At 33.9% G+C, this 144,179-nt stretch overlaps 1 protein-coding gene across 13 annotated transcripts; it reads left to right on the top strand.

Annotated features, from left to right (window-relative positions):
- The first annotated feature begins 67,994 nt into the window (after positions 1–67,994).
- Spec2 (CDC42 small effector protein Spec2) lies at positions 67,995–143,796 on the top strand. 13 transcript variants are annotated; one of them, XM_076500274.1, is made up of 7 exons: positions 68,016–68,216; positions 87,144–87,208; positions 89,474–89,564; positions 119,129–119,314; positions 129,278–129,370; positions 137,309–137,412; positions 141,390–143,796. In XM_076500274.1, exons 4-6 carry the CDS (start codon positions 119,258–119,260, stop codon positions 137,402–137,404), a joined length of 246 nt encoding a protein of 81 aa, XP_076356389.1. In that variant the 5' UTR covers positions 68,016–68,216; positions 87,144–87,208; positions 89,474–89,564; positions 119,129–119,257; the 3' UTR covers positions 137,405–137,412; positions 141,390–143,796. The 13 variants fall into 13 exon arrangements, with proteins under 13 accessions (XP_076356388.1, XP_076356391.1, XP_076356396.1 ...); XM_076500275.1 differs by lacking the exon at positions 89,474–89,564 and adding an exon at positions 82,376–82,457; XM_076500277.1 differs by having other exon boundaries at positions 68,016–68,355.
- The last annotated feature ends 383 nt before the right edge of the window (positions 143,797–144,179 follow it).

Genomic DNA, 144,179 nt, shown 5'->3' with positions numbered 1-144,179 from the left:
CTAATACATGATTCCACACACCCTTTTCAAAAGTCCCCCACTAGTACAACGGTAAGTCTACGGATTTACAACGCTAAAATCATGGGTTCAGTTCCCTCGGTGGGTTCAGCAGATATCCCGCTGTGGCTTTGCTATAAGGAAACTTACCCTTTTTAAAAATAATGATGCCATTATGTCCGTTTCGTTTTGTTGTTGTTTTTTGTTTCGCTGTCAATGCAGTAATCAAGTGACGAAACTTCGATTTAACTGCTATGATAAATGGATGAGATATATTCAAATAAGTTCTTCCTTTATTCAATCTGGACCTACGGCTCAGCTTAATCGCTACACAACCACATCTAGAACATTTCAATTATGTTTCATTGCTATATCGTTTTACTTTACAAGTTAACTTGTCAATGTTTTTCTCATGGTCTTTGGTCACGTCACAGATCTGATCCAACGACATTAAAAAAGGCGCCAAACGGCTTTTTAGGTCTAATTAAATAACTCAAACCTTTCCGGAATGACTCGTGTTTTTGGATCTACATTAAATGCCGGACTGCTCAGTGTGTCAAGTGTTAATAATTCAACATGAATTTCAAACAAGTAAGTTTTTTTTCAAGATAGAGTTTGATATATTGTGTATAGTGTCTTCAATAATTTTACTAAGTATCACAAATTCGTTAAGACATTATTTGGTGAATTGCATTTTGAGTGTAAATCGATGAACACAATATAACGTGATTATTCGCGTGTGTAACACTTATTATGTCTTCTATCAAAGAAAATTATCCCAAACACTTCAATGTTATTTCTTTTTCTTTAGGGATGCTTTATACCTTTTTGTTTAATTTAGACAAATTTATGGTTCGTGTCCTTTCAAATTTTATTCACCTTACATCACAATTAATCCAAAAACATCCTCAGAGAAAAACATAAACACTTAATTCTAGTTAATGAAAACTACGTAGCAAGGTATAATTTTATATACACTTATCAGCAGAGAACTCAACTCGTTGCCTTCAGAAAGGTAGTCAGTTATAAACGAATAAGTAAGTAGAAAAGTGCAACTCCCATTTTCACGGGCTCGGCATCGCCAGGAGGTTAAGGCACCCGACTCGTAATCTGAAGGTCACGGGTTCGAATCCCCGTCACATCATACATGCTCGCCCTTTCAACTGTGGGGCGTTATAATGTGACGGTCAATACCCTATTCGTTGGTAAAAGAGTAGCCTAAGAGTTGGCGGTGGGTGATGATGACTAACTGTCTTCCCTCTAGTCTTACACTGCTAAATTAGAGATGGCTAGCGCAGATAGCCCTCGTGTAGTTTTGCGCAAAATTCAAAACAAACCAAACTAATTTTTACGAAACAAAGTCAATCAATAGCACTAACCCTAATATGTGCAGTAGAATATTTTCAATTTAAATCTCCAAGAAAAGTAGACTGACGTATTGTTTTTGTTCAAATCAGACAGGAAATCTTTGGCATCTTAAACTTTAATTTACTATGATTAAAATTGAATCGATTAATCCTTATTGACTTATTTGCTTTTTTTTATATTATACAAAGCTACACCAGGGCTCTCTGCGCTAACCGTCCCTAATTTAAGTGTAAGACTAAAGAAAAGACAGTTAGTCATTAAAGCCCGTTGACAACTTTTGGGTTTGGCCGTCACATTTATAACGTTTTCATGGTTGAAAGAGCAAACATGTTTCGTGTAAGGAGGATTCAAATCCTCGATCCTTACATTACGAACCCTGCGACCTAAACACCTGGTAATGTCAGGCCACCTTATTGGTGTAACATTTTTGTATACAATATGTTCCAACTTCAAAGATGTTTTAACAACTTGTTTGCGGTAAACGAGTTTATTCTCTGAGTTAAAAGATCTTCATAGCATAATATGCGCTACAATTAAAATGGTCTATAAATAAATACAGATACAATTTATCACTAGTTTCAGAAACTAATTTAGAGAGGCTTAGCATAATTTAAAGAAGGAATTGCTTATTTAATACGAAATTTTTTTTAAGTTAAAGCTTAGATACTATTAATTAGTTTTCACATAAAAAAGGAATCAAGTTACATCCAGTGTTGTGCTTTTCAAATTCATCGAGGGTCGGCATGGCCAGATGGTTAGGACGCTCAACTCGTAATCCGAGGGTCGCGAGTTCGAATCCCCGTTATAATGTGACGGTCAATCCCACTATTCGTTGTTAAAGAGTACCCCAAGAGTTGGTGATGACTAGCTGCCTTCTCTCTATCTTATATTGCCGAATTAGGAACGGCTAGCGCAGATAAAAGGTGGATTATAAACTAGAAAAATTTGCAGGACGGCCAACAAATATAAATGTGTTTGTTTGTTTTCGAATTTCACGCAAAGCCACACGAGAGGTATTTGTGATAGCAGTCCCTAATTTAGCAATGTATGATTAGAAGGAAGGCAGCTAGTCATCACCACTCACCGCCAACTCTTGAACTACTCTTTTATCAACGAATAGTGGGATTGAACGTAATATTATAACGTCCCCACGGTTGAAAGGTCGAGCATGTTTGGTGTGACGGGAATTCAAACCCGCAACCCTCGGATTACGATCGAGTGCCTTAACCACCTGGCCATGCCGGACAATAGCGATAAAATTAATCTATTTTAGTCATTAATTATGTTTAAGACTGAATACTTCTAATCAAAGATAAAAACAAGACATATTTGGCTATTTAGTTTATTTATATGTTAATTCCGTCTTCTTTTCCTTTTGATTGTCTCGATAGACTCAGTACAGAGTCGGATGTAGCTTTGCTATAAAAAAAAACACACTTCTTTTGATTAAATAATTTTTTACATCTTCATAGAAACGATCACTCTTATATTTTCTTAAGAAACTTTTTTTCTCAATCACGAGTAACCCTAAACTTGCAAGCCTTTCTTGTCGTTGTACATTTTTGGTGTAGTTATGCATTCTTTTTAAATGAGAGAACACTCAATTGAGAAACTGGTGTCTGAAAGAGTCAAGGTTAACTCACACAACTTTCTAAGTTGTTGCAAGGCCGTGTCTAACTTAACATTTCGCAAACAAAAAAGTAATTGATTCACTGGTGTTTTTTTTTAAATCCGTGTCAGTGTATGAAACGGAAAATCCGCTTTTCGAGCGATGAATATCAAAGTATTTTCGTAATGACTTTAATTCTAATTCAGGAAATTATTTTGTTCTTTTCCTGGTTTTTAGTGTTAATAAGCTTCAAAGAATGTTATGTTTTCAAGCTTTGAAACCTAATTTTAGTTTAACAGCAAACTGCATCTAAAACTTCATAAAACTTTCTGTATGTTATTTTAATGTCTTATTCACATAGAATTATCGAAATCGTCTCTCTTTTCGTGCAGAATATTCACCATTTCATTTAATTTATACATAGACTAGGATATGTCAAATATAACATTTGTATGTGAAAAATATTGGCAAATATTTTCAACAAGAAACTGAATTCAAAATATCTGACATTCGATGCAAGAGCTTGGGCATAGGTGATGGTTTCAGTGTAGCAGTTGCCAAAATTATCAACAATATTTTGAAATAAGCCAAGGCAGTTATTATAATTCCAACGAGTCAAAGCCACTTTCGGGAATATTTTATTCAGTTCAGCATCTAAAAGATCCACACACTTTGTTGATTTCGCAAAAAGAAAACAACAACAAAGAAAATCGTTTACGTTTTGCAAAGAATCTGTCACAGACCTTGATCTGCTCGCGACAACACTAAATCCAATACATGTGCCGTACAATGAGTGAAAATAGCTTTTAAATACTTAAATTTCTTTTGAAACCCATTCAGCTCATCACATTTGCCCCATATAGGTTTGCGCAAAAAAATTTTTACTCAATATTCAATTTATCGACTAAATTAAACACTATAATGGATATATCTACAGGTGTTCGAACTGCACTCACATTCGTAAAGCCCAAAAATCTACCGCAAATTTTACTATCTTCAGCCACATATCGTACAACACTGGAAATCTCTTATCTTAGACACAAACGTAGAATCACTTATTACATCCCCTTCACTGTTAATGAGGTTATTCTGGATTTTACTTGACTCGTCGGAGAAAAACACTCGATCTCTCTGAATGGGATTTCGGTAGTGGATCACATTTCTTGCACAAATCTGCCAATTCCACACACCTGCCTCGGTTAACAGACTCTAGTAATGCATTGATGCTAATTGATGTTCGCCCAAGTAACATACCATGATGATTAATCTTTTCAAAATGTCCACTTCACCCTTTTCATTGTGCATTTGTACATTTATCTTATGTTAGCTATTTGATCCATGATTTTTTCCAAAGCTACCTAGGCCTAGAGTTGAAAATATATGACTGGGAGAATTTTCACGTCTTCTAATTGCCTAATGTGTATTATTTAAGTCATAAAATGCACTTGAGTTCAATGTCACAAATTCACTGCTAAATAATAAACACGCCTAGCATAAAAGCTTCTACAAGTTAAGACAAGCAGTTAACCAATATACTAGTTGACATTTAATTTTCGAACGCACTGCTTTGTTCTTCCAGTCAGACTTAGAGCTGGCATGAGTCTGACATATCTGATGATGTCTTTAATACCTTAAAAAATCAGCTATGGTACCTAAGTACGATACATGTATTGCTAATACGATATTAATTATGTATCATATTAAAATTATTTTACTTTTCAAATATTTCTAAAAATATGAATGGTTACCACTAAAATATTGCAATACTCCCCAATGGCACAGCGATAAATTTATGGACTTACAATGCTAGAAACGTGTTTCGACCCCTGTGGTGGGCAAAGCACAGACAGCACATTGTGTAACTTGGTGCTTAACTTTACACAAACAAAACCACTGAAATAACACAAATTTGATGGCTCGCCAGTTTTCTGTATAATAATCAGGTTAATTAAAGTAAATATTAATTTATAATATATAATTTTAAAATAAATAATTAAATGATGTTAATTTAGATGTATTGTGACACAAATAAAGTTAGTACATTTCTCGTCGTAACAGCGACATGGAAATTTACTTAGCGTCTCGTCCATAACTATCTCAGTAGGCCTGCGAGATATTCCTTGTATTGTGGGAAAGGTGTTATCGCATTAAATATAGCAGAGGTGGGTTTTTAATTATTGTACACTCTAGTTTCACTGAGAAGTTCTTATTCATAGGGCATACATAGAACTGACTTTATCTGTTCAGATTTGATATAGCTTTGTTAAGAAAAACATGCTTTAGTTAGTTTTCATACCTAGCAAGAGAAAATATGTTTTCAGCTTCTCACAGCCCATATGTTCCATATGTTAACTGAACGTGGTCTAGTGGTAAGTGTTTCCTGACTGTGGTTTCGAAAATTTATGGTTCACGCCTCTTTAACATGAGTACAAAACTCTGTTTACACTTTTAAGTCACTAGATGCTATCCTATTTCGAAAAACATTTTCCATCTGATACACAGTTTTGAAATATATAAACACAACCTTATCGTGTATGTTTTCCGTGCACGTTCTGCTGAAACACGCGTTGGTTTTCAACCATCTAACGTAACAGCACTATAAAATATACATATGATATTCCTCATTCTCTTCTTTTTATAGACAGGTAAACCCTGTAATCATATAGGAGTTGAATAATATTTATTCAGTATAGAATATATTTTATCCACAGCAATGGATAAAGTCTGTGAAATATATGAAGATTTAAAGTATTGTTGTTTTCTCAGGCCACATCTTCCCACAGGCTTATTACAATCTTTTAAAAACAAACACTTACCTACCAAATGTATTTTTACTTTCACTTCACTCTGTTGTTTACATGCGTACGTCCAACTTGTATATATGGAGACCGTGTAAAGACATATATGTATGGTTTATTTCTTTTTTGCTTTCGTTTTTCAGTGTTTTTTTTCTTCAACGAATATATCGAACTTGGATATAGTTAACAATTTACATATAGTCAGTGGATTTTTATTCATTTATCTGCAAATATACTAAGTCTCGTTTCATTTCTATACCTGAGCCCGGCATGGCCAAGCGTGTTAAGGCGTTCGACTTGTAATCCGAGAGTCGGCGTTCGAATCCCGGTCGCACCATACATGCTCGCTCTTTCAGCCGTGGGGGCGTTATAAGTTACGGTCAATCCCACTATTCGCTGATAAAAGAGTAGCCCAAGAGTTGGCGGTGGGTGTTGATGACTAGCTGCCTTCCCTCTAGTCTTACACTACTAAATTATGGACGGCTAGCGTAGATAGCCCTCGAGTAACTTTGCACGAAATTCAAATCAAAAACTTCTATATCTGTTGGTGATAGCGTTGTTTTTACTGTCTAAAAGTCAAATATAATTTTATTTAGTGAAAGGTGGAAATCTCGTGACTGTCTTGAAGTTACATTTAATACATGGGGGGGGTGTAGTTTAATATGTGTGTTCTGTGCTGGAAACATTTTTCATCATACTTTAATTTGTATTTCCCCTCTCTGCTGCACTAGACTTCCCTCCATGTGAACCTGCCATGTGTTAAACTGAAATAGACATGTAAACCAACAGCGCTAATCTTGGCGTTAATTAGTTATCCCTATACTTTGAACTTTAAAGATGCTTTCAAAAACAACCATACAAAATTTAATCCAACTAAATGATGTTTTTAAGCTTGCAAAAAAAAACAACACAGAAACATTGACGCAAAAGAGAACAATGTGAACATATATAAAATCTTCGTTGGATGAAACATTTCCTAGATTGTCTCGCAGAAAAAACTAAAGGCAATCGTGAGCCGAATCTAAAGCTCAATACGCAGAGATGAGTTCGGTGAAGAATTCCACATTGTGGAAAAAAGCAATGAAAAAAGTCTGGTAAACTAGGTGGTTAATAGAAACTGCCAACAAAGAGATGAGCGAAATTAGTATTTTGATTAATTTCTTGGTGAAATAATCGATGAGAAAGATAAAACATAACTCAAACAGACAAAACTGATAACGAAATAAATGGACATTCAGGATCAAGTTTTGTATGTAGAAAGTTCAATACTTTCCCAATCCTAAAGAGATGAGTAGAAATAACACAGTATTCTTATTAAATTCAATTTCTCTTTTAAAACAATTCTAAAAAACAAACAGAGAAGAAAAACAGAATTATTTACCTCACCGAGAATCGAGATTCTAGCACAAAAATTGTGTTCGGCGCCTTTATAATTTTGGCTTTTGACCCACCAGAAAGCGTTGTCAAATTCTTTATTTCTGCTTTATAGAAAACTGTATAAAGCGAAATGTAAAATGTAACTGGATAAATTTGCACTAAAAGAAAATAAATTTCAAAATTCCATGCTGTATAATGTCTGATTGAAGTGATTCATTGTTTTTAACACTGATTGTGGCTGTATAATGTCTGATTGAAGTGATTCATTGTTTTTAACACTGATTGTGTAAGTATTAAAAATAAGGTCTTGTTGGTGTATTTTTTTTTCACTCTGTTCACCGCAAGGACTCGAACCTTAGGTATTAGCGTAGCAAGTCCGTAAACTTATCGCTGACCCATTATGGGAAAATAAAATACAAGAATTTCAGATACAAAACTTGTAATTTGTAATTCACTTGGCTCTATATTTTCTTTAGTTGATTAGAAACAGTGTTTCAGGTTTTATTAAAAATAAGTATTATTACCTTTGTAGCGATTTGCGTGTACAAATAAGCTATATTATTTTCATCATCAATTTGTATATGCTGTGGCAGTTACCTCAAATGTAATATTTGGCACCATGGGCAATATGATTAGCTTCTGCATAGTTATATCGCAGTAAATTCTCGACTATTCGATGGCTTAAATCCACCACGGATAGCTTAAAGCTGGAGTATTTCCCATATCGCTTTCCCAATAAAGATATTCGCAAAGAAATGTCGTTAAACGATATAGAACTAAAACTCACAGCATTTTGGACATCGTGAAGGGGACTTTTAGAGTTCTACATGAAAACAGCCAAATCTTGCACAGTAGGATATTTAGAATAGCAAAGACTCAAAAATGACACCCTAAGATTATTCAGAGTAATGTCTTCATCCGCAAGACGGTTATGATGGAGAATCCTTTGACCCCTTCTCCACCTCCATTAGAAAACAATAGTGCATTGATACTGGGCATTGTTTCTAGTACCTCTAAAACATGTTATAGAAGGGATTGAAGATTAGTCATTCAAAATAAATAGCATGAGTAAAATGAACGAAGAAACTGAAAACACAACAATCCCACCATATCCCATGCCTCTTCCTACCTCCTCCAATGTCTATATGTAACCATGGTCATCAGATTAAAGATGGCCGACAGTGTAGAAAGTTGTTTCAATAACAACGAGTGGTTTCAAACAGCGTTCTCGTAAAGTGTGATTAAAGTTTAGTGTAACAGATCTTGAATGTAAAATCTTGACTTTTGTGAAACCTCACTATCCCAACTTTTTAAAAAAATTATAATCAAGGATAACTGCTTTAACATTGACGACAGTAGGAAACTGATGATCAGTCATCATTGTTTTTATTGTGCTGGGCTTGTCCATATGTGAGAATTATTGGGTTTAAATAGTAATAAAACCAACATAAAAATATATGACAAACGAAATCGAACTTATTGACTGAAAAAAAATTAAAAAATTAAAAGTTTAAAACTAATTTCAAATATTTTTGGAAATAATTACGTGTCATATATTTTATGGTTTTAATAAAAGAATATTTCGACCCGTCATAGCCAGATAGTTAAGGCACTTAACTCCTTGTTAAGTGTCGTGGGTTCGAATTCCGTCACACCAAACATGCTCGCCCTTTCAGCCATGATGACGTTATAATGTGACGGTCAATACCACTATTCGTTGGTAAAAGAGTAACCCAAGAGTTGGCGGTGGGTGGTGATGACTAGCTGCCTTCCCTCTAGTCCTACACTGCTAAAATAGGGACGGCTAACGCAGATAGCCATTGTGTAGTTTCGCGAGAAATTAAAAACAAACAAACAAATGAATGTTTTTATTAGTGGAATTGCTTAAGCGTATTATTTTAAAGGAGTGCCAATTAAAGTAATTGAATTATGAAATATATAACAGAAAATAATGGTTTTAAAATATCCTAATCTTGGAGAATTTTCTTTACAAGAATCACAGATATTTATTTTTTTATTGTATTACTTTTAATTTTGTTATGATTTATATTCTTGCCAAATTATAGATGGATGATTCTATCATCATTTAAAAAATGTTTCTTCAATATTTTAGCCTACGTTGCAGAAACTGATCGAAACTCTGTTATTCATTACAGAGCCATGGAATAAGACTTGCTTTTTCCCATTCAACCGAATGGAGGAAAATTGATACCACGAATATATTATTGTGATTTCTAGAGTTACCCAAGACATCATGATGTATTATTTAAATGACAACAGATATAAAGATATGGCATACCTGTCTAATATGCGAGTGTATTTTGAAAAAAACAAAATCTTTACTATTCGCATTCATAAAAGTAACTATTAATCAGAGTTTTTCAGAAAATAAAATTCTACCCGAATAGGATCAGAGTATGAAAATTAGTTCCCCGCTAGTACAACGGTATGTCTACGGATTTACAACGCTAAGATTATGGGTTCGATTCCCCTCGGTGGGTTCAGCAGATAGCCCGATGTAGCTTTGCTATAAGAAAACACACAATATCGAAATTCACTGTAATATTTGAATACAACTGACACTTACTCTCAAAGCAGGAACTAAGTGTAATGTAATCGAGGTAAGATTGTTGGTTTCTTTTTTTTCATTTTGCGCAAAGCTACACGAGTGTTATCTGCGTTAGCCGTCCCTAATTTAGCAGTGTAAAAATAGAGGAAAGACAGTCAACACCGTTAGCCGTCCCTAATTTAGCAGTGTAAAAATAGAGGAAAGACAGTCAACACCGTTAGCCGTCCCTAATTTAGCAGTGTAAAAATAGAGGAAAGACAGTCAACACCACCCACCGTCAACTCTTGGACTACTCTTTTATCAACGAATAGTGAAATTAACCGTGGCATTATAACGCCCCCACGGTTGAAAGGGTGAGCATGTTTGTTGTGGCTGGGAATCGAGCCCGCCACACTTAACCATCTGGCCATGCCGAGCCTATCAAGGTAAGAACTAGCTGTAGTGTAATTAAAGTAGGAACTACATATGATGTAATCAAGATAAGTTATAATGTAATTAAGGTGAGAAATTACTGTAATAAAAGGTAAGAACAGGTTCTTTTCTTTAATTATTTAATTGTTGATAACGTAAAATGTTTTTTTCGTTAACTCGTTCGTACAGAAATATTTATAAAAATTTAATATGCCACTAACTTCAAGTAGCAGCTACTTTATACAATTTACATTAAAATGACTAAAATGTTCCTACATAAATTTCTTGCCAACTGACGAAACTTCATAACAAAATTGTTTCAAAATCCTTAAATTGTGTTTTGTTAAGTTACACATTATTTTATAAAATGCGAACATTCAATTGTTAGATTTACAATTTCTTTCTAGATGCAGAAAATCGAGCTAACTTAATAATGAAAGCACGAAATCACCTAAAATAATAACCTTGGCAAACATTTGATTTTAATAGTTGTGAAACTTATACTTTATAGTTTGTTACAAACCAAAGAGGGTAATAAAATTACTCTACAGTTTTAGCAAGAATAGGTTAGCAGTAAAATGTAGAACATTTTGGTCTAATTTTAAAACAATTACAAACAGATTATAAAATGTCAAATTGGAGCACAAGAAATAAATGAATATATAATAGTGATGACGAGAAACCCACTGAGATATCAAAACGGTATGTATTTTCTTTACTTCTATGTAAAGTGTTTTCTCAGCCCAAACGAGCCGTTTTTGCATATAAATGAATATATAATGAGATATCAGGTATGTATTTTCTTATAGCAATGCCATAATAGGGCTACATGCTGTGTCAACCAAGGAGAATCGAACTTCTGATTTTAGCCTTGTAAATTCGAAGACTTACCACTGTCCCACCAGTAGACATATCATATTTGACCATGAAAAAAAGATAAATCACACTGAAGTACTGACCATTTGAGAGACATAGATGATTAAAGTTATATTAGTTTACAATATCGCTGTTTTACCTGCGAAGATACAGTAAACTCTATAGCATCAACTCTATACATCTGTTGTGTCTGTATGTCTGTGACAAACATTTTCCAACTTCCCGATCTCTGATCACTCTTAATATTTCAGGACTTCCTATGTATGACTCAGAAAGTTCTAAGCTCCTTACTTCATTCTTGTATTTTTTTTATGAATTTAAAAAAAAAAATCACACACGCCCACCCATCACTTGTTACTTTATGATTTCCAAAACTGTGATCTCCATGAAACTCTCACAGGTTCTGGGATATCACTCAGTTCTCCAGAGCATATAGAAGTACAAGTTAGGTAATAAACTGGAAGTAGTTACCATAATATGAGAGGCTGATGAGTAGAATGTTTTTGTTTTGTTTTTTTTAAACTGTGTGCCAATATTTAAAAAAAAACTCTCATGCTGTCATAACGTTCCTGTAAAGCCAGTGACGTAGTCTAAATGTACTCGTGGCACTTGGACTCTTGCTGATTATGAATAAGCAAAGACATTTCATATCTTATAGTTATTTTTCCAACTACATTGAACTTGAGGTAACAAGAAAACTACATTCAGTCATGTCATCTGCACTGAGAGTTCATAAAAAAATAAATATTTGTCATGATTAAACAGTGATAATAAAATCAAATAATTGTTTTTATTACTACTCGGAGTTAACGACAAAATATTTTGTACTCAATGAATTTTGTCGTTAAATGAACCGTTAGAGAACAAAATGCCATTTCAAAATTAACTTCACTTAAGAGGAAAAATATTAAAAAGGCAGTAGTTATAAATTATTTGTATGCAATAAAACAGTCGCTTCCATATAAATTATGAATGTCTTTTAGTGAAAACCAACTTAATGACATTTAGTTGAAAATGAATCGATGTCACAAGTAGTTGGATTAGTTGGGGAATATTTTACAACGTAAGTTTTACAATGAGTTCTTAAGAAATAAATTTCAACGTTCAAACACTATTATCAAAAGCAACGCTTGATTTTTATCTAATATTAAGGCAACAAATCACGTGAAAATCTTTCTCTAACAACATTTGTTTCGGAACAGAACTATAGGTTCAACAAATACGTAGTGTTACAAGTTCTGTAATTACTTGAGCGAATACATAATGAGATTTCATCTCTCGTGTGATAATGTTTCCTTCTGGATAAGATATTATCTCCACTTCATTCTGTACTTTGTAAAGTTATTAGGCATAATTTTATCCATGAACTGCACATCTGGAATAATAAACATTCGAAAGTTTGTGTGTTCTTGTCAATAGTTTAACGATCAATATAAAGCAGGATACACTGCTGCTATTACAAAGAGTTAATAGAAAAGTGTCTTAGAAAGAGACAAAAATTATAATCTGGTTTGCGTCTCTAAACAATAGAATAAAATTATCATTGGGATAAATATTACAAACAGTGAAAGGAATACTATAGGTGGATATTGACACTAAACAATGAAATAAAGATTATCATTTGTATAGTGACTCCAAACAATGAAATAAATTGTATAGTTTACAAAGAATTGAATGACAAAAATCGACTGGATTCTAACTCTAAACAACACAATAAAAATTATCAGTTGGTTAAAGATTTGTTTGTTTTTTTAATTTGATGAAAAGCTACACGAGGGTTATCTGCGCTCGCCGGCTGTAGTTTATTAGTGTAAAACTAGAGGGAAAGCAGCTAGTCATCACAACCCACTGCCAACTCTTGGGCTATTCTTTTATCAACGGATAGTGGAATTAACCATCACATTAATACGCTCCCACGGCTGAAAGGGCGAGCATGTTTGGTGTGATGGTAATTCGAACCCACGACCCTCATATTACGCGTCGAATGCCTTAACCCACCTGGCCATGCCGGCCCAGTTGGCTAAACCCTATAAACGAAAGAATAAATTATGTCCCTTGGATACTAACTCTTGACAATGGAATAAAGTTATCGTATACGTAGTAACTAATTTTTGGAATAAAGGTTATCATTTGTATAGCACATTAAACAATGAAATAAAGGTATTGTTCGTATAATGACTATAAAACAATTAATGCATATTTCAATAAAACCAGAAGCAAAACTATAAAAATAAATTCATTTGAAGAAAAGAGCGAAATAAAATAAGATATGTGGAATTAGGATGCTTCAAAAAATACAGCGTACGTCAGGGTATCCCAAACTTTCTCGGTTCACGGCGTTCTTATTGTCTCAGCAATTTTTTCATGGCGACCCTAGGCAAAAATAAAATCCTATTAGTTCTGTTTATTAAGTAGTTAGGTCGAAACAACTTAATATTTATTTATGTCCTAACAACTTTATAGCCGTTTGTTTGTTTGTTTTGAATTTCGCACAAAGCTACTCGAGGCCTATCTGTGCTAGCCGTCCCTAATTTAGCAGTGTAAGACTAGAGGGAAGGCAGCTAGTCATCACCACCCACCGCCAACTCTTGGTCTACTCTTTTACCAACGAATAGTGGGATTGATCGTCACATTATAACGCCCCCACGGCTGAAAGGGCGAGCATGTTTGGCGCGACGAAGATGCGAACCCGCGACCCTCAGATTACGAGTCGCACGCCTTAACACGCTTGGCCATGCCGGGCCCCATAGCCGTTTGAAAGAATAATACATAAATTGAAAGTGAAACAACAATATTTTGAGTTAATGTTTGAATAACCACAATTACTAATGGGATGTGTGCACCTGTTGGTCACTGCTCAGCTTCTCAAACTTTGGAACCAGATTGGACACCCTCACCCGCATTTCCTGTTACACATCGATTTTCGCGCGGTACTTGCTTTTTATCACAGCAACCCCCAAAAACCCAGCTTCGCAGAGATATGATGTTGCAGATGGAATTGAAATTCGCTACGCCTTAGCACTTAGCAGTAGATATTCATCTTTCACTGATATCCAAAACTCAGTTCCATGCTGCCAAATTTTGTTTTTTAAAGTATTGTCACAAGACAGCTCAATAACATTTTCTTCTTCTGCAGAGGTAAATTCAGATGGAGCCTTAGCTTTAAATGGGTCTGGGATCCGTGAAAACTTCTTCATATCTTCTGGAAAGTAATTTTCAAACCAGTCACCGAGCTGTGTTAGGTGCTCCTCAAAAACAGATTTTAGTTCATGGGTCAAATCAATTTCAGTGGATGTAACAAACTGTTGCAATAGGAGGAAACAGTCTTCACCACCATCTTCATTCACATTTCTTCTCCATAGTAGTAACTTTTTTCTGAATGTTGAAACCTTTTCTGCAAGTTTCAGAATGTGTACGTTGCTTCCCTGCAGAGAGAGATTCAAAACATTCAGTTTTTCAAAGAGATCACACAGGTATGCTGATTTTCACACAAAAACAGTATCAAAAGAGTTTTTAGCACATTCGTGTTCTTCTTTTTTGAGATAAGAGAAGAGTTCCTGTCGTAATTCCATGATACTGGACTGTACATGCCCACGGGAAAGCCATCGTGAGTTACAATGGTACAACAAAGATGTGTGCTCAGATCCTATATCTTCACACAGTTTTTTTAAAATACCTCGCCTTCGATGGCTGAGTTTTATAAAGTTCACCACTTTCAACACACTTTCCAGAACAAAGATCAGTGAAGGATTCAGGTGCTTTGACGCAATGGCTTCCCAATGGATTATGCAGTGGGTCCCCAATGCATCAAAAGCTTTGCTTGGTATGAGTGCCTGCAATTCTCCATAACAGCCGGACATAGAGCGACCACTATCGGTACAAACGCCAAGGCACTTAGTCCAGTCTAAGTTGTTTTCACACATAAAATTGTCAAGAATCTCAAACAAACCTTGAGCTTTTGTACCTTCAGTGATACTTTAACAAAAGAGAAGGTCTTCCACAATTTTGTCACCATCCATGAACCGTGTGTAGCAAATCAACTGAACATCCTTGTTACTATCTGTCATCTCATCTAGCTGTAACCCAAATTCCTTCCCTTTCATTTTTTTCAATTAGCTGATCATTGAGCTATTCAACCATATGTCGGATTCAACAACTGATAGTATTGTTGGATAAAGGCACCTTTGAAAGCAGTCTTCCTGCAGATTCACCAACCATAATGTTCACCACATCCACTGCAGATGGTAAAACCAGTTCTTCTGCAATGTTGCAAGGCATTTTACGTTTAGCGACTCTATATGTCACCTTGTAAGATGCTAGTGACATATTACTTAGTGTTGATGTTTGTTTAAAAATGTACCTTTTTGTTCTTTCAATTATTTTAACTTTCTGGTAAAATAATCACGGGATTTACTAGCCATGTTAGGATGATTTGTCTCTAATTGTCGTTTTAGTTTACTTGGAAGCATGCACTCTGGAGCCAAAACTTTTAGACATAATACACACTGAAGAGACTCTTTATGATTGACATCTACTGAAGTAAAACCAAAATCTAGATAACTATCTTTATATTTCCTATTCTTCACAACTTTATCACTGGTCTGTGGTTTGCCATCCTTTTCTTCACTCCCACACTTCTTATTAATGTTCAGAAATATTTCCATTTTTATGCACAAGGACTAAAAATCAACAAAATAATTCACTCAACTTCGCTAAACCTTACAGACACTTGATCTCAACACCCTTCAGTTATTTCGATTACTCACAGACTCCGAGAGTCGACAAGTATTTATATACAAAATCTAAGAAGCGAGAAAGTCCGAGAAGTTACTGGCGTAGCCGAAAGTACAAGTAAACAAAAACATATCTCAAACATTCGATAACGTCATCCAAAGGAATACAGCGTGATCTAATGTTAAAACTGTGAACTACCTCAAGCTAATAGTTAGCGCGGTGTCCAACAGATGTTATCGCTGTGTTTCCCTCGAAAATTTGAAATATCCCTAGGCCGCCGCGGCCCACAGATTTGGGAACCACTGCGCTAGAGTAAAAAATTAAAAATTTGAGATCTTTGTGCCAGTTAACTAACAAATCTTCAATACGTTCTAACATTCTAATAAAAATGGACTTCCATACGTTCCATAATTCTGATAAAAATGGGATTCATACCTTTACAATTTTGATCAACATAGGCAAAACAATATATATCAAACCATGTCAGCAGGAAAAACGAATAATAACCCCAAAACATTAATTAAACTTGAATTAATTATTAAGATTATATATTTTTAATTTATATAAATTTATAATCAAAATCAGTAAACTGGAGTACTATTAATAAAAACAAACCTAAACATTTCAGATAATTAAACGAAACTTAAACGGTACTTTTAATAAAACTTAAAACTGTTTCATCAAAATCATACGAAGATGTTTTACAATTAACAATGAATAATTCATGAATATCATAAAGAAACCTCACTGATGAAGCAATTATATTGTACAACTATACCTTAATAAGAAGACATCGCTTATGAAACCATTCAGCTTTCAAAAATTATTACGAAAAAACAACAACAAATTATTGAAACTATAATTCAAAACGTTACGATAGTTGTATTTTGTCTAACTTATCATCTTACTTTCTCTCTCTCGTATTATTTTAACTGAAGTAACAAGCAGGTAAATTGGTAACTATAACTTAATGATAGAATAATGACCTAGAAAATTAACAATAACATTAGGTAACAAAATTTTTACTTTCTCTTGTTCCTGGACAGAAAGTGTTATTTTTCAATTGCTTATGCCTAAAGTAAATGACCTATTTTTCTCTTCAAACTTTGCTTTTGTGACCTGGGAGCGTTTCACGAAAACATGATGGGAGACTATATTTGGGAACTGAAACGTAAAAGTGATTTACATTACAGTCGCAAATCTCGAAAACCTACTCGCTTCTAAACATTTTTGTATAACTTTAGTATAAATACATGAAAGTCTTGATTCATATGTTGTTTTATTCAGATGTTATGTAAATTAAAATGTGCAAATTTGGCCGTTTTCAATATAAAATAGGTTAATGTCTAAATTTCATCAATGGACATTTTCTGTATTTTAATAATATAAGCAATTAAGAAATAACACATACTATCTAGAAATAAAATTTGTGTTACATAGTGTAATGAGGCCCGTCATTGCCAGGTGAGTTAAGACTCTCGACTCGTAATCTGAAAGTCGTGGGTTTGAATCCCTGTCGTACCAAACATGCTCTCCCTTTCAGCCATGGGGACGTTATAATGTGACGGTCAAACCCACTATTTGTTGATAAAAGAGTAGCCTAAGAGTTGGTGGTGGGTGGTGATGAATAGCTGCCTTTCTTCTAGTTTTACACTGCTAAATTAGGGACGGCGAGCACAGATAACCCTCGTGTAGCTTTGCACGAAATTCCAAAAACACACATAGTGTAATCGTCGCAAAAATGTCGCAAAAATGTGTAATGACTTTTATAAATTATTATTTTTCTCTAAATAACAATGAATAAATCATGTAATAAATATTTAAGTTGATCCTGCTGTTTCTCTTACTGCATAGTTAAGGTTGAGTTCTAACAATGGGAAAATCGCGATTCAGTCAGTTTTCAGGTTTTTTCGGACTTAAAAGATAACCAGGGGCGGTCAGAATCTCCTGTTTATTTTCGCTCTGCACGCGGAATTTCGATCTAAGTGAAGAGGGTAATATTTTAGTGCTAGAGGTCGAAACGTTTAGAAACTTAAAACAAACGTTTGGGTTGTGACACATTGAGTAAGTTGACTGCTAGGTGGAGCGTAGAATTATAAAAAATGGAATACCAGATAAAACTCATGATTAGAGAGAGATAGAAACAAGAAGTCGACAAAAAGAAGAAGAGAGATGGTAGCGCTATGTAATGAATACTGAAAACAAGAAGTGGACAAAAACAAGAAGAGAGAGGATAGTGCTATGTAATGAATACTGAAAACAAGAAGTGGACAAAAGCAAGAAGAGAGAGGATAGTGCTATGTAATGAATACTGAAAACAAGAAGTGGACAAAAAGAAGAAAAGAAAGAGGGTAGCGCTATGTAATGAATACTGAAAACAAGAAGTCGACAAAAAGAAGAAGAGAGAGGGTGGTGCTATGTAATGAATACTGAAAACAAGAAGTCGACAAAAAGAAGAAGAGAGAGGGTAGCGCTATGTAATGAATACTGAAAACAAGAAGTCGACAAAAAGAAGAAGAGAGAGGGTAGCGCTATGTAATGAATACTGAAAACAAGAAGTCGACAAAAAGAAGAAGAGAGAGGGTAGTGCTATGTAATGAATACTGAAAACAAGAAGTCGACAAAAAGAAGAAGAGAGAGGGTAGCGCTATGTAATGAATACTGAAAACAAGAAGTCGACAAAAAGAAGAAGAGAGAGGGTAGCGCTATGTAATGAATACTGAAAACAAGAAGTCGACAAAAAAGAAGAAGAGAGAGGGTAGCCTATGTAATGAATACTGAAAACAAGAAGTCGACAAAAGAAGAAGAGAGAGGGTAGCGCTATGTAATGAATACTGAAAACAAGAAGTCGACAAAAACAAGAAGAGAGAGGGTAGCGCTATGTAATGAATACTGAAAACAAGAAGTCGACAAAAAGAAGAAGAGAGAGGGTAGCGCCATGTAATGAATACTGAAAACAAGAAGTCGACAAAAACAAGAAGAGAGAGGGTAGCGCTATGTAATGAATACTGAAAACAAGAAGTCGACATAACGAAGAGAGAGGGTAGCGCTATGTAATGAATACTGAAAACAAGAAGTCGACAAAAAAAGAAGAGAGAGAGGGTAGCGCTATGTAATGAATACTGAAAACAAGAAGTCGACAAAAAAAGAAGAAGAGAGAGGGTAGCGCCATGTAATGAATACTGAAAACAAGAAGTCGACAAAAAAAGAAGAAGAGAGAGGGTATGGTGCTATGTAATGAATACTGAAAACAAGAAATCGACAAAAGAAAGAAGAGAGAGGGTAGCGCTATGTAATGAATACTGAAAACAACAAGTCGACAAAAGAAGAAGAGAGAGGGTAAGCGCTATGTAATGAATACTGAAAACAAGAAGTGAGACAAAAAAAGAAGAAGAGAGAGGGTAGCGCTATGTAATGAATACTGAAAACAAGAAGTCGACAAAAGAAGAAGAAGAGAGAGGGTGGTGCTATGTAATGAATACTGAAAACAAGAAGTCGACAAAAAAAGAAGAGAGAGAGTAAGCCTATGTAATGAATACTGAAAACAAAGAAGTCGACAAAAGAAGAAGAGAGAGGGTAGCCATGTAATGAATACTGAAAACAAGAAGTCGACAAAAAGAAGAGAGAGGGTAGCGCTATGTAATGAATACTGAAAACAAGAAGTCGACAAAAAAAGAAGAGAGAGGGTAGCCTATGTAATGAATACTGAAAACAAGAAGTCGACAAAAAAGAAGAAGAGAGAGGGTAGTGCTATGTAATGAATACTGAAAACAAGAAGTCGACAAAAAAGAAGAAGAGAGAGAGGGTAGCCTATGTAATGAATACTGAAAACAAGAAGTCGACAAAAAAGAAGAAGAGAGAGGGTAGCGCCATGTAATGAATACTGAAAACAAGAAGTCGACAAAAAGAAGAAGAGAGAGGGTAGCCCATGTAATGAATACTGAAAACAAGAAGTCGACAAAAAGAAGAAGAGAGAGGGTAGCGCTATGTAATGAATACTGAAAACAAGAAGTCGACAAAAAAAGAAGAAGAGAGGGTAGCGCTATGTAATGAATACTGAAAACAAGAAGTCGACAAAAAAGAAGAAGAGAGAGGTAGCGCTATGTAATGAATACTGAAAACAAGAAGTCGACAAAAGAAGAAGAGAGAGGGTAGCCATGTAATGAATACTGAAAACAAGAAGTCGACAAAAAAGAAGAGAGAGGGTAGCGCCATGTAATGAATACTGAAAACAAGAAGTCGACAAAAAAGAAGAGAGAGGGTAGCGCTATGTAATGAATACTGAAAACAAGAAGTCGACAAAAAAGAAGAAGAGAGAGGGTAGCGCTATGTAATGAATACTGAAAACAAGAAGTCGACAAAAAAAGAAGAAGAGAGAGGGTAGCGCTATGTAATGAATACTGAAAACAAGAAGTCGACAAAAGAAGAAGAGAGAGAGGGTAGCGCTATGTAATGAATACTGAAAACAAGAAGTCGACAAAAAAGAAGAGAGGGTAGCGCCATGTAATGAATACTGAAAACAAGAAGTCGACAAAAAAAGAAGAGAGAGGGTAGCGCCATGTAATGAATACTGAAAACAAGAAGTCGACAAAAAGAAGAAGAGAGAGGGTGTAGCGCTATGTAATGAATACTGAAAACAAGAAGTCGACAAAAAGAAGAAGAGAGAGGGTAGCGCTATGTAATGAATACTGAAAACAAGAAGTCGACAAAAGAAGAAGAGAGAGGGTAGCGCTATGTAATGAATACTGAAAACAAGAAGTCGACAAAAAGAAGAAGAGAGAGGGTAGCGCTATGTAATGAATACTGAAAACAAGAAGTCGACAAAAAGAAGAAGAGAGAGGGTAGCGCTATGTAATGAATACTGAAAACAAGAAGTCGACAAAAAGAAGAAGAGAGAGAGTAGCGCTATGTAATGAATACTGAAAACAAGAAGTCGACAAAAAGAAGAAGAGAGAGGGTAGCGCTATGTAATGAATACTGAAAACAAGAAGTCGACAAAAGAAGAAGAAGAGAGAGGGTAGCGCTATGTAATGAATACTGAAAACAAGAAGTCGACAAAAAAAGAAGAAGAGAGAGGGTAGCGCTATGTAATGAATACTGAAAACAAGAAGTCGACAAAAAGAAGAAGAGAGAGGGTAGCGCTATGTAATGAATACTGAAAACAAGAAGTCGACAAAAAGAAGAAGAGAGAGGGTAGCGCTATGTAATGAATACTGAAAACAAGAAGTCGACAAAAAGAAGAAGAGAGAGGGTGGTGCTATGTAATGAATACTGAAAACAAGAAGTCGACAAAAAGAAGAAGAGAGAGGGTAGCGCTATGTAATGAATACTGAAAACAAGAAGTCGACAAAAGAAGAAGAGAGAGGGTAGCGCCATGTAATGAATACTGAAAACAAGAAGTCGACAAAAAAGAAGAAGAGAGGGTAGCGCTATGTAATGAATACTGAAAACAAGAAGTCGACAAAAGAAGAAGAGAGAGGGTAGCGCTATGTAATGAATACTAGAAAACAAGAAGTCGACAAAAAAAGAAGAAGAGAGGGTAGCGCTATGTAATGAATACTGAAAACAAGAAGTCGACAAAAAGAAGAAGAGAGAGGGTAGCGCTATGTAATGAATACTGAAAACAACAAGTCGACAAAAAGAAGAAGAGAGAGGGTAGCGCTATGTAATGAATACTGAAAACAAGAAGTCGACAAAAGAAGAAGAAGAGAGAGGGTAGCGCTATGTAATGAATACTGAAAACAAGAAGTCGACAAAAGAAGAAGAGAGAGGGTAGTATATGTAATGAATACTGAAAACAAGAAGTCGACAAAAAAAGAAGAAGAGAGAGGTAGCGCTATGTAATGAATACTGAAAACAAGAAGTCGACAAAAAGAAGAAGAGAGAGGGTAGCGCTATGTAATGAATACTGAAAACAAGAAGTCGACAAAAAAGAAGAAGAAGAGAGGGTAGCGCTATGTAATGAATACTGAAAACAAGAAGTCGACAAAAGAAGAAGAGAGAGGGTAGCGCTATGTAATGAATACTGAAAACAAGAAGTCGACAAAAGAAGAAGAAGAGAGAGGGTAGCGCTATGTAATGAATACTGAAAACAAGAAGTCGACAAAAAAAGAAGAAGAGAGAGGTAGCGCTATGTAATGAATACTGAAAACAAGAAGTCGACAAAAAAGAAGAAGAGAGAGGTAGCGCTATGTAATGAATACTGAAAACAAGAAGTCGACAAAAAAGAAGAAGAGAGAGGGTAGCGCTATGTAATGAATACTGAAAACAAGAAGTCGACAAAAAAGAAGAAGAGAGAGGGTAGCGCTATGTAATGAATACTGAAAACAAGAAGTCGACAAAAAAAGAAGAAGAAGAGAGCGCCAGTAATGAATACTGAATGAAGTCGACAAAAAGAATACTGTAATGAAAACAAAACAAGAAGTCGACAAAAGAAGAAGAGAGAGGGTAGCGCTATGTAATGAATACTGAAAACAAGAAGTCGACAAAAAGAAGAAGAGAGAGGGTAGCGCCATGTAATGAATACTGAAAACAAGAAGTCGACAAAAGAAGAAGAGAGAGAGTAGCCCTATGTAATGAATACTGAAAACAAGAAGTCGACAAAAGAAGAAGAGAGAGGGTAGCGCTATGTAATGAATACTGAAAACAAGAAGTCGACAAAAAGAAGAAGAGAGAGGGTAGCGCTATGTAATGAATACTGAAAACAAGAAGTCGACAAAAAGAAGAAGAGAGAGGGTAGCGCTATGTAATGAATACTGAAAACAAGAAGTCGACAAAAGAAAGAGAGAGAGAGGAGTGCTAATGTAATGAATACTGAAAACAAGAAGTCGACAAAAGAAGAAGAGAGAGGGTAGCGCTATGTAATGAATACTGAAAACAAGAAGTCGACAAAAGAAGAAGAGAGAGGGTAGCGCTATGTAATGAATACTGAAAACAAGAAGTCGACAAAAAAGAAGAGAGAGGGTAGCGCCATGTAATGAATACTGAAAACAAGAAGTCGACAAAAAGAAGAAGAGAGAGGGTAGCGCTATGTAATGAATACTGAAAACAAGAAGTCGACAAAAAGAAGAAGAGAGAGGGTAGCGCTATGTAATGAATACTGAAAACAAGAAGTCGACAAAAGAAGAAGAGAGAGGGTAGCGCTATGTAATGAATACTGAAAACAAGAAGTCGACAAAAGAAGAAGAGAGAGGGTAGCGCTATGTAATGAATACTGAAAACAAGAAGTCGACAAAAAGAAGAAGAGAGAGGGTAGCGCTATGTAATGAATACTGAAAACAAGAAGTCGACAAAAAGAAGAAGAGAGAGGGTAGCGCTATGTAATGAATACTGAAAACAAGAAGTCGACAAAAAGAAGAAGAGAGAGGGTAGCGCTATGTAATGAATACTGAAAACAAGAAGTCGACAAAAAGAAGAAGAGAGAGAGGGTAGCCTATGTAATGAATACTGAAAACAAGAAGTCGACAAAAAGAAGAAGAGAGAGGGTAGCGCTATGTAATGAATACTGAAAACAAGAAGTCGACAAAAAAAGAAGAGAGAGGGTAGTGCTATGTAATGAATACTGAAAACAAGAAGTCGACAAAAAGAAGAAGAGAGAGGGTAGCGCTATGTAATGAATACTGAAAACAAGAAGTCGACAAAAGAAGAAGAGAGAGGGTAGCGCTATGTAATGAATACTGAAAACAAGAAGTCGACAACAAGAAGAAGAGAGAGGGTAGCGCTATGTAATGAATACTGAAAACAAGAAGTCGACAAAAAAGAAGAAGAGAGAGGAGCGCCATGTAATGAATACTGAAAACAAGAAGTCGACAAAAAAGAAGAAGAGAGAGGGTAGCCTATGTAATGAATACTGAAAACAAGAAGTCGACAAAAAAAGAAGAAGAGAGAGGGTAGCGCTATGAATACTGAAAACAAGAAGTCGACAAAAGAAGAAGAGAGAGGGTAGCGCCATGTAATGAATACTGAAAACAAGAAGTCGACAAAAAAGAAGAAGAGAGAGGGTAGCCTATGTAATGAATACTGAAAACAAGAAGTCGACAAAAAAGAAGAAGAGAGGGTAGCGCTATGTAATGAATACTGAAAACAAGAAGTCGACAAAAAAGAAGAAGAGAGAGGGTAAGCTATGTAATGAATACTGAAAACAAGAAGTCGACAAAAAGAAGAAGAGAGAGGTAGCGCTATGTAATGAATACTGAAAACAAGAAGTCGACAAAAAGAAGAAGAGAGAGGGTAGCGCTATGTAATGAATACTGAAAACAAGAAGTCGACAAAAAGAAGAAGAGAGAGGGTAGCTATGTAATGAATACTGAAAACAAGAAGTCGACAAAAAAGAAGAAGAGAGAGGGTAGCGCCATGTAATGAATACTGAAAACAAGAAGTCGACAAAAAGAAGAAGAGAGAGAGGTAGCGCCATGTAATGAATACTGAAAACAAGAAGTCGACAAAAAGAAGAAGAAGAGAGAGTATGTACTATGTAATGAATACTGAAAACAAGAAGTCGACAAAAAAAGAAAAAGAGAGAGGGTAGCGCCATGTAATGAATACTGAAAACAAGAAGTCGACAAAAAGAAGAAGAAGAGAGAGGGTAGCGCTATGTAATGAATACTGAAAACAAGAAGTCGACAAAAGAAGAAGAAGAGAGGGTAGCCTATGTAATGAATACTGAAAACAAGAAGTCGACAAAAAGAAGAAGAGAGAGAGGTAGCGCCATGTAATGAATACTGAAAACAAGAAGTCGACAAAAGAAAAAGAAAGAGAGTAGCGCTATGTAATGAATACTGAAAACAAGAAGTCGACAAAAAGAAGAAGAGAGAGGGTAGCGCTATGTAATGAATACTGAAAACAACAAGTCGACAAAAAGAAGAAGAGAGAGGGTAGCGCTATGTAATGAATACTGAAAACAAGAAGTCGACAAAAAGAAGAAGAGAGAGGGTAGCGCTATGTAATGAATACTGAAAACAAGAAGTCGACAAAAAGAAGAAGAGAGAGGGTAGCGCTATGTAATGAATACTGAAAACAAGAAGTCGACAAAAAGAAGAAGAGAGAGGGTGGTGCTATGTAATGAATACTGAAAACAAGAAGTCGACAAAAAAAGAAGAAGAGAGAGGAGTGCTATGTAATGAATACTGAAAACAAGAAGTCGACAAAAAAGAAGAAGAGAGAGGGTAATGTAATGAATACTGAAAACAAGAAATCGACAAAAGAAGAAGAGAGAGGGTAGGCCATGTAATGAATACTGAAAACAAGAAGTCGACAAAAGAAGAAGAGAGAGGGTAGTGCTATGTAATGAATACTGAAAACAAGAAATCGACAAAAAGAAGAAGAGAGAGGGTAGCGCTATGTAATGAATACTGAAAACAAGAAGTCGACAAAAAGAAGAAGAGAGAGGGTAGTGCTATGTAATGAATACTGAAAACAAGAAATCGACAAAAAGAAGAAGAGAGAGGGTAGCGCTATGTAATGAATACTGAAAACAAGAAGTCGACAAAAAGAAGAAGAGAGAGGGTAGTGCTATGTAATGAATACTGAAAACAAGAAGTCAACAAAAAGAAGAAGAGAGATGGTAGCGCTATGTAATGAATCCTGAAAACAAGAAGTCGACAACAAGAAGAAGAGAGAGGGTAGCGCTATGTAATGAATACTGAAAACAAGAAGTCGACAAAAAGAAGAAGAGAGAGGTGGTGCTATGTAATGAATACTGAAAACAAGAAGTCGACAAAAGAAGAAGAGAGAGGGTAGCGCCATGTAATGAATACTGAAAACAAGAAATCGACAAAAGAAGAAGAGAGAGGGTAGCGCTATGTAATGAATACTGAAAACAAGAAGTCGACAAAAAGAAGAAGAGAGAGGGTAGTGCTATGTAATGAATACTGAAAACAAGAAATCGACAAAAAGAAGAAGAGAGAGGGTAGCGCTATGTAATGAATACTGAAAACAAGAAGTCGACAAAAAGAAGAAGAGAGAGGGTAGCGCTATGTAATGAATACTGAAAACAACAAGTCGACAAAAGAAGAAGAAGAGAGAGGGTAGCGCCATGTAATGAATACTGAAAACAACAAGTCGACAAAAAAAGAAGAAGAGAGAGGGTAGCGCTATGTAATGAATACTGAAAACAAGAAGTCGACAAAAAAGAAGAAGAGAGGGGTAGCGCTATGTAATGAATACTGAAAACAAGAAGTCGACAAAAAGAAGAAGAGAGAGGGTGGTGCTATGTAATGAATACTGAAAACAAGAAGTCGACAAAAAGAAGAAGAGAGAGGGTAGCGCTATGTAATGAATACTGAAAACAACAAGTCGACAAAAAGAAGAAGAGAGAGGGTAGCGCCATGTAATGAATACTGAAAACAACAAGTCGACAAAAAAGAAGAAGAGAGAGGGTAGCGCCATGTAATGAATACTGAAAACAAGAAGTCGACAAAAAGAAGAAGAGAGAGGGTAGCGCCATGTAATGAATACTGAAAACAAGAAGTCGACAAAAGAAGAAGAGAGAGGGTAGCGCCATGTAATGAATACTGAAAACAAGAAGTCGACAAAAGAAGAAGAGAGAGGGTAGGCCATGTAATGAATACTGAAAACAAGAAGTCGACAAAAGAAGAAGAGAGAGGGTAGCGCTATGTAATGAATACTGAAAACAAGAAGTAGACAAAAAGAAAAAGAAAGAGGGTAGCGCTATGTAATGAATACTGAAAACAAGAAGTCGACAAAAAAGAAGAAGAGAGAGGGTAGCGCCATGTAATGAATCCTGAAAACAACAAGTCGACAAAAGAAGAAGAGAGAGAGGGTAGCTATGTAATGAATACTGAAAACAAGAAGTCGACAAAAAAGAAGAAGAGAGAGGGTAGCGCCATGTAATGAATACTGAAAACAAGAAGTCGACAAAAAGAAGAAGAGAGAGGGTAGCGCCATGTAATGAATACTGAAAACAAGAAGTCGACAAAAAAGAAGAAGAGAGAGGGTAGCGCCATGTAATGAATACTGAAAACAAGAAGTCGACAAAAGAAGAAGAGAGAGGGGTAGCGCCATGTAATGAATACTGAAAACAACAAGTCGACAAAAAAGAAGAAGAGAGGGTAGCGCTATGTAATGAATACTGAAAACAACAAGTCGACAAAAGAAGAAGAGAGAGGGTAGCATGTAATGAATACTGAAAACAAGAAGTCGACAACAAGAAGAAGAGAGAGGGTAGCGCTATGTAATGAATACTGAAAACAAGAAGTCGACAACAAGAAGAAGAGAGAGGGTAGCGCTATGTAATGAATACTGAAAACAAGAAGTCGACAAAAAGAAGAAGAGAGAGGGTATGCTATGTAATGAATACTGAAAACAAGAAATCGACAAAAAAGAAGAAGAGAGAGGGTAGCGCCATGTAATGAATACTGAAAACAAGAAGTCGACAAAAGAAGAAGAGAGAGGGTAGCGCCATGTAATGAATACTGAAAACAAGAAGTCGACAAAAAGAAGAAGAGAGAGGGTAGCCCATGTAATGAATACTGAAAACAAGAAGTCGACAAAAAAGAAGAAGAGAGAGGGTAGTGCTATGTAATGAATACTGAAAACAAGAAATCGACAAAAGAAGAAGAGAGAGGGTAGCGCTATGTAATGAATACTGAAAACAAGAAGTCGACAAAAAAGAAGAAGAGAGAGGGTAGTGCCATGTAATGAATACTGAAAACAAGAAATCGACAAAAAAGAAGAAGAGAGAGGGTAAGCGCTATGTAATGAATACTGAAAACAAGAATCGACAAAAAGAAGAAGAGAGAGGGTAGCGCTATGTAATGAATACTGAAAACAAGAAGTCGACAAAAAGAAGAAGAGAGAGGGTAGTGCTATGTAATGAATACTGAAAACAAGAAATCGACAAAAAGAAGAAGAGAGAGGGTAGGCCATGTAATGAATACTGAAAACAACAAGTCGACAAAAAAGAAGAAGAGAGAGGGTAGCCATGTAATGAATACTGAAAACAAGAAGTCGACATAACAAAGAAGAGAGGGTAAAGGCTATGTAATGAATACTGAAAACAAGAAGTCGACAAAAAAGAAGAAGAGAGAGGGTAGCGCCATGTAATGAATACTGAAAACAAGAAGTCGACAAAAAAGAAGAAGAGAGAGGGTAGCGCCATGTAATGAATACTGAAAACAAGAAGTCGACAAAAAGAAGAAGAGAGAGGTAGCGCCATGTAATGAATACTGAAAACAAGAAGTCGACAAAACGAAGAGAGAGAGGTAAGCGCCATGTAATGAATACTGAAAACAAGAAGTCGACAAAAGAAGAAGAGAGAGGGTAGCGCTATGTAATGAATACTGAAAACAACAAGTCGACAAAAAAAGAAGAAGAGAGAGGGTAGCGCCATGTAATGAATACTGAAAACAAGAAGTCGACAAAAAAAGAAGAAGAGAGAGGGTAGCGCCATGTAATGAATACTGAAAACAAGAAGTCGACAAAAAAGAAGAAGAGAGAGGGTGGTGCTATGTAATGAATACTGAAAACAAGAAGTCGACAAAAAAGAAGAAGAGAGAGGGTAGCCCATGTAATGAATACTGAAAACAAGAAGTCGACAAAAAAAGAAGAAGAAAGAGGTAGCGCCATGTAAAGAATACTGAAAACAAGAAGTCAACAAAAAAGAAGAAGAAGAGGGTAGCGCCATGTAATGAATGCTGAAAACAAGAAGTCGACAAAAGAAGAAGAGAGAGGGTAGTGCTATGTAATGAATACTGAAAACAAGAAATCGACAAAAAAGAAGAAGAGAGAGGGTAGGCCATGTAATGAATACTGAAAACAAGAAATCGACAAAAAAGAAGAAGAGAGAGGGGTAGCGCCATGTAATGAATACTGAAAACAAGAAGTCGACAAAAGAAGAAGAGAGGGGTAGTGCTATGTAATGAATACTGAAAACAAGAAATCGACAAAAGAAGAAGAGAGAGGGTAGCGCTATGTAATGAATACTGAAAACAACAAGTCGACAAAAAGAAGAAGAGAGAGGGTAGCGCCATGTAATGAATACTGAAAACAAGAAGTCGACATAACGAAGAGAGAGGGTAGCGCTATGTAATGAATACTGAAAACAAGAAGTCGACAAAAAGAAGAAGAGAGAGGGTAGCGCTATGTAATGAATACTGAAAACAAGAAGTCGACAAAAAGAAGAAGAGAGAGGGTAGCGCTATGTAATGAATACTGAAAACAAGAAGTCGACAAAAAGAAGAAGAGAGAGGGTAGCGCTATGTAATGAATACTGAAAACAAGAAGTCGACATAACGAAGAGAGAAGGTAGCGCCATGTAATGAATACTGAAAACAAGAAGTCGACAAAAAAAGAAGAGAGAGGGGTAGCGCCATGTAATGAATACTGAAAACAACAAGTCGACAAAAGAAGAAGAGAGAGGGTAGCGCATGTAATGAATACTGAAAACAAGAAGTCGACAAAAGAAGAAGAGAGAGGGTAGGCCATGTAATGAATACTGAAAACAAGAAGTCGACAAAAAAGAAGAAGAGAGAGGGTAGTGCTATGTAATGAATACTGAAAACAAGAAGTCGACAAAAAGAAGAAGAGAGAGGGTAGCCCATGTAATGAATACTGAAAACAAGAAGTCGACAAAAAAGAAGAAGAAAGAGGGTAGCGCCATGTAAAGAATACTGAAAACAAGAAGTCAACAAAAAAAGAAGAAGAGAGAGGGTAGCGCCATGTAATGAATACTGAAAACAAGAAGTCGACAAAAAAGAAGAAGAGAGAGGGTAGCGCCATGTAATGAATACTGAAAACAACAAGTCGACAAAAAAAGAAGAAGAGAGAGGGTAGCGCCATGTAATGAATACTGAAAACAACAAGTCGACAAAAAAGAAGAAGAGAGAGGGTAGCGCCATGTAATGAATACTGAAAACAAGAAGTCGACAACAAGAAGAAGAGAGAGGGTAGCGCCATGTAATGAATACTGAAAACAAGAAGTCGACAACAAGAAGAAGAGAGAGAGGTAGCGCCATGTAATGAATACTGAAAACAAGAAGTCGACAAAAGAAGAAGAGAGAGGGTAGCGCCATGTAATGAATACTGAAAACAAGAAGTCGACAAAAAAGAAGAAGAGAGAGGGTAGCGCCATGTAATGAATACTGAAAACAAGAAGTCGACAAAAAAGAAAAGAAAGAGGGTAGCGCCATGTAATGAATACTGAAAACAAGAAGTCGACAAAAACAAGAAGAGAGATGGTAGCGCTATGTAATGAATCCTGAAAACAACAAGTCGACAAAAAGAAGAAGAGAGAGGGTAGCGCTATGTAATGAATACTGAAAACAAGAAGTCGACAAAAAGAAGAAGAGAGAGGGTAGCGCTATGTAATGAATACTGAAAACAAGAAGTCGACAAAAAGAAGAAGAGAGAGGGTAGCGCTATGTAATGAATACTGAAAACAAGAAGTCGACAAAAAAGAAGAAGAGAGAGGGTAGCGCCATGTAATGAATACTGAAAACAAGAAGTCGACAAAAAAGAGAAGAGAGAGGGTAGGCCATGTAATGAATACTGAAAACAACAAGTCGACAAAAAGAAGAAGAGAGAGGGTAGCGCTATGTAATGAATACTGAAAACAAGAAGTCGACAAAAAGAAGAAGAGAGAGGGTAGCGCTATGTAATGAATACTGAAAACAAGAAGTCGACAAAAAGAAGAAGAGAGAGGGGTAGCCATGTAATGAATACTGAAAACAAGAAGTCGACAAAAAGAAGAAGAGAGAGGGTAGCGCATGTAATGAATACTGAAAACAAGAAGTCGACAAAAAAGAAGAAGAGAGAGGGTAGTGCCATGTAATGAATACTGAAAACAAGAAATCGACAAAAAAAGAAGAGAGAGGGTAGCCTATGTAATGAATACTGAAAACAAGAAGTCGACAAAAAAGAAGAAGAGAGAGGGTAGCGCCATGTAATGAATACTGAAAACAAGAAGTCGACAAAAAAGAAGAAGAGAGAGGGTAGCGCCATGTAATGAATACTGAAAACAAGAAGTCGACAAAAAAAGAAGAAGAGAGAGGGTAGCGCCATGTAATGAATACTGAAAACAAGAAGTCGACAAAAAGAAGAAGAGAGAGGGTAGCGCCATGTAATGAATACTGAAAACAAGAAGTCGACAAAAAAGAAGAAGAGAGAGGGTAGTGCCATGTAATGAATACTGAAAACAAGAAGTCGACAAAAAAGAAGAAGAGAGAGGGTAGCGCTATGTAATGAATACTGAAAACAAGAAGTCGACAAAAGAAGAAGAGAGAGGGTAGCGCCATGTAATGAATACTGAAAACAAGAAGTCGACAAAAAAGAAGAAGAGAGAGGTAGCGCTATGTAATGAATACTGAAAACAAGAAGTCGACAAAAGAAGAAGAGAGGGGTAGCGCCATGTAATGAATACTGAAAACAAGAAGTCGACAAAAAAGAAGAAGAGAGAGGGTAGGCCATGTAATGAATACTGAAAACAAGAAGTCGATGAAGAGAGAGGGTAATGAATGAATACTGAAAACAAGAAGTCGACAAAAAGAAGAAGAGAGAGGGTAGCGCCATGTAATGAATACTGAAAACAAGAAGTCGACAAAAAAAGAAGAAGAGAGAGGGTAGCGCTATGTAATGAATACTGAAAACAAGAAGTCGACAAAAAGAAGAAGAGAGAGGGTAGCGCTATGTAATGAATACTGAAAACAAGAAGTCGACAAAAGAAGAAGAGAGAGGGTAGCGCTATGTAATGAATACTGAAAACAAGAAGTCGACAAAAAGAAGAAGAGAGAGGGTAGCGCCATGTAATGAATACTGAAAACAACAAGTCGACAAAAAAGAAGAAGAGAGAGGGTAGCGCCATGTAATGAATACTGAAAACAAGAAGTCGACAAAAAAGAAGAAGAGAGAGGGTAGCGCCATGTAATGAATACTGAAAACAAGAAGTCGACAAAAAAGAAGAAGAGAGAGGGTGGTGCTATGTAATGAATACTGAAAACAAGAAGTCGACAAAAGAAGAAGAGAGAGGGTAGCGCCATGTAATGAATACTGAAAACAAGAAGTCGACAAAAAAGAAGAAGAGAGAGGGTAGCGCCATGTAATGAATACTGAAAACAAGAAGTCGACAAAAAAGAAGAAGAGAGGGGTAGCGCTATGTAATGAATGCTGAAAACAAGAAGTCGACAAAAAAGAAGGAGAGAGAGGGTAGCGCCATGTAATGAATACTGAAAACAAGAAGTCGACAAAAGAAGAAGAGAGAGGGTAGCGCCATGTAATGAATACTGAAAACAAGAAGTCGACAAAAAAGAAGAAGAGAGAGGGTAGCGCCATGTAATGAATACTGAAAACAAGAAGTCGACAAAAAAGAAGAAGAGAGAGGGTAGCGCCATGTAATGAATACTGAAAACAAGAAGTCGACAAAAAAGAAGAAGAGAGAGGGTAGCGCCATGTAAAGAATACTGAAAACAAGAAGTCGACAAAAAAAGAAGAAGAGAGAGGGTAGCGCCATGTAATGAATACTGAAAACAAGAAGTCGACAAAAAAGAAGAAGAGAGAGGGTAGGCTTTGTAATGAATACTGAAAACAAGAAGTCGACAAAAGAAGAAGAAAGAGGGTAGCGCCATGTAATGAATACTGAAAACAAGAAGTCGACAAAAAAGAAGAAGAGAGAGGGTAGCGCCATGTAATGAATACTGAAAACAAGAAGTCGACAAAAAAGAAGAAGAGAGAGAGTAGCGCCATGTAATGAATACTGAAAACAACAAGTCGACAAAAAAAGAAGAAGAGAGAGGGTAGCGCCATGTAATGAATACTGAAAACAAGAAGTCGACAAAAGAAGAAGAGAGAGGGGTAGCGCCATGTAATGAATACTGAAAACAAGAAGTCGACAAAAGAAGAAGAGAGAGGGTAGCGCCATGTAATGAATACTGAAAACAAGAAGTCGACAAAAAGAAGAAGAGAGAGGGTAGCGCTATGTAATGAATACTGAAAACAAGAAGTCGACAAAACGAAGAAGAGAGAGGGTAGCGCTATGTAATGAATACTGAAAACAAAAAGTCGACAAAAAGAAGAAGAGAGAGGGTAGCGCTATGTGATGAATACTGAAAACAAGAAGTCGACAAAACGAAGAAGAGAGAGGGTAGCGCTATGTAATGAATACTGAAAACAAGAAGTGGACAAAAAGAAGAAGAGAGAGGGTAGTGCTATGTAATGAATACTGAAAACAAGAAGTCAACAAAAAAAGAAGAAGAGAGAGGGTAGCGCCATGTAATGAATACCTGAAAACAAGAAGTCGACAAAAAGAAGAAGAGAGAGGGTGGTGCCATGTAATGAATACTGAAAACAAGAAATCGACAAAAGAAGAAGAGAGAGGGGTAAGCCATGTAATGAATACTGAAAACAAGAAGTCGACAAAAAGAAGAAGAGAGAGGGTGGTGCTATGTAATGAATACTGAAAACAAGAAATCGACAAAAAGAAGAAGAGAGAGGGTAGCGCCATGTAATGAATACTGAAAACAAGAAGTCGACAAAAAAGAAGAAGAGAGAGGGTAGCGCTATGTAATGAATACTGAAAACAAGAAGTCGACAAAAAGAAGAAGAGAGAGGGTAGCGTTATGTAATGAATACTGAAAACAAGAAGTCGACAAAAAGAAGAAGAGAGAGGGTAGTGCTATGTAATGAATACTGAAAACAAGAAATCGACAAAAAGAAGAAGAGAGAGGGTAGCGCTATGTAATGAATACTGAAAACAAGAAGTCGACAAAAAGAAGAAGAGAGAGGGTAGTGCTATGTAATGAATACTGAAAACAAGAAATCGACAAAAAGAAGAAGAGAGAGGGTAGGCTATGTAATGAATACTGAAAACAAGAAGTCGACAAAAGAAGAAGAAGAGAGGGTAGCGCCATGTAATGAATACTGAAAACAAGAAGTCGACAAAAAAGAAGAAGAGAGAGGGTAGGCCATGTAATGAATACTGAAAACAACAAGTCGACAAAAAAGAAGAAGAGAGGGGTAGCGCCATGTAATGAATACTGAAAACAAGAAGTCGACAAAAAGAAGAAGAGAGAGGGTAGCGCTATGTAATGAATACTGAAAACAAGAAGTCGACAAAAAGAAGAAGAGAGAGGGTAGCGCTATGTAATGAATACTGAAAACAAGAAGTGGACAAAAAGAAGAAGAGAGAGGGTAGTGCTATGTAATGAATACTGAAAACAAGAAGTCAACAAAAAGAAGAAGAGAGATGGTAGCGCTATGTAATGAATCCTGAAAACAAGAAGTCGACAACAAGAAGAAGAGAGAGGGTGGTGCTATGTAATGAATACTGAAAACAAGAAATCGACAAAAAGAAGAAGAGAGAGGGTAGCGCTATGTAATGAATACTGAAAACAACAAGTCGACAAAAAAAGAAGAGAGAGTGTGGAAAGCTATGTAATGAATACTGAAAACAAGAAATCGACAAAAGAAGAAGAGAGAGGGTAGCGCTATGTAATGAATACTGAAAACAAGAAGTCGACAAAAAAGAAGAAGAGAGAGGGTAAGCGCCATGTAATGAATACTGAAAACAAGAAGTCGACAAAAGAAGAAGAGAGAGGGTAGCGCTATGTAATGAATACTGAAAACAAGAAGTCGACAAAAAGAAGAAGAGAGAGGGTAGCGCTATGTAATGAATACTGAAAACAAGAAGTCGACAAAAAGAAGAAGAGAGAGGGTAGCGCTATGTAATGAATACTGAAAACAAGAAATCGACAAAAAGAAGAAGAGAGAGGGTAGTGCCATGTAATGAATACTGAAAACAAGAAGTCGACAAAAAAAGAAGAAGAGAGAGGGTAGCCCATGTAATGAATACTGAAAACAAGAAATCGACAAAAAGAAGAAGAGAGAGGGTAGCGCCATGTAATGAATACTGAAAACAAGAAGTCGACAAAAGAAGAAGAGAGAGGGTAGCGCCATGTAATGAATACTGAAAACAACAAGTCGACAAAAAAGAAGAAGAGAGAGGGTAGCGCCATGTAATGAATACTGAAAACAAGAAGTCGACAAAAAAGAAGAAGAGAGAGGGTAGCGCCATGTAATGAATACTGAAAACAAGAAGTCGACAAAAAAGAAGAAGAGAGAGGGTAGCGCCATGTAATGAATACTGAAAACAAGAAGTCGACAAAAGAAGAAGAGAGAGGGTAGCGCCATGTAATGAATACTGAAAACAAGAAGTCGACAAAAAAGAAGAAGAGAGAGGGTAGCGCCATGTAATGAATACTGAAAACAACAAGTCGACAAAAAAGAAGAAGAGAGAGGGTAGCGCCATGTAATGAATACTGAAAACAACAAGTCGACAAAAAAGAAGAAGAGAGAGGGTAGCGCCATGTAATGAATACTGAAAACAAGAAGTCGACAACAAGAAGAAGAGAGAGGGTAGCGCATGTAATGAATACTGAAAACAAGAAGTCGACAACAAGAAGAAGAGAGAGGGTAGCGCCATGTAATGAATACTGAAAACAAGAAGTCGACAAAAAAAGAAGAAGAGAGAGGGTAGCGCCATGTAATGAATACTGAAAACAAGAAGTCGACAAAAAAGAAGAAGAGAGAGGGTAGCGCCATGTAATGAATACTGAAAACAAGAAGTCGACAAAAAAGAAGAAGAAAGAGGGTAGCGCTATGTAATGAATACTGAAAACAAGAAGTCGACAAAAGAAAGAAGAGAGATGGTAGCGCCATGTAATGAATACTGAAAACAAGAAGTCGACAAAAGAAGAAGAGAGAGGGTAGCGCTATGTAATGAATACTGAAAACAAGAAGTCGACAAAAAAAGAAGAAGAGAGAGGGTAGCGCCATGTAATGAATACTGAAAACAAGAAGTCGACAAAAAGAAGAAGAGAGAGGGTAAGGCCATGTAATGAATACTGAAAACAAGAAGTCGACAAAAGAAGAAGAGAGAGGGTAGCGCTATGTAATGAATACTGAAAACAAGAAGTCGACAAAAAAGAAGAAGAGAGAGGGTAGCGCCATGTAATGAATACTGAAAACAAGAAGTCGACAAAAAAGAAGAAGAGAGAGGGTAAGGCCATGTAATGAATACTGAAAACAAGAAGTCGACAAAAAAGAAAAAGAAAGAGGGTAGCGCCATGTAATGAATACTGAAAACAAGAAGTCGACAAAAAAGAAGAAGAGAGATGGTAGCGCTATGTAATGAATACTGAAAACAACAAGTCGACAAAAAAAGAAGAGAGAGGGTAGCGCCATGTAATGAATACTGAAAACAAGAAGTCGACAAAAGAAGAAGAGAGAGGGTAGCGCTATGTAATGAATACTGAAAACAAGAAGTGGACAAAAAGAAAAAGAGAGAGGGTAGCGCTATGTAATGAATACTGAAAACAAGAAGTCGACAAAAAAAAGAAGAGAGATGGTAGCGCATGTAATGAATCCTGAAAACAAGAAGTCGACAACAAGAAGAAGAGAGAGGGTAGCGCTATGTAATGAATACTGAAAACAAGAAGTAGACAAAAAGAAAAAGAAAGAGGGTAGCGCTATGTAATGAATACTGAAAACAAGAAGTCGACAAAAACAAGAAGAGAGATGGTAGCGCTATATAATGAATCCTGAAAACAAGAAGTCGACAACAAGAAGAAGAGAGAGGGTAGCGCTATGTAATGAATACTGAAAACAAGAAGTCGACAAAAAGAAGAAGAGAGATGGTAGCGCTATATAATGAATCCTGAAAACAACAAGTCGACAAAAAAAGAAGAGAGAGGGTAGCGCCATGTAATGAATACTGAAAACAAGAAGTGGACAAAAAAGAAGAAGAGAGAGGGTAGCGCCATGTAATGAATACTGAAAACAACAAGTCGACAAAAAAGAAGAAGAGAGAGGGTAGCGCTATGTAATGAATACTGAAAACAACAAGTCGACAAAAAGAAGAAGAGAGAGGGTAGCGCTATGTAATGAATACTGAAAACAACAAGTCGACAAAAAGAAGAAGAGAGAGGGTAGCGCTATGTAATGAATACTGAAAACAAGAAGTCGACAAAAGAAGAAGAGAGAGGGTAGCGCCATGTAATGAATACTGAAAACAAGAAGTCGACAAAAAGAAGAAGAGAGAGGGTAGCGCTATGTAATGAATACTGAAAACAAGAAGTCGACAAAAAGAAGAAGAAAGAGGGTAGCGCTATGTAATGAATACTGAAAACAAGAAGTGGACAAAAAGAAAAAGAAAGAGGGTAGCGCTATGTAATGAATACTGAAAACAAGAAGTCGACAAAAACAAGAAGAGAGATGGTAGCGCTATATAATGAATCCTGAAAACAAGAAGTCGACAACAAGAAGAAGAGAGAGAGGTAGCGCTATGTAATGAATACTGAAAACAAGAAGTAGACAAAAGGAAAAAGAAAGAGGGTAGCGCTATGTAATGAATACTGAAAACAAGAAGTCGACAAAAACAAGAAGAGAGATGGTAGCGCTATATAATGAATCCTGAAAACAAGAAGTCGACAACAAGAAGAAGAGAGAGGGTAGCGCTATGTAATGAATACTGAAAACAAGAAGTCGACAAAAACAAGAAGAGAGATGGTAGCGCTATATAATGAATCCTGAAAACAACAAGTCGACAAAAAGAAGAAGAGAGAGGGTAGCGCTATGTAATGAATACTGAAAACAAGAAGTGGACAAAAAGAAGAAGAGAGAGGGTAGCGCTATGTAATGAATACTGAAAACAAGAAGTCGACAAAAAGAAGAAGAGAGAGGGTAGCGCTATGTAATGAATACTGAAAACAACAAGTCGACAAAAAGAAGAAGAGAGAGGGTAGCGCTATGTAATGAATACTGAAAACAAGAAGTCGACAAAAAGAAAAGAAAGAGGGTAGCGCCATGTAATGAATACTGAAAACAAGAAGTCGACAAAAAACAAGAAGAGAGATGGTAGCGCTATATAATGAATCCTGAAAACAAGAAGTCGACAACAAGAAGAAGAGAGAGGGTAGCGCTATGTAATTAATACTGAAAACAAGAAGTAGACAAAAAGAAAAAGAAAGAGGGTAGCGCTATGTAATGAATACTGAAAACAAGAAGTCGACAAAAACAAGAAGAGAGATGGTAGCGCCATATAATGAACCTGAAAACAAGAAGTCGACAACAAGAAGAAGAGAGAGGGTAGCGCTATGTAATGAATACTGAAAACAAGAAGTCGACAAAACAAGAAGAGAGATGGTAGCGCCATATAATGAATCCTGAAAACAACAAGTCGACAAAAGAAGAAGAGAGAGAGGGTAGCGCCATGTAATGAATACTGAAAACAAGAAGTCGACAAAAGAAGAAGAGAGAGGGTAGCGCCATGTAATGAATACTGAAAACAACAAGTCGACAAAAAGAAGAGAGAGAGGGTAGCGCTATGTAATGAATACTGAAAACAACAAGTCGACAAAAAGAAGAAGAGAGAGGGTAGCGCTATGTAATGAATACTGAAAACAACAAGTCGACAAAAAGAAGAAGAGAGAGGGTAGCGCTATGTAATGAATACTGAAAACAAGAAGTAGACAAAAAGAAAAAGAAAGAGGGTAGCGCTATGTAATGAATACTGAAAACAAGAAGTCGACAAAAACAAGAAGAGAGAGGGTAGCGCTATGTAATGAATACTGAAAACAACAAGTCGACAAAAAGAAGAAGAGAGAGGGTAGCGCCATGTAATGAATACTGAAAACAAGAAGTCGACAAAAAAGAAGAAGAGAGAGGGTAGCGCCATGTAATGAATACTGAAAACAAGAAATCGACAAAAAGAAGAAGAGAGAGGGTAGTGCTATGTAATGAATACTGAAAACAAGAAGTCGACAAAAAGAAGAAGAGAGAGGGTAGCGCTATGTAATGAATACTGAAAACAAGAAATCGACAAAAAGAAGAAGAGAGAGGGTAGCGCTATGTAATGAATACTGAAAACAAGAAGTCGACAAAAAGAAGAAGAGAGAGGGTAGTGCTATGTAATGAATACTGAAAACAAGAAGTCGACAAAAAGAAGAAGAGAGAGGGTAGTGCTATGTAATGAATACTGAAAACAAGAAGTCGACAAAAAGAAGAAGAGAGAGGGTAGCGCTATGTAATGAATACTGAAAACAACAAGTCGACAAAAAGAAGAAGAGAGAGGGTAGCGCTATGTAATGAATACTGAAAACAAGAAGTCGACAAAAAAGAAGAGAGAGGGTAGCGCCATGTAATGAATACTGAAAACAAGAAGTCAACAAAAAAGAAGAAGAGAGAGGGTAGCGCCATGTAATGATTACTGAAAACAAGAAGTCGACAAAAAAAGAAGAAGAGAGAGGGTAGCGCTATGTAATGAATACTGAAAACAAAAAGTCGACAACAAGAAGAAGAGAGAGGGTAGCGCTATGTAATGAATACTGAAAACAAGAAGTCGACAACAAGAAGAAGAGAGAGGGTAGCGCTATGTAATGAATACTGAAAACAAGAAGTCGACAAAAAGAAGAAGAGAGAGGGTAGCGCTATGTAATGAATACTGAAAACAACAAGTCGACAAAAAGAAGAAGAGAGAGGGTAGCGCTATGTAATGAATACTGAAAACAAGAAGTAGACAAAAAGAAAAAGAAAGAGGGTAGCGCTATGTAATGAATACTGAAAACAAGAAGTCGACAAAAACAAGAAGAGAGATAGTAGCGCTATGTAATGAATCCTGAAAACAACAAGTCGACAAAAAGAAGAAGAGAGAGGGTAGCGCTATGTAATGAATACTGAAAACAAGAAGTCGACAAAAAAGAAGAAGAGAGAGGGTAGCGCCATGTAATGAATACTGAAAACAAGAAGTCGACAACAAGAAGAAGAGAGAGGGTAAAGGCCATGTAATGAATACTGAAAACAAGAAGTCGACAAAAGAAGAAGAGAGAGGGTAGGGCTATGTAATGAATACTGAAAACAAGAAGTCAACAAAAAGAAGAAGAGAGATGGTAGCGCTATGTAATGAATACTGAAAACAAGAAGTCGACAACAAGAAGAAGAGAGAGGGTAGCGCTATGTAATGAATACTGAAAACAAGAAGTCGACAAAAAGAAGAAGAGAGAGGGTAGCGCTATGTAATGAATACTGAAAACAACAAGTCGACAAAAAGAAGAAGAGAGAGGGTAGCGCTATGTAATGAATACTGAAAACAACAAGTCGACAAAAAGAAGAAGAGAGAGGGTAGCGCTATGTAATGAATACTGAAAACAAGAAGTCGACAACAAGAAGAAGAGAGAGGGTAGCGCTATGTAATGAATACTGAAAACAAGAAGTCGACAACAAGAAGAAGAGAGAGGGTAGCGCCATGTAATGAATACTGAAAACAAGAATCGACAAAAAAGAAGAAGAGAGAGGGTAGCGCTATGTAATGAATACTGAAAACAAGAAGTCGACAAAAAGAAGAAGAGAGAGGGTAGCGCTATGTAATGAATACTGAAAACAAGAAGTAGACAAAAAGAAAAAGAAAGAGGGTAGCGCTATGTAATGAATACTGAAAACAAGAAGTCGACAAAAACAAGAAGAGAGTTGGTAGCGCTATGTAATGAATCCTGAAAACAACAAGTCGACAAAAAAAGAAGAAGAGAGAGGGTAGCGCTATGTAATGAATACTGAAAACAAGAAGTCGACAAAAGAAGAAGAGAGAGGGTAGCGCCATGTAATGAATACTGAAAACAAGAAGTCGACAAAAAAGAAGAAGAGAGAGGGTAGTGCTATGTAATGAATACTGAAAACAAGAAGTCGACAAAAAAAAAGAAGAGAGAGGGTAGCGCTATGTAATGAATACTGAAAACAAGAAGTAGACAAAAGGAAAAAGAAAGAGGGTAGCGCTATGTAATGAATACTGAAAACAAGAAGTCGACAAAAACAAGAAGAGAGATGGTAGCGCTATATAATGAATCCTGAAAACAAGAAGTCGACAACAAGAAGAAGAGAGAGGGTAGCGCTATGTAATTAATACTGAAAACAAGAAGTCGACAAAAAGAAAAGAAAGAGGGTGTAGCGCCATGTAATGAATACTGAAAACAAGAAGTCGACAAAAACAAGAAGAGAGATTGTAGCGCTATATAATGAATCCTGAAAACAAGAAGTCGACAACAAGAAGAAGAGAGAGGGTAGCGCTATGTAATGAATACTGAAAACAAGAAGTCGACAAAAAGAAGAAGAGAGAGGGTAGCGCCATGTAATGAATACTGAAAACAACAAGTCGACAAAAAGAAGAAGAGAGAGGGTAGCGCTATGTAATGAATACTGAAAACAACAAGTCGACAAAAAAGAAGAAGAGAGAGGGTAGCGCCATGTAATGAATACTGAAAACAACAAGTCGACAAAAAAGAAGAAGAGAGAGGGTAGCGCCATGTAATGAATACTGAAAACAACAAGTCGACAAAAGAAGAAGAGAGAGGGTAGCGCTATGTAATGAATACTGAAAACAAGAAGTACACAAAAAAAAAAAAGAAAGAGGGTAGCGCTATGTAATGAATACTGAAAACAAGAAGTCGACAAAACAAGAAGAGAGAGGGTAGCGCTATGTAATGAATACTGAAAACAACAAGTCGACAAAAGAAGAAGAGAGAGGGTAGCGCCATGTAATGAATACTGAAAACAACAAGTCGACAAAAAAAGAAGAAGAGAGAGGGTAGGCCATGTAATGAATACTGAAAACAAGAAGTCGACAAAAAAAGAAGAAGAGAGGGTAGCGCCATGTAATGAATACTGAAAACAAGAAATCGACAAAAAAGAAGAAGAGAGAGGGTAGTGCTATGTAATGAATACTGAAAACAAGAAGTCGACAAAAAAGAAGAAGAGAGAGGTAGCGCCATGTAATGAATACTGAAAACAAGAAATCGACAAAAAAGAAGAAGAGAGAGGGTAGTGCTATGTAATGAATACTGAAAACAAGAAGTCGACAAAAAGAAGGAGAGAGAGGGTAGTGCTATGTAATGAATACTGAAAACAAGAAGTCGACAAAAAGAAGAAGAGAGAGGGTAGGCCATGTAATGAATACTGAAAACAACAAGTCGACAAAAGAAGAAGAGAGAGGGTAGCGCCATGTAATGAATACTGAAAACAAGAAGTCGACAAAAGAAGAAGAAGAGAGAGGTGGCAGGCCATGTAATGAATACTGAAAACAAGAAGTCAACAAAAAAAGAAGAAGAGAGGGGTAGCGCCATGTAATGAATACTGAAAACAAGAAGTCGACAACAAGAAGAAGAGAGAGGGTAGTGCCATGTAATGAATACTGAAAACAAGAAGTGGACAAAAGAAGAAGAGAGAGGGTAGCGCCATGTAATGAATACTGAAAACAAGAAGTCGACAAAAGAAGAAGAGAGAGGGTGGTGCTATGTAATGAATACTGAAAACAAGAAGTCAACAAAAAGAAGAAGAGAGAGGGTAGCGCTATGTAATGAATACTGAAAACAAGAAGTCGACAAAAGAAGAAGAGAGAGGGTAGCGCATGTAATGAATACTGAAAACAAGAAGTGGACAAAAAAAGAAGAGAGAGGGTAGCGCCATGTAATGAATACTAGAAAACAAGAAGTCGACAAAAACAAGAAGAGAGAGGGTAGCGCCATGTAATGAATACTGAAAACAAGAAGTCGACAAAAAAGAAGAAGAGAGAGGGTAGCGCTATGTAATGAATACTGAAAACAAGAAGTCGACAAAAAGAAGAAGAGAGAGGGTAGCGCTATGTAATGAATACTGAAAACAAGAAGTGGACAAAAAGAAGAAGAGAGAGGGTAGCGCTACGTAATGAATACTGAAAACAACAAGTCGACATAACGAAGAAGAGAGAGGGTAGTGCTATGTAATGAATACTGAAAACAAGAAGTCGACATAACGAAGAAGAGAGAGGGTAGTGCTATGTAATGAATACTGAAAACAAGAAGTCGACAAAAACAAGAAGAAAGAGGGTAGCGCTATGTAATGAATACTGAAAACAAGAAGTCGACAACAAGAAGAAGAGAGAGGGTAGCGCTATGTGATGAATACTGAAAACAAGAAGTCGACAAAAACGAAGAAGAAAGAGGGTGGTGCTATGTGATGAATACTGATAGATTGGACGAAGGTTGTGACGAAAGTAACAGGGTGCTTAATAATGATTGATCTGAAAGAACAGAAAAAGTCATCCTCTGAAGTACAGACAACAGAACATTGTTTTTTTTTATCCTCGCAAACCAGGGGGATATATTCTTGTTGTAGTTTTCGAGCAAAAAGTTACATCTACGCTCTGTTGAACGTTGGGAAATCGAACCCCACATATGGACATTATAATACTGGAAGCTTACCGCTGACTCACAGGCGGATATGGGAATATGAATAACAACAGTAATAAGGTTTGAATAAATTAGGCCTATAAAAATGATTAATAAATTAGGTTTAACTAAAACTCACCAGCCATTTAAAAAGCATCTGCATCCTGAGAGACTCAGAGTGAAACGTTTGTTATCTTCCTATAATTATTAAGCAGACCCGTATTCCCCGATTTCGAAACAGCTTGTAACTCATACATTTTGATGAAAGAATGCAGTATTCATGGTTTAAAGTTAATATTTTCACATGAAGTGATCGCTGGATCGGTTAACCTTGTTAACAAACGACCAGCAGAAACTTGCTCTGAACTACTAAATGTTGAATTGGTCTAGATATTTGTATTGCTTTGTAACAACCAACAGGTGTATAAGGTTAACTTGCTACCTTCAATCAAGACCTATTGCTGTCATGACTAATTCGGTGCTGAAACTTTTCCGTAGGCCCGGCATGGCCAAGCGCGTTAAGGCGTGCGACTCGTAATGCGAGGGTCGCGGGTTCGCATCCCCGTCGCGCCAAACATGCTCGCCCTTTCAGCCGTAGGGGCGTTATACTGTGCGGTCAATCCCACTATTCGTTGGTAAAAGAGTAGCCCAAGAGTTGGTGGTGGGTGGTGATGACTAGCTGCCTTCCCTCTAGTCTAGTCTTACACTGCAAAATTAGGCACGGCTAGCACAGATAGCCCTCGAGTAGCTTTGTGCGAAATTCAAAAACAAACAAACAAACATACCTTTTCCGTCTAAACTACCAACAACGTGAGTCACGTGACCCGAGATCCAGTTCTATCTAATATCATTACTATTTACGTATTATTCAATTGTTTGACGCTATGTCATGCAGAATATCGTAGTAAACTCCTAATTTTCAACCATCTCTCTGAAAGTCTTGTGTAATGTTGTGTATCAGCTCTTATAGGTACTTTACCTATCAGTGTGATCAAAATCTAATTAACCCAGAATCATTACATTTTAAAAACATAAAAGACACATTCAAAGCTAATTATAACCATTCCCTGGTACGTTGTCCTAATAAAAGAATTAACTGAACTAAGCAAGTTTCTGGACTCTTCAAATGTCGGTATAGATACTGATTAAAACAAATTAGTTTTACACTATTTACGCGTAATGCATTACACGATTTAATTATTAGTAACAGAGTTTCGTAACATATTACCTGAAATATAACCTGCATTCAGTAAACTCACTCACTGGCTTTATATTGATTAAGTTGAGAATTAACTGTGGCTCATATGATTTCAAGTAGTTTTATTGTTAAATGACATTGAAATCTAACTACTAGGAAAGAATATTATCCAAAACAGATGTTGAACCTGTTGAACATCCATACAAGCCTATACAACTAGGAAAGCGAGTAATTATACTCAAATAATAGATACAAGCCTATACAACTAGAAAAGCGAGTAATTATACTCAAATAATAGATACAAGCCTATACAACTAGAAAAGCGAGTAACTATACTCGAATAATAGGTATAAGCCTATACTACTAGGAAAGCGAGTAACTATACTCGAATGATAGGTACAAGCCTATATTACTAGGAAAGCAAGTAACTATACTCGAATAATAGGTACAAGCCTATACTACTAGGAAAGCGAGTAACTAAACTCGAATAATAGGTAAATAACATTTTACATCTTCAAGGGGAAAATGAACTTTAAAATACAGCAATTTTAAATATTAAAAATAACAATTAAATCGTTTGTAGCTTTCTGAATTCATTAGTTGCTGTTATTCTACCTCATCAAGTACGTGACGAGTGCACTTTAGTTGATAATGTTACCTATAGGTAACATTCGTCAGCATGTACAGGTAAAAAAAAGAAAAAAACAACCAGGATGTCATGCGGCTCTTTCAATAAAATCGCCCCCAGATTTACAACGCCAAAATCAAGGGTTTGATTCCCCTCGGTGGGCTCAACAGATAGCCTTATGTGGCTTTGCTGTAAGAAAACACACACTTTCAACAAAATCAAGTCTTGTGAGCCTTTCAATAAAAGAACAATTTGATGTAATAGTTCGAATATATTTCAGGTTGTTTCACAACAACGCCATCTCACGTGACTTCTTGCAACAACAAACTTTCAGATCATCTCCCTCTAAATATGAACAATAAAAACGTGAATTTATATGTATTTTAGCCCCATACTGGCACAGCGGTATGTCTACGGAATCACACCTCTAGAAATCTGGTTTCGATACCCGTGGGGCACAGAACACAGATAGTCCATTTGTGTAGTTTTGTGCTTAATTTGCCCCACGCTAGTACAGCGGAGGGTCTACGGATTTACAACGCTAAAATTAGGGGTTTAATTCCCCTAGGTGGGCTCAGCAGATAGCTGGATGTGGCTTTGCTATAGGTAAAACACACACACACACAAACATGTGCTTAATTTCAAAACAAACAAACAAATGTATTTTACTTACACTCTCTCTGTCGATTGTTACCAGTTTCGGAATATACTTATTCCATCGTCAGTGAAATCTGAAAATAGTGTTAAAAAGATATTTATTAACTACAACTATAATATTATTCATTACTAGTTAACTTAGTTATTAAGTTAAGTTGTAAACGGAAGGATAAAACAACAAAGAATTACAGTTATATTGTAAAACAGTTAAGTTTTAAATGTGTAAACTTAGAATAATTCTAGATCTAAAGAAGTTTGTAAGTCGTTATTACTAAGAAGGCCTTTAGCTATGAGTAGACTTCCTTTAACATAGAGTTCAGAGTCTGAAGATGCTATTGTAATAACAGAGAAATTGTTATATGAAATACTGTGACCTGTGGCTTCAGATTGTGGGAACGAATGGATCAGTAGCTGGGTTTACCTAGTGGATGATCGGTTATGTTAAATATTTCTAAACGTCCACAGGCTAGTTTTCAAGTGACGTATTGTTTTGCCAATGTACATGACCTTATAGTCACCACACATATACTTACTTATACAAGAGCCATGAACGTGCAAATTTAGTTACTTGACCTCTGTGCTCAAAGAAGATTTTAATGCGGAGGCTAAGTATGTATATTAGTACGAAGCTAGGTATGTATATTATTATGAGACTAGGTATGTATATTATTATGAGACTAGGTATGTATATTAGTGTGAAGCGAGGTAGGTATATTAGTATGAGACTAGGTATGTATATTAGTGTGAAGCAAGGTAGGTATATTAGTATGAAGCTAGATATGTATATGAGTATGAAGCTAGATATGTATATTAGTATGAAGCTAGGTATGTATATTAGTGTGAAGCGAGGTAGATATATTAGTATGAAGCTAGATATGTATATTAGTATGAAGCTAGGTATGTATAATAGTGTGAAGCGAGGTAGGTATATTAGTATGAAGCTAGATATGTATATTAGTATGAAGCTAGACATGTATATTAGTGTGAAGCGAGGTAGGTATATTAGTATGAGACTAGGTATGTATATTAGTGTGAAGCAAGGTAGGTATATTAGTATGAAGCTAGATATGTATATGAGTATGAAGCTAGATATGTATATTAGTATGAAGCTAGGTATGTATATTAGTGTGAAGCGAGGTAGGTATATTAGTATGAAGCTAGATATGTATATTAGTATGAAGCTAGGTATGTATATTAGTGTGAAGCTAGGTAGGTATATTAGTATGAAGCTAGATATGTATATTAGTATGAAGCTAGACATGTATATTAGTGTGAAGCGAGGTAGGTATATTAGTATGAAACTAGATATGTATATTAGTATGAAGCTAGGTATGTATATTAGTGTGAAGCAAGGTAGGTATATTAGTGTGAAGCTAGATATGTATATTAGTATGAAGCTAGGTATGTATATTAGTGTGAAGCGAGGTATGTATATTAGTGTGAAGCGAGGTAGGTATATTAGTGTGAAGCTAGATATGTATATTAGTATGAAGCTAGATATGTATATTAGTATGAAGCTAGATATGTATATTAGTATGAAGCTAGGTATGTATATTAGTGTGAAGCGAGGTAGGTATATTAGTGTGAAGCTAGATATGTATATTAGTATGAAGCTAGGTATGTATATTAGTGTGAAGCTGACATTACGTATATTAGTGTGAAGCGAGGTAGGTATATTAGTATGAAGCTAGATATGTATATTAGTATGAAGCTAGGTATGTATATTAGCATGAAGCTAGATATGTATATTATTATGAGACTAGGTATGTATATTAGTGTGAAGCGAGGTAGGTATATTAGTGTGAAGCGAGGTAGGTATATTAGTAGGAAGCGAGGTAGGTATATTAGTGTGAAGCGAGGTAGGTATATTAGTATGAAGCTAGATATGTATATTAGTATGAAGCTAGGTATGTATATTAGTATGAAGCTAGATATGTATATTAGTATGAAACTAGGTATGTATATTAGTGTGAAGCGAGGTAGGTATATTAATATGAAGCTAGATATGTATATTAGTATGAAGCTAGACATGTATATTAGTGTGAAGCGAGGTATGTATATTAGTGTGAAGCGAGGTAGGTATATTAGTGTGAAGCTAGATATGTATATTAGTATGAAGCTAGATATGTATATTAGTATGAAGCTAGATATGTATATTAGTATGAAGCTAGGTATATATATTAGTTTGAAGCGAGGTAGGTATATTAGTGTGAAGCGAGGTAGGTATATTAGTATGAAGCTAGATATGTATATTAGTATGAAGCTAGATATGTATATTAGTGTGAAGCGAGGTAGGTATATTAGTGTGAAGCTAGATATGTATATTAGTATGAAGCTAGATATGTATATTAGTATGAAGCTAGGTATGTATATTAGTGTGAAGCTAGGTATGTATATTAGTGTGAAGCGAGGTAGGTATATTAGTGTGAAGCTAGATATGTATATTAGTATGAAGCTAGATATGTATATTAGTATGAAGCTAGATATGTATATTAGTATGAAGCTAGGTATATATATTAGTGTGAAGCGAGGTAGGTATATTAGTGTGAAGCGAGGTATGTATATTATTATGAGGCTAAATATGTATATCAGTACAAAGCTAGGTATGTATAAGTTAACTAGTAATTGATAATATTATAGTTGTAGTAAATAAATATATTTTTAACACTATTTCTAGACTTCACTAAAGATGTTATATATGTATTCCGAAACTCTCCTACCTTGTAAATAAAATAATTTGTGTCCATTCAACGGTTATGTCCTCGTTAATAATACAGGTCAACTTATTAAAACTTTATTAATATATGTCAACTTATTAAAACTTTATTAATATATGTCAACTTATTAAAACTTTATTAATATATGTCAACGTATTAAAACTTTATTAATGTATGTCAACTTATTAAAACTTTATTAATATATGTCAACGTATTAAAACTTTATTAATATATGTCATTTTTTTTAAAACTGTGTTAATACATGTCAACTTATTAAAACTTTATTAATACAGGTCAACGTATTAAAATTTTATTAATACAGGTCAACGTATTAAAATTTTATTAATACAGGTCAATGTATTAAAACGAATAAACTGATAATAAAAATAAGAGAAGTAGAAATTCATCTGTCTGTTCTCCGGATGTTTGTAAACCGCCGAGAGTTTTCCTGGACCCCGAGGAAAAATTGATAAATAAACCCTCTCTACCATTCAGTTTCCCTTTGCTTTTCCTTCTACTGGCTTCAGGGCATTGGACACCAGGGAAATTTTCCATTCTCCATGCCCTATCGGTAAACCTGTTTGTCAGTTGTAACAAGAACACGAGAAATGCACAGACCCACATCCAAACACGTTATTGCACTCAATAAAATCGAAAATAAGAATTTGGAATAATATTTAACAGACAAATAAAAATTAGATAATAACAACTTATATAATTAACATTCTATACTACTCACATTTTTGAGACACCATGTGAGATCCAAATTGTCCAAGTACTCACAAAGGTTAAGAAACTAACCATGAAGGGCTTACAGACGCTCATATAATTGCAACCTAGTAGTACAATAACTCTACGCATGTATATTCACAGATATAAACCGAGATAGTTAAAAAACAATTCAAAATTAAAGCATTCGTGTTGCGAAGAATGTCCGATAAAAAAAGGTAAAGAACGAAAGGCACTGATTTCTACATACTGGACATTTGTCATCACGTTATTTAACCATGATGGAATACGGAGTGAAACGAAAATTATTTGGCATATTTTAAGATGTTTGAAGGTTTTAATATACGTTAAGTAGCTTACTACGTGTTACAGAGCTTCGCAAGTACATGTGTTATTTGGCATTATATTGAATAGAAAAGAATACGTCATCACAACTACAAATGCGTTTCTTTCATTCTTTGTTCTTAAGATCTCGAACAAAGAAAAACGAATACTGTCATGGCTGTTTTTCTTATGTAGGTGCATCATTGTAATCGATGGATGAAATGATTACAGTGCTTGTCAAAAACAGTTAATGAACTTTGAAGAAAAAATTCTAGCAGAAATATGTATTGCTAGTGCCATCTATCAGACAAATATAGAATTAATTTCTGCACACCCATGGTGTAAGCCTTGTAAGGGCATTGTAACAGTTAAAAATAAGAATGCTTTTCATTGTGTGATTTTAATTTGTGCTATAATCATATATTATATTTATTATTTTTATTCAAGATGTTTCAACCAAGAAGAGATTAAAAGATAATATGCACGCTTGTTTGTAATTAAGAACACAGCTACACAGTTGGCTGTCTGTACTCTAATGACAACAAATATCGAAACCCTGTTTCTAGCGTTGACAGCCCACATACATACTGCTGTGCCACTGGGGGAGGGGCCAATTATCCCCAATTGCTTGTATTTTGTCAAGTAATTCTTACAGTCAGGACAATGATTAAAAAAAAAATACATAGCTTACACATTAAGCCAATTTTACAAATACATATGTACAATGACTGATAATTCGAAGTAAAACAACAATTTTGTTTCTTGCTAATTCTGATAATGTTTTTGAAACTTTATTTCTGATTCAATGAATTACACTCGTGATTAGTACAGAAACTTTTTAATTTCAAGTCCTTCACTTCGTAACATTATGGCCCGGCATGGCCAAGCGTGTTAAGGCGTGCGAGTCGTAATCTGAGAGTTCGCATCCCCGTCCGTCAAACATGCTCACCCTTTTCAACCGTGGGGGCGTTATAATGTGACGGCCAATCCCACTTTTCGTTGGTAAAAGAGTAGCCCAAGAGTTGGCGGTGGGTGGTGATGACTAGCTGCTTTCCCTCTAGTCTTACATTGCTAAATTAGGGACGGCTAGCACAGATAGCCCTCGAGTAGCTTTGTGCGAAATTCAAAAACAAACAAAACAAACGTAACATTATAAATCGTCTGTAGATTTTATATTACAAATACTTCTATTAGTAGTACATCACTGATGAATGAAAAAATTATGTAGTGTTTTCAGTTGTCACATTACGTGTAAACTAGAGAAAAACAACCTTGTTTAGCGAGTTTCGCCCCAAATTACACAAGAACGTCCATGCATAATTATATGTGTATCTAAAAACTGCTGGTATGGATATTAACACTTTTACTTATTAATAGAGAACAACGTTTCGACTTTCCTAGGTCATCTTCAGGTTAAGAAAATTTCAAGTGGGTTTCTCGTCATCATGAATTACTCCATAATTGTATTTATTTTGAAGTAGCAGACAAGAGAGACAATGCAGTCAGATGACAGCGCCCACCCTCAGTTCTTGGGTGACTCTCGTACCACCTAATAATGGGATTTGACTGTCATTATTATAACGTACCGAATACTTCAAAGTGTGGATTGCGTTTTTGCAACAACGTGTCGTAAACAATAAATCATTGGACTTTCAATCGGGCACGCTACGCCCAGCCCCTAGAAAAATGAAGCAAACAGTAATGACAAAATAAAGTAATGTGAACTATGGAGTTTCAACCCACAATTCGATAACCAATAACTTATCTTACCAGGTAAAATTGAAAACATTTATCTCCCGAAACATCCTAAAACAGTATGTTAAAACACTTTTTCAAAAATTCTAACACCATCAACATAATTTCACAGAAAATAAAGCAAAAAAAAAAAAAAACCTTACACAGAAAGATGTTAATTATATAAACAACCTAAAACAGGACAACATAAAAATTCTATAAACATATAAAGGCAGTGCGATAGTACTAATGAACACAATGAGTACATTCAAAACAATAATAACATTCTATCAGGTAGAAACAAATTTAAGCCAATCATCACAAATGAAAAAAAAAACAGCACGAAAACCAGCTGAATAAAATGCAACTTCCACTGAGGAAAACCAACACAATATCAGAAAACCTTTATTTCAACCAACGCAAGGTCGACAACCACACACCACAATTATATGGCACCCCCAAACTTCTCAAATCTGGCCTGGCATTTCCAGGCAGGTTAAGGCGTTCCACTCGTAATATGAGGGTCGCTGATTCCAATCCCCGTCGCACCAAACATGCTTGCCCTTTCAGCCGTGAGGTTGTTATAATGTGATGGCCAATCCCACTATTCGTTGGTAAAAGAGTAGTCCAAGAGTTAGCGGTGGGTGGTGACAACTAGGTGCCTTCCCTTTAGTCTTACACTGCTAAATTAGGGACGGCTAGCGCAGGTAGCTCTCGTGTAGTTTTGCGAGAAATTCAAAAAACAAACAAACAATACTTGCTTAACTTTAAATTTATTCTGTATTAACTAAACCATAAAGCCTTAATGACAAGTTTTGATGTAATCTCCCTTTTCATTAAAGTCCCAACTTCCGAAGCATGCAATATAGCTTTAGAACTTTATATCCACTACACTAACCCATTAATACAAATCCATGGTGTTAGATTTGTATTGATCTCAGATGAGTCTCCGATTTATTACGTTACGTATGTTAACGTATTAGGATTTCAAATAGCCGGAAATTTAAATTTCAATTTAGAAGTTAATTGAATATCAGTATGTATTAAATTTATGATACTTACCAAACTGTTTGATACACACAATTTTACTTTTTAACACAAATATATTTTAATATACAAACAACAATACAGTTTATAATAACGGTTATTACTAGTAATAATTTCCATACAACAGTTTTACAAACTTATGCACAATACTGAATCTTCTATCTGGTCTAGAACTGAATATTTTATCGACGGTTCACGAGAAGCGAATTAATTTTATGTTCATACATATGTACAATTCACTTGACGGGGAAGCTAGTTCACTGCTTCACAGACATATGTAAGTTTTTCACCGCTGAAGTTATACAATGTTTTCGTAAAAATACATATGCGAAGTTATACGGTTTATTATGTTCGAAAGCTATAAATTTTTCTGGTCAAATATCTGTAGTTTTCCGAATAATAAGCGTTTATCACATCGAAAGCTTCTGACGTTTATAGTATACTGACTGTAGCAAACTAACAACATTAGAAACTGTCTCTTCGTGCCTTGCGATGGCTAACTTTTATACTCATTGGGCGAGATTTGTTTTTGTTTGTTTCTTTTTATTTCACGCAAATCTACACGAGGGCTATCTGCGCTAATCGTCCCTAATTTAGCAGTGTAAGACTAAAAGGAAGGCAACTAGTCACCACCACCCACCGCCAACTCTTGAGCTACTCTTTTACTGATGAATAGTAGAATTGGCCGTCACGTTATAACACCCCCACGGCTACAAAGGCATGTTTGGCGTGACAAGGATTCGAATCCACGGCTCTTGGATTACGAGTCGAAACCTTAACCACCTGGCCATGTCGAGCCCATTCGGCGAGATTCTCGAAATTTAAGTTGGCAACAATACTGCTAATCACTATTGTTTTACATACGCATTGTTGAGCTGCGCTCGATTGTTTTCTAGAGATTTAGAGAACAGGCAGAACTTTTGCAATATACATCTAACAAGATACGTTACATGCATTTCTAAATATGTATTAAACTTAAAGAAACATAGATATTAAAATTAATATATAACGGCAAATCCGTTACACCGGTAATTAATTAGCAATTCCTTTAGAATTCACTACCACCAAAACTAACTTGATGCTCAATGACCAAAAATTCAAATAAACGGCTTAAGCATGGATAACCCCGTTTCTCCAGTTCTATTCAACATTTTCATGACACAGATTGAATCTCAAACGATCAATTCATCTTTACGCCCACCATTATACTGGTACAGGTATGTTGAAGACATTTGCTGGATTCACGTCAAGAGAAGTATATATATATATTTAGTTTTTTCAAAAACGTTAACTCCATACACCCCAGTTCACATATGAACACACGAAAACTAAAGTAACAAGATCACAAAAACCGATACACAATTCGCAACAGAAATCCACAGAAAAATCACCCATACTTAAGTATACATTCCCTGAAACTCAGCACACGAAACAAAACAAAAAATCGAGGTATTATAATACCAAATAAACGCAGTCACAAAACTATACTCACCCGATAATATTAACGATGAAATCAATCAATTAAAATAACACTTTATGAACATCAATAAATTTCTTCAAACAAAATAACAAACCATTGAACGAAGTACACACATACCTAGGCCAACAACACAGTCAAGAACAAACAATAATAAATTCATAAATCACTATAAAACCCCGCACTATTGCATGCCATACATTCCTGATGTTGTTTTTGTTTTGTTTTTAATTTCGCGTAAAGCTACACGAGAGCTATCTGCGCTAGCCGTCCCTAATTTAGAAGTGTAAGAATAGAGGGAAGGCAGCTAGTCATCACCACCCACGCCAACTTTTAGGCTACTCATTTATGAACGAATAGTGGGATTGACCGTCACATTATAACGCTCCCAGGGCTGAAAGGGCGATGATGTTTGGTGCGACGGGGATTCGAACCCGCGCCCCTCAGATTACGAGTCGCACGCCTTAACACACTTGGCCATCCCAGGTCTTAATCAACTTGAAGGAACACCTTTATACCTATATTAACTAATAATCTAATATCTAACTGCAACGCCCCCTGCATTCTCATACCTGCTTTTACTCTCGACCCCAGAACATGTGCCCAGTATCGGTCAGGTTCAAATTGTTTATGTTGACCTAAAATGATCGAAACGTTGTTTTTGTACTTTATTTTGGTTAACGTTTTAATACCCACACCAGCCATCTCAGCAATACATTTTTACAACAACTCAGTCAAAATATATATACTTTTCTTCACGTCTAAAGTTTTGGTTGAACGAGTCTCTTGGGATTTCTTGAGAACATGCTCTTCGATCAAAGCAATTCCTCACACGATTAGCGCATAAAGCGGATTTAAAAAAGAAACACAACAAAGACACATTATAACTTACTGTTGTGTTTTAAAAATTATTATTATTATTCTCTCTATTTATTACGGGCTGCTCAAAGTTTCCAATTCCGTAATAGATTTTTTATAAAGCTGTTTTCTCCCAAAACTCTTAAGTCATTATACCTGCTGGTACAGAGCAGTAAGTCTACGAATTTACAACGCTAAAATCAGGGGTTCGATTCTCCTCGGTGGGCTGAGCAGATAGCCCGATGTGGCTTTGCTATAAGAAAAACACAAACACAAAACACACACATTTAGAACCATTTTCGACGTTTTTTCAATAATATTTTCACGATTTCAGTATTACACTACACACCTAAATTGTATAAGTTTTTTAAGGTTTTATAAGTGATTTTATTTTCCAATAACTGCTTACGTTAACTCTTGATATTTGAATTAATACCACGACATATAGATCTCACTAATTTATGGCATCGAATCGATTATAAAGACCATTTCCACAAATCATTCAAAGTAACCTAACATTCTTAACCAGAACAATATCATATATACATATATATATATATACCATTTAGTTTATATACCAGCAATTTGTTAGATGCAACGGACAGAATTTATATCATTTCAATTCGCTCGTAAGTGACAAATCTTTAATTTGTGTTTCCTTTTTTGTTGTTGTTTTTTTCGAAGTTTACTCATTTTGTGGCGCACATAGCCGAGTTGCTTTGCGCCATAAAACACCAAACAAACAAAAAAATAACAACAAATTTCGTTTTTTAGTTGCGAGCAGAATGTAGAACTGATTTCTGGTCTCCCCTGTTTCGTAAGACCTAAATACATATACCAAGGAGGCCCAGCAAAGACGGGTGGTTAGGGTGCTCGACTCGTAATCTGAAGGTCGCGGGTTTGAATCCCCAACACGCCAAACATACTCGCTTTTTCAGTCATGGGGACGTTATAACGTAACGTTCAATCCCACTATTCGTTGGTAATAGAGTAGCCCAAGAGTTGGCGGTGGGTGGTGATAGCTATCTACCTTCCCTTTAGTCTTACACTGCCAAATTAAGGACGTCTAACCCAGATAACCCTCGTTATTCATGAGAGTTAACATGTAGAGCATTATTAGAAAAAATAAGGAGTTACAATAACACTCAACTTATGAACAAGTATAAGAAGTAATGAGTTACAATAAGATTTAATTCATATACCATTATCAAAATAATCAACGAGTCACAATAGAGTCAACATCTATACCATTATCAGAATAAGTAAGAAGTTTCAACAAGAGTCAACTGACATAACATTATCAGACGAAAAAGCAAAGAGTTACAATAAGTGTTAACTTATATACTTAAACAATAGAAACACGAGCATAAAATTAAGATTAAAATCGTCTGCATAATTAGGCCAGTTTGATGACGTCAACCTAAATTCATAAAATTGATATTTCTAAGAAAATAATAGAACCAAGTGCTATATTTAAAATAATCCTACAATTTCCGATTATTTTATAATATTGAATTTGTCTGCGTGATAAGTCTGGTTATCCAATAGAACGTTATATCAATTGGTAGAATTCATGGTGGCGGTGTAGACCACGTTTCCAGCACGCGGAATCTGACATCCTTCTAAGAATAAAGTCTTATTACGCAATTCTTTAGAGTCCTGGTGGTTTTAGGTTGATTTGAATCACGCGCATATACTTTTCTTCTTCTTTTTTTTTCATTTATAAAGAAGCATTTTTTCTTAGGCTCTCTGTTGTAAAATGCATAAATCGGTTGCAGTCGTATTCGTCTGTTAAAGTTCGAGCAAGCCATACATAATTTAGAAACTATAGCAGGTAGTGAACACTACTCACAACCTACTCTTGAGTCACTCCTTTTGTTAACATAAAGTTGAAATGAACAAACACACACACACACACACACACACACACACGACTGAAAGGACGATCAGGTTCAGCGAAGAGGATTGAACCCCCAACCCTCAATCCAGCATTGTAAGTCCTTATAAGGATAGATGAATGCAGGAACAATCTGCTGTTTTGTACGTAGAAGTATCAGAAGTGACCAATACCTCTGTCCAATCACTTCCATCCTGCTAGTTTCCCATACAGTCCACCAACTGTAATCAGTATATTAGCAGTGTTGTTCAACACAAACAAGGCTGAAAACAAAACTGATATTTCAGCTACAGAGACAGATATCTCTATAGCGATATTTCTTATGTTTAAACAAAAAAAATATACATATTAATAAACAATATAAAGTTTTCAAAACTTCTTTATATAATGTTCTTCTGCTTGGAACAACCTGGGAAATTTTGATTATGTGTTTTACTGATGGAATCGCTAGGTTTTCCTTAATAAACGCTTAATAATTTAATCCTGTCGCATCAGCGAATGACGCTTAATTGGGCCTTGCTTTGAATTTTAAGAGGAAAATGATCCAAAACCCAGTGCTCTACTGAAAATGAAATGTTTGAAGTACAACGAAGAATTCGGAAATATGAAAGTTAAGAAATGACCAGTCCATGGTCACATAGTAAACTTTCAAACCAAAATGTTCTAATTTTGTATTCATTTTTTTCATTGTTTTTGAATTTCGGTATAGTTTGTTTGGAATTAAGCACAAAGTTACACAATGGGCTATCTGTGCTCTGCCCACCCCACCACGGCTATCAAAACCTGGATTAGTTACCTGAAAAAATATTATATATATATATTATTTCGACACTAATAAAGCTTATACGATGAGTTAAGTATCAGACTTCATTAGTACGAGATATTAAACCTAGATCACAAATATATCTAATGCATATTGTGATTCAGCAATATGTCAATAATGTAGAAAAATAACTGATTATTGTTAATAACTCGTGTCTATCCAATAGTCAGGATGGCCGGATTGTTACAATTCTCGACTCGCTATATGAGGGTCGCAGGTATGAATCCCAATCACACCAAACATGCTCTCCCTTTTAGCCGTGGGGAGGGACGTTATAAGTTACGGTCAATCCCACTATTCGTTGGTAAAAGAGTAGCCCAATAGTTGGCGGTGGGTGGTGATGACTAGCAGCCTTCCCTCTAGTCTTACACTGCTAAGTTAGGAACAGCTAGCGCAAATAGTCCTCGTTTAGCTTTGCGCGAAATTCAAACCAAACTATACTGAAATTAGGGAATTGTTGTAGAGTTGTTTAGAAGCGAACTACTATAAAGAGTACAATACGTAATATTAAAATGATTTTGAAAATGCAAACAAGCCATGTACAACTGAATAACGAAATGTGTTCTTATATTTCAAACATCATCCAGCTATTTTTGTCCAGTGAACGACATGACCTTGTAACCTTCGTTTGCTGACTATATTGGTCAGCGCTCAGTTTCGGTTAACGTTACAAACGGCGGGCAAAGGATTTTTCTAATTTTACCTAGTTTAACCAATTAGAGCATGAAATATCATTGCGGTTATTTAACACAAAAACAAAAAACGACAACAAGGATTAAAATAACCAAAACGAAATAATATTAGACGCCATGGCCCACGTGTTGCAACATTGCAGAAATTATATAATCAATAATTTATAAAAATAATTATATCACCATATACACCAGAAGAATATGGTATGGTCTGCATACCACACTTTAATGTTAATATACACTGTGTTTTAATATCGGGAAAAAACCAAATACAGCATTTTGTTCTATTGTACTGTAAGTACGTGTGTTAAAAGTTTAATTATTTTTTCTAATAGATAATCAAGTAATCTGTCGATCTTCAAAGAAATCAATCCGTTGAAAGCCGATAATAAATAATAGATGGCTTTCTGAAAATAAATTCTGATCTAAATGCAAGATCTTCGACGAGATTAATAGTTTTGTCACTAAACGTCCTGAAATAACAATTTTATAAACAGGTGGAGCACTTGCTATTATTGGCTAAAATATGATTTCTTATTGCGTTTGAGCTTTCTTTACAGCCATCAGAATCGTTATCTTTTGAATCTGTCTTTGTCGAAAATCATTGAAAACAATTGATTATTTTATTAACAATTAGGCTTTAACACATATAAAAGTATAATTTTACTGCCTTTCTTCCAATATGTAAAATATTTTTATGTGAAAAGCTATGTTTCACAAAAGGTTTTTAAGAGCGTGGAAACTGTTACTCTAGTTTGAACTAGGAAGGTATTTCAGAAACTTTAGTAACTGACCGTTCATTATATATTACAATGCTCACGGTGAACGTACCATTTGTTACTTTTGTAGTAACAAATAAAACACTTTCAGAAGAAAACGAATTTGGAAACCAATAGTTCTGTTGTTGTTGGTTTTGATTTTTTTACAGAGCATAGGAATGAACATGGGGCAAATATCTACGTTTTGCGCACGACATAACTACCTCGTGGGAATATAATAACTATGTGTTGAGAACGACATAACTACCTCGTGGAAATATAATACCTATGTCTTGAGGACGACATAACTACCTCGTGAGAATATAATAACTATGTCTTGAGAACGACATAACTACCTCGTGGGAATATAATAACTATGTGTTGAGAACGACATAACTACCTCGTGGGAATGTAATAACTATGTCTTGAGAACGACATAACTACCTCGTGGGAATATAATAACTATGTGTTGAGAACGACATAACTACCTCGTGAGAATATAATAACTATGTCTTGAAAACGACATAACTACCTCGTGGGAATATAATAACTATGTGTTGAGAACGACATAACTACCCTCGTGGAATATAATAACTATGTCTTGAAAACGACATAACTACCTCGTGAGAATATAATAACTATGTCTTGAGAACGACATAACTACCTCGTGGGAATATAATAACTATGTCTTGAGAACGACATAACTACCTCGTGGGAATATAATAACTATGTGTTGAGAACGACATAACTACCTCGTGAGAATATAATAACTATGTGTTGAGAACGACATAACTACCTCGTGGGAATATAATAACTATGTCTTGAGAACGACATAACTACCTCGTGGGAATATAATAACTATGTCTTGAGAACGACATAACTACCTCGTGGGAATATAATAACTATGTCTTGAGAACGACATAACTACCTCGTGAGAATATAATAACTATGTCTTGAGAACGACATAACTACCTCGTGGGAATATAATAACTATGTCTTGAGAACGACATAACTACCTCGTGGAATATAATAACTATGTCTTGAGAACGACATAACTACCTCGTGGGAATATAATAACTATGTCTTGAGAACGACATAACTACCTCGTGGAATATAATAACTATGTCTTGAGAACGACATAACTACCTCGTGGGAATATAATAACTATGTCTTGAGAACGACATAACTACCTCGTGGGAATATAATAACTATGTCTTGAGAACGACATAACTACCTCGTGGAATATAATAACTATGTCTTGAGAACGACATAACTACCTCGTGGGAATATAATAACTATGTCTTGAGAACGACATAACTACCTCGTGGAATATAATAACTATGTCTTGAGAACGACATAACTACCTCGTGGGAATATAATAACTATGTCTTGAGAACGACATAACTACCTCGTGGGAATATAATAACTATGTCTTGAGAACGACATAACTACCTCGTGGGAATATAATAACTATGTCTTGAGAACGACATAACTACCTCGTGGGAATATAATAACTATGTCTTGAGAACGACATAACTACCTCGTGGGAATATAATAACTATGTCTTGAGAACGACATAACTACCTCGTGGAATATAATAACTATGTCTTGAGAACGACATAACTACCTCGTGGAATATAATAACTATGTCTTGAGAACGACATAACTACCTCGTGGGAATATAATAACTATGTCTTGAGAACGACATAACTACCTCGTGGAATATAATAACTATGTCTTGAGAACGACATAACTACCTCGTGGGAATATAATAACTATGTCTTGAGAACGACATAACTACCTCGTGGGAATATAATAACTATGTCTTGAGAACGACATAACTACCTCGTGGGAATATAATAACTATGTCTTGAGAACGACATAACTACCTCGTGGGAATATAATAACTATGTCTTGAGAACGACATAACTACCTCGTGGGAATATAATAACTATGTCTTGAGAACGACATAACTACCTCGTGGGAATATAATAACTATGTCTTGAGAACGACATAACTACCTCGTGGAATATAATAACTATGTCTTGAGAACGACATAACTACCTCGTGGAATATAATAACTATGTCTTGAGAACGACATAACTACCTCGTGGGAATATAATAACTATGTCTTGAGAACGACATAACTACCTCGTGGGAATATAATAACTATGTCTTGAGAACGACATAACTACCTCGTGGGAATATAATAACTATGTCTTGAGAACGACATAACTACCTCGTGGGAATATAATAACTATGTCTTGAGAACGACATAACTACCTCGTGGGAATATAATAACTATGTCTTGAGAACGACATAACTACCTCGTGGGAATATAATAACTATGTCTTGAGAACGACATAACTACCTCGTGGGAATATAATAACTATGTCTTGAGAACGACATAACTACCTCGTGGGAATATAATAACTATGTCTTGAGAACGACATAACTACCTCGTGGGAATATAATAACTATGTCTTGAGAACGACATAACTACCTCGTGGGAATATAATAACTATGTCTTGAGAACGACATAACTACCTCGTGGGAATATAATAACTATGTCTTGAGAACGACATAACTACCTCGTGGGAATATAATAACTATGTCTTGAGAACGACATAACTACCTCGTGGAATATAATAACTATGTCTTGAGAACGACATAACTACCTCGTGGGAATATAATAACTATGTCTTGAGAACGACATAACTACCTCGTGGGAATATAATAACTATGTCTTGAGAACGACATAACTACCTCGTGGGAATATAATAACTATGTCTTGAGAACGACATAACTACCTCGTGGGAATATAATAACTATGTCTTGAGAACGACATAACTACCTCGTGGGAATATAATAACTATGTCTTGAGAACGACATAACTACCTCGTGGGAATATAATAACTATGTCTTGAGAACGACATAACTACCTCGTGGGAATATAATAACTATGTCTTGAGAACGACATAACTACCTCGTGGGAATATAATAACTATGTCTTGAGAACGACATAACTACCTCGTGGGAATATAATAACTATGTCTTGAGAACGACATAACTACCTCGTGGGATATAATAACTATGTCTTGAGAACGACATAACTACCTCGTGGGAATATAATAACTATGTCTTGAGAACGACATAACTACCTCGTGGGAATATAATAACTATGTCTTGAGAACGACATAACTACCTCGTGGAGAACGATAATAACTATGTATAATAACTATGTCTTGAGAACGACATAACTACCTCGTGGGAATATAATAACTATGTCTTGAGAACGACATAACTACCTCGTGGGAATATAATAACTATGTCTTGAGAACGACATAACTACCTCGTGGGAATATAATAACTATGTCTTGAGAACGACATAACTACCTCGTGGGAATATAATAACTATGTCTTGAGAACGACATAACTACCTCGTGGGAATATAATAACTATGTCTTGAGAACGACATAACTACCTCGTGGGAATATAATAACTATGTCTTGAGAACGACATAACTACCTCGTGGGAATATAATAACTGTAGAACGACATAACTACCTCGTGGGAATATAATAACTATGTCTTGAGAACGACATAACTACCTCGTGGGAATATAATAACTATGTCTTGAGAACGACATAACTACCTCGTGGGAATATAATAACTATGTCTTGAGAACGACATAACTACCTCGTGGGAATATAATAACTATGTCTTGAGAACGACATAACTACCTCGTGGGAATATAATAACTATGTCTTGAGAACGACATAACTACCTCGTGGGAATATAATAACTATGTCTTGAGAACGACATAACTACCTCGTGGAATATAATAACTATGTCTTGAGAACGACATAACTACCTCGTGGGAATATAATAACTATGTCTTGAGAACGACATAACTACCTCGTGGGAATATAATAACTATGTCTTGAGAACGACATAACTACCTCGTGGGAATATAATAACTATGTCTTGAGAACGACATAACTACCTCGTGGGAATATAATAACTATGTCTTGAGAACGACATAACTACCTCGTGGAATATAATAACTATGTCTTGAGAACGACATAACTACCTCGTGGGAATATAATAACTATGTCTTGAGAACGACATAACTACCTCGTGGGAATATAATAACTATGTCTTGAGAACGACATAACTACCTCGTGGGAATATAATAACTATGTCTTGAGAACGACATAACTACCTCGTGGGAATATAATAACTATGTCTTGAGAACGACATAACTACCTCGTGGGAATATAATAACTATGTCTTGAGAACGACATAACTACCTCGTGTGAATATAATAACTATGTCTTGAGAACGACATAACTACCTCGTGGAATATAATAACTATGTCTTGAGAACGACATAACTACCTCGTGGAATATAATAACTATGTCTTGAGAACGACATAACTACCTCGTGGAATATAATAACTATGTCTTGAGAACGACATAACTACCTCGTGGGAATATAATAACTATGTCTTGAGAACGACATAACTACCTCGTGTGAATATAATAACTATGTCTTGAGAACGACATAACTACCTCGTGGGAATATAATAACTATGTCTTGAGAACGACATAACTACCGTGTGCTCATGGCGTACTTTTTTTTCCCCATTTACCCTCCAGAGCTGTATTGTTTTTAGACAGACTACAATTTTCTTTAAAAATGAGACACATGCTCCGCTATTCAGCTTTAGCAACGATTCTGTGTGCACCATTTAATAAATGTATAACACTGTATTACAGCGTTAATATAATTCTACGATTAAGTCCTCAAAACCAACTATATTAAATGTCATTTATTTCGAAATTAGCTTGACACGCTATCATGGGTTAATCAAGTTAAAGAAAACAAAAGAATTCTGAAATCTCAGAAAGATTCTTTAACAGACATGAATTGGCTATCCCGGTTCCAAACAGTTACTTTTAAAGCTGGAAATAATAAGGAAAAATCCAGTGAAGGTGATGAGAAACTGATGAAAAATAATGAATTATTTCATCATACATCAATTCGCAGGGAATCAAAAATGCTGCTGGACAAAAAAGATAAAATTCTTTAGCATAGAATAAGCTCTGTTTAAGGTAAAATGTCGTTAACCCAGGATAAGCTCTGTTTAAGATAAGATTCTCGTTATCTTCAGGATCATTTCTGTTTAAGATATGATGCTTGTTACCTCAGGATCAGCTCTGTTTAAAATAAGACGTTCGTTACCCCAGCATCAGCTCTGTTTTAAAACAATGAAGCTCGTTACCCTAGGATCAGCTCTGTTTGAGATAGATACTCGTTACTCCAGGATCAGCGCTGGTTAAAATGAGATGCTCTTCACCCCAGAATCAGCTCTGTTCGTTACCTCAGGATTAACTCTGTTTAAGATGAGATATTCGTTATATCCAGGATCAGTTCTGTTTAAGATAAGATGCTTGTTCTCTCCAAGTTCAACGCTATGTAAGATAGGATGATCGTTATTCCAGGATCGGACGCATAAGTAGGTATAAGGTCTAATTCTTCTTTGGTTTACCAAGCAAAAAAACGCTATGTGGATTTTTAACTGGATGTCTGTAGTAACGAGACCAACATGGTTCTAGAGGATAGTCCTCAGTGAGGAAGGGTGATAGATATAATTGGGCAGTAAAGGATGTCTTGAAAAAAAAACAAGAAAAGATTAAATGATGTGTGGCGTCATATATTTTTGTTTAGTTTAACTAAACTTTGGTGAACAGTTGATAATGGATTCGTCTGAGAGATATAAGTTTATACTGAGCTTACTAGATGGTGTGAAAATGGATTCGTCTGAGATATATCAGTTTACACTGAGCTTACTAGATGGTGTGAAAATGTAATTAAATTGCAAGATAAAAGTGAACCAAAATTATCTTGCAGCAATACTTTTGTGAAAAATGTATCCAAAAAGAAATCAAAACAAAGTCCAGTATGTAGTCATCGGTTGGATAAATAAAAATGAATCAAAAACGAATAATAAAGTTTTTCAGCAGGTGGTATAATGAAATAAAAATTATTTATTAGCGAAAAACTTAAACGAACATATAGAAACATATATAAAGCATTGCTGGCCCGACATGGACAGGCTGTTAAGGTGCTCGACTCGAAATCTGAGGGTCGTGTGATCGAATTCCCGTCGCATTAAACATGCTCGCCCTTTTAGCTGTGAAGGCATTATAATGTGACCATCAATTCGTTGGTAAAAGAGTAGGCCAAGAGTTGACAGTGGGTGATGATGACTAGCTGCATTCTCTCTAGCCTTAAACTCTTAAAATAGAGACGGCTAGCGCAGATAGCCCTCGTGTAGTGTAGCTTTGCGCGAAATTCAGAAACAAACAAAACATAGCTATAAAAGCAATGAATAACTGAATTAAAATCCATAATAATCCAGTACAAACAGCATGACCTAATCAGTCAGTTATTTCATCACAACCTTTGGCGAATTGAATATCAACTATCCACCCATTGATTTCACTCTCGGAAATTAATGTACACGATATCACAAGTCACGTGACATTCCTTTATTTCACAACTGCATTGAATATTACCTTTTAATTTCTACCCCCAACGACCCACATTGGATGTTTTTTTATGGAATCAGATTAGTCCCTTTCATTAATGTAATTATTCTTTTCCTTACAGGCAGTTTGTGGCATTAGGTATGGGCATGTCATCCTTATCTTTTGAGGGTCAGCAGTATACTAATGTCAGAAGTTTGGTGTCACTGAAGTGATTATCTTTCCATATTTTGTGATCCCTAATGAATAAGTTGGTGGCAACTCATTGTATAGTATCGAGTTCACAATACCTAACTTCCATTATTAGTTGATAGGCCTCATTTCTACAGCTAGTAGTGAAATGTTCCATTCCTATGACCAAGTTGCCATTGTCCTATTCAGGATCCCAAAATTAAATGGATATATTACGAAACTTGTTGAAGCCTAACACCAAATAAATCAACTTGAGTTCATTAGGACTTCTTTAGAATAAGGGGAAAATATTAACATCCAGTAGAGTCACATTGCTTGACCATAACCTTGCTGTCTTGATCAATGTATTGTTATTAAGACACCTTCTGAGTTGGTGAGGCTTCCACAAAAGAAATAAAAAACTGATAGATGCACAATTATTCGTGAAATAAACTTAAGGTCAAGTTTTTTCTCGTGGATAAAATTTGGACTGGATAACGTACATTTTCTTTCCTGTTTCAGACCTTCTATTTGACTAGTTTTGCAAGCCAATATTTGTGTATCAAATTCATTTTTTTCTCCCAGTCCAAAACTCAATACCAGTTGTTGGTAATATAAACTAAATAGTGACAATGATTTCCTACTAGTAGCAGGTTGAGCTGTCTTCTTTTATTTTTCTCTGCTAGTTCTTATAACACAAACAAAACTTTTGGTGAGCAATAATGAATACTGTAATAATATATTATGTTATAAATAAATTGCATGAAAGTTATGATATTTGTATTATTTGTCACAGCATCTACCTCCTACATATTTTTAAGTTCATAAACCGGGAAAAGAAGGGGTAACTTAGTTTGTTTTTGTATACATTTAAATTTTATACTTACGGTGTAGATTTTCCACACATCTTTTTGGATGAATCTAGTTTCCCAAATTCATCTATATTTTCTTTGTTTCCTAATGCCACTATACGCAAATGATATCCTTTTCTTGGAAATTCTAAATTTTCAATTTGAACACAACTTTATGACATGTATATACCAATAATTTGTGTCGGAAAGATTTATTACATGCCCTTTTAAAAATAATAAATCTTCAGTGACATCATAATAACAACGTCACACATAATAACGTCGAAATGTGGTTCTGATAAAGGAAGGCCCCATGGAGCAAGCTTAACCGAACTGTGTGTACATATACTATTCACACATATATATATATATGATATATCTGTCTTTGTTATGCAGCAATCATGTATATCATATGTTTTTACCCCATGCTTTGCGTAAAAAAATCCAAACTTTTCACATATACAAGTTTATTAAATTTAACACAGGATACTCTGGAGTGTCGTTTTGCCTTCTTATGGCAACAATAACCTTTCTTATTTTTATTAGATATGGCTACCAGTCACGTAGAAGGCACACTTACTCTGAGAAGGATAGCATTGTTGTTTCATATATATAATACTATGTTTCCTCAGTATGAGACAGCTTCTCGATGGATTATTGACATACATGAATACAGAGCAGGTCCGTAATTAAAAGTTTTGAAAGGTGGGTCTAATTTGTGAGATCATTTTTAACTACTGTAATGTTATAAAGTACTGACACTTATATTGTTTACAAAATTAATATTAAACTAAAACACATCAGTCACTATTGCGATATACAAGCGATCCAAAATGCCTAAATTAATATATCAAATAAACACATCTGTTCTCTTACGCATATGATTTCCGCAAATTATTAGTTGCACTATAGTAGTTAATGAGCCCTAATACATTTTTTACTGATACAGTATTGTCATCTACTGATACGTGATTATTGTTTACTTACTACTCGGTTTATCGTGAGCCTTCACTTTAATGATCTTTTTTTAAAAAAAAACGAAATAAAGAAACTGAATATGAAATTTTTTGTTTGAAGTTATATATGAAAAGTGATGGGACTGTAGCATCCCCTGCTCTCTAAAATCTACAGTCATCATGATACAGTTAGGTCTACCACAACTTTATAGTGGCTGTGATTATCATGTGACTTGCTTATTTACGTGTTCAAAATAGTTTTAATATAGCGCATTGGACATTTTGTATAAAAATATTTACATGATTAGCCAAGTTGTTATCTCCACTCTCATTACTAATTGATTAGGTATAAAATATAAGTCTATTATTAACGACCCCGCTACGAAGAATAAGCTATTCAGGTTAGAACTAAACACTAACTTATAAATCATAAAGTTACTAATGTAAAATAAATTGACCATAATTATATAACGTGTTCAAAACCTATAATAAAATTATCGAATTGTCAGTTTATAACTTTTATATTTTAGTCCAGAAACTAATAGTTCAGGAAAAATGTCTTTCAAGAAGTTAGGCAATCTCAGATTACTCACGTTAGAACTAAATTCAGTTACTTAGCTAAACCATGCAAAATAATCTTCGCAAAAGTAATATTTAAAATGATGTAAATAACAAAAATGCATAAATATTTGTTTATTCTTCATTAATATAAATGTTATTATTATTATTGTATTATAAAATTATAAAGGTTATGGAAGTTTATTTTTATTATTTTTGTATTATAAAGATTGTAAAGGTTATGCAAGATTATTTATTTTTATTATTTTTGTATTATAAAGATCGTAAAGGTTATGCAAGATTATTTATTTTTATTATTTTTGTATTATAAAGATCGTAAAGGTTACGCAAGTGTATTTATTATTATTAGAGTAGTTCTTTAATGCCATCTGGTGAAATATATCGTTAATTTCTGAGAGTAGACACCAGGTTGCTTTGTGGTTTTTAAAGCGGAATCACAGTCAACACTGCGCTATTAGTTACGTCAGATAGGTTGGAAGGTAGTATTTTCAAGCATTTTACTTGTGGTTAAGACGTTGTCTTTGCATTATTACTTGCAAAAGAAGTCTAAGTTTTATAAAATATAGAAGTTAGGGGAAGTTTGAATATATTGTATACGTTGAGAAGTATACTACGTGGACCATATTTTGAGGTATATGTGAAAGTTTTTTTTTTTGTAAAATCTAAGTACAATATTGTACAAGTTTTAATTCTACACCAGTGGTTAGTAATGGTACTGGTTCAGTGGAAGAACTTTTAACTACAAGTTAGAACTATGAATATAGTTTAAGGTAATGTAGCACGGTATTTAATAACAGTATTCAGTACACATATTAATACTAGTATAAGTAGTAGGCCTAAGATGGAGATAATGAATATAGCATTTTTATGGTATCAGCTAAAACTTTTATACAGTGTTAGTGTTACTTCATCGAATCAATTATTTAACAAAATATTTTAATCTTTTGAGTTGATAATTAAAAGCTGCACGTTACGTAAATAAGGTAGTAACTTAAGTTGTAACTAAGTGTTAAAAGTTCATATCTATACCAGTTTACCGCGATTATGGCTATTAATTTTATTTAAGCTAGGACTTTATAAAATACTTCGTGTTCATTATTGTATCGTTTATTTCATATTATTACCATTTGCTAAAACCTCAGTATTGTTTACATTTATTTATTTTTATTTTTTAATGATAGTGATTTACAAAATCACGTACTTGTGGCTAATATCAATGGTATTAGTAATAAAAGTAAAAATACCAAAAGGTTTGTTGTACGCAGCAAAAACGTTTTACTTTGATTTTGCTGCTCTTTCACATTTCGTTCTATTTTAGTGTTTTGTATTTTATATGTTAAAAGTATGCCAATTATGCATCTGGTTTTAAGTTACGAGTTGTACTTGTTTAACCCCATGTAAATGGATGGGGGTCAAAGTGTACATAATGTATATGGAATGATGCCGAAGTTAACTCTGCACATTTGATGTTAGCATTATTAGTGTGCCATGTTACCCTACACTGCTGCTTTTGAAATGGTTCATTTTGCAGTAGAGAAAATGAGATACAATACGCGAGGATACAGAAAAAAACACTTGACTTTCATTTAGGATGTTGTGGAGATTATATGTACAATGGACAGAAGTATTTTTATTGTTCGTTTATATGACAATCACTTAGCAGTTTTCATAAACAACTGATAAAAAATCATGCTAGATTTCATGTTAACACTTCAAGTTAAGACTTACAGTTAGTGCACTGACTCAATACATATTCATTTAAGAACACAAGTATACTAAAAAATATTATGCAAGAATACCATTTAGCCCAAGGAATCTAGCTCAACCTAAAAATTTAATTTTAATAAAATTATCTAAAAAATACTTGGAAGTGTTCAGAATACCAGCATACACCACACTGTTTAGCAAACCATTGTATGAATTAAAGATGCTGACAGAGAAAATGTTTTCCCTAACAATGTTCCTGTGCCTTTACCTACCATAGCTAATACTTGTTTCCTGTAATTGCCAACCTTATCCATCCTATGCTGCAACAAACATTTAGGTTCCTTTATTTCGTCCTTTAACATTTTAAACCATTCCATAAGATCATCTCTGTACTGTACTCCATAGAAAACAAGATTAAATCTTGAAATCTATCTTTATAGCTTCAATGTTTAAAGTCAGGGATCATTTTGGTAGGCTGTCTCACAATCCATTTTTTTTTTTTTTTTACAATGTGTTGGTAACTTCTGCTTTGGAAATTTGTTTCTGTAAATATATCTGAGCCCTAATGTTATTTACAATCAGCATGAGCCCTAATGTTATTTACAATCAGCATGAGCCCTAATGTTATTTACATTCAGCATGAGCCCTAATGTTATTTACATTCAGCATGAGCCCTAATGTTATTTACATTCAGCATGAGCCCTAATGTTATTTACATTCAGCATGAGGCCTAATGTTATTTACATTCAGCATGAGGCCTAAAGGCTTTATCATTATACACGCATCTTTCTTGCTCTCCGCAATTAATTTCTTTGACTTATAGTGAAAACAAAATTTGATACTGTTAATGCTTTAGTTTACATTTATGATTGTTGAAACTCATTTTTAACAGATTGTAAACTCAGCATTTTGAATATGAACACCTTTTCCAAGCTGGAGAAGCATTATTGTAATTGATTATACTGATCATGATTATTCTTATAACATTTTTACACCATTTTCTTTAAACCTTTTGGAGATTTTTAACTATTAGTGTTTAATAAGAGCATTCCAACCACACTAGATATACTGTGGTTTTATTGAGTTGCAGTGGCTGTAATCAGGTTTCTTTTTCATTATATTCACAACATTACCAAAGTAGATAAGTTTACTATTCATTGAGTATGAAAATCAAAATAATATTCTCATGACTGGTGTCTTTATTGAATATTATTTTAATGCATATCCTATTCAAACAAATATATTGAATAAATTGGCTGTCTGGAGACTTAATTATTTCTTAATAGCGGTCTTGATATATTTTAAATTAATATATCAACCTTATTGGCAATGGTACATGTTCTTGCTACTTAATTATCTTTTACCAAAAGATAAGTGTTGGGATCATTGCATATTTTAAAAGTAAACATAATGACATCTATGTAGTGGTATTTAGTCAACATTACTATCCAATTGTCTAGTAGGAATTGTCCAGATTTTCTTTGAACGAAAATTTGGTCAAATATCTTTTTATAATTCTACTCCACTTAAATAAAAATGGTCACTTTGATACAGTGGAACTGCTGGAGTTTTCTTTCACACACAAGACATTTAAGGATTTGATTGATTCTTACCAACCTGTGTGTGTCATCTTACAGGAAATATTTCTAAAACTTGCTGATGTAGTCACCTTTTGGCAGTTTACTTTATACAGAAATAATGGGTTGTGATGAAGGGGTGGCACTCCTGGATAATCAGCATGTACTCACCCTGTCTTTGCCACTTGATACACCCTTGTAAGCTGTAGCCATCCATGTTTCGTTGATTTGTGTCATCACTACTTGTTTTCTGTACCTGGCTTCTGAAGAGACTTATGTTCAGTTGGACCTGATGTCCTCATTAATCTGTTACCATCTCCCTTTTTAATCTTGGGGGATTTTAATGGACATAATCCCTTCTGGGGTGGTGCAGATATTGATTGGAGGAGTTATTCACTAGAGTGTATGCTCTCGGATCACAACCTTTGTCTTCAATACTGGTTTTTATACTTATTTTCATACACCTGGTCAGTCTTTTACTGCTATTGATCTTTCTGCTCCTTCTCTTTTCTTGGAGGGATAGCAGTGACCCATGGGGCAGTAATAATTTTTCTATCATTTTGAGAGACTGGCCCTCTTTCACTGCTCTTTCAGAACTTGATTCTGTTGTTGTCAGTAAGCTATCTATACAAAGTATTGTCCAAGCAGCTGCTTAGTTATTCCTAAACCTTGGATGTTTTCCACAATATTGTCTTACATAGTGAAATCTTATCTACTGCATGGCATGGAAGGTTCCAAAATGAGCCTGGGATACCTTTCATGTCAGAAAAAATTGTGGAATAAATACACATCTAGCATCTCTTCTACTACCAGTTCCAAAGTCAAATAGGGTAATATTTATGGCCAGGAAGTTGTTGATGCCCAGAGCATCACTGAAAGTTTTGCTCTTGCACGTAGCATTTCTGCTTCACCCTCCATCTCCACCTTCTTAGCCTGTAAGACATGGCCATAACGATTGCCTCTTTTGTTTACATTGGTGGAACTTAAGCTTGCTGTTCATCAGTCTGATAGTACATCATTCAGACCTGATGATATTTACTACAAGATGCTGTGCCATATCTCTCCTGCCTCTCTTGCTATTCTTCTGGTTGTTTTTAACCAGATCTGGCAAGAGAATGTTTTTCCTGATGCTTGGTGCCAAGCTATAGTCCTCATTTTTTCTAAGCCTTGGAAGGATCCCAAGTTTCTTTCAAACTATTATCCAGTTGCTTTGAGCTATCACTATGATTTTGGAGAGGATGGTTAATACTCAGTCTTGTTTAGCTCCTCAAATCAAACACCCTCTCACTATGGATTCTGATGATGGTGCTACACTATGGACCACTTGATTTAACTTGAAATGTCAAACAAATGAGCCTTTCTCTGGTGACAACATCTTGTTTCTCTATTTTTTGACCTTTTGAAAACTTTAATACTACATGGAGGTATGATGTCTTGCAAAACCTCCACTCACGTGAGTTATGTGGCCATTTGCCTCTTTTTGTTATCCATTTTTTAATGGACCAGCAATTCCAAGTCTGTGTGGGTTCAACACTTTCCTGTTCATTCCCACAAGAACTTGGAGTCCTTCAGGAGTATTTAGTGTTACTTTTTTTTTTTTTTTTTATAAAGATTAATGCCATCATTGGACAATTTCCCCCTCTACTGTTAAAATCAGTCTCTCTGTCAATGACTTTTACATCTTGTGTCAGTTGTCGAATGTGAGGTTTATTGAGCAGCAGCTACAGACTTTCCTCAATTGTACAATGAAGTGAATCACAGCAAATGGTTTTCTTTTTTTGCTCTAATCACCCTGATTGTGAGCTCTGCCTCAGAGAAGTTGTGCTTCATATGGTCACTAAGGCAAAGTTCTTGGGTCTTATTTTTTATTGTAAGCTGACCTTTATTCCACACATCAAGCAGCTACGTATCAAGTGTACAAGGGTGCTGAACTTCCTCAGTATCCTGTTTTCCACCTCTCTGGGAGTGGATCAATGTTTTGTGCTAAACATTTGTGTCCTTACTTGATTGAAACTGGTCTATGGCTTTGCCAGGACTTTTGCCTTGAAAATATTGGACCCTGTTTGCCATCAGGGGCTTCAGCTCTGCACAGTGACTTTCTCCACTCCAGAATTTGTACACTGAGTCTCATGAACCCCCTCTACACCTCTGCCACTTGCAACTGTCCTTACTGAATGCTTCAGTACTTTGATCCTAACCACAGCATCCCAGCTGGGATTGTGTTTACCTTTCTCAGTAGGCCATGCTTTTTCCTAATAGATAGTCTACCATTGTTCCTTTTGTCCTTCATATCCAGGTGCACTTTAATGAACTGGGTCTGTCCTGGATGACAAGCTTTTCCAGATTAAACCTTCTCTCACTCTTTGGCTGTCCTCCTTCCATGAGGATTGGAAAGAGGAAGTTGTCCTGGCTAGGCTATGCATTGGCCAGTTTTTTTTGTTGTTTTTTTCTAGCTCTGTTTTCTTTTATATGGGACTAATGTACCAGTGTGTGGTCTGTGTGACACTCAGGTCACAATATCCCACATTTTACTGTTGTGCTGTCATTATCACCATGAGAGATGGCACTATTTTAGACATATTTCTACTTTGGGTTCACCCTCGATGTTGGACAGTGTCATTGGCAATGGTGACACTGTCCACCTCAGTTGTTTTTAATTTTAAAGGGCCATTTGCCTTTTTAACTCTAAAATTGTAATTCAAAAATTGGGGTTTAACATGATTCCTTTATATGTATTTTAATAATCTTACTGTTATTTGTTACAGGTAGTTTGGCATAGACATCTTAGTTGCTTTGTACCAATAAACACCAACCAACCCTTATACCCATTTATTTCCCTTCACCTTGGGATGCAAAGACCACACATCTGTGAAATGCCATTCAGCACCTTCTGTCTCAATAGGCCATCAGACTTGTTCTACATACTTCACCAAGTTGTTATTGCAGACTCTCTTGTTGCTAAGACATCTGGAGACTGGAGCCTTGTCCTTGTTTGTTTTTTTTCTGTCCCAATTGATTCAGTAACCTGCCCAAATGTTTTCCATAAAGTAATTTTTCACTCTACAGAGGCATTTTCTCTGGTCTTATGGATGGCCAAGGTGGACATCATCAATGTTTATCTACACATCCCTGTCTCAACATGGTCTCATTTGAATCTTCAGTTCATCCATCACTAGGTGGTTTACTGATTTTTTTTACTCTGCACTTTTTTCTTGTTAGGTGGTCAGAGATGTTTCTTGCAAATTTCATGCCCTGGGGCTGCTATTCCACCATTATATGGATGACTGGCTCATTCTGAACTGGAGTTGACTAGTCATACTTGTCAACTTTTTGCATGACTGCTTGTGTGGGCTGATTTAATCAAATTGGAGAAGTCTTATCAAATATCTTGTCCATTTTAGGTGGTTTTGTTTTCAACACTCGTCTCAATTAGGCCCAACCTTTGTTTCATAGAGTTGTTTGCCACACCCTTCCAGCTCCCTCACTTTCTGCTTGTATTGTTATTCCTTTTGAGGGTGTGGTCTTCAGTGACCTTGCTAGTCTCTCTTAATTATGTATGATTTCTTCAAGATCAGTAGAACCTTTCTTAGAATCCTCTGGCAGCTCCCATTACTCTTCCTCATACCTTGTTGGATAATCTGCTTTGGTGGTTGGACAAGGCTTCTATAGTGGTGGGCATCTCACTTTATCCTCACCATCTGTTCATGAGCCAATCACCAAGAGACTTTGAGTAGTTTGTTTACAAGCAGTCTTTACACATTGTCCTAGAACTTTTCAAGGTCTGTCATATTTTGAATCATCTTCTTCCTCTCACCAAACAGTGTCTGTTGATGATCCATTCTGACAATTCTACAATGGTAACACATCACTCAGTCAAGATATTTCTGTTTTTGTACTTTGGATCTTCCACACTGGGCTCACACACACCACATTTATCTCACTGTGTATCACATTCTGGGTGTTTTCAATCTTGTAGCACATTGTCTTTCCTATCCTGATAAAATTTATCTGACCAAGCAGTCTTTATATCCCATCATATTCTGGTTGTTTTGCAATTTATGGGGTTTTCTACATACATACATTTTTCTTTTCTATGGGGCTTTTAAAAAAAAATCCTACCATAGCAAACCAAAAGACCTTGAACTGAAACATCAGATTTGTGATACTATCTTATTTATCATAACTGCTATGTTGAAAAACATTTTCAGAATTTAGAGGATGGAAGAGATGTAGAAGTCTATTAATTATTAAAAGTAAAACTTGCAAGCCTATTACTTGTATTCATGAACTTTTGTGCTGTCTTAAGTTTTTCAAATTTATTTTTTATATATTCATTGTCAAACACCCTGTATAATAAATACTTACTCAGTCACTAATGTTACTTTAAGTTTAATGTTAATTAAGCTATTTTCTGTTATTACAGATGTTTTTAACAAAAAAACTGCTATAAGCAAAGAAAAATCTAACTTAAATTAATATATTTACTGGTTTTATTGTATATACATTTCATTTTATACTTTCAGTACATAGACTGACAACAATATTACACTTTTGTTGCCAAGCAATATGATATAAATGCCAATGTTGGAATGTAGTGTTACAAATTTCACTGACTTTTCTATATATATTAATTGTTAATCTGATTTTTAACCAATAATTATTATATGCCACAAAACTCATTCATTATCTGAATTTTGATTGACTGGAAGGGATTTAACAATGCTTGAATGCACTTTTATGTTTTTGTTGGTCAAGTTTGATTTTGCAAAATGTATTTGTTAGCTATGAAAAGTGAACTTACTGCATACTCTAGAGCAGGGTAACATTTGTTGCCACATCATATTTGATACTGTTACATGGATTTTACCAAGACTATGGAAGAATGTACCAAATTTTAAGTGTTCACAATCTCTTAGACTAGTTTTAAGCATAATTATAGATGAGAGACACTTTTCATGGTAATTTTTGTCTTTTCTTAAACACTAGGTCTTCATGGGAATTACTGATAAAAGAGGAAAATAGTAATTTTGTTACTAAAAATTAAAATGAAAATGAAACCTAATAGGAGAAATTCAAACAAAATTTGAAAGAAAAAGATGGATACTGAACAGTTGATAGATCTAAAGAAGATTGAACATGATCATGTTAATTCTGAACTTGGTAATAGAAGAACCTGGGAAGTTTAAAGACTGATAAATTTCCTGGGCTAGGTAATATTTCTCTAAAGGTTTTGAAGAATGGTAAAGATTGGAGAATTGGGTATGGGAGCCACTTGCTACTGTTTTTTGTCTTTCACCAGTGGGTAAATACCAGAAGATTTGAAGTTGACTGATTTTAAATTTTTTTTTCAGGAGATGTGATGGAAACTATACACCTATGTTAGTTCAAATATTAAATCTGAAATAATGCTTTCAAAAGTTCTTACTAATCTGACATTATTTGCAGGGGTTACTGCTCGTGTAGGTGTGGATATGATGTATCTGGATTTTCAAAAAGCATTTTTAAATGTAACATAAGAGCTTGTTAAGCTCCTAAGTGTGTGGAATAGGTTGACTTATTGAATAGAAGAAAGGTGGTCAGTATAAATTATTTCAATAAAACTAGATTAACATCATAAGTTGGGTGCCTCAGCATTTAGTTTTGAGACATTTTGCTCTCTGATTTGTGTCAATGAGAGATGGAGTAAAGTTCAATGAATTATTTGAGTTTTCTGATAATAAGGTTTAGAGATGTTGCTGGCTGTATAGTATGCTGCCTTACAAATGGATTTGGGTTATTTGGTTAGATGGATAAGTGACAGATGATTTTAATTATAATAAATTCAAGGTTTTTGCATGTGGATATCTTAATTGAAATTATGTGTAATGTTAATGAAAACAACGGTGTAATTAATTAAAAGAATTTTTTGTTTGAATTTTTAGGTTTTTTAAAGCCATCCAAACACTTTGTTGCTTTAGTGTTATAAATAGAATTTTAGGCAGTATGTATAGAAACACTGAACGAGACTTAAGAGGCTATAATATTGTATAGGTTAGTAGTTAAACCACACGTTGAATACTTTTGTCTTGGACTCTTACCTTAGAAAGGATACTGGACTGGTGGAAAAAATTTAGAGGACTACAAGGGTGATGTATAGGTGGAAAGGCTGTTACACAAGGATAGTTAAAATTTCTGAAATTGTCTCTGACAAAAATGAGTTTGAGGTGTTTAAGATTGTAAATTGAATTGGTAGTGTTGATTCATGATCATTTTCATACTTGGTGATGAAAATAATAGGATTACAAATTTGTCATGTGTTGACTTAGGATATGATGGATGAAATTACACTCCCATAAATGAAGGGAAGACTTGATAAACATTTGAATTATAAAGGTTGAATTTTATCATTTTAAACTTGTTAGATGAACAGGTTTTTTGTTATTTTGTGTATATGTATTTCAGATTCTGACAAACCTACTAATCATGCTTGGATACTGAGAAAATATGTGGATTGGTTGTTTTGCCAGTATAATTTTTTTTTTGTTGTAGGAAACTGTGCTTAACTATTAGGAAGTGTTATTATGGTTTGCTTTTTTTGTCTGTGTGAAATGACATTACTTTTGTGTTCAATTTTTTTTCAATTTCTGTTAAACTACATTAATGCACACTCACTACTGAAATCACTGTCTTATTTCATAACTAGGTGTAGGAGTGCAAAAACAGTTATCAAAATAGGTAAAGAACCTCAATATGTAACCTCAGAACCAAGTGTCAGCCAATTGACTGTATAATGGATGAATCACGTGATCTGATGTTATGACTTTATTTTTCAATAAAGTAATAGTATTTAATATGTGCACCTATTTCAGTAACATCACTTATATTTAATAAGTAAGAATCATTGTGTTAATATGAATGACCAACTCTAAAGTTTGTTTAGGTGGTAACTCCATACCTTGATGCATGTTGTATAAGATGAAATAAGGAAATGTTTAATAATACTGAGAACAATATGCTGCTTTTATTTAATTTTATATGCTACGTATTAAAATATCCTCTCAGACTAGTATAGGTCTGCTTTTAAATACACACAAAAATCCCAAAATGTGAACCAGTTTGCCTAACTTGTGCTATTAGACTATCAAATTACACTGTTATTTCACTTGAATAACTAGCAATTTTACCAATAACAAATAACACTGTACAATTTTTAAATGCAGTTTCTAGCAGTGCAAGTCCACAGACATATACTACTGTGCCACTAGGAGTCATTTTTATTTATTCAGTGAAGTGTTTACTTTCATTGATTGTATACAAAGGAATTTGGATGGATCATGTATTCCATAGTGTTGAAGCCAACTGAAAAAGAAACTTTTCAAGCAAATTTAAATTTCCATGAAATATGGGAATGTAATATTTTGATCCATGCTGGTTGAGTTATTGCTGTTAATCAGATGTAACATCTGTGTATATTGTGTATGGTGAAATACATGTGTATCTTAGAAAATAATTTCTTATAAAGAGAATTTACTTTTTTCTGAAATGGAGAGGTACAAGTTTAATGTACCTGTTAAATGGTTTTAAAATTACATTTATGAAATCAACTATTGGATGAAATAGTTTGAAACTTGAATTAACTTTTTACAAATTATGTAAATTCTCCAAATAAATTTTTTTCTGTAATACTTGCATGAATTCACAGCTGTGAAATTTCAAAGAGTTCATTGATGCATTTTTAATGAAACACAAACATTTATTTTTGTTCTAGATCTTAATTACTGACTTTTGATTTCCTACATCTGTTCACAACCTTTATATACAAGTTATATTTCATAAAATTATAATTATCTTCAGTTTGATTCAAAAACAAAGGCATGCCGTTTTGATGTTTATAATAACTGACATAAATTAAATTTTTACCATCTGAAAATTATCAGAAAGCCAACTTTTAAAGTTGTTGATCAGGTCTTGTTTAAATACTTTTTACAGTGATTTTCTTCACCTATTCAAGCAGTTACTTGGTCTGCTGTAAATTAAGCCTAATGCAACTGTTGTCAGAGAAACATTTTGTTCCTCTTGATCAAAATGAGTTAACTAAGCCTATCTTATATTCTTCCAGACAAAAATTTATTATATTTTGGATAATTATTAAAATATAGTTTAAAAGAATAAAGCCAGCTTTAAAACAGTCAGAACTGTAAGTATAACAAATCATTCATAAACCTTCCAGTGTTACTATTTTTACAACTCAAGGTGGGAAAAGGAAAAAAAAAAACTTAGCTTAAAGATGAGATGCAGATAATTGTCATGCTGTGAACAGATGGAGAAATGGTGAAACATTTAACACTTTTATTCAAAACTAAATGGACTTTCATTTTATGGTTCTAAGAATACCACATTATGCTTGTTTAGGAATTTCTTGAAATTTTGTTGGAAGGGAATCGAAATCAACCCCTAACAACAAGTTGTTGTTTTTTAAATATTTTTATTTATAAAATTCAGTATATATAATTTCTTTTATTATTGCAAAACTATGAACTTTTAATTGTTTTGTAATGTGTGAAAAGTGAGTACATATATATATAGTTTTTTTTTAATTATTCATAGCTTTATCCTTGCTTGAGGCAGGCTGCACCCATCCTGTTATCAGAGCTGATAAGGATTTAATATGTAATTACTCGGAATCTGTATTCACAAATAATACTGATTGCTACATAAACAGGTGTATTTCATTTAAACAGTATATTAGAGGATTATTCCTTGTTAATACTAGATGAAAATAATTAAAAAGCAATTTCATGCTTGAGGTAATTTCATGGCTACAAACTGATCATGGTTCATCTAAAGATTAACTTACAGAAAATTGACAGTGGGTATACAGACCAAATGGAAATTGCTGCTGTTAGACATATGAAACCTAATATTGCATGCTGCTGTTGGATGTTTGAAATAGAACAAATATATAAATAAATTGATGATTTAAATCATTTTAAAATCTAACATTTTCATAGTATATGTTATGGAGGGAAACAGTTTGTCAGAAGTTTTCCTACTCTGACATTCCAGCAATAAAATTTTATGTAAATATGTCAGTGTAACTTAGCAAGAATGTATTGGAAACCTAATATTGTTTGCCATACTCATTTTGCAAGTCTTCATTTAAAAATCTGACAATCTACAGCATTAGTGGTAGTACTACTACAGGTATAAACAACTTTAACACATTTCAAAGTCTGTCATTTAAACCTGATGTGTATAGAACTTCCTCGATTGAAGTACATAATTTTGATTTGACTTAAGAATGTAACTTACTATGAAATGTTTTTATTTTACTGTAAGTTTGTGAGAAATTTTAATTCTTAAATGTTTTCACATTAAAATACATTCAGTAATTTGGTGAACTTCTTACAGGTAATGCCTGTGTAAACTATCACACTACAATTTTACTAATGTTATTCTCTTAAAAGTTTGTTAGTAACAGAGGAAAGTAGTTAGTGGTAATGTCTCCTGGTTGCTTTTTATATATTGTGTGTGCTTTCAGTGGCTGTGTTAATTCTGAAAGCTTGTAGTACTAAGTCAATTTCATTTTCATTGTATCAGTTGTTATGAGACAAACTACCTAGTGAATATCAAGGCTTTGGAAATAATGTAGCTTTCATCATAAAATGATTTGTGGTTCAGATTTTACACGGTAGTTTCATAGCAATGACATTCTTTAAAAGACAGTATTTCAGTTGCAGATTCTTATTGCAAAAACAAAAGGTATGTATGAGGTTTATGGGTTGTTAATGTATATTTCTGATATAATGAACTTTAAGATAGTTCTGCACAGAAAATATTCATTTAGAATCTATCCTTTTATTTTAAGAGATGATGATACCCTGAAAGTTTCAAGTAATGGGTATCATATTTGGGAATATTTTAGAACTTTTAGAGTTATTTGGAGGAATAATATAAAGACAAGTTTTTTTTTTTTTTTTTAACTGTGTATGTGCATTTTTTGTTTCATTTAATGGATGTGTTCAAAAGCTAGGTATCATTTCTAACTTTACAAGTCATGGTGCACTGTAATATTTAAGTCAGAAACAAAAAGCTACAAGTAGGTGCAGTGTGATTATAATAAAATCATTGTTGTGGTAAATGCAAGTAACATTTTAGAGCTGGTACATTAACTAGTAAGAAAGATCAGATCACAAGAACTTGCATCTGTGTAGTCTTACAAGTAGATTATATTTTGGATAATTATTAGAGGATAGTAGAACATTTTATTGGGTTGGTATCAAACCTTTAATGTATGTTGTGAAACAAATCTAGGAATTTCACAAGTTCAAATTATGATATTGGAAAATTACTGTAAAGAGGATGTTGATATCCTAGGTTCATGGCCACTTCAAAATTACAAAAACAGATCTACTTAGAACAATGAACTGTTTTTACAAAGTGAAGAGTTGCATCCATCTATTTTATAAATTCATAAAAATGCTGAAAACTGACATTCTTCATCTGTGTGCAAAAATCGTGCAACCAAAACTTTGTAATTTGTCCTGATGGTTTGTACAACTATAACACGAGGCTATAGGTTCTTTAGGTTAGTGGATTCTAAACCTTTTTTCACTGGCCCTAATCCACTTACCTTGATTTGCAGGAAACCCCTGTTGCCTTATGAAATACTTTTTTGTATAGGTTTTTGTTCGTTATTATTGTTTGAAATTCCAGCAACACCCCTAGCGACTTGCAACAACATGCATCTTAGAAGACTGTTTTAGCATCTAATGCCAATTAAGATTGAATTACACCTCTGGTCATGATGACAGATATGTATATGAAAATACTTAATTACATCTTTTTTTAAAGGAGAATTGCATTTATGAATTTGCTCATGAAAAATTAAATTTGCCAAAAACAGTCAAATAATACATAAAACCAGTTTTGAGAAATACGTTCCAACACATTAGTGTTGCTTACGTGAAGGTTATTATTTGATTAGCTTGTATATACCATTGTGAAAAGTGTTGGGTGGGTCATCGTTATACAAAGTAACCTAAAATAGTGTTAACTGTTAATATGAACCAGCAGCATACCTTTTGGAGTTCACCCAATGGTAAAGTGAATTAAAATATTAAATGTTTGAAGTGCATTAAGAATCGGTTTCCTGACGGTAAACGGTATTATAGTGGTTGCGATTTCAAAGATCGTGGTACTTTGCTAAAAAGAACTCCATTTTTGTCATAACGATAGAACAATAACACATTTAGTCCTAGGAGTTAAGAATTATTATTAAATGTAATAACTATGAGAATATTTTAGTGTAGCAAGGAAACATCGAAATAATGCATTTTTAAACTATGTAACAAAGTTTATCAACTGGCGAAAGTTAATAGTTAAACAGAATATTGTACGATACGAGTTCAAACAACAGATCGCAAGATAACATCATAGGAGTAACGTTTACAGGCCTTTTCAGATTTTACGGTAAATAATAAGATATATGTAATGTAGTAATTTCGTGTGATTCTGTTTGTTTTAGAAGTAGGATGTTTAACAATCCAGACCATGGGGGAATTTAATGTCATTGTCGTTTTCGAAGTCTTCAGGAAGTGTTTCCTAAAGTATTTTGATTTTGTCAGTGGTTATTTCTATTGTTCGTTTACTAATAATTACAGAAAATAGTTGAATTACAAGCTGTCATTCTGGGTAACTAATCCAAAACAGATTGTTCTGAGAAGTATTAGTTATGAACTTTGCATACTAGTTTTATTTTGTTTGTCCAGAAATGTAATAGTAAATAACCTTTAGAATCTTGTACTATATGATTGAAGATAAAAATCAACGAAAATTATTACTTGAAGGTTTCCGCCTTGCGAAAAAATGTTAGATTATTAGCAGCTCTGAGTTAATTTTCATTGTTTATTACTTTTAGGTGAAAACTTAGATTTCATTTTTGTTTTCTTTAAGAACTTAAAGCATTCGTTAATTTGCTTTTAATTTTTTTCGTTCGACGCTAGTTCGGACATATTTAATGTTTTTGTCAGTTCTGGGAGAGGAGAAATACGTAAGATCTTCGAACTATGACTTTTCACACGCTTTGGTCAACCCAAAATTACAAACAAATGTTACTTGTTTCAAACAGTTGACTAGACTTCAGTGTGCTTGGTTATAATTATGTTTAATTATGTCGCGAAAAACCAACCTAAATTTAGGGGGAAAACGTCAGAGCCGAAATGTGGATTGAAGGCGTCAGTCCATTGATACAAGTTAAAGCTTTTTCTTCTGATTGGGAAAAAAAAAAATGCTCATGAGTGAAATTTGTAAAATGTTTTGCCAGGAACATAAATATAGAAAGAAAACTGGTTCACCTGTGACATGTGTAGATGTTGCTCGAATAAAACAAATCAGCTTAATTGGAAGCGAACAAATAATGCTGAAAGTGTAGAAAGAACAAATATCCTGAGAGGTTAAAATGAAGCAAGGTGTACGATCTAGAAGAGATCGAAACGTTAAATCCTCGAAAACCATTACTGCTATATGCATCTGTCTTTTCTTCATACTTCATAGATTTAAGATTTGAAAAAAAAAAAAAAAAAGATTCTGAATACTAATCAAATAATGTATTTCTAGCAATCAACGTTTCTGAGAAATATTTCAACCTTTGAGACAACTAAGAGAGGATGGTTTTCCATTATCGAGGTTCTTAAAATGTGTCTCGTAGTTAAGCCTCTACATTTACATTTTACAGGTGAAATATTCTTTTAAAATTCGGAATTTTCTGAAAAGGTATTTACGAACCAGGTGGAATTTGAACCTGCGATTCTTCTGGTCAAGCAAAGAAAATAACAGTAAATGTAAATTTATTTTATTGAAAGGGAACTTAAATTTAGAAACATGAATCATTCGGAAACTTAGAGAAGTTAAAACTATCTCTGAGAACGCGTTTATTGTTATTTGTCATCTTTGTTACTATTTCAATTACTACCAAGAACATAAACACTTAGTGTTGTTGTTTTTGCCGCCAAATTCATTTATCGTAATTTTATCTATAGAAGATTTAATATTGTTGTTTTTGTTTAAGTACTAATGCCGAAACTCGCGAAAAAGTGATTTTATTTCTAGACAATGAACATTTTATTTATAAAAATATCAAGAGTGGTGAATTTGTAATGCATTTTGTGTAGCTTTCTTTTGGGGAAGTTGGATTAGGAAGTAATTTGAAATTGTTTCAAGTTTAAATATTAGTTTCGGTAAGTTTAAAACCAACCACTGTGTGAAGGGAAAAGAAATAGGCTTTAATGTATTGTATCGAAGAATAATTATACTTTGGCGTTGTTAGTATTTATGCTTATTTCCAAAATTAGCTCGATCTTTGGATACATTTTAACGAAAACTATACCATCATATGACTTTTGTGTGTGTGTACGGTACGTGAGAATACGTTTCTCTTTAAATGTTTATCTGATCGTGTGATTACAAAAGATCAGACATGATAATATTTTGTATATAAAAGACAAATTACGTTGCAACAGAAGTAGAACTGTAAGGAACACGTGCACCCTTGAAGATTACTTCATTTTCCACATCGGTGCTTGTGACGTGTGTTATTACGTTTGCATTATAGGATAGAAGCTTCTGTTGTCCAAGGAAATACTCGAATTAATCTGTCCTTCCTGGAGTTTATTGCTGCCTCGAGTCCACCTAGTGTCATGTCTTGAATTCGTACGTTTTTTTTCTGCCTTTTTAAAAATTAAACAAGGAAGTTTTAAAGGAAATAAACACTTAACTTACGCTCATTCACCCAGCTTATTTTTACCACGAAAAGTTGCACATCTGATGTGAACTTTACGCTTCGTTAATTTCTCACAATAAACTTTTATATATATAATATATTTTTATTGGAGAATAAATGTTTACAACATATGTGCGTGGTTCTGAAGGGATTCTCTTTTCATTTCTTTGAATACACTAATTATACAGAGATGGTAGTCTTGTTTACCTGGTAGTCCTGTTTATCAGCCATGTGTGCTTTTAAGGTAAACAAGTTATACATTCTCTACTGCCAAATTAAGTTTCATGAAGACTTAATACTGAATGGACATGGACTTGGAATATTCGGAACAGCAGAAACTTAAAAAAAAATAGCCTGAACATAAACAATTTTTTACCATTTGTTATAACTTTTTAATAGTATAGTTGGTGATGACCATCTGCCTTCTCTATCTTACACTGCTAAATTAGGGACTGCTAGCGCAGATAACCCTCGGTAGCTTTGTGCGAAATTCAAAACAAACTGACGAACATGTTTCGGCATTTGTGTGAACTTTAAGGTGTTTGTCAGTTTGTTTTGAATTTCGCTCAAAGCTACCCAAGGGTTATCTGCGCTAGCAGTCCCTAATTTAGCAGTGTAAGACTAGAGGGGAGACAGCTAATCATCACCAACTCTTGGGCTATTCTTTTACTAACGAATAGCGGGATTGAGCGTAACATTATAACGCCCCCACCGCTGAAAGGGCGAGCATGTTTGGTGTGACGGGGATTCGAACCCGCGACTCTCGGATTACGAGTCGAGTGCCTTAACCACATAGTCATTCCGAGCCTCAGTTTCTCAGACCTGTTTTAACATGAAAGATTCTCATAAGTTTATCTTAAATCTGAATTTGAAACCAACATAATCTGATTCCATTAAATACAGAACAACAGGAGAAATTTTCCTGTAAGCAGTGGCTTAAAATACTTCAGTTTTCGTAAAATTATTAACCAGTAAACTTTCGTATGCTGTACATTATGTTCTCTTCCAGTCACTATCTCGATATGATTTATAATTTTAATCAACAAATAATGTATACGTTGTAAACCAGCGTACTCGTTGTTTTAAGTTTACCCCCACCTGACATTACCAGTTTTAACAATTGTCATTATTAAACTGGTTTGCATGAGTAGTTTTAACTAGTCATAACCTGGGTCAGGTGCCTAGGGTGCTACCGCTAGGGAATTTTAAGAGTTTTGTGAGAGCTAGTTGTGGAATTGAGTTACGTGTACGTACCCAGGTTTTTGTCAATAAGCCTATCTAGGCTTAATTCGTAAGAGATGTGTATCCACGAGACCTATGTACTTTTAGTGCATTCCTCTTTTGTCTCATAAATTTTATCTTTATCGATACCGATATAATGCGAGCTCTAGCTTTACTCTGTTGGGTTTTAATAATTTAGGCGTTTCTCAAATTTATCATGTGTGAATTTAGCCAATGCCTTTGTATTTAATTAAATATTGATAATTTTAGACTACTGCGTATTTAAAAAGTACGTTTATTGTTGGATATAACCGTTAGTTTAAGTCCCGATAGTTGCATATACACGTGCATGTTTCGGGTAACAAGAATCCGAAAACCAAGTATCGAATTGTTTCCTGTTGACCACGGTATAAGAATATTTACTACACGTATGGTAAATAACAGAAGTTTAAAGTTACTTTAAATGTAGCGAAAGTTATCGTAAATCTTGCTTTAGGAATTTGAGTACGCTTGCTTTAGCAAGATTCGGGGAAGGCCCTCTTTCTCCTTCAAGTATCCTTTGATTATAGGAGTTTGAGTGAAAGTAAAAGCAACATGTATAACTATCTAATACATCGGATGTCGTTACTTTGTTTTATCCTTTTATTGTAGATATTTTGTATTATCTTAATGTATTTAGGACAAACCTTATCTTCCAAAATGGATGATCTTCGTGACATATTACTGGGATTACGGCCAAAAATATCGTTAACAACTAGGATGCCTAATTGATGAAGGGTGCATTCTAAATCTAAGTAGGAACATGTATTTAATTAACTATACTGATGGCTAGGTTGACTTTTAATTTCGCTCTAAATACATATTAATATGCCAAACGTGCATTTCATTCAGAGTCACGAGACCTTTTGAACAGTACCACAGGAATCATTAAGTTATCTGGTGTACGACAAATACAACAGTAAAAAAAAGTTACTTATCAAATTGTATTGTTAAACAGGTGTAGGATGAAATTAAATTTTAAGTTTCTGTCCACACACACGCACACACACCTAGTAATTTTGGGTTATTTACAAATCAGAATCAGGGTGAAAAGTTAACGAGTTTTAATTAAGATTAGAGACCCTCACTGTTCACATTTGTTTGTAAACGAGGTTTCGCATACTTTGGATATCGATTCTGTTTTCGTAAAATTTCATTTGAAAACCTAAACAATACTGACCTGTCATTAACAGTGGTGTTATATTTTTTCTTGTGGCAATTGTTAAACTACACGTACATAATTTTATTTTTACAGATCATAAAGAAGTGAACTAACATACTACTCAACGGTCACAACGTAGTTCTTCTAAATTAACACCGGTAAGTTTGTTTCAGTTTTCAATACGAAGAAAATATTAGCGTTAATTGAATCCCTCGGTGTCTTCTAAACTGTTGAGGTCTTAAAATATTCTTGATACATGTACTTAAACTGTTATATAAAGATACGTTGGATGCTAACAAGAAAGATGAAAAACGTTAGTTTATACTTCTGTGATTTCCGGTGAATGACTTCAAACGTAGGAAGTAAAAACTAACATTCTGAGAAGTGTCACTTCCTGTTTGGTTTCGGATCAATATTGAACATGCCCGTGTCAGTTGATCGATCGTTAGGTGGCTATGAAACTGACGTTGGTTACATTCGCAGATAAGTTTTTTATTTATCAGTCAGGAATTTGAGTGCATGCAGTTTTCAGTCTGTTTGTACGTCATTTAATTTTGAAAAGTATTTTTAAAACTAATTGAAAGGCATCCAAGTGATCAAATGAAGACTACTCTTTGTATTTAGTTATTTTCGGGGATAGATCGAAATTTTGCAATTTAGTTTCAAGAGGTCATGGTACATCTTATGCTCAGAGATATCTTTGCTAAGTATACATTAATTTAAAACGTATATTGTCAAGCTGTTACGTTCGTAACAAGTAATGTTAGTCTAATAACATCTTGTGAATTACTGATTTTGAAAATACAAAGTTTTTAAGATCACTGTTGATTTGCCCAAGGAAAACGTTGTGGCAAAATAATAAATGTGGGAACTCACGAAAAGATATGAATACGATATTCCCAGATATTAAAACACTGATACCAGTAATTAAACAATTTATTTGTTTAACAAATTAATATAATTATACATCCACCTCTTTGTTATCAGTCTAAGATATTTATATGGAATATATCGCCACATCACTGATCTCGTGTTCGAAAACGTAACTTCGAAACAGCTCTAAAAGTATACGTAGGCGCGTGGTATAACCAAGATTTTGTATAACGATATTTTAAGTACACAAAGATTACATCAGTGTGTGTGTGTGTGTGTGTAATACACAATATTGATTGATTGGTCCAACTGGTTTTGTTCTTAATTAGAACTCTCTAATTTTAATGCGTAACATTAGTTATAGGATAAGTTGTAAATAATGTTCAGTTTAAAACTTTTAACTGTTGAAGATTTGCTATTAAAACATTAAAACGTAAAGATAACAATAATCGGATTTACGTACATTTGTTTTAAAGTAATTTTGTTCGTTGTAAAATAATTAAAATTACGAAGTTACCAACATTTTTTTATAGTTGTAATAATAAACGTATTAATCGCATAGTAATAGACTTATTCTGTGTGCACGTGCACTTCCAGATCTGTGGCAAAGCACGTGTCAAGAATTATAGGAATCTATGGCGAGTATTCGCCAGTCCATTAGAGTATAGACAGTTGCCATTGTTTTTATTTATTATTTTACTGTTGTATTAGAAATATAAACTGTGTGAGCAATTACAAAATCGCAGTCTGTTGTGCCTCCCTTCCAGGAGGGGGTCAGGAGTGAGGAAAGTCACTTTCAGAAAGTTGAATGTTGGAAACTATGTAGATTAAGTGCCAGCCTTAGAAATAACTGTTTTTAATATAACTATAGTGATTATCTGTTAATCCACTTACCATGGAGTACATATACTTATTTAATTCTTCGTGATTCTGTAAACCTACAGATAGTTTTAATCATTTTATAACTTTTAAAGGACCCCCCCCCAGTGGTTCCGCGGTATGCCTGCGGACTTAAAACGCTAAAAACCGGGTTTCGATACCCGCGGTGGGCAGAGCACAAAATAGTCCATTGTGTAGCTTTGTGCTTAATTCAAAACAGCAACTTTTAAAGCGTAACATAGAATGCTACATCAAAGCTTAATGTACGTGAATAAATTTATTATCGCTGTGTTTTCATCATTTCAGTATAGAATTAATTTATTAATCGTGTAATACTTTGTCTGTTGAAATGTTTGTAGTTGTATACGTATCAGGAATTGTTATTGATTGCTTTCCTTATCTGATATTGCCTGTTACAAGCGTCTTCTTGTGTGAGTCACAACATAATTCTTTTACCTTATTGCTGAAGCGTTGAAAAGTAGTCCAGTCCGAACAGTACACGTACCTGATTGTGAGATTAAATGTAATATCAAGAGCTTGTTTATTAACATTTTTTAAAAATATTTTACGTTAATGTATATACCAGATTTGTTGGGTGATTTGTTTCTTTTGTAATTTGACAGTATGTGAGGGTTTCTTTTCTAATAATTCAATAATTTCATTAAAACAAGCGGAGGGTGTGAAACAGACTTGGTGAGACAAATGGACCATTCCTGTGCTCCAGACCAGTGGCTGTAAAACCCTTTTAGTCTGTCTCCTTTTGTGAGTAAAGTTTGAGCCCATCAACCTATGAAAATACTTTAATGTTATTTTAAAGTGTAAACACACTACTTTAGCACAGTCATTGAAAAACAGTACCGTGGTAATATATCCTTTGGAAATACTGTCGTTTAATTAAACATTTTGTCGCCGTTCTGTTTATAATTAAAATTAATTCGTCAAACTTTGGTGGCTTTTTAGAAAGACATGCGGCTTCCTCTTTCGGAAACACTGGTCAAAATTTTAATATAATGGCAATCGCTATACATGCAGTACCTTTTTAAAACTAGTTATCTGGCTTTATTGTCGTCAGAAATAAATATTTTTAGTGGGCATAAAAAATCAAAATTGGTTCTACATAAGACAAAAAGAAATTAAGAAAAAACTTACTATTTGACTGACTTTGTTATAGGCTGTTTGCGTAAGTCTCATTGTTTTAAGTTACGGCAACATTTTGCACTTGGTGGAGCGATTGTTTTCACTGGGTGAAAAACGTAGTTGACTTGTTTCTATAGTTGTAACCAGGAGTGTTTATTATGTGAACAACATTGTATTCAATGGATCTTCACACGATGGCTTTCTGACATTTTCTATATTAGGAATTATTGGAATAATTTATTACCATTATTTGTGAAAACTGACATTAGTCCGTAGAATAATGATGAATAAACAGTTTATCTGTTTCTAGTTAACTTTAGTAAAGTGTAGCCATAACGAATTATAATATGTGAACTCTGATTTACACTTTTGTACACTGTGTCTTTACGTAGTCAGAAAAATCGAACTTGTGTTACGTAAGCACCATCTAATGGTAGATTAATTGTAATCTATCATGCGTTTAGCTGCCGTTAACTAGTGTAAAGGCGTTCTGTAAAAATTATTAAATTAGTTGTAATTTTTATATAAATGCTTCGTGGTAAATGTACATTTTAAATATGTAAACAGTTAAAACTGGTCATTCTTGTTACTTGCGTAAGCTAACATAGTAATTTCTACAATGTATATTCTGAAGTGTGAAAAGTAATTATTCACTGGTAACGTATATTTTAATAAACTGGTTATATCTTTAATCTGTTAGGGTCTAAACTGCATTATTGTTCTACATTTGAATTGTGATGCTTTTTAAAGGATTGGCTTTCACTTTTTCATTGCATTAAAAAATCCTTCATCTGTGCATTAACGTAGTATTATGACCAAATGGTTCCTATACACAATTTGTAGCTAGAGAGGGGGAAAAAAGCACTCAAATTGTCGAGTTGTTTTGCGGAATTCTTAGAAAAACACTTGACAGTGCACTTAGTAACGTTTGATCATCCCGCTTTGTGTTAGAACCAAATAACATAGACATTAGATCATAAAGAATACTCGCAACTCGATAAAACTATAGACAAGATTCGTTCTGTAGAAAGCGTGAGGCCTAATAATTATCTGTACTTCAAGAGGTGGGGTTGATATAATTTTTACAGAGCAATAATGTTGTGTAACATTGTGATATTACCTATCGTACTGTATGGAATAAAAACTCACCTTAAGCTAGGTTTATGCAGACTGTCTAGCCTCTTTACTATCAATGTAAGGATATATTCTAACGGCGTAAACAGGGAATGTATATGCACACGTGCATACTAATTTCAGCATTAGTTAACGAAAAGTGAAGATTCGCCATAATTCTATTAAAAAGTTTTACAGTATTCTGTAAAGGTTGTCTTTTTATCTAAAACATATCTTTATATTCATAACTAATGTATTTTATTTGTTTAGTACAAAATCATTAACCATCTGTGACCGTAAATCTCTATTAAGCTCGAAGTAGTTTAACTTTATATTGAGAGCAACCTGTACAGCTTGTTTTTGTTTACACATACCTAGTGGGTATGAACGGTGAAAATTATTGTAGGAAAATGTTTACGTCGTCGGTCGGTTTGTCGTTACTAAATTTAACTTCTGGTGGTAACTAGTTGGAAGGAAACACTGTTCAGGCGCTGAAGTACCTTGAAAAGCACAGTGTTGCTTTTGAACTGTTGGTAAAATATAGAACTGTCGTTTTAAGCTGGTGACAATTCCTTGTTTTCTAAAAACCACTAGACGGTCTCGTAATTTTACGTAGATTATTCCACAATAAAAGCTTGGGTATTTTGATACTGTTTTGTTGTTTTTGAATTTTGCACAAAGCTACTCGAGGGCTATTTGTGCTAACCGTCCCTAATTTAGCAGTGTAAGACTAGAGAGAAGGCAGCTGGTCATCACCACCCACCGCCAACTCTTGGGCTACTCTTTTACCAACGAATAGTGGGATTGACCGTCACATTATAACGCCCCCACGGCTGAAAGGGCGAGCATGTTTGGCGCGGCCGGGATGCGAACCCGCGACCCTCAGATTACGAGTCGCACACCTTAACGCGCTTGGTCATGCCGGGCCATGTGTTTTGATACAGCGATTGTTATTTAGTAACTCAATATGTTCTAACACTAACCAGAAACTTATCAGAAAATAGTCTTTACTTAAACCTTGCAAAGAAACGGACAATTTGAGGGTGAACATTCCAGACATATTACTTAAACAGAGCATTTTGTTTTGGTCATTTTTGAACCTCGTTGTTTTTTGTAACATGATGTAAATATCTTCATACATTACATTCTTTACTCTCTTTTTTTTACTTGAATTTCAGTAAAATGTCTTGATTCTAAAACATGCAAAGAATGTAACCAAAACTAATTAAGGTATTGTACTGAAATTCAAGTAAAACAAATTAAATTGAGAGGAAACTTTTATCAGATCAAGATTCATGGTAGTGTCGTGTGGCCAAAACAACATGCAAGTGCCTAACTAACACGAATGATAGTTTAGCAGTATTCTACACTGTAACTCGGACTGTGGTAATCCAAACTATCAAATATTTTCAACGGATGTGCTCCAGTAGATTCTTACTTCACATACCAAATTTCAAGACAATCCATTAACAAGTGCACGATATACAAATTCTTCATTTTTTTTTTTTAATTTATTTTCTTCGGATGAAAAGTACGAAAACCTTTTTGACAAACCTAACTTTCATTGATTTTTTTCAACTTTTTACACTTGTAAATCTTTACAACTTACAATTAGATATCAAAATTTGTGTAAAAATAAACCACATTTACAAAAATTATTTAACACAAACCATTCAATTTTGATAAATTTTTGCTCGTGCCAACGCAAAAAGTCGCATGAACTATCGGCCTGTAGTTTACTACAGCTTCTGTTAAGAGTAAAAATGGAACATTATTTTTGTGTGCGCGTATTTAGGATTAAAGACTGCTTATTTACAGAAACAACTCTTTAAGGTGAAAGAAGGTGCAGATACGCAAGTATTGGTTAGGTCATACGAACTATATTACCAGTTTCTAACTCAAGTTTTCAAAAGAATCACGCGAGTGGACGATTATTGTTCTTTATTTATTTCCAACTTTTAAGCAAAAGTTTGTTAAACTTAAATTGTTTAAATTAAAGAATGTTTAACGTTACGTAATTAGCATAAATAATCATACTTCATACGGTTATACCGACTACACGCGGGTAATGACAAGAAACTGGTAGTCTAGATTCCGTGGCGTTTACAATAAAATTATTAACAGTTTTAGAGAGAACTACCATAATATATTTAAATTATCTGGCTCTATAAAGTACGTCTGTTCCGAATAATAAGGTTGTGATCCTAAAACCAGTGCTGGTTATTATCCAGTGTCCTTTTCTTACTTGCTGTGATATATTGGTGTGTGTTGGCCACGTATTGTGTTTTTTTACTCGCCATCATGTCCTAAGTTATAGTAATAAATGTTACTTAAGTAGCTGTACAATTCTTATGAAAGTGTCTACTAGTTTGGCAGCCAACTTTTTTTCGTTCTTTTAAGTCGCATAGTCAGTCCTTTTTTGACAGCATTTTTTTCTCTCCTAATTTTTTTTTTTTTTTTATTGAATACGTATTTGTCAAAGTTGTTAAGATTTTTTCTTGTGTTTTAAAAAATACCGAGAGCCCATCCTATGGTAGTACGTTTATTTTCTTTTGTGTTTTCTGATTTTTCTGTACTTTTGAATTCCCTCGTTCATTTGTTTATAGTAATGAAAATGCAATGTGATACTCAACAAGTGTCAAAAAATAGCGGAAACGACTGTCATTATATTACCACATGGTTCCTTTTTAATATACAGCCCGTCAGTAAATCTACAGAAACTCTTTAAAGAGAATGTTCAGTAACTAGATAAATTCTCCCCCCCCCTCCACATACCCCTCCTCACACCAACATTTTCTGTACAGTAATACAAGTGAAGCATATTGATCATTGCTTGAAGTTGATGGACTGAAGTAGTTAAAAGTTGAACAAAATAGTGTCATTAGTCAGCTTACCGAACTTATTAAGTCTTCCCAGATGTTCATTCGTGTTATTAAGATGAAAAGACTCGAGTTTTAAGCACGATTGGAGAACTTGGTCAAGTACATCGTGAAGATTACATGGGTAAGTGTTACTACTAAACGTGTTTGCACGAATTCAAATTTTAAATGCTACCCGCGAGTAATAGCACGTGTCTAGAGCTGGTCGGGCTGTACTATCTAAGAGACACTTGCATTTTTACTCTTCGTGACACCCTTTCAACCCTTGACATTTAAATTTTATTCCAGTATATAGTTTAGTAACTGTGTCCACAGATAACCATGATAAGATTAATGCTGTATCCGGGACATAAAGTAATAAACGCATATCAGTCTCTTCTTTCAGGTTACTAATCTTATTGCTGGGATATGCTTATTTTACCATTTGTTTTTGACTACATATCTTCTCTTCAAACTAGTGTTATAATATTTTGTAAACGGTTATATCAAATTAAAAGAAACTTTTGTACTAGTATTTTGCACACAAAAAACACCTGGTTTCACTGCATCCAAGGTTCTTCAGAGAAAAGTCGTGGTTTATCAACTGGATGAGGTTTGATTTAGATCAGGTACGTGTGATAAGTTTTTTTTTCTCTCATTTTCTGCCAGGTAAATGATCTTAGTACAATAGAAATAAAGTTTACGGCTCTTGGAATGACTCGCCAAGTGTCACGTGACTCCGTGTACAAGTTGTTGTATCACTGAATTTGAACTTTTGACCTGAGACTTCACAGCCACTATACACAGGTTGAGATCGTGATAAGATACGAAAGGTAGACAAGTTTTTATCAATATCTGACGACGTGTGGGAAGAGACTATGATTGTAGAAGGTTACGAAAAGGAAGCTGGCAGTTTCTTTTTGTGTTACATATATTGGTTGTGACGGGCTGGCAGCCACAATAGTACCGTTGTTTAACAGACTTCGTACGTTTTGCATGAACAGTGCCAGTTTTTTAAGCCTTGTTCTTGTTTGGTTAAGAGCGACTTGCTTATAAAACTCCAATATGATGTAAAACTACTAATTACTTGTATCCAATTTGAGAAACCCAAAGTACAAAAGGTAGGTGGACACTAGATGTCTATCATTAACATCATAATAGTCAGTTTTATAAGGTGATAATATGGTTAAGTCTTTAAAAAAAAAAGTTCAAATAACAGTACTTTGCCACGTGCCAGCTTCTCAAGTTACTAGTAACAACTTAATCTTAGTATTTGTGATAAACTAAAAACTTTATCGAGTGTATTTAGTGATGCACATAAATATTTCAAACACCGCCACAACTTTGTTGTGGATTTCGATTGGACCGAAGCGTTTTCCCAGTTGCACGACTGGTCTTCAGCCAATCAGTGTATGTAGTGATCCCAGGGTTGCATGCTAATATTGGAGTGCAAATCTTTGCCTCCTGTACATCTAACACCGAAAGATGAACAGTGTTAAAGCTACGAAAGTGCTCAAAGAACGAAAATACCTTTATTTCCACCCAGTCCTAATTATTTCGTTACGTTATTCGCTGCCAAAGATAGTTTTTACTTAATGTAGTTTAGTAGTGTACTTGTAAATGGCACTTCTGTAATACCATCAGTGTTGTTACACCCATATTAACATGAATAACGTTACGTCTTAAAAATTGTGTGAAAAACTGCGGCATGCCGAGTTTCATTTTCAAGTCAGTTGTGTATTGAATATACTTTTATCTTCACGTATAGTATTTTCATGAATTATTGTATATAAATACATAAGTATTCGTTAATATGTACGGACCAGTATGTTATCAGCGACTTAAATAATACAACTGAAATGCCTATTTCCTTCAGTAACGGTGAAATCGTTTTTTATTTAATAAGTTTCAATTCACAGAAGTATAGTGCTAGTAACTTACTGGACTATATTATTGTCATAACTGGATTAATTTTTTTGTACGAGCCTATTAAGTTTTCGTATTTTGTTGTCAGAAGGATTGCTTGTTAGTTTGTTTTTTATCCTGTTTAAAAACAATTGTAGTTTTTATTATTTTATAAATGTTTTATACAGCATGATAGGTTATTCATAAGTACGTGTGAGTGGTATATAAAATGTTACATTAGATTTCAAAATTATCTCATTAAACGCAATTAAAATGGTTGTTTGAAATGTTGGAAAGGTTGCACCGGTGATATTTATTTATTAATAGTGTGTTTGTCTTCAAACCTCTTACGTTTGTCCTTCACGTACACAATTTTCTGATAGTGGTTTGTTCATTAGTTACAGATTTTGTGAAGAAAATCAGGTTTATTTTTCCTTTCATCTCAAGCACTTGAAAAAGTCTTGCCCCTCCCACCAGTGACTCAGGGGCAAGTTTGTAGGCTTACAACATTAAAACTCTGGTTTCATGTGGGCATAGCACAGACAGCCCATTGTATAGCTTTATAGTTAAAAAAACAATCAAGAACAATGATGAACGAAAGGGCTCGTCGCTAAGTTCCAGCCAGTGTAGAAAACACAACTGTCTAAGGCAGTGGTTCCCAACCTTTTTTATGTCCCGCACCTATAAAAACAATTTTAATATGTTCTCGCACCCCTCACAGTAATTATTTATTTAAGAATAAAGGTGAAGGTGGCCAAAACAAATGTTATCTCTCATCCCCTGAAACGCTATCTCGCACCCCTGGTTGGGAACCACGGGTCTAAGGAGAGAGCGATACACACGCATTATTGTTGAAGTCACATGGTTTGAGTTTTAGACGGATGTTTGTTTTTGAGTTGAGTCCTGTTTTCGATGTTCTTGTTTTTGGCCGAACTATTTCAATTTTTTATACATTTATTTACCATATTTTTTTTTACAGTACAGACTAACTTGAACTTATAAGCTACAAAAAATAAACTTGCATATTACCTGTATTTGTGATATGGAGAATTTATAATTACAGTATCAGTCTTAACTTTCACACTGATATACACCTGTACAATCGAATAACTTGCTTTGTTTGTTTTTGAAACTAAGTGATCCCATGTTATTACTTGTTAATGTATCCCTGCTAATTTCTAGTTAAGATCGTATGTTTTCAATTTTGGGATTTTGAAAGCTCTTATAATTACGATATTTTTTTCTCAACTATTAATTACATCTCCAAAATGGAAGAAAAACATCAAAGGTAAAACCTTCCAAAATTTAAATAAATGGTTATTTGTTTCGATAACAAGAGGTAATATCACCAATTAAAGGACACTTGTTCATATGCGACTGAGAAAGGCCGTCTGTAGGCTCTCCTAAGGTTAAATAGATCAAAGCGGACCACGCTACTCGTAATGATTGTTGAAATATGGATGTTTTTCATAAATCACATCTGTTAACAAATATTCTCTTCTGGACTTTGGTGGTTGATTTTCACTTTAAACACACTAGTTTAGAAGTGCTTAATATTTTTAGGGCAAGTGCTAATTGGACCTGTAATGCTAGTATATTGTCTTTGTAACTACTTATCTTTGTTTTTCCGATACCCAAACGTTAGGACTTTAATATCAGTAATTTTTAGATTTGTCTGGAAGTTCGGTGCTTTTACTTTTTCGCACGTTTTATTATGTATTGACTTTGACTGAAAAGTGCTGTGAAAGTCGTGCACTGACTTGAACACTTAGCAGTTTGGGGCTTTAGTTAACGTGTTACCAGGAATGCATTGTACGAGAGCTGCTACAAATAACGGTCAATGCTACACAAGTATCTGCTGCGTGCAAGTTTGATTTTTTTAATATTTTTTTTCGTAAAAGTTAAGTTTGTAAGTTGTTCGAGAAAACTTGTATTTTCCGCCTATTGTAATTCAAATAGCATACAAAGTATAGAATTATGCGTTAGTTTGCTTACCTCAGTATTACATATTTCATGCTTGTAACCAAATAAATTTTAATTGGACATTTACCAAATGTCAACTAAAGGACTTTTTTTTTGTGTGGAGCACTTCATATAAGCCCTGTCACCGGATGGCACTGTTAATTATCAGTTAAAAAAAACCTTCAGTTGAAACATTGTGGTCTCATTATTGTTATATGGGGTAACGAGCGACATGAATATATTTCTCTTTGTCACAACTCAACCATGGATCTTTGATCATTTCTCTGAGTTGACTTTGTTTATAAGTTTTTATGGCTTCCGCATGTTATCACGCACAAACATTTTATGCGTCGTTCAACGTAACCTTATAGTTTATTTATCACTCCCTTTATTTCTGTGTGATATCTATTTCTGAAAACTTCTTAATCTGAAGTTATTTTGTCACTTGTATTTTGTTGTAAAACTTAGCTTATAAAGGAGTTATAATCTTGAATAACGGAACCTGGAATCTGTTGTATGCGTAAATACACTCGTGTATTTACTAGTGTTTGGCGGTAGGTCCTTAAACTTCCATGATAAAAGGGTAATTCAGATAAATATAGCATGGTAATATTTATGTATCGAGGCAGAAGTCTGAATCAAATATGCGTGAGAAACCCACGTAAGCATAAGATATTTAATGAATCGTACAAGTTAATTTGTTAGTTGTCTAACCTAACGTGTAAGAATGTTCCAGAAATGTTGAGTGGAAAACTTAATGTGATACGGAATGTTATAAGTAATGTCTTACGAATTTAAACAAATTTAAGTTTATGTAACAAAGTCGTACTTGGCAAAGCACGAGCCTCTTTACAATAAACTGTTGTCGGGACATTACGACACTGAAAATACATTAATAAATAGCATATTCTTCGAATGAGAACTTGCGCCGTCAGATAAACGTGTTTCTAAGGAAAAGATGAACGCTAGCAATAGTCTGTACGCGTCCGCTATCCTAAATCGAAAACGAGGCTCCCGACGCGAGCAAAGAGAGAAAAAAACAAAACAAACAGTGACATAATATCACAGTTGTATTACCGTGTGCACTTTATGCACAAACGGGATACAACAAACTTTCACAACTTTCCAACAGAAGGAAGTAAGTAGCTTTAGTTGACAATATCCTACCTGTGGTATAAAGTAGAATTTATTTAACCAAATTACGTAATGCAATATACATTTATTATTTGTTTGGATAAATATCAGCATACGTGCAAGTCGCCAGGGGCCAAGATTTATTTGTACATAAACCCCAGTTAATACCCATCTGTTCTAGTTAACATTGTAACCCTAGCTTTCACCCTAGATAAAATAATTTAAAGTAACAATAGGGTGGAAAATAGCGTAAATGTATATGTATTTTAAAATGTAAAATATTTCCAAATACAACATTTATTGCTCTCGGTTAGACGTGAACTATTGTACTGATCAAAGAATCTTGTTTTCCTTCCTTGTTAATTTACGTTTACTGGAACAATGCAGCAAAGTGGCCAGTTTTATTGAACTGATACCGTAATATAAACAGAAATAGATTAAGGAATGTTTCATTATCATAATTAGTATTACATTATTCCGTCACATAATCAGTTAAACGTAATGGGTGGGGGTCTGGGGCACTCAGGCCGGATAAGGGTCCACAATATGTAGGAACGCCTCTCCTCTCAACGGTAAGAGTTTGCACAGAAAAAAATCTGATCATTTCCAGTTTGGGCCAACTTAGGATTGTGCCATTGTAATTAATGTCCAACAGCGTTTTAAACGATAGCTAAACCTTTTGTGGACCACTTTAATGAGAGATTAAAATTTTCTGTTGTCCCACGTCACTCTCTCATTGCTTAGACTTAGTGAGTACACGTAACCGTTCCAGGCGTCAAGTTCTCTGTATTTAAACTACCATGGGGTCGTATTAATACTCAATACAGAATTAAGTTATAAACACGATAATAAATGTAGGGTTTTCCAGACATGCAATTTTTAGGCCTATGTCTAGGACACGTGACAGACGACCTACTTTCAGTGTCATACACGTATGGCCTTTGGAAGAAGTTAATCTTTAGTGACGTGTTTCGTAAGCACTTTTGAATAACTCTGATTACACACTGATGTAAATGCTGATCTGTTTCTATCGCACAACCAGACGATTGCAATGACACATTCTCTGTGGAAGGGATGCCAGTGCGTCACAGTTACCGACAAGTATCTATTATACAGCTAGATAGAAGTAACTGGTGTAGTGTTTTGTCCAAGTACACAATAAGTGGGTAAGCCACGAACTCGCAATTATTTCAGTATGAGGACAAAACACTAGTCGCTTCCTCCGTTATAAGTTTTCTTTATTATTCTGTGAGAAGCTTTAATGAATTATTTACAAAGTTTAATACAAAACTTGAATTTCGTTATTCCCAAATGTGTGTGTGTATACATATGTGCATGAAACATAGGGATGTTTGTTGAGATGAACTAGTTTTGTCGTATATCATAATACAGTATCAAGTTGTATCACTCTAAAACTGGGCCAACCACAATAAACCACTACATTTATCAGTTCCATTATTTCATCAGTTAGTAGCAGTTGTACAGCACTGGTATGGTGGTACCACCATTATAAAACCCGTTAAAACGTTATTTGTTACTAGTCCTCCTCAGAATTCACTAAATTGGTGAAATATACACTCGTCTATAATACATAGCGTGACTAAATATTACCTTAAAGTGATAATGTATTAAAACATTTACCTCGCATAGTGCAAGTTGTCACGGGGTATGTGTAATAGCATCTTTACCATTTTATTTTAAACTTTTGATCACTTAGTGGCAGTAGTATCGGTAGAGTAGTCGTAATAGTTTAAACTATTACATGAAATGTTGTCACGGCCGTTTCCTTGGTCTGTTTATAACTATGTTTTTTAAGTGTAAATTTAAAAGTACCTGTTTTAAAGAGACATTAAAAAAACTTGTTATTTATATTATCAGTAAACAAGTTATTTAAGAAGAAAGAAGTTAATCCTTACTGTGTCGAAATCATTTTGGGATTATTTGAATTTCTGTTTAATTGTTTTTTTTTTACAATTACCTGTTTTTATTCAGAGGTTCAACCGTATCTGTAGGTTTGTCTCGTAATAGGGGAGAGCAAGTTTGGGTACAACATGTACTTGGGAATATAGAAAATATATAGTATAGCTTTATAAATAAACGGCTGATTAAAAGGATACTTAAAATAAAGATGCCACCAATTTGATTTCTAAAAAAAAAGTTGTTTTTCACTTAACCAAATGCAAATACCGTGTTTCTCCGATAATAAGACCTACCCATAAAATAAGACCTAGTGTGATTTTTGGGGATAGTTTTAATATAAGCCCTAGTTAAGAGTGGCAGGAAGAGGAAAGAAATAAAAAAAATAATTTATTAATTAGTTTAATAGTTAATTAGGCTGTTTAAGTATTAATCAGTTAGTTTAATAATAGTTTATTTTAAATGGTTAGTTTAATAGTTTTACTTTGTAACTTCATTTTTTTTAATATATCAAAATAAGACATCCCCCGAAAATAAGCCCTAGTGTCATATTTTGGAATGAAAATTAATATAAGCCCTGTCTTATTTTCGGAGAAACACGGTACTTCGTTCATGAAAAATTCGTCATTCTTTTCCAAAGTGGCTATAAAGATGCCATGCGTCAGTTTCGTGTATCGTGAGTCAAACACATGCGAGGACTGGTTTGTACCACAGTTTAATCGGGCAACTTACATTTACCTGCCTTTCGTCTACATGTCTTATGGTTTAATATTCTTTATGACCAAACCCGTTTTGATGTATTCCAACATGTAGTTCAGTTAACAATGTAGTTTGACAGTCATTGATTTTGGGTTTCATACGTATGGTATAGGAAGCGATTAAACAAGGTTTTTAACAACAAATTGTTAGAATGTGTTCGAACATGAGACACAGATGAAATGTGTTTTTAAAATTTCTTAGATTCGCGAGGTTGGAAATATGCCAAGATTCACCGTATTTGCGTCAGCAAATTTCCTATCGATTTTAGCATGTCAAGCTCCAGTTTGTGTATTAAGTTTCACTATTTTTCATCCAGAATTTGTAAATTATCGTTAACCAGATTATCTTAGCGGAGGCGATTAGGGTAGAGTCGGTAGTGCAATAATGTAAAATTAAGCGTTTTAATATTTTTAATTAATAAAGAAAATTACTACCACAACATATCTCTAGCACTTTTATGTGTAGCCATGCGTTACATCTCATCACGTACCTCGCTCAAAACGTTTTTGTTCCCGGAGTTTGGAAGTTTTGAAATTTGTTCATAATTATTACTTTTCAATAAATAGTTTTACTGAGAATCTGTAACAAAAACATACCACTTTTCATCTAAATTAAATACATGTACTTTCTAAATCTCCAACCACTAATTTATACATGGATTGTCTTAAGTACATTACAAATGTTCAAAAATTAAGAATTAGTCAATATAATTCCAATTTTAAATTAATCATTCTAATTATATTTTTCTTGTTATAATATTAATGATTTATCATATTTCGTACTTTTACCTTTTATGACCCTTCGCAACCATTTTTGGTTTAATTTAATACTAAGGGAATTTAGTACAATTCGTACTAAATATTTCACAACCAATTACTTCCGTCCTTTTACCACTATATATTTAAAGTGTTACCAAAAATATATTTTTCAAAAATTAACTTATTTTAAATTACATTCCCCAAAAAAGGAAATATGGTTAAATTAGAATTTTAAATTATCTCAAAATACATTCATTGAAATGTTTTTTGTTGTTCGAACATCTAACATGAAATTTATGTAAATTTATCTTTAATCTTAAACTATCAGTTTCACCAGTATATAATTCGCCACAATTTACACACAAGATGTAATGAATTTTTGTAATTGCAATTAAGTGAATTAATAATAATAAAATACTTCTGTTGGCCTTCATTTAACCCAATTACATAAAGCACAGTTCTTTCACTACTGAAGATATTTTTCTAAAGACATCTTTATTTAGCTTTATTCAGTAATTTATACAAATTTTTATTGCCTCAAAATTTTATTTTTGAATATATCTTCTATTTGTATCTTTTGTTTTAATTGTTCAAATAGACATTTCATTTATTAATATACAATGAATCACAACAAAGTATATTCTGTGTTCATTTTACATTTTTAAATATTTACGTTGTGTAAAGTCTGAAAATTATGAAACCGTGAACATGTTTACGAATATTTATAGAAAAGAAAATTCTTAGTAAAACTATTTACTGAAAAGTGACCTTTGTCATGAAACTGGTGAAACAAATTAATAAATGAAGGGAATATCCGATATTCCAGTGTTTTCTTAATATATAATATAAACTTTAGTCTCAACGTCAGTTTAGTGTCAGATACCATTTGACAGCGTTTTGAAACTTGTAAAAATTTGTTTTAATTGTTTCTGTTAGCTATAAATAAGACATTGTTTAACTCTAGTATTTACACGTTATATGGACGTAAAATACCACGTATTAATCTTTTGTTTGTTTCTGTGAATAAAGCGAAAACGTACCAAATATCTCGTTACACGAATTGTTTTATCCGAAAACATCTAGTTTGGGAGTCTATCCTTTCTATACCATTATCGCTTGAATACTTAATATATCCGGCTTTGATGTGTAGATTTAAATATAAGTCAAGGATGCGGCGAAGAGTTTCGTAATATTGGCATAACTAATACTGCTAAAGTAGATAATTGAGTTTTGAGGGTTTTTTTTTTTTTTTGCTCTCTTAACCTTGAAGGATGTTTAATTGTTGTCCCTACTTTCGCTCAGCACCGCCCACTTCAGAATAGTTTAGGGAGAAAGTCGTGATTCTCACCATTACAACTCTGCTACCTATAGCTTAGCTGTAGCTGAGTCTTGAAATAACTTAACAGTATTAACATGCCTGAAGGATTTAACCTTAGCCCTATTTTGATACAAATGACGTGTTGTGTTCTGATGTTCCTGTTTGTAGTGGTTCAGGAAATTATGAAACATATAAATATTTTTTTCTTGCATAGTAAAACTTTGTACACTTTTTTGAAACCATGTAATGTTCATTTAAGTCGGTAATTAGCGTTTCACACCATAGTGTTACTACATATATCGTGTGTGTGTGTATAAAGTTGCACATCTTTAACTTTATCTGCTGTTTCATCAGATATGATATAGTAGGTTGCTGTTATTGAATTATATAAGCTTACGTAAAGCTCCCTCTCCAATTGAGCTCTTGTTTATATGCATTCTTTGTACCAAGTTTAGTTCAGAGAAGAATACAGTATACAACAAACTGTGCAGACCGATTACGTGTTGGGAATATGCTGGCGTCTTCTGGATATCACCATTATTTTAGGAGTCGAAAGCATTCGTGATGGATTACTGATGATAACTTGCCATCTCGAAAAAGTTTTTTTTGTTGTTGTTTTTTTTTTTTTTTAAGTGTGGAATACAAAATTTGCTGGAGATGTGACCCAGGAAACTTGTCGTCCCAATACAAGAATAGCGACACGTGTTGCTAAGGGCTAGTAAGCCAGTTGTATTGCGTGTTATCATATTTGAACCCAATATCCTCTCATGAATTAGTACGTAATTGCAATATTACACCGAAAATTCTGTATCTTAGTTCCTTGTAATCGTTAATTACGGACTATAGTACGGCTTTGTTTTTCCATTCATATTCACCAATATAAATGACAAGTCGCTAGTTGTTGATTCCACATTGATACAGCGTTAGGTCCACAACGTGATTTTCTGGTATCCTGAAATGAGTAAATGTAAGTTGTTTGTTTTCTGTGGTTAAGGAGTTTTCCTTTCTGTAACAAGTTAACGGTTCTTCGATAAACATTTTCACGTGTACGTACCCTACTTTGTGCCTAACTCGCATTTGTCATTTAGTCAAGTGACTAGTTTGCTCATTTGTTTTTCTTTAACAAAAAAAAAAGTATCTCTGAGAAGAAAATAATATGTGTGTATCTACTTATTCATATATTTAACGCCTTTTCAAATGTTTTAATTCATTAGCTTATTTTATATGTGATGTAAAATAAATTCTAAGGTTTATATGTCGAGATCTGGATAACCATTTTATATGTCGAATAAAATCTAACGGTGAATAATGCTTGTTTTACCATTCTGTATCAATGTTAAGCAAAAAGACCAACAAAAACTGAACGTTCTCGGCATGGGGCCTGACATGGCCTAGCGCGTTAAGGCGTGCGTTTCGCAATCTGAGGGTCGCGGGTTCGCGCCCGAGTCGCGCCAAACATGCTCGCCCTCCCAGCCGTGGAAGCGTCATAAAGTTACAATCAATCCCACTATTCGTTGGTAAAAGAGTAGCCCAAGAGTTGGCGGTGGGTGGTGATGACTACCTGCCTTCCCTCTAGTCTTACACTGCTAAATTAGGGACGGCTAGCACAGATAGCCCTCGAGTAGCTTTGTGCGAAATTCCAAAAAACAACAACAAGCTCTCGGCATTTATGTAGGTAGTAGATTTTATTTCGTTTTTGTTTGTAATTCGCTGTGAGAATCTATTTTACTTAAGTATAAAGATAGTAAAATAAAAGTGCGCCGTAACATTCGGAAAAAGTGTGCAACGTTTAACTGTGGAAAACAAAAAACACTTCGATATGTTTTATTTTAAAATCTGTACTATTCTGTTACGTTCCAATTTTTCGTGACAATGGGTGCGAAGCCGCTGTGTTTCACACGGGTATAGTTTCACGGTTATTTTCAAGTTTTCTAAATAGTTTAATTTGACAGTAAACACGAGTATAGTTCCATGTTAAACGAGCGTTTCTGATTTGATTACACATGCGCGAGATATTCGTAATTTCTAATGACATAACAGCTTGTACATTAATATGAAAATAAATGACACGGTTGTCTTAAATGTAGTTAAATTCTAACCGTTGAGGCATATCGTTCGTATTCGCAAACTTGGATGAGGTCGAATGTGGTTATTGAACTCTATAAATTTCGTTTGTTTGCTGCTAAAAATTTATAGTTGGTTTACAATAATTGTTCTGTTTTAAACATCAAAATATTTCTGCTTGTAGGTAATGTAACGTTACCTGTTTTCTGGGACCTGTCTGACAAGGACACTTACCTAACATAACTGTTATTTAGCTATCCAGTTTATTACTGCTTTATTATTACAGCTGGAACGTGATACATTAGCTGAAGCGCGATTCGTTCGTTTTAGTTGTAGAATATGCGGGATAGAACTCTCGTAAAACAATACATTTCGTTTGTGGAAGCACGCCTGTACGTTGAATAATGTTTTATGAACGTATTATTACTGAATACATTTACAGTCGCGGACACTTCCGGGTGATCAGTGTACTTTGTTGACCTTACAGCAAAGAGAGGATTAAATGACTTCTTAAGATGCCGCCAACAAAAGATTGTCTGTCCGTTAATCTAGCGTATAGTTTAATTTCTTCAGTATACACTAGAATATGAGACGTAAGATATACGTTTCAAAAGGTCGCGACTTTATTCAATCCCATAATGGGACAGTTCGACACTATTGTAAAATAATCGTTATAGGTGGACTCTTAAGGTTATAACAAGTAATACTTAATTGTTTCTAAATGTACATATTTTTGTTTAAAAATACAATTTTTATTGATAACATGGACGTATTTGATGAAGTCCCGTTAGAAATGTCATGTTCTGTTTTAATCTATCAAAAAGCGAAACTTAAAAGCCCACAATAACCGTTTTGTTTTTACGTGTTTTACGGTAATTTCTGAATACAAAAATATCAATTTTGTTCCAGTACGTACAGATTTTTCACGAAAAGTAATAAATAATACTCCAACGAGTAATTGTGAGACTAAAACATGTAATTTCACGAGGTCAGAATGAATGAAGGTGCATCTTCAGTTTGTTTAAATTTTCGCTTTCGTTAACAAACATATTCACTGTGGTAAACGATTTTTTTTCCTTCCAAATTTGTAAAAAAAAAAATAAATATTTGCGGTATTTACGTGGTTGAGTTATTTAAAATCTCTTAAAACCAAAACATTTACGAAGTTTAAATTCGCAGGCCTGCTATATGTAGGCTTATAGAAAAAGTAATTTCTTTGCTCGTCTATAGAAATTAAGCGCCTGTTTTTGTCTTCCTAAGTTAATATTAATAGATGGACATTATTGTGTCAAACATAAGATAAGAAACCTGGGATGTTAACGCTAAAGATAAGTAAATCTTACAAACAATTTGTACAAATGTTACATTTTTCAGATGGTAAAATTTAAAATATAATAAAAGTACGTGTTTTAAAAACTAGCTTTCAAAGCTATTATAATTTAGTTTTTCGTAACAAAATAATCAGGTTATAATGAGTAAATAACAAAGGGAACATTTACTGAAGTTTTACAGGGAATTGTTTTGAATTTCGCTCAAAATTACAGAAAAACTGGTTTAGATACAATGTTTTTATTCTACTGTTGTATTGTTTGGTGTCTGAAGTTTTCTGACTACTGCAGTTACAGACTATCGAAAATACGTTAAGGTTTAGTCATTTATCCATAATCTGGTATAAATTAACCAATCCTAATTTTTAAGTCTGGTTTCCATTATACGGGAAGGAAAGAAATGTATATATATTGAAATGCATGTAGCTTTTATTGTTGAATGTGTAATGCGAAATTCCCTTCTATTCACTAACTTTGTAGAACATTCTCCGTAAGAATCAGCTTAGCACTTTCGTAAAACATATTACTATCTTCGAATAAGGTTGCCAACTGAACTTTCGAAAACCTCACCTTTAGTTTAAATCGATGCGTCAAGAGACAGTGTAATATTGTTGGTTTGCTCCGGTTATTATACTATAAACCTTAGAAGCTATAATTGTGAAACTCTTATAGAAGAACTACAGATATGTATAGGTTTTGAATATTACAAATCGTTAATCTCAGCGACTTAACTTCGAACGTGAGTTAGTATCACTATGAAGACATCGCATAACTTCAGCGGAAAAACTCGCGTGCGGAGGGATACTTAACTTTCCGTTAAATGAAATGTACATTTTGCATCAACGCAAAGTAATATGCTCATCATGAACCGTCGATAAAATATTCAGTTCCAGGCCAAGTAGAAGACTCGTTATTGTTTGTACGTTTGTAAAACTGTTCTATATAAAATCTTATTTGTAATAACCGTTATTATAAATTGTTTGTGTATTAAAACATGTGTTAAGAAAGTAAATTGCCTATCAATATTGTTGGCAAATATCATAAATATAATAGATATCGACATTCAGTTAGCCAGAAATTTTAATTTATAGGCCATTTGAAACGAAAATACGTAACGTAATAAATCATATTTGTCCGAAATGTATTGTAATACATAATAAATCGGGAACTCGTCTGGAATAAATTGTAGTATGTAACAAAGAGCTAATAACTTAACGACTGTTAGTAGTTATTTTCACCTAGACACATTTGTTTGATTTAGTTTTAAGTTCAGTGTAAAGTTTACTACAACCAAGAAATATTACAAGTGCAAAGTCGCCAACAAATCTTAGACATCAGTATGGTACTTAAAAGGAAAACAAATGAAACAAATGTACCTGTATAAAGCAATTCTATTTCGTTTAAATAAGTGTCAAAACTTCAAGCTTGTCATTTAGTCAAACTTTGTTCAAGCAGCAACTGTAAAAGGAATCTTAAAGGTGAATTTTCAACAAATTTAATAATTGCTTTAGAAACTATACTTTGAGGTATAATTCCTGTGTGGTTGCCATATTTTTTTTAAACACTAATTTTTGAGTAAAAAATAAAACAAAATATGCGGCTCCTCGAACTCAAGTTCCTCTCGGTTTTCGGCTGTTTCCGTGACGTTTTACAACTATGACGTAATAGTTGCCAAACACGCTTCGTTGCGCGCCGACCATTTCGTTCCTTTCAGTGCCGGTCTTTTATGTAAATCTATTGATGCTTTTTTCGGATTACATACTTTGTGAGACTATTTTTTGTCTTGATATTGCTACTTTATGTTTGTTTCATGATAACATGGTTTACTGCGTTGCTTATGGTTGTAAAAACGGTTCGACATCGGGCAAAAGCTTCTTTTCGTTTCCGTGCAAGGAGAAGGAACCGGCAAGGTGGCGACAGTGGGTGAAGATGGTCAGTAGGAAGAACTGGACTCCTTCACACCATGCAAAGCTTTGTCAAGATCACTTTGAATGCTCATGTTTTGTGTCGGATCCCACTGTTTTGGATTCCGTGGGTTTCAAGTAGGATCATAGTTTTGGATAAACAGTATCTTTTAATTGTAGGTTAAACTCAAATATACTATTTTAGGTTTAACTGCATTTTGAAAAATACACTCGTGACTTGGCTCCTTATCACCGAAGGGACCATTCAAGTCGAATTCATACTATGATGCTTCCAAAACATCGATATTCAAGCAATTTCCATCAAACTATTACGTCACAGTACTTTTCCTAGCGGCAAACGTAAAACCAAAACGTTCGGATTGCTGCTCGGAAAGGGCTCTTTCTGTACCAAGTTTTATGTTTCATTTATTAGCACATATTGTATAAAAAAAAAAAATGTAAACCTGCAAAATTAATCAGTATCAGTAGTTCTTTTGACTTTAGTTTTCTTTTCTGTAAAATTTACCTTTAAGCTTTACTTCTTTGGGGTACAATTCAACTACTTTGAGTTTTTCTTATAGTTACTGTAATTCATAACTAAGAGTAGCTCAAAACTGGTGCTGATACTCTGCACTTCTACCAATTAGTTAAGCACACTTGACTCAAAAGTTACAGGTTTTAATGTCAGAATCTGACGAAGCAATGAAACTACGATGCCTAATTAATACTTTTAATAAATAAAGTGAAAAAAAATTGTAGATTTCCTCCTGTCATTCCTTCAGTTTGCCACTTTTGGATTCTAAATCAGTGGTGTTACAAAACAAGTACAATTTACGTGATTTTATTATTATTGGTATTAATATTATAAATTTTGGGCGTAATTGTTCATACTACCAAAACAGTAAAAATCGGAACATACTAGTTCTGCAAAAAATATAAAAATCGTTATTCTTGTTTTCTTCTCCAAGAGTCTGTATTGGTAAAGAACAAACAAAACGTGAACTTTTTTTTAAAGATGAAAATATTACAAAATAAAAATTCGGAATTTGATAGAAGCCTGAGGAAACTGACAAAATAATGCTTTCAATTAGAGCTATCGAATGTATTTGGATGGGGGTTAGGATTCAAACATTCTTACTGTTTCGATAAGAAAGTAATTCGTAACGGAAACATTGGGACAATTCTTCAGGCTGAGTAAGTAAGCAACAATTGGTCATCCGTATAGTACCGTGTGTTTGTCTAGGTCCAATTATGTTATACGAACTTTTACAACCGTTTTTGTATAATTTTGGAAGTGGTTAGTGGTTAGCTGATTCACAAATATGATGATATAAAGTTTGAGTGACAGTCAGTCTCGTTCAATTCACAACCCTAGCAGGAACGGGTGCTACAGTTGACTAGTTGCCTTCTTTCTGCATCTGATCAGTAGTTTACAATTACAGACAGCTGTACCCTAACCTTGGGGTATTTTGCGTGACAGTTTAGCCCTTATTCAAATAAATAGACGCCGTTGATATAAAATATCCATATACATTCAGTTGTTTCCGTGGTATGTAAACTAACTGAAATTGTTTCTCCCGAAGGTACCGGCTTTTTATTTATTTTTGTACTTTAGATGAGCTGTGTTAAGTCTAACGCCATACTTTGTCATTACTTTTTGTACTTTTGAAATGTTTAAATACTCCCTAAACATCCGAACTTAATATTACGTTGTCATGACGACCCTGTTTACCTGACTTCTTTACAACTACTGTGTTGTCTTCCCTTTCGTGAATAAACTTTATTGTTTTCTTTCTCATTGTTTACATTTGTTAATATTACAAAGGGAATTTAATTTGTTCAGTATAATACGAAAACTGAAATCTCAAACGGTTGATGAAATGTCTATAAATCGGGCTTTAAGTCAGTGACATAATACAAGAGCTGTGTATGTCAAGCACTTTAAGTTTATGCGGTGATAAAGTATTTTATTTTTACATCATTGTGAATATAACGTGATTTAATTAATCCAATCTTGTTAAATAAGAAAGTTATAATGGATTGTTATTCAATCAGTTATCTTTTCGAAAGTTAATTTCCTAAATTGTTAGGATACAGGGTGTTAGCTGTATCATTTCAGGAAATACAGATTGTTTGAATTACCAATATTCAATTATGTGAAATACAACTGACTAAAGCAAATGAAAATATTTGTGGTAGATTTAATATGTGAGATAACTGTATAGTATACAACAACTGTTATAGGCGTTCAAAGTAGGACGTGGCCTTCCTTGAACTTTTTTTACCACTCTCCTTTCCCTCTCTCTCGCTCTCTCCAGCATTCAAGGTAATACTAGTCCTTTGCTTCAAAAGAATTCGCGGACCCTATAGTCCTTGCTTTGCTATTAAAGATTTTGTACCTTCGTGAAGCACTTTGTCATATCTCGTTCCATGGGAGTATGACGTCACGACTTGCAGGATACTCTTTGGTTTTCCAGCTCTTCATGTAGATCGATATACTGTTCGTTCGAGAGTAATTGTGAAAACATGTTTTTATATCAACGTTCTAATTTCTTCTCGTTGGATGAGTATATTTCTGCTTATTAACAGCGTATTTATGTACAAGATTTAACGTACTTGTCTAAAGCGTTTTATCAAGACTTACAATATCAGGAAATATATTAATTATACCAACACACAAAAAAAAGGTGAAACTAGTTATTAAATTTAAATAAAACGTTTAAAAGTATTACTTGCTAAAAGTATTTTATTCTACAAATGATATGTGCCACAAGGACTGTCTTAGCGTGTTCTTGTTGGATTTTGTGGTCGAAGATGACGTAAGTAGCTCATGTGACAGAAATTGAATATTTCGAAATAATTACTTCATTGACATTACAACATTTATTGGGTACCAATCCTAGTACCGTATAAATGTCTAGACAAATAAACCTAATATAAACGCTTTTGAAGTGCCTTTTTCATTTATTTATTTTTTCCAGTTTTATGTCTTAAAAGGTGTGTAAGCCTTACTTAAATTCTTAACTTTACGTTTTATTGATCCACTTTGAAACTAGAGTACTAGTTTCAAACGCCTGCCTGAAGGTCTTCGAAGATAGTGAGTTCGACTTTGAGGTCAGTGGGGTATGTCGGAGATACTGTTTATTACTTTACAGGTGCTTTAGAATTCAGGATCTGAAGTTGATATTAGAAAGATGTTTTACCAGTATTGTATGTACGTGTGTATGCTATGAAAAGACAGTAAACGTCAAAGGGTCCTACTTTTAGTACATGTAATAGTGACTGGACTCGAGGTTTCTGCTGTATCTGGTAACTACATATTTGAATCTTTTCTTTAGGAGTAAAATATCGTGACAGACCAAGACTAAACTTTATAAAGGGTATAATTTGAGGAGAGGATAGTATGGCTATGAACTCGGTGATAATTGTTATTTTAGTTTTTATTTGTTGACCTTTCTACTGAAAATAGTTACTTTTGACCTATTATAACTGTATTTATTATAAAACTGTTAAATAGCAGAAAAAATCTCAATGAAATGGTTAACAGTAGTTTAAAGTGTGATTTTCGTGCATTTAAAATTATAATAATTTGAGTATGTACCACTTTCTTACCTGTTAATTAGTAAAATAACTAACTGAAGCAAAATAAAACATTACTCAGTACCACACATATTGCTAGCTAAAGCTCTAGTCAGTATCAGTATTAATAGTTGTTTATAATATTAAAAAAATTTTAATTAGGAGCTTTGTATTTCAACTATGATTCTTTAATGAACTTTTGACATTTAGCATAGTTTGTTCAATGTGCTTGATTCACTTATGAATGACATTTCCCATGACTGATTGAATTACTCGTCCAACATTGTATACAGCTTTATGTTAAGAACTGTTGATAAGAGTAGTGGATATACTTTGATTAAACCATTTCTGAAAATTCATGAGTGAAAATAAAATGTTGTTTACTTAATCTTGTTTGCACCGTAATAGTTCTTCATGAAAATTAAAGATAAATACTACCTAGACAACCACTATATTTTCATGTTACAGGTAGCCTAGTGAGCTTTGGTATTAGGTAGAATGTTTCATTGACATAAGATATGACAAATGTAGTATGGTTATATATTAGAATACTTTTGACTTTGCTTCCACTCATAGACTGGTAGAACTGCTAGGACTTTATCTGCTATTGGTGTTGTTGCTTAGCCTGCTTTAGGAATGGGAAGTTTGGCTTGCTATTTGTTCTAAATGATAGTAAAGTTGTTCAAAATAAGTTAAACAAGTGATTGGTTAGAATTAAATATTGTTACTATTCTTTTGCTGCAAGTCCAATTTTTAATTAGTCTTGGACTGTATTCAGTTTTGAAATCCAGTTCATGAAATTAATATTTATTTGCAATTTGACCAGCATGTATTATATATAATAATATTTTGTACAGGGGAAATGTTTTTGTATATGCTGCTTTATTTAAGCAGGCTGACATAGAATGTTTGAGAAATCAGTAAATTTTATCATTTAATCTCAACAGTTCATAGAGGTAAGAGATACTTATCTTAAATATCATGGACATCAGAAGGACTTGAGGCAAACAGTTTATAGGATTTTTTTATTATTATTTATTAATACCAAAAGCTTTTAACTTTATGGTTAGCATATCAAATGTTTTGGTATTGTTAAGTCTTATTATCAATAAATAATAAGATAATCTTACTATAGAAAGTACTAAGATATTTTGTAGAGTAAATGTTGATAATGTTTTTTGTTTTTTAGAAGTAGGGAAGGTACCTATCAGGAAAGTGATGTCATTAAGATTAGTAAGAAAGGGTAAAGTGTTTGGATTGAGGTTCTTGACTTGCAGATGTGTATAAACATACGTTCTTCTATCAGTAAGACTAAGCATATTATTAGTTGAGGCTTCAGTATGAGAAAAATATGCTAGAATAATCTTTCTCAAGGTCCCTAGTAAACCTACATGTATAAAACTTATTAAAGGCTATACTTTGGAAATGAGCATAGTATTTAATAAAAACTACCTATAAAGTCTAAAGTATAAAACACTTATACATGCATCATTCAGGGTGGTTCTGTTTTTGTTAAAATGGAGCAGTAAAGCAGTTTAAAGTTCTTCATTGTAACTGTAAACAAAACTGTTAATGTAAGTATTCTTTGTCAAAGTATAAACCAGTTTTTAGGATTATATTATTGTAACTTTTGTGAGTGGTTCAGGTTGTTTCTTTGATCTTATAAATCAACTGGAACATCTGTTTTTCTGACCAATGATCTTAGAACTTGTATCTTCATGTTCCATAAGCCTACTTACTTTCATAAATATGCTGGAAGACTTGCTGTATTCTTATAATGAAGTTGAAGGATTTCTAGTAGCTGAAGAGTTTTCTCTTAATGTGTAAAAGATGTTTCTGGTGGAATTTAAATTTAGATTTTGCTTTTCCTACTTAAAAAAGGTAGAGTCAGGAGTTTAAATGATACAAGTGTTATTATGACAATTTTGTACTTACACCGAAACTAAAGTTAAACACTAGAACCACATTTGCAACTGTTGGAAAATCTACTTTCACAAACTGTGCAATATTGTTTCAGAGAAATTTTTGATAGCTAATATAAGCTTAAAAATAACTTGATTTCATACGATCATAAACTGAAAAGAAATGTTTTTCAAAAATGTATATTCCGACAGCTTTTTTACATGGATGAATAAGTAAGAGAAACTTTTTTTCCTCCAAATTTGCAGTTTGTTTATGTTCAAAGACTCAGTATTACAAGGAATTCTATAAAAGTATTCTACAAGGAAATTTTAAAGTTAAGGTGTTTTTGACTCAAAGCATCAAATTGACTTTCAATGTGTAATTGAACTGCAGTGAAGGATAAGGTTTTTCCTTTTCAAGAGATTTTTTCAATGGACTTCGATTACTAAGGGAAAAATAGTACTTATAAAGAAATTTATATATCGACCACTTTCTTTAATTGTTGATGGGAAGATTTTTTATGGACAGTATTAACAAAGAGCTAGTAAAAGTTTAATTCAAGGCAGTGAGGAAGTTCATTGTAAGCTTGCTAACTTGATTCATGTTTTGGAAAAAGGTGAAGAAATGATAGGTCAGTAATATTGACTTGTTACTAGCAAGGTGCTGTAATCTATTGTTGAAAGTCATTTGGAAAGTTTGTAGTCAACTAATAATTGTCAGCATGCTTTTAAAAACAGGTGCTCTCATCTTATTAACTTGGGTTTTGGGTAGGAGGAAATTATTTTAAATCATTGCTTTTTGAAATTAAATAAGTTCAAATATTTTATTTTCCATGTCCAGTTTTAATAAGAATGTTCGATTTTAACCATCAAGAAGATGCTCCTTTTGAACATAATTCAATAGTTGACTACTTTCTGTAAATGAAAATAAATTCTTTAAACCTCCCAGAAATTAAAGAATGAGAAACTGTGACTCGTGAAATGTTTAACAAGAAATAACTTTTAATTTAACATTCTTTGTGTGAAATTCTTCACAGATTAATTGCTCTATCAAGAGGACCCAGCATTGCCAGCTTGTTAAGGTGCTCGACTTGTAATCTGAGAAGTGCAGGTTCAAATCCCCATCATACCAAACATGCTCACTCTTTCGGCCATGGGGGCATTATAATGTGAATGCCAATCCCACTATTCATTGATTTAAAAAAAAAAAAAGCCCAAGAATTGGTGGTGTGTGGTGATGACTAGCTGCCTTCCTTCTAGTCTTGCGCTGCTAAATTAGGAACGGCTAGCGCAGATGGCCTTTGTAGCTTTGCGTGAAATTCAAAACAAACGAACACTGTTGAAATTAAAATTTTATAAGAACTCAAATAAATCTGTTATGTAGATTATTTTCATGATGAGTAAGTGTAAACTTGTTTACACTAAGCAAACAATGAAATAAGCTGAAATCATGTACAGTAACAGGACTTCATTGTTAACAATGTAAAACAAGGATGAAATTATATTACAGCAAACAGGACTAAAAACTAGTTATCCAAGAATTTTTAGAATTTATTTTTAAAGCTTTGTTTTGTAAGAAATTTTGTTCCTTCTCGGGAAATCCAAAGCCTTTTTTTTTTTTTTTTGGTAACATTTATTTGTAAGGTATGCAGTGTAGTGCAGCTGTTTGAATAGTTTCAATGTATGTATTGCAGTGTTTGTGATCTTGTTACAAGTGCTTAACCATAGAGTAGTGTGTGATGAGCACCATCTAGAGTATTTGTTGTATCCAGTTTTCAACCAGTTGTAATAAGCTGTAAACAGAAACATGTGGTTCTATATATACACACTGCTGCTACTGTGTGATGTTTATGCAGCTACATCCTGGTCAGCCAGAAAAACATTAATTGCTAGTACTTCTTTTGCTTGCCAGATGGCTTTCAGTCATACTTTTACAACAAATCCTCAAGTGTTTAGGGCAGGTGGACAAACTCTTTATTTTGCAAAAAGCATTTACTGCTAATAATTGTTTTTTTATTCTAACTTGTAATTTTTGTAATCTTTAGTTTTAAAGATTTTATTCTTTTAAAAAACTTAAAGTGGAAATGGAATATATTTGCAAACCAACAAATAAGTTGGTATTCCTTAATATTTGATAACAATACTCCATTTTTTCATTGACAAACTGTTAGTTCTCTAGCATGTATTAAAAGGCTTAGGTTTCTGTTTTATTTTTTTTGTTACATATATACAGTTTAACTCGTGGTCGTATAACTTGTATTCAGATGCAATGTTTTTTGTGTTAGTGCATTTTTTAAAATTATCTAAAATGGTACATTTGTTTTTGAAAAGGAACTGTTTACTAGACAGAAATTATATTACAAAATATGAATTTTCATAAAATAATGGCTTTCAAATGATTTGTGATCTCTGGTTTGTTGCTACACATACAATGAATAAATGAACTCTTTCCTAGCGATGAAGTGTTTTTGATACTATAATACACGATTTCATTTACGTTATTCTACTGTGTTCATCTGACAACATAAATCACTTTTTTTGAAAACCTTTTTCAGTTAAAGCTGAGTAATAGTAAACTTTTGCTCTGAAAAAGTGAGATTATTTAAAACTAGTTTAATTCCATTAAAAATATTTAGTCCATAACTTTGTTTCCAATGACTTTGATGTAAATCTGATCCTGTAATGTTCATGAAGCTTAATCCATGGTGATAGATCAAATTTCCACTAATGATGGGAAAATCCATTCTCTAGTATGTGTGAGTGGCTGACATGTAATTAATATTTGACACATAAAGAAATGCAAAAACAACTCTTCCAATGTGGGCAAGTTTGTTTTTATTTACTATTATACCAAGTTTAAAATCATGATAATAAGTGCATATTATTTGTAAGTCTGGGTTTTGTTTTTTTGTTTTGTTTTGTTTTCCAAACTTAGGAAATTAAAAATTTGAAGTTGTATGATAAACTTGTTAGCACTGTAGCACCAGAATTGTGTGCCAGAACAGTAGCTTTATTTATGTACATGTATGTATATCTGTGTGATTTACAGATACGTAGTGCACAAACACTTGAAATTAAAACATGATTATAACTAAAAAGTGCCAATGTTTGTGTGTGTTGAGAGGTGGGTTGAAAGGGATCTAATGAAATGTGGTTCAGTAGATAACCAGCAATATTTATTTATTCTATTAACCTTTAATCATTCTATCAGTCAAGAGTCAAACTGAATACTCCTTTCTTTTCAACATTTAAACTACTGTCTTTTGTGTGCTAAAAAAATTTTTTTTCAGCATTAAGGTTTTTAAAATTAGTTTTAGTTGATGGTGACTAATAAAAGCAAAACCTGCACCATCAAAATCTACCTTCGTATTTATTAGATTTTATTAAAGTCCTTGTACATCTTAAATGCCCATATAAATATAACAAATGGAATATTTTTGTAGTGCCAAGTTATGAAGAGAGCTTTAAATAACATATTTCTTACAAATGATAAGGGTTTTCTTTAGTTCAGGATCAAATATGTTTGTAAACAAGTATTAAAAATAGGGCTGAAGCTTCAGGCCATGTTTGTGGCAGTGTGACACTTAGAATCGACAAACCCAAACCTTGAAAACAAAATGTCTTCTTTTCAATCTAAGCATAATTTATGTGCCTTGTCCATATGAATTTTTCAAAATGTTCTATAATGTATATACATATACTGAAACTGCAGAGTTTGAGCATTGTTAAACAATAACTTAATCATAAATTTTACTGTTTATCTAAAGGTTTTGAACATTAGTAGTAAATCTGTTAATTAGTAGGCTCGGATTAAAAGCAGTGTTTATATCTGGAAGTATAATAGATGTCATCTCATTACACAACATAAAGGATGGAATTCTTAGGCAACTTATTGTATGTATTAAATACAAACACTTTCATTGGTTAGGAAGAAAACATCACACCAGAAAGAAATTATTGGAATAAATACAACATATATTAGTGCTACTGTATTTATTTTAAAACTGAACAGCAAGTTCAAGTTCTTTTTATTGGTTTGTAAAAGTTGTTTAATTATCAGATTATTTTGTAAGATTATCTAATATGTAAAATTGACATTTTTTAATCTTAAATTTGTTTTATTCAGAATTATTTTGACAACTCAGTTAAAAACTAAAATATGCATGTTTTGTTTATTTGGGAGAATTATTCCACATTCAGTTTAACAAAATGTACTTGCTGAGCTGCTATGTCTTATGTTTCAGAAATAGTGTAAGGTGGGAGGTAAATTTTAAAGTTTTAAAACAACACTTCAGTCATTCATTTACAATCCCCAAGAATTGTAAGTTAGTTTTTTTTAACTTTTTACATGTCTAATGCTTAATTATATTCCTTAGTTTGATATTTCAATTTTATTTTTCTTTCTTTATACAAACTGAAACTGTAACAATATTATGAAAAGTAGATAAGTATTTTTAAAACTCAATTTCTTTTACTTTCCAACTCCCCAATGAAATAATGGACCCCTCTCCAAAAAATCATATTAAATTTTCAACCCAAAAATTTGTTGAAGTTTGCATTTCATTTAAAGGAAAGTTTCAGATAGTTTATTGTAGGTTATACAAATAACTAAAAATGTACATTATTATTTAATTTTCAAATGCAAAATTCTTTTATCTTAATTTTATACTTTTTTTTTCATTATTACAGATGATCTGAAAAAACCAAAAACAAAATTGAACTTGGCCCCATCTCCTAACAAGAAGAAAATCATACAGTGGAGGATAGCTCTCCACATTCTGTATTTGGAATTGGTTCAGTGTGAAAACTTCCTACAGTATGAGTGAGATTTGGGTACAATGCTTTACATGTTGCATGACAGACCAGCCTCCACCTGTAAGTAGTGTGTATTTTAATAACTGTTGTGCATTTCACCAGTTCATGGGATATGATTATTAATTATTAAGAGCTATAACAGAAATGCTTCATATATTAAATCATGAGAACATGGGCTAAAACATTTTTAAGAATGAATTTCTTCAGAGATCTGTTATCGTGGTGTTTTATCTTTTTGGATGAGGGTCGTGTGGTAATCTTTTTAGGTTTGCGTGTTGGAATGGTTGTGGTAAAAATAAGTAGGGATGCATACGTGATCAGAATACATCACCAATTTATTTATCCTAGGAGCACATCAAATAATCAAAATGCACAACCTTTTTTATCATCAGTGAGAAGCATGAAACTGGTGTTTTTCTGACAAAATTGTTTGAGATTCAAAGTTAGTGCTCTGTCATCAAGTGGTTACAAATGCTCATCTGATAAAGCTATCTGTAACTGATTTCACTTCTTCATCTTTGAAAAAACTGAAATGAATTCACGAGCAAAGTTTTGTTTCTTAAATGAACATACTGATCACTTGGAAGGTATTTATAGAACTGTTTCTCTTCTGTGTATTTGTCTTTCAGCAAAGACACAGTATTACTTCTAATGTCCTTAATTCTATGAGCAACTGTATTCATCGAAAGGCTAATAACCTTAAATAATTCTACTTTTTCTGGGTACATTTCTTCAACTGCTTAAATCATACATAATTTATCTCACAATGGGTAAATAGTTTCTCTCGTTTGACTAACAGATGTGACTCTTGGAGACTTGCTCTTCTTGCAGCTTCATTCTCAGCTTTCTGCTTCTTAAATACAAACTGTTGTGATAAGTTACATTTCAAGGTTTTGAATTTACCTGAATGTAGCTTTTCCATGAACTGAGAATAGTTTGAGTGCCTGGTTTGGTAATGTCTCTGAATGTTATTCTTTTAGCACTGCAATGGTCTTGTTTACATATTAAGCACAATACATTATGTGATTCAATAACGAAATAGTCCACACTCCACTGTTTAAAAACATGACATTCAGTCATCTTTTCACTTCTTCCTTTGTCCTGGCATAACTTGAAAACAGCTGTGAACTCAAACAAGATGTAAACAGCAGTATTCACTGGCACGCACGCACGCACGGAAGAAATGTGCTGCTTCATGGCAGTGGGATGGGTAAGTAAGAGCATGCAATACTGAGTAATATGATGCTTCCCAGCAAATAGAAAAGTGTATTGCACTTAGATTGGCTTTTGCTCAGTTATGTTTTTATAATATTAAATTATTATTGCTTTTATAAACTTTTGGCATGCTTGATTAAAAGGAAGTTGCTGGCTGTAGTTTTGAGATCCCTACACTGGGAGAACAAGTAAGGCACCTTACTTCCTGACAGTCATTCCAGCCCCTATTATGTTAGTAAAAGCTGAAAATACAAGGTTAATTATTAATAAAATAGACAAACTGTACTAGTATACTAGTATTCAACAGTTACATGAGCTAGTAGAAAGTTTATTTTTTGTTTATTCTTCTTTCTTTAACACGAACTAGTGAATAGAGGGTAAGACTGGTAGATAGGGTATCTCCCACCACAATGTGGTGCTACTTCTGTAGTCCATGGCCAGGTGGTTAAGGCACTTGACTCGTTATCCAAGGGTTGCAAGTTTGAATCTCCATCACACCAAATATCCTCACTCTTTCAGCCATGGGGGCATTACAATGTGTTGGCCAATCTCACAATTCGTTTGTAAGAGAGTAGCTCGAGAGTTGGCAGTGGGTGGTGATGACTAGTTGCCTTCCCTCTAGTCTTACACTGCTAAATTATATGCTAGTGCAGATAGCTCTCATGTAGCTTTGTGCAAAGTTCAAAAACAAACTTCTGTAGTCATCTTCAAAACCCAGGTTGTATCTTGCATCCTACTTTATAGCTTGTGTTCTTTTTAATATGCAGTAGCTTGTTGTAATTTTTAAGGCTAATTTTGATAATTAAAATGTTTTTTCATCGTAGATTTGGTTTAGCTGTTTTAATGCATGTTTGAAGAGAGAGAGAAATGACTTCTATGGTAAAAACAAATTGTACATTTGAAGTACAATTTTAAAAAGGAATTAAGCTTAACTGAGTAACTACCTATTTATTCTAGAGTAAACTTAAATTTTATTAGTATATCCTTTTCTTTTACCTAAAGTTCTTCAAGATACCTATTTTTCTACTGCAAAGCTAGAAATTGTACATGCATATCAACTCCTTTCTATTATACAGTTGTTTTCTACATGAGATAAATTGAGAATGCATTTTGAGGTGTTGATTAACAGCAAATAAATAACTATTACTTTAATCATCTTATACTTGTGTATACATGATATTCTCAGATGTTTTCTCTTTCCAAAAGAACACATTAGCATTTGTGTTATTGTTCTTTTGTGAATTGTGAGAAATGTTTTTGCTTAACACATTGTCTAAGTGATAAATGCTACATCTGCATGAAGTATCATATTCAAGTTTATTACCAAACATGTCCTTGTATAAAAGGATCATGTGCTCTCTAAGCTTCACATAGAGTATGTACTCATCTACTAAAGCAATAAATACATTTTCAGTGGCTGCTGTTTTATTATAGTATTCAGTTACTGGTCTGTTTAGTTATCTTTTAAAATTATTCTCTAAATGTAATATAACTATAATAGTATGTATCTATTAGTTCAAGTTATTGGACTATGAGGAACAGTAGTCTAAGTTTCTTTCTGTAGGTACTAGGAAGTTACAAATAATGAACTAACACACCTGAAGTTAAATTCATTCATTAACTTTGTTAGATTCATCAGGCTGTAAAGTTTTAAAAAACAGTTCTTTCTTCAAGTTTTAGTACATTTAAGTTTCCAGGCTATTATGTTTTGGCTTGTAAAAACTGCTTTCTATTTTCCATCACATAAAAATAATTAAAATTCTACCCACATGTTTTACTACTTTAAAATTGCAAGTTACTTCAGGGTACTATTTTATACAGGACATTACATTTTTAAACCATTTTTCATGCTACTGGTTGTCATCATTACCTATGTTAAAATTTGACATCGCTGAAATATCTTGTTCAGGAAATTTTCATCTCTGAGAAACAAAATAAATAAATTGTATCTGTTCTCCAAATCTCTTGCTACAAGCTCTGTACCAGGGACCAACCTTGTAATCGTTTTGTCCTTGTTACAGTTTTCATACTACACTTTCATAAAATAAGTGTATCTTCAAAGAACTTTGCAAATTAACAGTAAACATTGTTAATTAGATTTTTCATTGTGTTTAAGGATTTTTAACTAATTATTTCCTTGTCATTTCTTTTATGTTTATAATCCAGCATGCAATTTTCATTTTAAGATTAAAATATTTTTATGCATTAGAGAATTGTCAAATTTCACATGCAATATCTTTATAGTCTCCAGATAATTATCAAATGCTGTTTGAGAAAAAAACTATTTTCAATATTGTATCTCTGAGTTTGGGCAAGTTGACTGACCTCTTAACAACCAAAACTGGCCTTTACAAAGTGCTTAGTGTTTTGTAAACTAGTCACATTTTGGTTATAATACATTAAATATGTATGCATTTCACTAGTTATAAACAAGTTCTTAAATTTCAGTTATTTTGAAACACAGAACTTTAAATAAGCATAGAAAACAATTTCTTCTACTTACAAACTTGTAGTCCTTTGCTGTTTGACATAACTTGCTAAGCCTTGTCAAACTTTTTACATGGAGGATATAAAACTTTTTTTTTTTAAGGTGTTATTTTAAAATAAAATCATAAATTATTACATCAGTACCTCAGAATTTCACCGTAATTTATCAAGCTAAGTAACTAAGATGTAGTTTGGTATTAACAAGATATTTCAGTCTCCATAATGTCTCACTTTACTGCTTTAATTTTATTAATACTTCATAGAGGCTGAGAAAGTTACACAGGACATTCTGAGCATTGAATCTATTATACATATCATTCATCAAAATAGTGTATTTAAGTGTGCATTTTAAAAACATGGAAGATGTAGGATAGGGCCATGTTCGTTGATTCATTAAATATATCTAGGAGAGAGAGAGAGAGAGAGAAAAGGAGGTTCTTGTATCTTGTCAATATTGGAATTTGAGTTTTTAATTCAAAGGAAATTACAGACTTTGTACTTAGATGTGTCAAACATCTACTTTGAACTCAACCTGAATTCAACATACCATGCACCACAAAAATAGAAAGTTAGGATTTGTTTTAATATTTTCTTTTTAAATTAAGAAATTAACAAATGTATAAAATACTAAACATTTGAATTACAATCTAAAATTTCATACCAAACTTATTGACATGCATTCATAAAATGGGTAACTCAGTAACATTTTGTATGTAAGTCTACATATGTGATGATGTGCTCTGTGACCTCTGACCACAGGAAGACCCATTGAGATATGAATGTTAATAGTAGTTCAGGTTCAATAGTTAGCACACAGGTTCACCTACAAAAGTTGTATTTTCAAAACGAGACTCAAAACTCTAATACTTTTGAATGGTGGACTGTTCTTCAGAACAAAGTAACTGAAGTGGAATAGCCAACTTTTCAAAAGCTCTTACGTTTTGGTTCATATTTTGAAAATATTAATAGTAATTTTAGGTATCAAACAGGGCCAAGTACAATCATTATTAATATATGATTTTATGTTTAAAGTACTTTTATTAAACCCTATTCAGTCTGTCACATATTCAAAATGTATTGGAATTATATAAATATAGGTTTATTTATAACTTGTGTCCAATAGTTTATAATGTTCTCTGAAACTAAAGAAACCTCTTAAAATTCTAGTCTATTATCTGGGATTTATGAGACAATCTTTAGGTATCTAAAAATATTGATTGTTGGTTTATAGGTTGAAAAATAAAACTGTGGGTTAACTTAAAGGAATTATTTTTTGCATTAAGCTTGCTACAAAACTGTATGTAAGTGAAAGAATCATCCACCTATGAGTTTTTAGTGTTAAGTTTAATAACCATTTCTGAGAAATGTTTGAAATCTGTCTATGCTTACAAAGCCAAATGAAGTTTTGCTGAGTTAAATGTAAGACTAAATTAAAGATGCATACATGTACATGGAATAAAACACCCACGTGTGGAGTCAACTACACTGAAAGTGGTTTGTCTGGTTATAGTGAGACCTACTGATCTGTGTTGTAGCACCTAGATGGTTTTTTTTCACTAATTTCACACAGTTTTCATAGAGAATATACACATTTAAAACTTTATTATAGCTTAACATTAATTAAAACTTACTTTCATGAAAACAAATTTCTTACCAGATTGGATCATAATGTTAGTTGTTATTAAGGTTAGAGCATTTGTCTAAAATTGTGTGGATATAGTTTGTAAGTCAAACATCTTAAGTGAAGATACAACTTTCTGAATGATAATGATTCCTCTCTCCAAGGGCTATTATCCAGGTGATGCTGTTTGTATAAGTGCAAAAGCTAGATTTTGTTAAATGCTTTTATCTGTAGACATTTGCCAAAGTAATTGCTAAACATATATGAACCAGATTTGTTTTTTATAATAGGTAATTTTCAAGTATCAATAGACTATTTAAGGATTGGATGGCCTTCATTCACATAATTCAGTTTGAAGATGTGTCAGTCTGCTGTGTTAGTTCTTTAGTTATAGAGGGTAGTCTGAAAGGATGACTTAAAACAGTAGCAGATAAAAATAGTTTATCCACATAAAATATTTGTTACTGTCTGTCATTCAGTTCATCACATGCCACTGATTTATGTCAGTTTCACAGAATTCTGCACTGTGTATGTAATAGTCTACCAGCACTTGAAGAATAACCTTGTTTTTCTAAGTTGCTCGTCTTGAGTTCAAGGGGTGAAATCCCCAAAAACAGTATACCTCTTTGGTAAATCAACTGAATAGATAAGGCTTTATTTTTAGTGTCTTTAATAGCTTGTCTTCTGGATAATTTAGAATTGGAAATTAGTAACATCCTTTTTATGTATTTTCAAATCCTGTATACATACAGGTTCACCATGGTGATTTAAAGTCAACTGAAAACTATACATATAATACTTTATCCAAGTTAATCCTGAGAGGTGATCAATCATTGACCTTCCATGATAAATTGATACACAACTTGAAACTTAAAATGCAACAGTTGTTCTGACTACAATATTATTATTATTAGTAGTAGTAAAATAAAATTATCATGAGTTTTACTTGTTTTCAGTATGCAAGTTAGTCACTTAAATCCATAAAATATTTTTATAACAGCTTTAAACCATGTAAACTGTTGCATTGAGAGAATGACTCGTGCTACATAATGTACAGGGTGGCCCGTAAGTCTCTACCCATCCATATATCTTATGTATCCAGTGTATCTGTGTGGTGTCACCAGTATTCTTTGTGCTCATGTACCCACATACTGGTCACAATACGCTCTTCAAGTGTAAATGGGCTTGCATCAGCCATATTTCTCTGAAGAAACAGAAATAAATTTATAATATGTGTAATTGAATATAACATAATAACATATGGATTGGTAGGGACTTATGGGTCACCCTGTATATTCTCCAGGTTTATTGTAGGAATTGTGCAAGTTCATAATTTGCATAATCAGTATAATTTCATCACATTCACTATAGTTACAGCACTAAATATATTCATAAAAAGAAATGTATATTAGTGAAAATACATTTTAGTGAAGTTAAATAGTAAAATCACAAGGAAGGACTGCATTGAAAACAGCAAATCCAAACCTCTGAGTAATTATATCAGTTTGTTATAACTCAAACAGCTTGTTTTTAAGTTATAACAGACTAATTAATATATATTACATCTAAAGTTTTATTGGACAACTGGTTTATGTACAACAGTAAATGACATTTTACTCTGTGATGAATCTTTCGTTAGATCATAAATAGAATCTGTTCCTTAACATAACATTTTAGACATATCATCCAATAATTACTATTTGTAAGCTTAATGAATTACCAAGATGTAATTAATTCTGGTAATTTAATATATGTATTTCATATCATGTAACTTCTGTAAACTTTTTTTCAAAGATGTCAACTGTAATTTGCATCACCTACCCTACATACATATTTAAATTTGAAATAACATTAAATGTGAGCCTTGCATTGATTCATGGATCTACAGACTAAATGAATTTCATTATACATGCTGTGTTTAAACACATGTCATTAACAAACTATTTAATAAATAAATGTGTATCTGGTAAGTCAACTACTAAGAAACATTAGTTCTTAGAAATGTTTATGTATAAACATCTTATAAATAAAAACTTAAACCATAAAATAACATACACATGTTTACATTGTTATTTTACCATTCTACGTTAAGTGTAATAAGTCTATTGTAACTGAATAGTTGATTAGACATTAATGAAAGTAATTCAACATGAAAAGCTGACTGAGTACACAAAATCAGTGAACAAAGTAATAATTGAAGTACATTGATTTATCAGTTGGGGTGCCCTTTCTGTTTTGGGCCATAAAAATTAATATATCGCAAGGTTTGGCCAGACTAAAATGTAAATTACATCTAAATATTTATACCGAATTAACTTGGCAGAGTTAATCTATAATTTTTAAAAAATTCATAATCAAATATTAAAATAACTTAAATATTAATGAAAAAGGAAAAATCAAAATGAAGTATATTTTAATTAATCATATTAATTATTTTTCCTGTCATCTGTCACTTTTTGTTTGCCAAGTAGTATTTTTAGTTACAGATTTACATAAGTGAAATAACATTTTGATGTCTGCATTTAGTTTATTCACTTGGTGACATTTAATCAAGTGTTCTTTAATGCATAAATTAGCCATCAAATTGTATTATGTTTTATTCTAATTTTATTATGTGATCTTTGCTGGTTTCAGCTAAATGACTTCATGAATGTCAACAAACATGTTATTTCCTTTGTCACAATAAACATGCACTCTGTATTGTATACAAGTAAAACTTATTAAAAAAGAATAGAATATGACAAAGTTTCTAAATCAGACTAGTTTATATTGAGTAATAACTGAGCAGATTAACTGAGAAAATTAAGATTAAAACAGAGGAAATGTGTTGGCATGAATAATAAAATTTGTATTTGATAAGTAATTGAATTATCAGTAAAAAGCTTGAAGACACTACTTCATTAACTTAGTGATCTAATAATTATTTTGTGGTAAGTATGATTTTATATTCATTTTGTTGGTTGGCTGATTATAATTAACTTGGTAAATTAGTGAGCTGATGAGTTTTTTTTTTTTAATTTAGTGATTTAGTGTTTTTAACCTCATTCTTTTTTGATCAAATCAAATGATACTTGCAAACCTTGTTAGCAAAGTAAGTTCTTAGACATAGGTAAATCATTACTGTGTGTGTCATGTATGACACTGAGAAGGTTGTAATCCTAGTAGCTGGTAGCCTCAGTTTGTTATTAGTACATAACTCTTTAATTTACATATTACGAGGTGTGTGAAATTTATTAAGTCTGTGTAGTAATAATAGTTAAGGCAAGGCTTTAATTGCTCATTGTGAACTTAGTAGCAGTTATGTATACTTAAATAATGAGTCTGTCGTATTGTACATTGAGACAAGATGGATACACTAGTTAAGTATAAGCTGACCACAAAATATTTTGACATTTGTATATTTAACTGTAAAATGAGAAAAGATAAGAGCTAAAAATTACACTTGAACAAAATGATGATCTTTTAGGCCTAAAGTTTCACTTATGACAACCTTCAAAAGCACAAGTCAGCATTAGCTATATTTTGAACTTGTCTCTGAAGGTCTATTATAGACCTGAGAATTCATATTTAAATTTTTATTCTCAAGTACTTAGCTGATGCATACATATATATATATATATATATATATATATATATAAAACTAAGTTAATGAGCATAAAAATATTGTCCTTGTAGTATCCATAGTAACTGCATTGATGTGTATTAACCTTTATATTTAATTCAGCCTTGGTAAATAAATTCACATATTTTGGTGTTTGCCAGTTGCCAAAAATTTAGATATGGTGTATTTGAAACATAATTTAGTTTGATTTCATTCAGCATTTTTCATTGATTTTCTGTGTTCATAAGTTTTGATTTGTGTGTTGAGTACACTTTGAAAGACTTGACTGTATAGTTTTGAACTTAAATGCTGCATTAAGCAAAAAATGTTCAAGTTTTAGTTGATGGTAAATAGCAGGCTTATGGGATGTTAGAAGTATTTTAACATTTGGATTATTTTTATTATGAAAATGTACTAGACAGGTTGGCTCTCTTGTTGTAGAATTTTTTCTCTACTCAATAGAAAATATATACACGTGATTAATGGCATAACCATCGCTCAAATTTTATGTCAGTTGCTTAAAACCCATAATTTCATAATAATAAAATGTGTAATAAGTTCCATTTTACCATCTTGAATTTCCAGCCTATAAAATTTTTCCTATGTAGCATTATCCTGCTTTAATTGTTCATCAGTAGTGTACATTCTAGGCTTTCAAAATCAGCCATTTTAGTTTTGAGTGTTAAGAAATTTTCTTAAATTGTGTTTAACTTTATTGAGGCACAAAAAATAGTATCTTAGATATTTTAAATCCTTTCATTACATAATCTTTTACTTGTTTACAAGTTACACAATGAGCTTTTCTTGTAGTTTCAACCTTGCTTGTTCTACTGGGTTAAATTCATAAATAAACTACTGAAGTTAATGCAATAACATTGTTTTCTATGCATATGTCTGTTTTTTAAATTTAAGTTTGCTATACTAAGTGTACTATGGCATTACTCAAGTACATTGTACAACTGAAATTATCTTAGTTATGTGCTTACTGAAATTGATTAAATTTGAAAATCTGTATTGTTTATCTTGCTAAATGTACTTAATTGAGACAGTTCCACTGTAAGTGATTAAATTAGTTAATTGTACATTGATATCTATTTAGAAAAGGCGAAGAAGGATAGACCGCTCCATGATTGGAAGCCCTACTAATTTCAGGCACACTGCCCATGTAGGTTCAGGTGATGGCAGTGCTCAGGTAAGTTGATTTTCTGTGAATATGGTGTCTGATATGAGTGATATGATTCTCTTCTATGAGAAGGAAGCTTACAGCTGACATTAACCTTTAATGTTAGTAGCATTAACTATTGCCATATTGTACACTTTAATGAATGGTTGAAAGTCCAGGCTTCATTAAAATGCAGTGGTAAAATATATAATTAGGAGTTTATCATTAATTGGTTAGATATAGTACTTGTAGATGAGAATTTGAACAGCATGGAAGATGCATATAAATGTCATGTTGTGGAAGAAGGCAAAGCTTTTGAGAAAGACCAAACAGATTTATCACATTAATTAGCAAATTGGGTCAAACAGTTGCAGCTGTAGAAACCAGTATTAATCAACTTACTACAAGGCTTCCTGCTATCAAACCTCATGACTCATGATCTGCTTTCTTTGAATAACAACCTCTATCTCATTTGAGGCATATTGATTCATATATTCCTCAATGTATGATTAGCCTTTTGTTCCTTTGATATGGTTGGGCTCTAAGATTCATCCTTGTAGTATTCTGTTTGATGTATTAACAGCTGTTAACTACTCCTCACAGTCTTGGTTGTAATAATCACGTTTCCACACTTATAACAGTTCTGTCATTCTGGTATCCTTTAGAAATTGTTCTTTTTCTGCACAGGCTTTTGTGTGTACTACCTGCCAATATGTCCTTTCAAGGTACTCTTTATTTCAGTACTACAAAATTTGGTGATGCTGTAATTTCTAGATAGTCTCTTTATTTCTGACTTTTATAGATTCTGATTTCATCATTAATTGCAGACTTTGTTTTAAAGATGTACAGCTACTTTGTTTCAGTCTAATTCTCATATCCTCCTATACTATGGCATCTAGTTTATGGCATGCCAGCAAGTCCTTTTTAATATGGAGCATGTAGTTGAGATAATCAAACAAGCTTTTCCAAATCATCAGGTAGTTGATCATACTCTTGTCTTTACCCTATCTCATAACTTTCCAGATGATCCTTTTTGATGTGTCACATTGAACCTGTTTAGATGAGATAGCTGCCAAGGACTTAATTGTTACAGTTCCCAGCTGAAAGATTGTTTAATGTTTTCCTTCAGAGCTTCATGTTACTGAGTTATACCAGTAGATGGCATCAACAGATGAATGTTACACTGCTACTAGTTGATGATCCATTGTAAGGGATGTAGATTATACTGTTCCTTTCACATTGATTAGATTTCACATAACACGCATGTAACTAATTCTTTCAATTAAAACTCCTATGTTACACATTTTTCTCAATAGTTTAGTTTATCAAGCTATTATGTACAATGGATAAAAGCAAATTGTAGCAATTAAAAACTGATTGCTACTAATAAACAACAGACAACTTGGGAATTTTTGATTCCCAGACTGATTTTTATCATTTCTTGGGTGTCCACAGAACAAAGACACGAAATATTTACCTGTAATGTGCATCTGCCCTTGAATTTGATACACATAACTGGTTTTCTTTCTGTTTGAGTGTAATTTTTTACACAAGAGCAGAATTTATTTTTTAAGCTTCTCCAGTTAAAGAAATACTCCTGGATGCATCTAATATTTCATTGTCTCCCATTGGTTCCTCAGGTGATGCAACAAAGAATCCATTTTCTGTATCTACAATCCCTCAGTGTAGATTCCTGTACATGGTGAGGAAACCTCCTAGGGAAGGTTCTCTTCTTTCAGCTTACCTTCTCTGGGATCTAAACATCCACCTACGTTTTTGCCACATGTGGTGACCTGTGAAGGGAAGAAGAGGATCCTGGTAGTTAAGGGGTCCAACCCTAAAACACCACTTTGGCCTTGAATTCTTGTAGATGGGCAGCCTTGGGGTGGTTTCCCTAGGGTCAGTTGGTTGGTCCACTTGGGCTAGGGTCAACCAAGTACCAGTGTTGGATGTTCTCAACAGGTGTTGTGGACATTGTATCTGATGCTGATGTTTGGATATAGTGCTCACAAAACCCTGGTGTTGCTGCATTGTTGTGCATCCCCTCATAGGGCTCCCTAGTGGGTGGGGTCAGTTGGCACCAAACAAATTTTTTATTATGGATCCTCCAAATAAAAACTTAAGTAAAATAGTAAACAGTCCATAGGTAGACAACCACATCTTGATGATTCTGAGTAGCAATCTTTCAACATCTGTAACACCTGTACCTCATTTTCTTGTATTACATTCTCTGTCAGAGCAAATGTCTCCTTTTTTTTATTCAGATGGGACTGTAGGTACTTACTGGCTTTCCAAAGTCAATCAAAAAACTTTGCTCTGGTGACATATTGTAAGAAACATCCACATGTAAACACAGTGAACTCCTCTTGCATTCAAAGGTGATTGGGAATATACCCATTGGGATTACATCCCATATTACTTTGAATTCATCATGAGGAGTTATTGTTGAGAGGGATTTGAAGAACATCCCAGAGTCAGAGATTCTTGCTGGTTTCTCCACTCAGTTTGACATGTACATCACTACACCCACCTGCTTACCATCAAGGCAGGTTATCTAAATTGCAAGGTATGGCATACATTCCAATCCCTCTTGGATGTTTCCAGTGTCAGTGGTTCAGTCACTTGAAGACATCATGTCATGGTTCCTTAATGTGTGCTTGTTCTGGTGGCAAGGACCATGATGCCTACCAATGAGGAATGGACCCTCATTGCATCAATTCCAATGGCTTTCATCCATCCTACTTTCATTCTTGTCCTAAATGATTGGAAGAAAGAGAGGTGCAGCATTGAAGACTATTCGGAACATTACTTACCTTGAGGCTCGAAGGTTGTTATCCACCACTTCATCTCAGATGGGTGCTGCTGCACTTCATTCCACTACTGCAGTGGGAGTGCAGATGAATCTCTGTGCCTAGAATTGTTCTCAAACCATATGAAAAGTCTTTTGACCTCCAAGGTCAAAATGATGAATCAATGTCAACACCCATCTCTGTCCCTAAAATTAATTCCAGCAAACACTGGGATCCACTTTCTTTGGTTCTGGACACAGGCATTTCCTCAGGTACATCTTCTCCCACCCCAAAATGCAAAATGATCATTCATTCATGTCCTCAGTTGCTGGAATCCTTTTCCAACAACAAAGGCCTGCCCAGTTGACCCAGGGCAGGATCCAGTTTTGGTCTACAGTCCTCCCTCGAATTTAAAAAAAAAAAAAAGTGGTCATAAACAGAAGGGCTCTTCACCCAATTTACCTACACATACATAAAAATAGCCACCTCAATACAATAAAGCTGTTGAGGTTTTTGTTCTAATCTGGTTGACATCAAAACACTGATTGCTTCCTACCATCCTGTACGTTTTTCCTTGCAGGAAACATTTCTGAAAATTTCAGACAGTCACCTTTTGGCAGTTTTTTTCTTTGTACAGAAATGGCAGGCTGTGTGATGGATGAGTGCATGGAGGGGTGGCACTGTTGGTTGATCAGCATGTGCCCACCATGTCTTTGCCACTTAACAAACTCTTGGAAGCTGTAGCAATCCGTATTTCCTTTATATGTACCATCACTATTTGTTCTGCCTGTCACCTGGAGAGACCTATGATCTAGCAGATCTTGATGTTCTCATTGAATAGTTGCTGTCTTCCCTTTTAATCCTTGAGGACTTTAATAGACATAATCCCCTTCTTGGGAAGTGCTGATATTGATGGGAGGGGTTGCTCCATAAAGCCTATGCTCTCTGATCACAACCTTTGTCTTTTCAATAGTGGTTCTTCTACTTATATACATGCACCTAGTTAGTCATTTACTGCTATTGATTTCTCTGTTTGCTTCTCTTCACTATTATCCCACTTTTTATGGAGGGTTGACAATAATCTGCGAGACAGTGATAATTTTCTACAATACTGAGAGAGACTGGCTGTGGTCAGTGCCACTTGACCCACATGCCCCTTGTGGAAGCTGGATCAAGCCAACTGGCCCTCTTTCACTGCTTTTGCAGAACTTAATCCTGCCATCAATAGACAGCAGTGTGGCAGTAGTAACTGACTGTATTATTATACAGGCAGCTGCTCAATGTATTCCTAAAACCTTGACATATGTTCCATGATACTGTCGTCTTCAGTGGAATCCTACATGCCACATGGTACAGAAGGCTCAAAAATGGGCCTGGGATACTTTTCATAGGTATCCCACACTCTTGAACTATATCGCTTTCCATCAGGCCTGTGCACATACTTGGTGGGTAAGATGTCATAGCCAGAAGGAATCTTGGATTAAATTCACAACCAGCATATCTTCTATCACCAATTCCAAAGTCATATGGGACAAGATTCAAAAGGTCAGTGGGCAATATAATTCTGTCCCTCTATCGATCTTGCTCTCTCTGGCTAGGAAGTAGCTGTCATCCAGAGCATTGCCAATACTCTAGGTGAAAGCTTTTGCCAGGTATCTAGCACTTCTCCTTCATCTTCCACTTTCTTAGTCATCAATACTCTGGCACCTCTTTCTTTTCAAGCTGATTGTCTCTGTGACTATAATTGCCACTTTCACTAGTGGAACTCAAACTGACCCCTTCATTGATCTTGCAGTACATCATATGGACCTGATGATGCATGCTACAAAATATTGTCCTGCCTAGCTTCTCTTGCTATTCTTCTGATCATTTTTAACCAGATCTGGCAGGAGAATGTTTCTCCTGATGCCTGGTGCTGGGCTATTTCCTACCTTTTTTTAAGCCTGGGAAGGATCCCAAGATTCCTTCTAATTACTGTCCATATGCTTTGAGGAACTGTCTCTGTAAGACCTTAGAGAGGATGATTAATGCTTGTCTTGTTTGAATCAAATAACCTCCTCTCACCCACCCAGTGTGGGCTCCAACAACAGCATTCCACTATGGACCACCTGATTCGACTTGAAACATCAATCAGAGAAGAGTTTCTCAAGTGACATCTTACATCAATATTCTTGGACATTGAGAAGGCTTATACTACATCATGGAGGTATGGCATTTTGTAAGACCTTCATATATGTGGGTTATGTGGCAATTTGCCCAATTTTATTAAACATTTTTTAATGGACAAGTGATTTCAAGTTCATTTGGGTTTGACACTTTCTCGTTCTTTTCTACAGGAACTTGGAGTCCCTCAGGGATGCATTCTGAGTGTCATACTTTTAAGTATAAAGATTAATGCCAACACTGAACAACTCCCTCTTACTGTTGCAAATGGGCTCTATGTCAATGACTTTCACATCTCATGTCAGTCATCAAACATGAAGTATATTGAGTGGTAGCTACAAACTGCCCTCAATCGTTTACTGAAGTGGACCATAGCAAACAGTTTAAACTTCTCTCTCTCTAAAACCGTTTGCATGCACTTTTGCTGCCAATGAGGTATTCACCCTGATTCTGAACTCCGTATCGATGAAGTTGTGCTACCTGTAGTCTTTGAGACAAAGATCTTGGGGCTTATCTTTGACTGTAAGCTGACTTTTATACCACACATGAAGCAGCTGTGAGTCAAATCTACAAGGGCACTGAACATCCATGTTTTCTTTTCCACTGCTTGGGGAGTGGATCAATGTTCTGTGCTAAAGATGTATTGTGCTCTTATTCAATCAAAACTAGATTATGGGTCATTGGTATGTTACTCTACCAGGACGTTGAAGATGCTGGACCCCGTTCATCATCAGGGACTTTGGCTCTGCAACGGGGCTTTCTGCAATTCCCAGTTCAGAGCTTATACATAGTCTCGTGAACCTCTTCTACACCTCCTCCATTTGCAACTTTCTTTACTGTGTGCTTCAAAACTTCCATCCTTACCACAGCATCCCACCTGGGGTTATGTTTTCCTTCCTCAGTGGACCATGCTTTTTCAGAAGAGATGATCTGCCATTCCTTCTTTTGGCCTTTGTATACATGCATAGTTGAATGAATTGTGTCTGTCCTTGGATAACATTGCTGTATCCACTGATCAGCCCATCCCACCATAGCTTATTACAATCCCCAAATGTGACCTATCCTTAAGTCATTTGAGAAGAGCAGAAACTCCAAATAGGAAGCACTGTTTGTTATTTGCTGAACATCTTTTGAACCATCCTTCCATTCCTATTTATATGGATGGTTCAAAATCAGGTGACTCTGTGGGCTCTACCATGGTTTGTTGTGGTTTGGTATTTGTGCACAGAATCTGCTCTACAGTTTCTGTATTCACTGCTGAACTGTATGCCATTTCTCTTGCCCTGAATCACATAGAAGGTAAGCAGTACTCAAATTGCACTATTTATACTGACTTGCTTAGTTCTCTACTGACCTTGGAATTGCTTCATGTTAGTTCTCACCATGTTCTTGCCAATATTCAAAACTGACTGGCCAATTTCTCTTTAACATTTACTTCTATCCAGTTGGTGTTCACAGGAATGGGCTTGCTGACACCACAGCTAAATCTGTCTGCACTGGCACTGCTCTTCCTGTTCCATACATGGACTACGGTCTTGTATTCAAGGCTCAGCTCTGTGCCCATTGACAGTCATCTTGAGTGAGCAATGTGTAAACAAGCTTTTCCAAATAAAAACATTCTATTGAATTTGGCCATCTTGCTTCGTAAGGATCAGAAAGAGGAAGTTGACCTAACTAGACTATGCATTGGTCAGTTTTTTTTTTTTTTAACTCTTCTTTTATCTGGGACTGATGCACCAATATGTTGTCTGTGTCACACTTAGGTCACTATAAGCCATATTTTACTGTCTTGCCTTTTCTTAATGTGATTCCCTTTTAAGATTAAAAGTACATCTAGTTTGATTTGAAATTAGAAAATGGCCATAAAGTCTAACTCAAAATTGGGACTGGAAAGGCTAACTTCAGGTGACTAACACTGATTTTTTAACATACACATTAGTCATCCTGGGAAGTTATGATAATTACAATTATGCTATAGAAAGTTGTTTATAACTTGTATTACTGTAGTTTTTCTTACTGGTGTAGACCTGATTTAAAAAAAAAAAAAAAAAAGGATTGAATGCTATTTGTTTTTAATTCAAAAATTAAACTTTGTTTTGTTTTACCTTAATTTCTTTATGAATTTTAATAATTTTACATTAATTTTAACTTTTTATTAATTGTTTGCAAATAGCCTTGTTGCTTTGTGCTGTAAGTCACCAAACCAACCAATCAACTTTTTCTACAAATAAACCTGAAGACTTGATACTTGTACCTGTAGCAATAATTATGTATAGGCAAGAATTGCATTTTGTTCGTTTTCTGCATATTCAGGAGCTGGTCTATTTAGAACAATGTTTTACAAAATAATTTATGGTATATACACGTTCCTTACCTTGTCTACGTCAAAAGTGTGAAGCTCTTTTACATCTATCTGTTTCAGATTTGTTTTTTGATACTAGCATTTCTATTAGAAATTCAGTTTCTTCTTTCATGTTTGTTATTTGTTAAGTTAGGTTGTTCACTATTTAATCCATAATCAAAGTTATTTGCTAATAACTCCAAACCATTTTTTTGTCCTTTGTTCATTTTTTTCCTTGGGCATCTGGAGCCATTTCAATGACTGACATCACTGTATCTCTGTTTTTACTGTGTATTTTTTTCAGTATAGCAGATAGTGAATAGAGATTGTGGAATTGTTTTAAGAAAGCATTTAAAGTTTTCTAAAATAATTTCATTTATGATTTCGTAACTTGTTTTGTATTCTTATTGGGAAAAGAGAACTAAAATTACAGTATTTATATCTGTATATAATATAGATTGAAATCATTTTCTTTATTTTGCAGTAGTTCACAATAGTGAAAACTTGCACAATAATGGATGTGTGACTGATAAAATGTATTAAATGTTGCTATATAAAGGCAGATCACTTTTCATCACCTGTAGTTGGTTGCATTTGGGACAAATCTAATGATATTTTCAATGAATTAATACTCTGTTCAACAAGAGTATGATAGTATGTTAATTATAATTTTAGGTGAATCGACTACAAAATCAGATGGCTTCCAAAGGAGGGTATGAGTACTGCTTGCCAGTCAATGTGCATATACCAGTTGTTGATGTGAAGAACTAGACACTTCTGTAAGTAGGATTTAAAGTTTAAATGGGTTTTTAATAGCAGGAAAGCTTTGAACACAACTAGGAAATTTGGATAATTAACAGCATAAATTGTGTACTGCTTAATTTTAATTGCTACAATGTAGATCTGTGTTGTCTCCTACCACTGTTATACATAATGCAATAAATTACTATTTTGATCAAACCTGTTATTCTAATTTTGTGTAAGTTAAGATTCTGCTTGCTAGGAAGTCCTTGAAATGTTGTTATACTTGAAATGGCATCTTGTCCAAACTATAAGGAAGTTTTTGTTTAATAATAAACTGAATGAACTAAATTACTTGTTAAACATCTGAGAGATTCTGTCGAGTGTTTCTTTTGAGAGCCATTTACCTTAGCTTCTTACACTTTTGAAGCTGAATTTGAGAAATTCTACAAAGTTTTTTTGATGACATACAAGAAATTGGGAGCCCTGTTTTTATTTCACATCGTTTAAATGAAATCCTGAATATATTTCAGACAAGTATAACCTTGCAAACCCATTATTATAAATGAAAAAACTTTGAAATTTTCTGCACTTTCTTGTTATTTATTGTTAGAAACAAAAACATGTCGCACAAATGGAAAAGTTGGTGAATAGTGTTGTTACACTGATATTCAGATACAAATTCTGTGATAAAATAATAGTGGTGAACTGCATATTACTCTTTTTAACCACTTTATTCAATTTTCTATATTTATATGCATGTGCACATGTATAAATTACAACAGTTTTATGTTGATTTTATCACAAATGACATCTCCTCTTTCTACTTTTGATGGTAAAATAACCTTCCAGGCAATGAAGGCCAATCATTCAAGTACAAAACTACAAAATGGAAAAGGTAAAATAGGCCTTAGAGAAAGCCTGAGCAAAAACCCACACAGTGGTTGTGATACCTCATTTATATTAGTTTGACATAAGGTTTTTATTTTTACCTTGTGTGCAAAGTTGCATTATTTAATATTTGTAAATAAGTGTCGGATGGATAAGAGTAAAATGTGAAATTTCATAACTTCAGAATTGTTACTTAAAATGTTATCAGTTCTCTTAAAACAAGAGGAAAATGTGAGGCAAACTTTTATATCTGAGATCATTTTTATATCTTTAAATGGATAGCATGGTTTGTAGTCTGAAATGACCTGTAACTTGGGAAACTGCTGTTAACTAAAGTGTCTATACATGGCCATCTGGAAAATTGTGCATCTAATAAAGAAAGATTAAATGCTTAAGAAAACACATTTTTATTAGTAAATGAAAATTCTGGTTTTGAGAGATGATTATTTTTTCCATACAACAAAGTTCACACAGTAATTGCTTTCATATCTTTTGAAAGCCCTCTACTTTCTAGAAAATATAATATTAGATAAATAGGACATCATCAGAATAAGAGTACCACTTTGGTATGATTTTCACAAATTTTAGAGCATTCTTTATTCAATGCAAGTTAGCTTAATTTGAAACTTTTGAAAAATGAACCATAAAAAAATTAGTAAGGAAAAAAATGCATGTCAACTACAGATTTAAAATGTAGGTTACATCTAAAATATGAAATTGTCTAGGCTTTAGATGAACACTGTTACAGATATTAATGTTTGTTTATTTAGTGAGCCAAACTGATTACAAAAACTAAAACATTGTAAATGGAAACCTCATTAGTTACAAAAATGGTTGCTTCTATTGTTTAAGGAAATCAATTTTATCAAGAATATATAAAAATGAGTGTAGGTACACTAACTAAATCTGGACAGTAAGTGGGATGTGATGATAAATTAATCATCTGGTTTATTAAACAGTTACTTGCAAGTAATTGATTATTCTCCTCCAAAACTTGAATGGTTGAAATAATCCAAAACTTGGATGGTTGAAATAATCAAATCCTAGGTTTATTCGGTTTTATCATTTTCATGAGTCAAGATATTAAGCTGAACAATATTTAATTAACTAAATAACAATAACAAAAAATTGGAATGGAAATGTTTCGGTTATTTGGATTTATGGAATAGTTAACGAGAATAACAAGGAACATTAATTCATGTTAGCTGATCATTTTCTTATAATTAAAAATGGTATAAAAATTTGGTATAATGCCGATTAGTGTAGCAGTATACAGGTGGGAAAGTCAGTACTTTATCACTACGGTTGTTTCTTTGTGACATTCTGCAAACAAGATTCCTTTGTTGCAAGATGTTATGTACTACTTTTAATTTACTTGCACGATTCAGCCATAAAAATGTTAGTCGTTTTGTTTTTTTATATTAAGCAACTTGCTGATAACAAGTAGACCCTGAATTAGTTCATAAAGTTAGTTACACTGAGTTTCTTAATGTAATTTTATAATGATAATAATTCTTAATAAAAACAATATATTTCAAGCTGAAATAGTTTCTAGTTTTTACTACACTTCAAAGAAACAAGACAACTACAATGTTTTCCACAGTCCTGTGGAACATTTGTGGTGGTTCACTGGTTATTTATTCACACAAATAGTTTTACACATGAAGTAATATAACCTAAAATAAATAGTAACATTACTTGACAAATAGCTGTGAAACTATGTTGCGAAGAACAAACACATATCACTTTCAGTAGCAGTGAGAATGAACATACAATATTCTAATTAGGTAGTCAAGACATGGAAATTTTGGGAACTTAGGTGATAAATTGTTTACACCAAGAACATAATGTCAAAAACTTGCATACAACAAAATACCTTAACAGTTGTTTTACTTCTCACTGCAGGTACTCAAACTATAAGATCTACTGCATTTTATAACTGGTTTAAAACATTTCTTTTTTTCCTGAACTTTTCTGAAACATAAGTTATAAATCTTTGCAATTGTTAAAGCATCACAGGTACTTCATTCTTTTTTAAATTTAAACCTTTTCATGTATCAGAGTAGAGAATCATTAATAACATGTCTGTCAGTGTTTGTTGAAGTCCAGCTACATAAGAGGGAAGAAAAGCAAAAAAATTCACTTGTCACAATACTGAGTGAAGTGATTTTTCTTAAGTCTTTTCAAGTATTTATTTTTAACTAGAAAATCATCCGACTGAATTACAAAGATTTATTACTACACAGTTTACAGTAAAAGATATTTACACACTTGGGCTGAACAGGGAGAACTGCTTTAACCTGTTACAGTTTTTACTTATCTCTAATGGCTGGATGTGTAGTAATGTTGAGCTATACTTTGAAGTCTTAATGTAATTAGTGCATTTCTTCAGTATATGTAAACCATTTGGTCTGCTTGAATAACTTTAGAGTATTATAATGGATGACTATATGTGACTTTCATGATGGATAATTTAAGTTTTATTTAAAAAAAACATGATTAAGCTTCAGAAATGTGTAATTGACAAACTTTGGATTTCATAGATAAAAATATCACCTAAAATCTGTAAAATTTATTTAACATAGTTCTACTGTAATTAAGATAATCAGTTGTGTTTAACAGTTAGTCATATTAACAAAATAAGTTCACAATGTTTCATATCAAGTGAACTTGCATGCATAAGAAACTTTAAAGGAATAACTGATTATAGCATAATTTGAAAGTAATCATTGTTTGAAAATTCATGATGTCATAACCGATACTTATTTTTTGCACAATTCAGATTTATTTCCATCTTATGAAACGGATATCGAAGAGCACTGTCATCTGTTTCAATATGCACAAACTGTGAAATTGATTTCCCTAAGCTCAATATGTAAATCTTAGTTTTCTGATAATTACTGTGTAAATACAGTTTCATATAAATGTATGATTTGTAAATTGTTGCAAAAGCAAAATCTGATACTTGTGAATGTGTATTAATCAGTATTAGTTTGGTTGAAACAGGTAGTTCTTATTACACTACCCTATGTGTAAGATGGTTCTAAATAACATTGTCAGAGGACCAACCAGTTTAGAAAAATAATAGTAAAAATGACATGAATGTGAACTTTATTTTTTTCAGGTCACAAAAATCACTGAGCATGAATCCTGAAAGAACTTCCAAGTTCAGTCTCTTGCAACATCAGTCGTAATATTGCAGCACATGTGTAAAAGACAATTTTTTTATTAGACTAGTGATCCCATTCAGAGTTATTGACTGTGGACTTTGAGACCAGGAAAATCATCTCGAGCTTTCTTCCTCAAATGATTTTAGAATGTAGAAATTTTCTTTTGATTCTTTGCAGAGAAACTACCACAAGTTTATTGTGAATTGGTGATAATTCGTAAATGGATTGCTTTTGATTTTCAGTGACTGTCTGTTTTCCTTTGTTACAGAGACTAAACCTGGATAGTAAAGGGGTATATGTGTGTATGTGTGTGTGTGTGTGTGTGTGTGGATATATGCTGTATAGTTTAATAATTTTATTGTTATTGTTAAGAATTAAAAGAAACAATGAATGACCTTGTATGTAATTTTAATCAGTTAGTTGCTGTGTACACAGGTGATTCTACAGTATTAAAAATACTTCCAAGGAATATTCAAATGTATTTTAACTTCACTTAAAAAAGCCTACTATTATTGAAACACCAGAAATCTGTCATTTTATTAATTTATGTTCATGTAAAGAAAACGTATTTCTACTAGAGCTTTCTGTTGCTGTATTTTGGATTTAAACCATAAATATTAAAAATGTTTTAAATTTGTTCTTGATCTCATTTGTACCTCAAGTTTTGTCTGTAGTTGAATAATCAGTTACCATTTTTTAGACATTTACTACGTGTTAGACTATCAGAACAACTCTATAATCAGGAAAGATAGAATATTGCATTGTTTTTAGAGGAATTAAATAACAGTGTCATAAAATAACTTTTTATAGAAATAGAAATTATAATAGTTAAAGGTCATAGATATATGAAAAATCTAAGAAATGTAATACTTTTAAAATTTGATGGTTTTTGGTGTTTTTTCAAGTAGTAGCAGTGTATAGTATTGTTTGATTCACAGACTTTAGAGGATATAATGTTGTTAGCATTGTCTCACTTTGACCATTTAAGAAATATTGTAGTTGTTTTTTTACTGTTAACTGTTGTGTGTGAGACACAACTGAAGAACCTTGAAGATTGTTCAATTCTAGAAGTGTTCCAACATTGTTCTCATATAAACTGTTTGTTTTTCATAGTTATTTAATAGGTAAATGCTGTAGTTTAGAAATATCTTCAGAAGAAAGAAATTATTGGGTTTTAGAAAGCTTTAAAATAGCCTGTTCTTAAAATGTAAAAAGAAATTTAAAAATTCTAAGAAATTTGACATTTTAATAATGCATAATTGTCAAAATTTAATGATCAAAAGAAATACTGTAGCTGCTAAACCTTGCTGACAGCCATACAACTGTTAAAATTGAAAATCAGAGTTAATAACATACTATATATTTGTGTGGCATTAAAACATGATAAATAAATCAAACTATTATTCTGATATTGATTTGTGTACAGGCTTAATATTACAAGCAGTTTTATATATATAATGCAGTACTCGAGTATAAAGTGTCTTGAAGTAACATTTAAGTTTCCTTTAGTATGAAATGTTAAGTGTAACCTAAGGAATAATAATAGTGCACTGTTTTACTGTGAGTGTAGTTTTTTAAACTAGTATTTAACAGATATACATAATTTATTTTGAATTTCTTCAGTAGAAATGTTATCAATCTATCTTCTGCATTTGAATTGTTCTTGTATAGAGACTGTAATGAAAGTTATTTTTAGTCATTTCAAAATGAACATTTGTGAAAGTAATGGTTTTGTTAATTACATTATTCACTGAATAACATTTTAAAATGTGTTTAATTTGGGAATTATTCAATATTTAAATGTGAAATGTTTTGAACTAAGTTCTTATTAATAAATGATGTAATAAACTTCTCTTTAGCTATGAATTCTAAAGAATATTCTGTTTTCTGTACTTTTCAACCAAGTTTTATAATCAGTCTTCTGGTTCTGATCTGTAGATTAATGTTTGTCTGTGTACACACAGAACCAATAAAAGAGAGATTACTGTCAACACAAAGGTTTTAGTTGTAAGAGGAAAATTTTAAACAAGTTATAAAAAAATAAATATGTTCATGATAGATGTGATTCATAAACTTTTTTTATTTCATTTGTTTATATGAGAGAGAAACATGATACTGAAAACAATATTTAATGTGAAAAGCATATTGTAGACTTGCAGATATGTAAGACTCGTTAGCATAACGAATAATTCTTCAACTGTCTGTAATCTTCTATGATTTCCTTAATTTTTCGGTAAATTTTTCTCCAATCTGTAGTCTCTTTAGATTGGACTATGTATTTTAAGTCTATTTACAACATACCAGTTTATTATTCTGATACTTAATACCTTTGCATGTTAATAAAAACTACATACAGTATGACAGTGGTGTCCAACTGTTTTTTCAGAATCCCCAAAATTGTGGAGAATGTTAACATTTTCATCTTGTGACAAAAAAACATTGTTTTTATAGATAGAGGTGTAGAAAACTACACAATGTTTGAAATGATTTATAGATAGAATTAATTACATTAACAAAAGTAGGTGGTAAAAGTGCCAATACACCACAGGTCAATTGCCATTTTGCCATATTCAGCAAGTGGCAACCATATTGGACACCATGGTGAGATAAAAGAAACATGAAGGGAGACTATCAGCTAGCTAAGTAGAGAAACAAATAGGTGCACAGTTGAGTTCTACTGCTGGGGGGAAAAAAGCCACCACATCCCACGTTGTTTGTTGTGTAATGAATAGTTTTGAAGATTG

Source organism: Tachypleus tridentatus, chromosome 4 (assembly GCF_004210375.1).
Source record: "Tachypleus tridentatus isolate NWPU-2018 chromosome 4, ASM421037v1, whole genome shotgun sequence".
Classification (NCBI taxonomy): Eukaryota; Metazoa; Arthropoda; class Merostomata; order Xiphosura; family Limulidae; genus Tachypleus; species Tachypleus tridentatus.
This window is presented reverse-complemented; position numbering and strand designations above follow the sequence as displayed.

Excerpts from the sequence above, each read along its gene's own strand:
- Spec2 (XM_076500273.1), top strand. The coding sequence starts at position 119,258 with ATGAGTGAGATTTGGGTACAATGCTTTACATGTTGCATGACAGACCAG. Across the intron at positions 119,315-129,277 it reads TGACAGACCAGCCTCCACCT|AAAAGGCGAAGAAGGATAGA; the intron begins GTAAGTAGTGTG and ends ATATCTATTTAG. Across the intron at positions 129,371-137,308 it reads CAGGTGATGGCAGTGCTCAG|GTGAATCGACTACAAAATCA; the intron begins GTAAGTTGATTT and ends TTATAATTTTAG.